The sequence below is a fragment of the Cibotium barometz genome, chromosome 10, assembly GCF_041138505.1.
Source record: "Cibotium barometz isolate CiBa-2024 chromosome 10, ASM4113850v1, whole genome shotgun sequence".
Taxonomy (NCBI): Eukaryota; Viridiplantae; Streptophyta; class Polypodiopsida; order Cyatheales; family Cibotiaceae; genus Cibotium; species Cibotium barometz.
The window spans coordinates 10,052,110-10,186,600 of NC_141055.1; the positions used below are offsets into that span (position 1 = coordinate 10,052,110).

The 134,491-nt window shown below is 43.5% G+C and overlaps 1 protein-coding gene across 9 annotated transcripts; it reads left to right on the plus strand.

Annotated features, from left to right (window-relative positions):
* The first annotated feature begins 27,083 nt into the window (after positions 1-27,083).
* LOC147634545 (ABSCISIC ACID-INSENSITIVE 5-like protein 5) lies at positions 27,084-121,586 on the plus strand. 9 transcript variants are annotated; one of them, XM_086803626.1, is made up of 7 exons: positions 27,084-27,409; positions 27,837-29,220; positions 43,795-43,866; positions 75,070-75,139; positions 75,980-76,000; positions 87,186-87,226; positions 120,985-121,586. In XM_086803626.1, the coding sequence occupies exons 2-6, from the start codon at positions 28,003-28,005 to the stop codon at positions 87,221-87,223; spliced, it is 1,419 nt and encodes a 472-aa protein (XP_086659752.1). In that variant the 5' UTR covers positions 27,084-27,409; positions 27,837-28,002; the 3' UTR covers positions 87,224-87,226; positions 120,985-121,586. The 9 variants fall into 9 exon arrangements, with proteins under 9 accessions (XP_086659752.1, XP_086659751.1, XP_086659753.1 ...); XM_086803625.1 differs by lacking the exons at positions 75,980-76,000; positions 87,186-87,226 and having other exon boundaries at positions 75,070-75,233; XM_086803627.1 differs by lacking the exons at positions 75,980-76,000; positions 87,186-87,226 and having other exon boundaries at positions 120,843-121,586.
* The last annotated feature ends 12,905 nt before the right edge of the window (positions 121,587-134,491 follow it).

Here is a 134,491-nt window from a genome sequence, read left to right on the forward strand (position 1 = left end):
CTTGAACTGTGCGCCACAACCATCCGACCAAACCCATCGCTGGACATGTCTGATCCCACAATCTCCTAAAAAATCGTCATGGAGACGAAAACAGTGTTGCACAAAATGTGCATCATGTGAACGATCATCACTGATATAGAAATGATACTCTCGAATAATGACACGGGTCTCGGGGGTACTCGCTATCCCATCTACATGAGCCTCTGCATGTCGATAGCTAATGTGGACCAAAATAGCAACCTGGTGAGGTAAGCAATACATACGTTTAGGACACAAAAAATCAATTAAGTAATGTAGCTCAAACATAAAACAAATATTACAAAATATAACCATTACCTGCTCTGAGAAGTAATACTCAGATTGTATCTCCTGAAAAGGTGTGAAAGTGTAGTTCTCTGCAAAATCAATCACAAAGACGACCACACCAATAGGAAACTCTGCTAGGCATGCTCGGAACTGACGATCCTGCCACTTGGCACAATGACTGTGCCATATGTAGGGGTAGATCTGCTCCCTAAATGTGGCTGTGAAGTGACAACGTGGTGTATGTTTGTCCACGAGCTGCAACTTCCTGGACTGTCCACCACTCTGGAGCTGGTGTGTCACATACTCATAACGTTGCCATGCCACTATCTCTTGGTCACTTGCATCAAGATCTACCATCTGTAGATGTGCAAGTGAACCACATGATGTGCAATTGCTCTCCACACAAGGCATCCTATGGAACTGGGCATCCTCCGTGCGTGCACACAAAAGAGAGTGGATGAAATCACGTGGACTACGAGGCAACTCTCTATGCCCACTAAGAGAACGGAACACATCATAAAAAAGTTTGAACTCAACATGGTAGCGACAACAACATGTGTCACGCTGACGTGAGTACCTCACAAACCAAGGCTTACACCCCTCAAATGACCTTTGCCCAATTTTAAGCTCTGGATACGAAGCCACAAACTGAGAATACAACTCAGTTTGGGACATTTCAAGAAAGCAAGCACCGTGCTCAATGAGCACTCCTCTTGTCACTCTCTTACGCAAAGCTTTCTTGAAAACTGGCGATGCACGACAATTCTCCTCCCAAAAATTTTCTATCAAGGTTCTAGTGGTTTCATCTAGTAGGCGATCATGCCTAGCTACACGACCACTACTCGCCCCCACATAGCACCAACCTCATTGGCATCTAAACTTTGTCGCCTAATAGACCCAACTCTAAGTGCGTGTGGTGCTATGGAAAGGATGCGAGATGTGGCACTAACCTTACCCTTCATTTAGGAGCTACTTATGGCTGCCACAATAGCCCGTCGAGCAGCCAAAGCGTCCGCAGAGTTCCTCTTCTTGTTAACTATATAGGAATGACGAACACTTTGTAGCACCGCCATGCCAGCTCTCCTCTCTCTTCGACCTCCAATGTCGGAAAGCGCCCTGCAGTTGGCCATGTTGGGCAAATCAATCAAAGCATCAAGCACACATGCCTGTGATGAAGACGTGAGGTCTTTGAAATAGGAATGGAAGATTGCATGGGCACGACGATGTGCCCCTGACTTTGATAGTTCTTTCCTATCCACACGAAGGGCACCCAAAGGAGGGGGGGTGGGTTCTTGTAGAAGAGAGGACTCAAGAAGGGCGGGTTCATGTGGATTATCTAAACTAAGGGGTAGTGGGGGGGAAGAGGGCAAAGGGAGAGGAAGTGGAAGAGGAGGAGCAAGGCTTGGATCATCGCCAACGGAAGGTGTTGCTCGTTGACGTGCTCTCCACTCTCTCTTTCTCTCACGAGCTACCCTTCTCCTCTCCTCCTCTTGAACTTGGTGGATGGGGGGGAGTCTAGTCCTATCACGTTTCCGACTCCTATGACTTTGAGAACCCATTCTCAAGGAAGCTAAGAGAGAAAATATTATAAAGGCTCAATGATGGGATAGTACTAGAGATAAGTGTGGGATAGTACTAGAGATGTGTGATTATATAGGAAAAATAGGTTATCCACTTCAAATCTCACTGGATTTCCTATCTAAGATTGATTGGATAACTAAGATAAACATAAAGATAATTAAAGATAAACTATTATCCACTTAAAAATTAATATTATTTATAATATTTATTAACAAGTCTAAATATTTATCATTACTAGATATATAAATATATCTTTAAAGATATCTTTTATTTTATAATTATATACCTGCTTTTTTTAAATAAAGTATTTTTTTCAAATTTTATTCAAAGGTTTATTCTACATAAAAAATTTTCAAGAAATATAAAATTAAAAAATTTATTTTTTTTAAAATTAATAATATGATCTTTAATAATATTTTTATTGATCTAATCCCAAAATATAATCCTTTAAAATTAGTGATTTTAAATTCTTTTATTTAATAAGTTACATATATTTTATTATTTAAATTTCTATATTCTATTTCTCTAAATTACTAAATTAACTTTTCCAAAAATATGTTTTTGAAAAAAGAGGGGAGGTGGGAAGGAGATGCCACGTGTCACAAGCGTGCATGACACGTGGCATTCTCTTGACATGTGGCACTATTATGGTTGATGTGGCAATTCCATGATGTGGCATGCCATGTCACCATGTGCGAGGTGGCATGCAAAGGTGGCAAGATGATGTGGCATTAATGATGACTAGGATGATGAGGTGGGGAGTCAACTAGGTTGACCATGTTGACATGGAGGGTGGAGGTGGCAAGCTGAGGTGGCAAGCTGCTTATGTGGATCCTCTCGATGCTCACGTGGACATAAAGTGGCATGCATATATAAGGTTTGGGCCTACCCAAGCCTCACACATGGAATGAAACCTAAGCTGTGAAGTTTACCAAGCCTAGATTTCCAAACCTAACTAGGATTGGTTTTAGACTTGAAAAGGGGAGAGTGGACACAATATGGGAATTTTCACTTGGGAGGATTGAAAATGGACCTTCCCATACTCAAATCAAGCCAAATTTTTTTTAATAAATTCATGGCAACAAGAGTATTGATCCCTTGAGTTTTTAGATTGAAAGATTCAATATTTAATTTTCTAGAATTAAATTACTATTGATTTAATGGGCCTCTAACAGTCATAATAAATTTTCCAAAGTAAATCTACAAAAATCAAACCGTTAGATTTGTAATTTTACCTTATACCCACATTATACTAATCTTTCCCAATCTAATCATCACTAGATCCATACAATTTGAGCATTTTAAATAGTAGATGTGGTGGGAGGATAAAATAGTATGTTTTTTAACAATTCTAATATCTTTTAAATAATATAGAAAATAGTAGAACACATCAAAAATTTCTCGATAAATCAAGTTAAGCTCTATGTTATTTGTATTTGTGATATGCAAAGTGGAAACATCATATGAGTAATAATATAAAAGTTATAGGCAATTTACTCACATTCACTATACCTGTCTAAACCTAGGACAGGGCCTGTATACAAACTTGGTTCCCAAAGAAAAGGGGATTTGCAATTATTGGATATTCGATCAGATTATAGTTTTAGGTGCCCAACTTTGCCTATGATGTTTCATTAGAAGACCTTGAAGTGAAACTCCTTGGCTAACTATGAGAGATTGGCTATTCTTCTTGAAAAAATGCGTGTTTTTCAGCTAAAGCCAAGGGTGCCCACGACATGAAACTAGATAACCTCATCTTGCAACCACCATACATGCAAATATGGGATTGCCTTTGAATCCACATCAAATTGATGATTCAAATGGCAATTATATATCCATATTATTGGCTTGATTGATGCATAAATGGTGGATAAAGGAGTACATTGAGCTATTTGGATGCATGATGTTGGGAATGAGACATGCTTATGCTTCTTTGAGATGCCTTTTATGTGTTCCTTTTAAGCTCATGGTGAAAGGCTATGTACCGGATTCATAAGGGAGGCATAAAGCTAGTGAACCTTGATGTTGTACTCGTTTGGTATGTATTCTTTACTCTCATCCATTTCTAAGCTTTCGATTGATCATTGCATAACTAGAAAGCTAGATATGTGGTGAGGGTACCTTGGCATATAGGCAGAGAGGCCAAGGGGAGAGTTTTCTTGAATCTTCCTTGCTGTGAGTGCCGTGGTAAAGCGGTAAGGAAGAGGATTAGGTACTACAATGGTGAAGACTTGGCCCAATCCCTTGCTCTAAGATTTCAAACTTGAGTAAGGGGATTGGAAGCACTTGGCTGGGAGATCGGCAAGCTTCAACGTGCTACATTGACTCCCAAGTGTTCTTAACGGATGCATTTTAATGGGCAAAGATTTGGCAAGCAATGGATATAGTGTTCAAGTGAATTTCAATTGAGTTTATATTAAGTTCTGTTGCAACAAAGAAGGTGTTATATTAATTTTTTTGCAAAAAGCACATATGCAAGGCACTTGAGGTTAGATTTGGATGCCCAAGATACAAATTGATGTGGTACATGCCTTTGAATGGGTCCGAGACATTACCAATGCAAAGGGGAAGTGTGGATAGCAATTGGAGACAATCTTGACAGTTTTCTCTTGCATTTCTAAACCCTAATTCAGTTTGAGAGGGTTGGGTTTGTTGTCAAGGTGTTTGCATAGCTTCATTCTACTCTCCAACGCTACGTTTGGAGCCCTCAAGTGCTCCATTCTGACTCCGTTTACTTCTCCAAATCGGCAAGCCTCCCCACAAGGCAAAAGGGGTGCCCAGTCAAAAATAGAGAATTAAGTCGGATATTTGAGCATGTTGGGACATTGCACATACCATTAGCTCCCCGATAAACAAAAGGGCTCTTTATTTTGGCACCATTGACTTGGCCATAGTTGACTAGTCAAAGGGATCAAAACAGAGGATGGTTGCCAATCAAATGTGATCAAGGCATTAACATTGATACATAGGGCTTGTTTAGAGAATTCCATCAAGCTAAAGACTTCCAAAATCAGCCTCCATTTGATCGAGATTTAGTCACTTTAGTGTTAAAGTTAACTTTTCCACAAAAAGGTCAAAACAGAGAATAGTATAGGGTTGAGCAAGTCAAAGGTAACTATATAAGTGGGTAGAGCATTGAAATACCTCTATATAGAGCCAAAGACCATTCAATTTGGAGTTTGGGAACCCTTCCAAAAGTCTGTTGAAAAATTGAGATAATGCCGAAGAACAAAGTCGACAAGGGGAACTACAAGGAAGCTCTTGAGTATAAAGTGGGCACATCGGAAGCAAGACTAGAAGAAAATCAGGATGCTCAAGGAGCTAGCAAGCAAAAATCAGGATGCTCAAGGAGCTAGCAAGCAAAAATCAATGGCAATGTCAATGAAGGGGTACATCAAGAGGAAAATGTTCCACAAATACCTAAAGAAGGAGGGGTGATGAATATGAACAATATGATGTATCTCATGCAAACTCTGATTGAAAGGATGGACCAAAGATTTCAGTTCATGTGGACAAGTTTGACTCTATGAGCAAGGAGTTGCATAATGGGATCTCAAGCTTGAGGCAAGATGCGGATAAAGGTAAAGAAACTTAAGGTGGACCTATGTTGCATCAATATGCACCAAACATTTTTCCACCAGTGGGACCACAAGCTTATGGATCTTTTTGCGGGACCTTCACAAGCAAATGCATTGCATACTCCACAAGCTAGTATGCAAATGCATTGCATACTCCACAAGCTAGTATGCACCATGTTGATGAAAATCATGGTTCTATTCTTGGAAAAGACAAGATTCCTCTGTCATTGATGCATCAAGGTGGAACAAGTATGCCCGGTATGCCTATGCATGGTCCGATGAATGGGGTTTCATCAATGCAAGGGAGAAATGTGGACAAAAGCAAAGGCATAGTTTTGGAAGAATCAAGGGTGAATGGAAATTGGATTCATCCACACATGAGTGGACAACACTTTGATGAGATGGGTCATCATCCTTCACACATGACTAGTCAATCACTTTGATGAGATGGGTCATCATCCTTCACACATGACTAGTCAATCACTTTGGTGAGATGGGTCATCATTTTAATGGGATGGAACCTAATCATGGTAGACCTCATCACTTCAATGAGTTTGGGAGCAATCATGTTAGACCAGTGGAGCATAGACTGCATGTTCATCATCGAGGTGGTGATGAAGATGAGTTTAAGGGAGTGAAGGACAAGTTGACTTTTACTAAGTTCAAGGGTGAAGGCTCAACCAATGAGGAGTTTGAAGAATGGATTGATAAGATGGAGTTTTACTTTGAACTTAGTAGAGCCAAGGTTTTGCTTGGTACTTTGCATCTAGAAGGTTATGCCCATGCATGGTGGTGGCACTTGAATGCTCATGGTTATTTGATCACTTGGGAAAATTTCAATAATTAGATGAGGAGAACCTTTGTTTCATCCCTCAATAGATCAAGGATGGTGGAGAAATGGGATGATCTCACTCAAAAACGAGTAATGTCAAGGACTATGTGCACAAGTTTATGAAGTTTTCACTTCATGATGTGGAAGGCTTGAGTGAGGAGTACAAATTGAGAAAGTTTATCAAAGGGCTACAAAACAACATCAAGGTTGATGTGGATGCTCAAAGACCCGTGGAAACCATGAGGTTACATTGATCGGAACTCATGTGTCAAGTATCAAAATGATCAATGCAACACAACTCAAGAGGAAGCTTAAGAAAATGGGATGCATATATGTTTTACAGTTTTGCAAAGAAGAAAGCAATGAACAAAAGGGTGAGGTTATGCATAAAGGTATGAAGGAGTTATTGGAGTATGAGGATGTGTTCCAAATTCCAAAGTTCTTGCTACCAAAAAGGGAGGTGGATCATGGGATAAAGCTTGAGCCACATACCAAGCCCGTTTAACAAACCACCTTATGGATTGTCAAAAGTGGAGAAGTATGAAGTGGCAAAGTAAGTGCAAGAGCTTATGGGCATGGGTTGGGTTACTCCTAGCCAATCACCTTTTGCATCACCCGTACTCTTGGTCAAGAAGAAGGATGGCACTTTTCGCATGTGCCTGGACTATAGGGATTTGAATAAATCTACAATCAAGAATAGATTCCCCATTCCACGAATTGATGACTTGCTTGATGAGTTGAAAGGTGCATGTTTCTTCTCCAATATTGATTTGAGATCGGGCTATCACCAATTGAGAATCAAGGAAGGTGATGAGTACAAAATGGCATTTCGGACCGAGAGAGGTCTCTATCGTTATTTGGTTATGCCGTTTGGGTTATACCGTTTGTGCAATGCGTCGGCAACATTTCAAGCTTTAATGAACAAGGTTCTTGGACCTTTCCTCTACAAATGGGTGCTTGTATTCTTTGATGATATCTTGATATATAGCAAAGGGGAGAAGGAGAACTTGATGCATGTAAGGACTGTTTTGGATGCTTTAAGAGCCAACAACTTATATGCAGAGAAAATGTACATTTATGGCACAAAGGTTGAGTATCTTGGACACATAGTGAGCAAAGAAGGTTGAGTGTTTTAAGAATTGGCACACACCTACAAATACCACTCAATTAAGAGGATTCTTGGACTTGTCATCATTTTATAGGAGGTTCATTAAGAGGTATGCCCATATTGCTACACCTCTTACGGACAAGCTTAAGAAAGAAGATTTCTTTTGGGATGCTATAGCCAATAAGAGCTCAAGGAGATGCTCACATCAGCCCCTATACTTGTATGCTCGAACTTCACGAAGCCATTTGTGGTTCAAGCCAATGCATGTGGAAGAGGCATTGGGGCTGTTTTGTTCCAAGAACATGGAGTGATCACTTTTGAGAGTCGAAAGCTCGATGAGAAGAAAATGGTTATGCATGTCTATGATCAAGATATGTTGGCAATACTTCATGTAATAAAGAAGTGGCATCATTACTTGTATGGGAGTCATTTCTTTGTAAAGAGTGATCATAGAGTGCTTCAATACTTCTTGTCTCAACCTACACTCTCTCCCAAGCAAAGGTGGGTGGCTACATCGCAAAATTATGATTTTGGAATCTCTTACATGAAAGGGGAAGAGAATGTTGTGGCGGATACATTGTCACGTATATTGGCATCATGTAGATGCCAATATACATTGTCACGTATATTGGCATCATGTAGATGCATGGCAATATTGGAGGTACATAAAGATTGGACTTTGGATATCCAAGAAGAGTACCTATTGGATGAGGAAGTGGCACCAATGTGGCAAAAATTATAGCAAGGATCCCATGATTATTTGCTACATTTTGAACTTCATAATGGACTCATCTACTCTACCACAAAGGCAAAGTCTACCTTGTGCCTACATCAAGCTACATGAAGAGGGTGTTAGAAGAGATGCATTCTTCTCCATTATCAGGGCACATGGGGCTGTTTAAAACCTTTGAGAAGGTGCAGAAGAGTTTTTATTGGAAAGGAATGTAGAAAGATGTGTATACTTTTGTGACAAGCGTGTCAACAAAACAAGGATCCCACGCATAAGCACGGTGTCTTGCTTCAACCTTTGCCTTATGCTATGAGAAAATTAGAGCAACACTTTTATGGTTTTCACAACATCATTATAAAGCCTCAAGTCTAGTAGTAGGCTTAGGAAGCCTTCATATATTTATATTAATAAAATGGGCACACATCCAATCCATCCAAGATTTTAAATTGCATCTATATTTGACCCAATTTTTATTTGACTACAAATAAAAAAAGTTCATCTACATTTCTATAAATCAAAAACTAAATCCCTCCTCTTCAAATATGCAATTAGATAAAGGTACAAGCTCATATGCAAAAACCTCTAGTTTTAATCAAGGTGTACTATGGAGCCATATGCATTAGATCTATAATCATAACAATGATGAGAACGATCTCATGGCATGCATTTGTTTCTTTGTTATTGGTTCATGAGAGTAGCAACATGCCAAGAGATAGGTGGCTAATTTTTTGGGTGAAGTTATGATAAATGTTTGCATGTTTGGTGCATTTGAATGAATATGAATCAAATTTTGAAGAGTTTATCGAGTAAAATGATAGGAGATATGTAAATTAAACATTTTTTAATAAGGTTATAAGGAGTTATATTTTAATTTTTCATGTTTGTTTTGCATTTGCATGTGCAACAATTGTAGTATGCTGAAAGAAGTATATTTGTAATGGTAAGGACAAAGGATGGGGTGGGTAATTAGTAGGCTATAATGGATATAGTAAGTTATTAGTCTATTAATAAATAGGACTTTATATAACACTAGCTTGAAGCAAAGTTTATTATATAGCTCAATTAGCCTTCATTAAATTTTTTAATTAAGATCATGTAAAGATCTCTTTTAATTAGTTAAGAGGAAAAAAGGGGAGAGAGAGAGAGAGAGAGTTTAATTTTTAAGAAACCATTTACTAAAGAAAAATAGTCCTCCTTTTCTTCAAGTTACAACCTTCTCTTTATTGAAAGGAGAACTTGAAAAAATCTTTGTATATGTCTAAATTGCTATCTACAAAGTTGTGAGAAAAAATTCACTATAAGAAAAGTTATCTTTTTCAAGTTACAACCTTCAAAATCTTTATATATGTCTTACTCTCAATGTTGTTAAAAAAAATTACATCTTTCATCTATGAAAAAATGGTCTTTCGAAGATTATCTTAAATATTTCTTTGTTATATGTAACTTTCAAACCCGCTAGAGCAGTCACTCTTCAGGAGATGTCCATATCATGTGCATTCAAGCCCCTATATATAAACCCCCTTTTTACATTTTTTATTTTTTTAAGGACCCCCTATTGTATTTTTATAAAATGGTCTAATGTATGTATACATGTATCCTCCCATACTTTTTACATCCCCTATGTATAAATACTACAAAGGAAACCTATAAATATACCCCTAGTATACATTGTATATTGCATAATATCTTAATGGTTAACTCACGTGATATCATGCATTTTTTCAGAGTGACTACCTTGGGCTTTCAACGCTGAATTCCAATATTCAATAGTTTAATATTTTTTTATAATTCAAAGATACGTTTAATATAACAAATATATCTGATAAATATTAATATTACTATAAATTCTCATATATTGTCTTTAATATGATAAATATTACTATTACTATAAATTCTCATACATTGTCTAAATTTTGCATAGCCAAGTTTATATAAAGAACACATAAATGTTAATATTAATATAAACTCTCATACATTGACTAAATTTTACATAGCTAAGTTTAGGTGGAAAGAAAAGATAGTCACTAATTTTTTTGTCATAACAAATAATAATCACTATTATTGAGGCTAGATTAAAGTGCACATAATCCATGAAACAACTAGTGAGGTTAGATTGGAGTGCACATATGCCACAGAACAACTATGACAATATTAAGATACAAAGCCAACAACATCTGGGTGAATAGGTGTATGGGTATTAGTAATTAAGAGTTAACGTACAATTGTGACTTGTTTTATACACTTTTTGTACCACCTTTGGTATATGAGACATTTTCTATAACTTTGTGTATCGCATGTGGCTATGCCATGGGTTATGCCCATAGTGCTAGTATATGCAATTCATGGTGGTGATGCCATGAAAGTAATCCACATTTAAAAAAATGGAGAGAAAAAAGAGAATGATAGCCCAACATCATCCCAAAATGTTTGAAAACAACAATACTAAAATTTAATAACAATACTATCATTTAAATTTTATTTGTACAAAATTGATCATAGACATTCAAATATTTCTTTTATAAATATAGAGGTTAAGTAACCTCATTTTTACTATGGATGATAAATTTGACTTGAAATGTTTCTTACTACATTGAGAAATCAATGTGATAGAAAAGCTTACCCATGACATTAACTTTGTAGATGAGCATCGTGAACTACCAAGTATGAGACAAAACTCCAATATACCACCTTAACTAATTCCCATAAAAGGGTTTATAAAATTGACCTAGAAATGATACATGAGCTTCACAAATGAAAGAAAAATCATTTCAAGCTAGAGAGATCTGACTTTTCATTTAATAAAACTCAAATGCATAGTTATAACCCGTAAATAAGATTGTGTTTTCTACACTTTGATTTGCACCTGCAAAACGGGTGCTTTTTCGGCAAGCAATTATGGGCGAGCAGTCTTGCAAGCGGTTGAAATCGTAACACATGGGTACCTCTTGTTCCCTACTCTCTTTTACTCTCTCTTACTCTCTCTCTCACACACACACACACAATTCACATGTAGACTCTCTTTGCAAGATATCGATAAAAGTCGCTTCCATATATTGAATACAAATTCCATGGAAAACACCAATAAGTGTGCTTGGTTGAAATCATAACACATAGGACATTTCTCTCTCTTTCACTCTCTCTCTCTCTCTCTCTCTCTCTCTCTCTCTCTCTCTCTATATATATATATATATATATATATATATATATATATATATATATATATATATATATATATATATATATATTGACACATTTACACACCAACTCATTTCACACTTTTGCAAGATATTTCACATGTAACACATAGGACATTTTTCTCTCTCTTTCACTCTCTCTCTCTCTCTCTCTCTCTCTCTCTCTCTCTCTCTCTCTCGATATTGACACATTTACACACCAACACATTTCAAACTTTTACAAGATATTGATAAAAGTCACTTCCATACATGAGACAGTGAATACAAAATCGATATAAAACAACAATAAATGTATTTGGCAACCAATGACATGGTCATCTCTATGACTCATATTCCATGTGAGGCACCAGCACTACTTGACATTGCATGATCTTTCTAGTTTATGTTAGGTCGTGGAGGTCCCCCCCAATTTGGATACTAAATATGGATTGTTTATGCTAGGCTATGGTATCATTGCTGGCATCATTTCTACTCCTGGTGGTGGTGGTGGATAGTTAGAAAGTTGTCGAGATGTAGAAGTAGCACCACGTGGTACATATGAAGCATGCCCTGGTAACCGTTAGGACCAAGGTTCCTCCAACGAAATTTGAGGTTGCATGCTTGCTTGAATAATTTTCTTAGATTCTTTACCTTGAAACCACATGGAACCCAAGTCTATGGACACATCTTGCAAATGAGCCAACTCCTGATTATAACACAACCAATCATTTTCTATGCTTATACAATGTCGGCGAAGCTCCTTGCATGCCTTAGCTATGACATCAGTCCCTACAAAGCAATCTAGTACTAGTTCCCCTTCCATTGTGAAAGTAAAGGAGCCACCTGCCAAAATGAAGAAAAACTTAAGATCAATGTCTCACATTGTATCAAATCATTACCAATAAAAAACACGTAGTGTTTATTATATACCTTGTAGTCTCAATGGATCGCTCAATTACACCTCGTAGTGGTTGATTATCTGTCCCCCTAATATTAGCACGCCTACCTTTTAGGCGGAGTGACTCACTCAGGAGGTCAGTGTAGTGTGTAAACCCAAAGGTCATAGGTAGCAGTATATGTTGGAGGTCGCGGACGCTTGGTGAGTGTCAAACAAACACCCCAACAATCAACATTATTACCTGCACACTCATGGCATACACCTTGTTTGTTTGAATAATAATTTAGAGTTTTGTTTTAATTTCCCAATACTAGAAGAAAACAAAGTGGTGGTTCATGCCTCTTCTAAATCTATCTCATCAGAGTGATGGTAGCTCTCTTGCAACTCAAGATATAAAGTGCGTTATAGAGCAAGATCATGTGCTCTAGCTGTCTCCACTATATCACCAAAATGAGCAAGTGCTTACAAAGGTTCCATCCTCTTTTTGGATATATGCCATTATCATAAACCTCACTCAACACCCACTCATATGCAGATGACGAAGCTCCAAGAAAGAGACTAAGTCCCTCATCAAAACCCACGACTTGGTACAAGCCTATACCTATCAGCATACCTATACCTAGTGTACAAGCTCATGGAATGAAAAATTCTGTTCTAAGCATACCTATATATGGCGTGTCTTACTGTACATATGAGGTGTGGCTGAGCCGATGCTTTGACCGAAGACCACATTGCTTTTTGCCACGATACAAATGCGGTGTCGAAGTGTTTTACTTTGAAATTGCTCAAATAATCTTTCAAAGACATTATTCCCTTTGATTCTCCTTCTGCATATGAACCTCCCGCAAGATTGGCTTCTCCTCTTCAATTTTGCACTTCATATCAAGTGATGTGGTTATTAAGTGATGCCAATACACATACTTGAAGAACGTGAGGAATGCAAGTTCTCTGCATGGTACCCATGCAGACTTCATGGCATTCTCTCCTTTAACAATGGTTTGAACCAACTTGCCCTTGCTATACAAAAACGAAGCAGCCATGCATTACACTCTTAAAAGATACAGAACCAGCTTGCGCTTTTTACACAACAGATGAAACTTACTTAATTGGAGGCAAGCTGGAGCGGGCAATGAGTTGGAGCTTCTCGATGGTGAGTTGTTGTTTTCTGCTTCTCATGCCAATCCTGGTACTTAATTACCAAATCAAAGAAATACTTTCCATTTGCAGGATTTGCAATGGTTGCGAATGTGTACCCCTTTTTCGTGAAAAATCGTCTCTATTTCCTTCAAGTAATTTTGGTACACCTCCTCCTCATCTTCTGTGCATTTTCCCTTCCTTAGGTAATCCTCTCGTTTTTTGTCTGAATCGTTTTCTTGAAGTCATCTTGTTCTTACAAATCAAGATGGAAAACTTTAAGAAAATCTAAGCTAAAGAAGTAATGTCTTTAAATTAAATGTTAAAGGCATTCACAATATTACCTGAAAAACAAATTGGGACAACAATACCATTGGGACACTGTACCAACTTGGTCACCCTTTTTCGTTCATCCTCTGTTAGCTTTTGTATAACAGAGTATTCGGGTTTGCTAGACCGAAACGTTACATCAAAAAAATATCATGGCCTGGTGTGTAGGGTACATGCACACGAGTCACCCTGATGAAAAAAAACAATTAATAGTTTTAGAGAGAATACTTAAATACAAGACATTGAACATCTGTATTGAAAAATATTTATATAATTGTTTAGGTTTGCAAGGTTCATTAATAACTCTGTCTCTTCTTCCTTTGTGTGAAGGAAATGACGCGATACCGAACTTGAGGATACATATCCTTCAAATGTAACCATTCTATGTATCCAAAGAAATGAAGAAAATTATATTGGAGCTTTCAAGAAATTTAGAAAACATTCCAAAGAAAGAAGTGTGAATTTAACTTACTTGTTTCAATGCTATGAATAAGTCTATGGTTTTTTTCCCAAACAACTAAATTTTTCTTGGTAAGGTGAGCCCACTTCTGTGTTTCTTTGAGCTTTTCATCAAACATATTTGATTGTTGTCCCCAAAACCCATTCCCCCATCTCGGGTCCTTAGGGTTATGTTTTGCGGGGGCTTTCCCGGGAGAAGTCTCAAAAACAATGAACTCTCCCATTGATGGCACATAGCCATGCCTATTGAAGCTCTCTTCAAGTTCCAAAAGATGGTTGTCTCTGTAGTTCGAATGGCTAGATTCACACAAAGCCTATTCAATGGTACATGTGGTAGTCTCCCATCATCAAGCGACAAAGTGTGAAGACAACCAGTCTTGCAACATCTCAGTTTGCACCAGCCTCCCAAAATTTTTCGGTAGAGAGGCCAAGTTCTCATCCTCCTCTTCCACCGATTGCCTAAAAACCCTTTTTTAAGAGCTCTGTGGGGTAGAGGAGCCTACTACATTTGTTCCTTGGACCACATTTGACACAATCTCAGTTGGCCCTGCATTTTCAGTGCTCTTGGACAATGTTGGTTGAGAAATGTTAATGACATCTAGTTGCTGATGATGAGCTTTTCAAGATCGGGTTGATGAAGCCATTCTGTAACATACAACATTGCAAATGAGTTTAAAGTCAAGAGGAGAGGTGACTTGTGTGTATTACTAGTGTATGGGGGGATAGAGATGCCCATTCTCCATCTTTGCAAGTAATAAAGTCATTTTATCTTGAATGATGTTAGTTCAAAGTAAAATAGCAATTCAAGTCAAATGACAAATGTTTTACGACTCCCCATTGCCCACGGTCCCCCTTAACTAGTGCTCAAGCTTACCAAGGAGTTCTACTACTCTATACTTGCTTCTACATTTTTGCTAGATTGTTTATTATTAATTCATAAAGTATATGTATATTTTTATTAAGAAAGTGATTTAACATCAAAAAGCTTGAGATAATATGCATTCTCTTATGGTGAAAAAACCCTATGACCTCGTCTCAAGTAACCTATCCTTGATGATATCTAGTATCCAAATGGTGAGTATCCACTATGAGTATGATGTTACACCACAATCCTCAATAGTTGTTGATATTAGTGTCTTTGGTAACCCTATTGTGTATGTATGGATGTATCTCTATATACTATATAAGATATACTTACTTATGGTATATGAGTAGTACACACACACGTGTGTGTGTGTGTGTGTGTGTGTGTGTGTGAGAGAGAGAGAGAGAGAGAGAGAGAGAGAGTCTACGCTCAATCCAAAATAGGTAGCATCATTATAGTTTAGTTTTGGGTTGCTTCACCAACTCAATGCGTTCATGATTTTGGTCTGTGAAACCTCGTGGCATAAATTAGGATACTAGTATCATCAAGGATGGGTTAATTGAGATGAGGTCATAGGGCTTGAGACAAGATGAATCAAAAAGCTTGAGAGGAGAGATATAGAGATTGAGTAGTTGTATGAAGGGCTAGCGAAAAGGGAGCGGCAGGAGACAAGATAAGGCACTAACCTTCTTGTTTTTTAAAACTCTAGCGACCAAGATGAAGGGGAGGGCAGGTGTGTCGATAAAGATGAAAGGGGGGGGGCAGCCCAAGATGAACACTACAAGTCAGGCGCGTTCAATCCCGTAATTGCATCGAAGGCTGGCAACGAATGCTGGCGCGTCGAAGATTGAGAAGGGGCAAGTGCATCAAAGGCTGGCATAAAAAAAGCCGAAACGAGTTGCATCATCCACTTATAGCATGTCCTAGGTGAGCCAGCTACTTACCGGTCGCCTGCCACATTTGCACCATCTTGAGCCACCCGGTTGCTTTAATAGCTTAACTACAAAGCCGAAATGAGTCGCATCATCCACTTATAGCATGTCCTAGGTGACGTGGCCTCATTGTGCCATGTCATATTGTCAAACTTTGGCAATATGGCATGGCATAATGAGGCCACATCACCCAGGATGTGCCGACCACCAACCGCCCAATGTTGTGAGCTCGCCACGCGATCACCAACTCTACCATCGCAAAGAAAGCACAAGCCGCCTAGGTCAGCCAGCTACTTAACAGTCGCCTGCCACCATTTGCACCATCTTGAGCCACCCGGTTGCTTCAATAGCTTAACTACCTGCATCTAGCCGTCGCAATTTCGTCGTCTCAACAGTAGCACTTACATCTCTCTCTGCCTCGTCGGTGCCCAAATCTACCCGCCAGCACCTCGCCCTGTTGATGGCCTTGCCTTCCATCTACCGCCTATCCAAGCATGTGTGCTGCCCCGACCACCAAGCCGAATTTGCCCCTTGCCTGGATGGTGTAGATCTATGGCAAGATGGTGCTTTAGCTCCAATGTTGCTGCTGCTCGAAGAAGCACCTGATTCGCCCTCGTGACCATAGACCACCCCTTGCAGCATTTCCGTTGCCTGGGCCGTAGCATGCATCTTGAGCTATGCCCAATGCATTGTTGTCTCGTCGATGTTGCCGCCCATCGTCGAGCGGTCGTTTCCCACGGTTGATCGCTGCCACATCACCCGTCACGTCATATTACCGACGTTCTATATGACGTGGCACAATTAGGCCACGTCACCTAGGACGTGTCGGCCACCAACAAGGGAGCCTCTGGGTAGTGCCCAAGAGCCCCAAGGAGGAGGACATCAAGGAGTTCGCAAGCAAGAGCTAGAGGTATGGCCTATCATCAACCCTCCTGCCAAATGCTGTGAGCTCGCCATCGCGATCGCCATCTCCACCATCGCAAAGAAAGCACAAGCCACCTAGGTCAGCCGGCTGCTTAATGTAGCTCATGGAAGGAACTTATATCGAGTCAGAGTGATGTAAAGCTCTCTAAAACAAGAGGGTTGCATTCATTATGACATGGTAAAGCTCCCCATCATATATTTTGCAAACTAGCTAGATACTTATAGAGTGCATAATTGCATAAAGTATGCAAATCTAAGAGATCTGTGTATTTGTATTGCAAATTCCGTCGTGCTGCTAGTTGGCAATTTCTCACTCCCCACCATGAAAAATAAACATGTGCTCTCTCTTTTGTCCAATCTCTATAGTCGTCATAGCACAAGTCATCTCTCTCTCTTTCTCTCGTATGTAACATATTCTCTCTCTTTTGTTTCATCATAAAAAACTATATAGTCATTGTAGTCCAAGCCTTCTCTCTCTCTCTCTGTCTCTCTCTCTCTCTCTCTCTCTCTCTCATAACTCATCGACATCATTGTCTACACAACAATACTGATTCCTACTACTAATGAAAAGCAATGCTCATGAACACAATGATGAGTTCAAGGGCATCAAGGATAAAGTTTCAAAGTCCAAGGGGAGAGAACACCAACACCAGCACCAAAAATGAGTAGTGAAACATATGCTCTCTCTTTTGTTTTATCATGCTTACTCTACAACAATAGTTATCATAGTGCAAGTTATCTTTCTCTCGTATCTCATTTGCCTCATTATCTACATAGCAATACCACTCCCCACTAATGAAACGCAATGCTCATGAAAGCACTGATGAGCCCACGGGCGGGCAAAGAGAAATAAAAGAATAATTAAAAATTTAAAACATTTTATAGTAAAAATGAAAATTTTAAATTTTTTACTTTTTTTAACACTGAATTTAAAATAGTTAACACTAACACTAACCCTAACCCTAACCTTAATACAAATGATAACGTAAATGATATTTGGTAATTATTTATTTAGGACCTCCTAACTAGTGACTCTCTCTCTCTCTCTCTCACACACACACACATCTCTCTCTCTATCTCTATTATGGAGGCTTTGCTTATTTTCCCCAACAATGATACTTGTGAGATGAGGGTGCCTTTGACCAATGGCAAAGGCTTTGTGAACAAAGAATTTCTTATTTGAAAATGTTTACCTTCACAGTCCAAGGTTTAGAGGCAATCACAATCACAGCAAATAAAGAGACACGTGTTGCCTTGTTCCACTTCAAGATATAAAAGGCAAGGAGCTCTACCTCCTTGATGACTTGATATCTCTTACATATGAGGTATGTGTAAGCTCAAAATCCAATACATCAATTGGTACCTCTAATTATGTGAATATTGAAAGTTCAACAAATTCTAATGATAGTGTGCTACAGAAGACAATTGTATTAGATGCAGTGCCTCTATACACCCAATTACCCAACCAATAAGTACTTTCACCCTTGAAATCGAAAAGCACTGTAGAGTTCTTATTGAACATGAGAAAGGAGAACACTTTGACAAAGCTGGTGAGACGTATACCATGGGTGTTTAAGGTGAATGAGCTTCCTAGATTCTATGATGGGGATGTAATATTTGAGTTTCTTGCCACCATGGATCATAAGTACGATGGCCACATGTGGACAAAGGTAGCTACATCGAATGTCAACTTTCCAGGGGTGTGTAGGATAAGCCATTGCATTTAGTGAAATGCATTGTTTACACACCACATGCCCTTGGTATTTGAACAATGGCTTCCCTAATGACATTAGTTTCAAAGGGTGCATAAAGAAAACTTGTGAAGTTGGTGTCCTAGCCATTAATGATGGAAAGCTCAATTGTCACTATTGCAAAAAGCCAGCTACTTGTTTGCAAGGCATCTTGTGCGTGCTATTTGTATCATGTCATACCTAGTGAGATGATAGTCTAACATGGCTTCTAATACACACCAGAATTCATTCACATGGTGTCTAGGCCAAAACATCAAAGGCATTGCTTTTGATAAGACTAAAGCAATGGTTCAAAGAGTAATTACAGTAGATGCAGGTGCTAGTCCAAGGAAGCATATTAACTTTTAGTTACAGCCTGTAGGAGCTTCTAACTATTGCAACTTGCGAGATGAAAGAGGAGGATAAGCCTTCCCAAGTATTGTTTTGGGAGTGCATAAATAATGTCATGGTGACACACGGATTTGAAAAGGCAAACTTCTTTGGTTTCATGGCAGATGAAGCCCAAGAAAATTGGAATGCCATTAGAGAAGTCTACAATGAAGGACAAGAAATGAAACGTCGAGAACGCTCATGTTTATTTCATTGGGTACAAAGCCTAATATACATACTACAAAGTATGTTATAAAGGCCTTCCAAGGCGTGCATAAGAGCATGTGCGAGAAGTGGCAGACCGAGTTAACAAAAAATGCTGCACTAACTCAAGGGTGACTTATCCGACAATGGTGGTGAAGTGGAAATGTAAAAGATTCAGATATACCTGCCATGGATCTTTGGCTAAGCTGGTGGAAAGTGTGCATTGCACATCAGGGCAATGTAATGATTTTGGTATGTATATCTATCTTTGTCTTTAAAACCAGTGTCTTTATTGATGTTTCTAATATGTCTCTAACTATTGCATAGGTGGAGATGAGCGGTGATTAGTCATGTATACCACGAATAAACTTGTCAGAGTCTAAACATGGAAGGTGGTTAGTCAAGGAGGGTTTTAAACAAAAAATAACACTCTACAATGCATGTGTATGCATGTGTATCAGACATGGCTAATGCTTTATTACAAAGTGCAAAGGAAAATTCATACATGATAAAGCTCATTAAGAGAGCAAATGTACATACTCCAAGCCCATCACAAGTTGTAAGGACAGTAAAGAGTAACACTACAGGCACACCTATGTACAAGGCTCCAATTCCTTTGGCAGGTGATCGGGAATCAACCCAACACAAGAGACAACAATGTAACGTAATTGATGTGAATGATGATGCTAGTCATAGACCTGAGTACAATGTGCACGTGAGAGATAGGAAGTCTATTGGACGTCGCAGGAAAATACCCTTCATGGATGAATATGTGGACACAAGAAATGAATCGAGTGACAAAATCATAAATGAAGCACCCATACACAAGACATTTTGGGAAATTAGGAGAACTACAAAGGGCAGCATAGTAAAGTGTTTGGGTTATATAGGTAGTAGTAAGTGTGGTTTTGCATGATTGAAGGATGTGCAAAAGGAGTACCTGCACCATCATTTTTTCAACAAGGTCCCATGATGTTGGGAAAACTAGTCAAATGATGTGGTTTTACAATAATGACATCATGCATACATGGGTTGTGGACAAGAACATTGACCATCCCCCACACAATGTGCCTACTATATGGCTAGTGGGCTGAAGGCACAAATCTGACAGTAGTTGAGGAGGTAAATGCATTGGTGCTTGCAGGGTATAACTTACAGAGTAAGCCATTAGGAAGGAAGCAACAAACTCCATTGAGCCAACCAAAAGTACCTAGAGCAGAGACAAACACATTCAAAAATGAAAATATATTTAGAGATGGTCATCACACAAGATACAGAACATGCATTTCAGAAGAAGCTGCAAAAGGATCAAGAAAGCACTAGACATAAATGCACAAGTTACACAAGTGCAAGTGTTTCAATCTTCCAAACATGAGGCTTTCGCCATTAAGACTTTTGGAGAAGGTTCTCATGTGGGAAGTTATGATGTGCATATCAAAATGCATCCATCATGCTCATGTCCAGATTTTTTGGGAAGGGTCAACCAGCAAAAACCCTACTTAGCATGTAAGCACTTGTACTTTGTGTACATGAGAGTCATGGGATTGAGCCAAAATGAAAATATGTTTGTTCACCAACCAATTTTGACAGAAAGGGAGGTAATCGAATGTCTATACAGAGAACAAACCTACCCTGAATTGGTTTATGGACAACTCATGTTCCTAATTTAACTTCAGAGATGTATGGGATGTGAAAAAATGTTTTGGGGTATCATTTTACTGGAACAATTTCAATGGAGTATTTTTATTTGATCTTGTATCACTTTATTGGGATGTATCATTTTATTGGAGTAATTTTATTTTGCTATTGATAGAGATTGAGAGAGATAGATAAGAGAGACAAAAATAGAGAGAGAGAGAGAGAGAGAGAGAGAGAGAGAGAAAAGAGAGAGAGAAAGAGAAAGATAGATAGAGAGAGAGAGAGAGAGAGAGAGAGAGAGAGCGACAGACAGACAAAGAGAGAGAGCGAGAAAAGAGAGAGACAGATTTTGTATTCAATGTCTCAGGTATGGAAGCGACTATTATCAATATCTCGCAAAAGTGTGCAAGAGAGAGAGAGAGAGAGAGAGAGAGAAGAGAGAGATAAAGAGAAAGAGAAAGAAAGAGAGAGAGAGAGAGAGAGAGAGAGAGAGAGAGAGAGAGAGATAAAAAGAGAGAGAATAGACCAAGAGCCCCCATAAATAAGATTGTTTTTTCTACATTTTAATTTGCACCATTCTTCAACGAGAAGAAATCTCACATTGATTTAATACAATAATACTCAGATAAACAATAAGCTCACAAATTTTAGTCTGCCCAATTCATCACCAACCTACCTTATAATTTTACTAACAGGATTTTAAGCCCAAAATTCTTGAATGGAACTATTACTTCTCGCCCAAATTTAGCTCTATTTCCTCTAGCTTAGCTAACTATTACTTCTCTCCCAAATTTAGCTCTATTACCTCTAGCCTAACTATTACTTCTCTCCCAAATTTAGCTCTATTACTTCTAGTCTAACTATTACCTAAATTTTGAATAGAGCTAGCTCTATTATGTCTAGCCTAACTATTACCTCTATTTTGGCATGGAAACAAAGTTGATAGATTGGCATACAAAAAATGATTTGTTTTTAATCCCAAACTCTCAATACTTACTTGGAAAAGCTTCTTTAGTATTTGAATTTACATTTAGGTGAAAAATCTAAACCCCATGAACACATTAAAGTTAGCTCCCATCTTTGGCATGGAAACAAAGATAATAGATTGGCATACAAAAAATGATATTGTTTTTAATCCCAAACTCTCAATACTTACTTGGAAAATCGTCTTTAGTATTTGAATTTACATTTAGGTAAAAAATCTAAACCCCATGAGCACATTAAAGTTAGCTCCCATCTCAAAAAGTGTGTAAGCTAACTTGTGTACACAGCGGTCTCAAGTAGATTATTTTTAACTTGAAAGCACACACTTATTATTATCTTCTTGTTATATTTTTCCCTTCTTTCCATGTGGCATAGATCGCTCACAATTCTAGATGGTTAAAGGTTGTGCTGACCCACATGGCACACAAAAGAAACCAACATTTGATTTAGAGTTTAACAATTTCAAGATTGGGGGAGGTCTAATGTTTGAAATCTACTTGGGTACTATTATTAGTGTGTAAAATTAAATGCCTATTGTACAACACCACACAATTTTTTTAGATTACCACAATTTGTAATACGCACTTGGAGACTTATAACTTTTTGAAGTTCTAGTAGTGATCAAATCTAGTAAACACTGTGACCCCCTTAGAGATGAAAAAATGTGAACAAATGTGTTCTTTCATGTGAAGTATAACCACAACTCATTTTTGTGTGTGTCTTGTCCAAAATATCATCATTTGATGCTAGAGTAAAGTCTCAAATACCATGATAACACCATCTTAATTTTGCAAGGTCTAGTAAGCACACAACCCTTGAGGAAAACATGTATGCTATCAAAGAGAGATATCACATGTATGGCATGCAAATAGATTGTATGACGCTATACTTTAAAAATTGGATGGATCATGGGTCCTTATATAGAGTAGATATAGGGAACACAGACCTCATTTAAAAACCTTATTTAAAAAAAAGCATCACAATGTTGATATTTATTATAGAACATTATGAATGCTATAAAGAATATAATAATACTTTTTATGGAATGTACTATGTGAATATATGATATATATAGATAATATAATGAAAATAGTTTTATTTATATTTTAAAGTATATAGAAATTAAGTGAGGGGGTTCTTTAACAAGTCAAAAGCAAAAGTACAAGAGGTGAAAATGTTATCCATAAGGGTTTGTTTAGGCAAGGAGCGGCACCAAAAGGGTTCCACTTGCTTGGGTTACCTTGCCCCCTTTCATTGATTTGGTTTTTCTTTTGTTAGCCTCAAGGGTGGATATTTTGTGCCTAAAGAGTTCAACTTTGCTTTAGAAGGTTTTGAATTGACCTCTAGAGTTGGCAAATTGGAATGGTTAGCCTCTATCCAACCCTCACCTAGAAGAACTAGAAGTTGCACACAAGCATAATAATAATAATCAAAATTATTAATGTGTATTTCATCCCAATAAGACAAAAAATAGGCCCCTACCCACATCCTACAAGGGTCATGAAAAGAAAACATACAACAAACTCATTTGTACAAATGACCATGGCCCAAGCCGCCTGAAGCCAATTACTTCTACTTTGAGGATGAAAGCTGAGAAGGCTATCCATTGAGAATCAATAGATATGCCACACTCAAAAGTAATTTGGCAAAAAGAAGACCAAATCTAGTCATGTGTGTGATGACTTAGTTGCAACACTTCATAATTATGGAGCCTGTTCCCATGCATCTTGCAATGGGCCATCAAAGGATCAAAGGGGGCAACTCAATGGCAACAACCAGTTCACACAAGGTGCTTGCCCAATAGGGCCAAAATTTGATGAATACTTTGGTGGTATTTTGCTTGTCAAAGGCATTTTGGTCAATTAAAAATCCTATCAAAGAACATGCAATAACTTAAGTTTTTCTTTTTACCACAAAAAGTAGTGCTTCAAGTAACCTTTCAGTGACACGCTAATTTATAAAAGTTCTTTTTTTGTTTTTTGACTAAAAATGTGTGCATATACATAATATTAGTATGTACAAAGAATACTAATAGAAGTGTACACACACTCTTGCAAATTCTAGAACTAGATTTTACATCACAATCACCACTAGTATTATGTATACATATATTATGTATGATACATACACAATCACCACTAGTATATATACATATATTAGGTTTACATGCATACATACCTAATATATGTATACATACATAATATTAGTATCTATACATAACACTATTAGTATTTATACATAACACTATTATATATGTACACACACTCTTACAAATTCTAGAACTAGATTTTACTTCACAATTCACCAGTAGCCCACTACCGTTGTCTTTAACTCCTACCTTTATGAACTAGTAAAGTTTATTATTAGTTTTATCAATTTGTTTACTTTACTTTTAATGTTTTAACTTTCCTCTTCTCCTTGTCTTGACTCTCTTGCGCCCTAGTACCTATTGTGAGTTGTGACATGTCTTCCTCTTCTCATTGTCTACAACTTGATCAGATGTCTTGACCCTCCTCCACTCTATTATCTTCTTCCTCTTCTCATTGTATCACACTTATCAACTTGTAAGGTGTTTGAAGTGGATTAGCAAGATCTCCATTATGGAACACTGAAGCTAAAATGGCAGAGAGGAGCTTCTTCTTTTTTAAGAAGGAAATTCTATGGAGGTTTCTCTTTGCAAAGTGCCTAAAGAAACTTGAGAAGCGAGTGATGTTTGGGGACCCTTGATGCATTACCACTTAAAGCAAGCGATACATCTCAAGTTCGTTGGAAAGGTACTTTTGATGTTTGGATACAAGGTAAAGATAGGAGCGAAATTATCATAAGAGTGATAAAACCTTTCATTTTGATAGAACAAGTGGTAAATCTTGGTGATTAGGTGTTCGTGTATATGAGTTTTGTGTCATATGTGGCTAAGATTTTGTGTGCAATCTCTATTTCTTCTTTTTGATGAGAGTTTGGTGATTGGAAGTTGTGTATAGCTTGTTGTTTTGGCTCCTTTTGTTGAGACCTTCTCCATGTCCTATTATTTGGAGTTTTTTTCATGGGCCTTTTAATGTATTCCCAATTTTTAAAAAGAGATATTTCATTATAATGTAGAGAATATCAATTGAATGGGATATAATTATGTAGTATATGAAAAGAATTCAATCTCAATTAGGCACTTTACCCACATGGAAGCTGATTACCATGTTTAACATTGATTGAATGGCAAGTGGGGATACCATGACAACTGATAGTACATGACTAATCATTTGAAATAGTTTTAACAAGATACATAGCTAGAGGGTAGGTGATACATGAAATCGGTTATCAATTGTTTGAAAAGAAAGAGCTATCAACTTTACATGCCAAACGTCCATACTCTGTAAGCTATGATTTTGATAATATGTGACTTGGTAACGATTGACATACATATGAAGATGTGAAATCTTGGCGCCATCTCTCTCTCTCTCTCTCTCAGTACTTTCATAGTTTATTTCATATGCATTTTGTCCTTTTTTTTCTCGACACCCAGAGGACATTGACAGTTGTACATTGATTTGTCTCATAGGTCAAGTTCGGCCTCTAGTACGTGAATACAACTTTCTTTCTTCTTTCTTTCTCTCTCTCACGTGTGCACGCACGCACACACACATACACACTCACAACAATCTAAAGAAGGGGAAAAAAAAACTTGTTAAGCCTTCCCCCCCCCCCCCCCCCCCTTCACACACTGTCTCCCACAAAGGAAAAAATCATGGCAATCATGGCCCTAATCCCACTTGCAAGTTATGAACTATCTAAAGTAAAACATAAACTAAGATCAAACAATCCATGCATCATCACAAGTTTGGATAACAAAATTGGCTATAATAATTCAATTTTGGACCATAGAATTGTTCTTAGAGGATTTGAATCATCATCTTAATGATGCCTTAATGACTGGTTTACAAACATGACCATAGACATGTGTCTTAAACACTTCAATCATAAAATAATGTGAGAGGTATTCTAAAGGATCACATCCTCATGATGGTGGACTTAATACTAAATTGGGATGAGAACCAATATCAAGATGGTTTGCAAAGTGTTCAAGGTAAAAGAAATTTTGGAACTCCCAAAGATTAGAGAATTAGAATAAACATATATAAACAAGAGGCATGAGAAAACAAAGTTTTGTGCCAAAGTCCTTTTAAATAATGTATCGAGCTAACTTGCATGAGACGTTGTAAACTCATGGGATTCCATTACTATGTGATGATGGTAAAAAGTCCAATATAGATAAGCATTACAATCACATCACATGGGTTTGGGTGATGCATTATTATTATTTTTTAATTATTAATTTTGAGGAGGTACACACACACACACACACCCATGATTTTTTACCTCACCCCTTGAGGAGTGTGTTTGGGGGGAGAGGGGGTGGGTGGCAAAGAATTGAACCTGTACCTCGCCGAAGGGAGGATGCCACTTGTACCTCTAGGCTGTTGTCCTTCCTACACCGTGCAGGAGGGAGGATGCCACATGTACCTTTGGGCTATTGTCCCTGCCCTTGGTGATGCATTCGTTAAGGTCTTGTTTAAAACTTGGAGTAAGCTTTCAAACATCTTTTAAAAAATGACTAATTAAATACATTTATGGGTAAGTTCTAGCCTACTTTTTTTATGCTACACACTCTTCCCCAAAGATTAGATTACAAGCAATATTTGGTGACCATGTGCAATTTTTTTGAAGCCACCTTCGTGGAGCGTGCTTAAGAAACTATACTGCAAAGGGCTCCTACAAATTGCAGAATGCATATGAGACGTCTTGTTTAAATTAGAGACGTTTGCAAGGTTGCTAAGTGTGGTGGTGGCGCTGTCAAAGGTGAATAAAGCTTTTTTACTTAGCCAAAAATGAAGTTTTCCAACTAAATACTTTTTGTTTCAAAATTTATAAATACGAAAGGGTCTTTCCTTTTGAAAGAGCTTATTCTTAGACCTGATAATTTTGTTTTGTTTTGCATTCTCCTTTAAAGAAAACCTACTTCAAACTCATCTTCATATGAGGTCCATGTTTGTCATGCATATAGAAAATTAAAGCATATTGAAAATTGATCTTGTTTTCTTATGTTGCAATAAAAATATTCAAAATTTGAACTTTTTGTTCTTTGATGATCTTTTTTTTTGTTTGTTTTTTTAATTCAGTAATTATAGAGTTCACTAGAACAATCCCCATAGATTACAGGTTAATTTTTTTAACAACCATATTTGAGAATAATTGTCAAAATTCTTGAGAATGATCTTAAAGAACTGTTTAGGTTAATAAATGGATAATTACAATTAGTGAAACGCTTAGGTGACGTGTAGAGAACGTGCGAGGTTTTTCTTCTTCATTGATCATCGATTGTAAAGCAGGTTTGCTGGCTATGGTGCATTAGGGTCTGCAGATTCCAACAGAGTCAGGGCTTTTCTTTTCTCCTTTGTCTATATAATTTTCAATAAACTTCAGAGCTTCTGCTGGCTATGGCGGATTAGCTCAGCATCTTCTTTCGCTTAGCCAATTGCACCTCGCTATTGAAGATAATTTGAAGGACCAAAATATGAGCGTTTTTTCCCTCTCTTTGTCTGTAGCATAAAACACTTGCAGGTATGGATTTTTTTCGCCGTTTGTGTCTTGCTTATCTGTTTTATTATTCGGATGCATTTCACTCTTTTTGCATCTCTGCCCTTCCTCTCTTTCCATCCCATGCCATGAGATGTGTTTTTCTTTTCTAAATTAAATTCATTTATTTACTTTTCTGTCATTTCTCCCCAATTTCTGCCATGTTCCTGGTGCTGTTTCCATACCGATCAATTTTCCCAAAAAAGGCAAAAATTTACAAAATCTAATTTAACCGGTTCTCCCAATTGTTCATGGATGGTTTCATCGGTCTTGCCTGAATTTCTTGGGTTTACCCGGCATCACGGTTTCAGCTGCAGAAATGTGGCCTTTTGCTTTTACCGGTTTTCCCAATTGTTCATGGATGTCATCAGGCGGATGTATCATTCATAAATACACTGGTTTCCATGTGCAGCTCAAACACAAATCTTCCTTCAGAAAGCCTTCCTGTGATGCTCAAAAACTGCTTCCTACTGTCATCATCTCTGCTGAAGATCCAAAGGTTGTTCATAAGCTGAAGGCAGGCAAAGCTTTACAATCCAAAGGAAATCTGGTTTTGTGTACTTTTTCTTGTAGACATAATGGGCTTCCAGACTCAGTCTCCCTACTCAGGGCAGGTGTACTCTTTGGCCTCCATGAATTCTTTAAGCCCGATTGTTGGCGGATCGTCGCGACAGGCCTATCCTTTGCCCTCCATAAGTGAGATTGGTGAGATGCCACTCACAAGGCAAAAATCCATCTACTCTCTCACTTTGGAAGAGTTTCAGAACTCGCTTGGGGAGCCTGGGAAAAGCTTCGGTTCCATGAATATGGAGGAGCTTCTTAAAAACATATGGACAGCAGAAGAAGGCCAAGCCATGGCAGCTGCCGTGGGTACTGCAGATGTTGGCGGGACAGGTATCTGTAAGCAACCAAGCTTGCAAAGGCAGGGATCGCTTTCTGTCAGAGGTGCTATAGGCCTGAAGACGGTGGATGAAGTTTGGAAAAGTGTGTATCAGGGACCTAGTGACATAGCAGATTCGCTGCAGTTTCCACCAAAACGGAGAGAGTTGACCTTTAGGGAGGTGACGTTGGAGGATTTTCTGATGAAAGCAGGTATTGTATCAGAAGAAGACAAGGGAAGAAACACAGCAGCAGGTGGTTTTTTACCATTGGGGGGAAATCGGGGGATGGACAAAATCGGCGGAAATCAGTTTGGAGCCAGTCATGGTGTGTTGCCGAGCGCCTCTGTATTTCCAAGCGCCTCTGAATTTCCATCTACGACAAGTGTACTGCCAGGTAGACTGGTGGACCACCACCAAGGCCTGCAAATTGATGCTACATCAGTATCCCTTCAGTCTGCAGATTTGTTAATGGGTTCATATCAGAATGCAGGAATCCCACAGCACGGTCAGCTTTTCCGACAGCCACCGACTCCCGGTGCTGGTAATGTCTTCTCTTCTAACTCCGGAAAGCAGGCTAGTAATGGCAGCCTTATTGCTGTGCCCATGGGTTTGGGTGGGCTAGGGTCTCCTGTTGGAGGAGGGATAGCAGCAAGCCTAAATGCGGGTGCAAGTTACAGCGGCTTTAATAATCCATTGAGCCTAGCCATTAAAGCGGATTCACCTCTTAGTCAGTCATCAGACGGTACGGGCACGAGTCAAGGGAACATGCCTCTGTCTCCAGTTTTCCAGTCTGGACTGAATGGGCCTCTCAGGAAACGATTAGCAGAAGGGCCAGTAGAGATGGTTGTGGAAAGACGGCAGCGTCGCATGATCAAGAACAGGGAATCAGCAGCACGGTCTCGGGCTCGCAAGCAGGTGTGTGACTTTTTTTCTGCATTTATTGTTTGGTTTGTTATCTATAACATGTATTTGATTTTTCGAGATAGTCCAACGGTCAACCATGTATGTATATATTGCTTGAAGGGTAATCCTCTGCATTTTGTGTATATGTACACCCCTTTTATAGAGAGGGCAGTGTATATGTACACCCCTTTTATAGAGAGGGCATGTATTATGGAGATTTATGCACTTGAGACTATGGAGTTGCTTCATCTTGTCATTATGAGAAAGATGACCCAGGACCAAGTGTAGGTTCAAGCATAACAGCAAGTCACAAAGCGTAAGGTCTCCACAGACCACGCCCAAGGATCATTTGACCTAGAACCAGAACTTCCCTCCTCTTGCATAAGGAGACAAGCTAATGTAAGCGAATCCCCGGATCCAGACGTGTCTATAGACTCTACTCAAGTCTACTGCCTCTTACCTAACCCAGTGTAAGACTCCTCTTGTAGACCTTCTTGCTACAAAGATCCAATTGCCTACTGTCAATCCAACTCTCATCCAAGAGCAGAATCTCAATAGGACATCCAATCTTAAAGTGCAACAAGCTCAAACATGACAACCATCGCATAGACCCAGAGCACACAACTCAATTGTCATACCAAATGGCATCCTGCAGTAGAGTTGTCGGCAAACACTAGTCCACTTAATGCACAAACAAGTTCTAGTGCCATGTATTTCTAGTACAATATTCCAATCACAAGATCACCCCTGTCCAATCCTCAACTAAGATTTAACGGAGATTGTGTTTTCACACAGAACCAGCAGATACTCACGTCTACTTTAGGGCATAAAACTCCCCATCAATTTCTACGTATGTCTCTTGTCCTCGAATAACCTGATGACTTTGAACTACTTTTCACTCCAGCAAATTGGAACGAAGACTCCTCCACGTCCATACTCTCTCGACAATGAATTGTGAACACATCACGTCCAGTAGTCCCTGTGAAAAAACCTCAAACAATGAACTTTAGAACTCATCAAGTCCATAGCTGCTACACAAAGTTAACTGTTCCAGCCAGATGTGCGCTCTGTAACTCCAACTCATGGGTCACCATGCACCAAACAGAAGCTTTTGACAGCCCCCCTCTACCTCCCACATGCCTCTCTCTGGCTGAAAGCACATGGGGGGAGTATAATCTTTTTGTTATAGAAATGGGGATACTTCTCTATCCTCTTTGGCTCTGCCAGCCCCATGAGAATTAGGAGTGTCAGTGATTGTCGAAGATGGAGACTCCAATCCAGTTGGCCTTTTGCTTGACCCTAGCACGGAACTCATCCATGTGCTCAATGAAGACCATCTATGAATCTGGAATACTGTCCTCCATGAAACAGGAGCCAAAATACCATGCAGTTTTGCCAATGCGTCAATGACATGATCCCTGGGTTTGAATCTTGGGATAAAAACACAAACACAAGGCCAATGTTTGCCTGCTTTTTCCACCAATGGAATGGACAATGATGTCCCCTTTTCACCAACTCTGAGAAAATCCACCAAGTCATACTGCCATCCATGTGTCCACACTCGTCATGTGAATGCTCGCCAAGATCCACTTTGCACGGTCAAATCCGAACCGCCAGGTAGACACCATGATGAAAATCTCCTTCTTGGGATCCATCACCACCATATCAAAGCACAATCACAGCAAATCCATAGCAGAAGCTCTGGAATCAGGACTTTTGCAGGGCCACGTACCTGACTCGGCAACTGGTAGCTGTGGCAAAGCCTTGATTGAAACACCTTTCACTTCAAGACTCCAAAAGAAATGCTGCTGCGCCCCTTGTAGCTGCCAGAGCTGGACTGCTCCACCTGCCAGCAGCCGCCTGGCCGCTTGCGTACCGTGCTGTCCGGCCTCTGCCGCCCGCAGCCTTGTGCACCTGTTGGTCAGCCTTGCCTTGAACACAAACTTGCACTAATGCAGCCCCGTCTGCTCTGCTCCCTGATCACCAAAGACTCACGCAAAACCCTCATGCTCTGATACCATGATAAAGGTTCAAAATTTCAGTATTGAGACTTATAGACACACTCCCTAGACCTTCCTGACTGTGTTGCCAATCCTTTGACCTTTTCTTCACCTTCCTTCTGCAGAGTTCTGCCTCAGAATTCCGCCACAGAACCTTCTGCCTCCAAAGCCTACAGTAAATCTGAAACTTCCCAACATGTCCTTTGACAGCTCAGATGTCACTCAACTTAACAAGATATCACCTCCCAAGCTCTTTGCTGACTACTACAAGCCCACAGCTACCTCCGAAAGGACTGTTTCACCCAACTAGCCTAACTGACCTGGCTGACACAAAAAATCTCTCCTTTGAGTCAGCTAACACCATAGGGACCTCAAAACACTTAAACACAACCAGGAACAATCCTCAAAAACAATCAGCTGACCACCAGTGTTAGACTGCTGCCACAGAAACCCTGTAAGAAGATAACCAAGCCTTCTGACTGTTGTCCTCAGATAGATCCAAAACTGTCAGCTGTACCTCAGAATCACTTCCTTTCAACTCAAATAGATCAAAATAAGGTCCCAGCACAACTTGTTGACCTTTTTGATGTCTGGTTGACTCAGAATCAACCCTTTCTAGGCTGACTGGCCCAACTTAAACTCAACCACAGTTAATCCTCCACCTACAACCATTTCACCAAGAGAACTCCATCCATGTAACACAGAGTTGAAGCAAAACACAGAAGTCTTTAATACCACACAAATTGATTCTCTGTGTACTCAAAGAAGACTGTGCAACACGTAACAAACCCTCAATCTTGAGCAGATGAATGAAACAAGCAATAGATCAAAAGGAACTCTCACACATGACCACAAAGAAACCGAAACATGTATTCTCAAACTTCCACAAGAGCATCAACAACTATATAATCTGCAGCAAATGTCTGGAGGCTTCATTGGCTAATACAATGGGGAGATGCTTGAGCGATCCTCAAGTCTCGTCCAAGTTCCAACAGTATTGCACACTGAGAGGTTTTGGGACACAATCTCCCACACAAAACCCTCTCCCACTTCTGCAATTCTCTGCTCTAGCCAGATCTTAGTCTTGTCTCACAAACCCCCCGTCGCCTTTCACACAGAACAAACCCTCAGATAACCAGGTTCACAGCAATCTCACAAAACAAAACTAGCGCTCTTAGCAATCACTTCTTCCACACCAATGCTCTCTCAAATGCTCTCACAAAAAACTCGCTTACACCTTCTCCTACCTTCTTGCGCAACTCTCCTCTATCTCCATGCATACTCTCACCTACTCTACCCAATCTTGTCGGCTAGCCACCATGCAATAGTCCTAACATCAACTTATTACAACGAATTACTAATGCACAGCTACCCACGCAAGATCCTATGTTTCCTAAGGTCCTTGATCATACCCAATGTATGATTTTCTTCTCTTGGGGCTGGGGTGAGCATCTTCATGGAGCATATCCCCTTGGCTACAAAAAAACCTATCATCTTTTGCTAAACCCCCCCATGGTTAGAGCATTCATGCTCAACCACTGGCTATGGATTCTTTGAAACAATCTTGAGCAAACAATACATCCAGCTCCCAACAACCTCTTCATGCTCTTCCGCAACAGCTTCATCATCAAGTAAGTCTTCATCTACTATCTCTGAATCTTTCTAGACTATTATGACTCTGCACCAATATACGCTTTAATCTGTAGCCATTTACTCTCTTTGAATGAAGTTGATCATCCAAATCTACAAGCTGGTAAGCTCACTTGATTTGGAATTTTGTCTGGAAACTGTTATCCAATTTGCTGTTGTACCTAAGCACTAGATCCCCCTCCTTAAGGCCTTTATCCTTCACTGTCTTATTGAACAGGTCAGCTCTCCATTGCTCGATTGGATGTAGTGGTCCAAAGTCTCTTCCCTTGCCAATTGCAGCTCCTGAAGATCGAGCAACCTCTCTTTATATTCATCAATATCTTTCTCCTGATGTTTTAACAGAAATTGAAGACTAGGGATTTCCACTTCAATGGGCATTAGAGCTTCCTTCCCAAAAACTAGGTGGTATGGTGAAAATTTTGTAGCTGTTCTCACAGTTGTCATGTAGGCCCACAGAACTAAAGATACATGTAAGTCTCATGTTCTTCCAGACATTTCACAACAACTATCACATCTATTGAATGAACAAGTTAAAACTGAATTAGCACTGTTTGAAACCGATGAGATACAAGAGTGATCTGTGGATGGGCTAATCCCAAAAACCCTAATCCTAGTACTAAGGAGCTCAAACAGCTCAGATTTGACAATTCATACAGTGCTGTGAGTGTCAGCTCAGGCTACACTCAGCAGGTGGCTTCTGCACACTGTCTTGTTCACTTCAGTTCACTATCATTCACTTCGCCATTAGCAGTTGCATACAAAACAAGCTTTTATAATGATCTAGGATGAACAGTTCGCCGTCGATAGTAGACGCGTCGTGATCAAGGCTTCATCCCCGCCGATGTATTCAATTAGGTGTGACCGGTAATTCTGTAGCTTCTTGTTAGCTACCTTGCGGCAGTTCTCCTAAGAAGATAGCGACATGTAATTCCTCCTTTGATGTAGGAATTCTATTCACCAACCAAGCGGCGTATTTCTCCAAGGTTTTGCAAACCTTAGATGGTGTGAATCTTGCATCTTTCAACACATACGGATGTGACTAGTTTATTCTTTTTGCCTCTAGCACTGTCTTATCTGCATAGCCAAATTCCTAAGTCTGTAGTGGATGGATTCCTATAGGAAACACACACGCGCCAAGGCGATAGCCTAGGTGCTAGCTGTACACAGCAAGGGTGCTCAAGCATCCAGCTCGTACATGTTGTATAGGCTGCTTGCACATGCCATATAAATTCAAGTGGCCCTGCAACACTATCAAGCACACCAACGTGCAAATCTGCTTGCACTCTAGATATTTGCCAAGCACTTCCAACAAAAAAGCAAGACAACCATGAGGATAAAAATCCTTGAATTTGACTAATTTCTCTTAATGGACTGGTTTTTGTCATTAAGGGTGATTAATCTTGTTCAAGAGGCTAAAAATTAAGAAAATGTGTTAATTGGGATCTAAATTGATCATATGAGTAGTCAAAATTGGGATTTTTGAGTGTTTTGAAAACATCTAGATGCATCAAAACACCTAATCACATCAATTTTTTGATCAATTGGAGAAATTTGACTCTCTCTGCTTAATTTTGCCTTAAAGAGGAGACTATAATTAAGAGTCTAATTAATCTCCTAATTTAGATTAATTTACCCAATGGTTGATGCACAAAGATTAGCTTTTCCTTTCTCCATCCAATGGTGTGCTTAATTGTGTGAATTAATTAGGGATTAGTGGTTAATTAAAGTTCTTAATTAGTTTAAAAGAGGAAAAGATTAGTGAAAGGATTAATTCTTAATCACTTTTTTACATAACTCATTAAGGCTAATGAGCATTCAATGAGAAGATGCTGATGAGTTGTCAATTAGCAGGCCTAATCCAACAGTGTTAGGAGGCCTTGGGATTAGGAGATAGCAGGCAGACACAGTGGGCTAAGATTCAGAATCAATAAAATTAGGCTACTGGCTATCTATAGCAGGTTAGCTATTTAGTGACAATTATCACTATATAAGTGATGCCTTGGGTTATTATTACATCAGTCATGAGGTGCAATTCTAATGGGTTTGTGCTTGGACCAAAGTTTCTACTCTGCCGTGGACATGGCAAATGATAGATAGTCTTGCCGAGGGTCCATGTCATGGCCCTGTGTATTTTTGGCAATTCGTCACGTACAGTGTATCCCTGGCTCGGTGCTTGTAAACCCTAACCCTAGGGGACCTGGAGGGTGTGGGAAGAGCTAGTGAACATTGGGCATGGTGGTCATTGTGCAGGACATTTGTTAAATGTTCATACTTAGGATCAAAGGTGACTCTAGGTATTAATAAGGCCCCTTGTGTATCCCTGGCTCGGTGCTTGTAAACCCTAACCCTAACCCAAGGGACCTGGAGGGTGTGGGAAGAGCTAGTGAACATTGGGCATGGTGGTCATTGTGCAGGACATTTGTTAAATGTTCATACTTGGGGTCAAAGGTGACTCTAGGTATTAATAAGGCTCCTTTTCATAATCCCACGTGGGGGGACAAAGGTCTAAAACCAATAAAATGAGAAACTCCCTTTTTGGGATGGATCGTGGCCCTTGGGGGAGGGGTTACTCTTTTTTTGGCGGGGGCTCCACTTTGGGAGGAGTCGGGCTGCAACGCACACACGCTTTTCTCTCTCTCTTTGGAAAAACTGGCGGGCTAGACTGCAGGCATTGGATAGAGGAGCAGGTTTTCTCATGTGCTCTCTCTCTCTCTCTCTCTCTCGGAAGGAGGCACAGGATTGCAGGAGGTGTAGGATTGAATAGGGTTTTCTCACGCTCTCTTTCTCTTGGAAGGAGGCGGACTGCAGGAAAGTGCAGAGGCGCACAAGTGGAGACAGCCGGCCACTGTTTTCTTCTCTCTCTCATCGCTAACAGGTGGAGGATGATGTTGATGGCTATGGAGACTTTGAATTCATGTATTCAAGCGTCCCTTCGTGGGCAAGCAAGCTGAAGGGCTCAAAGCTCTTCTTTCTTCTAGTTTGTGGGATGTTTGAGGGCTTTTTTTTTTTTTTTCCCCCAGAAAGAGACTTATATTAAGTATGAGAAAAACATACAACAATCACAGCTATAAGCCGGAAGAGAATAGAATCACCCCAATATGTAAGGTGATTTCAACCACTTAGGAGCATCATGATGCCATGTAAGACCTGCGGTACTAGAGGAAAAGAAGATGCCATGGTCCCATTCCCGCATAAATATCACACGCTTCACCTGCGCAGAATGAGAGGGCCCCTGAATGTGAGCCCAAGTAGCCATAAGAGTGTGGATGATATCACCCCATATAGTACTAATGCACTGAGACCCAAAAATCTGGACACCCTCAATAGCCTCCGTGCATCTAGCTCTCCAGATTTGCCATGCTGTAATACTGGCAATAATCTCCCAACTGGTGTCAATCCTCTGTCTAGGGGGTGTATAATTAGAGTGAGGAACATTCTGCAATAAACCATGCTGGGCAATACCTCTACGAATGAAAAAAACAGAATCTAGAATCTGTACCACTGCCCTCATAAAAAAGTTGCGGACCAGACTGGGAGAGCCAAGCAACTGTCCCCCAAGTCACATGCATGGCTCGGCCACTCAATTTGCCCATAAGTTGGGCTACAATTTGCTGTGTCGGTCCCTTGTGAGAGGAGGGATTTGCAGCCCAAGAGGGCAGAAATAGGAGCAACTCTGGAATGTTTCTGGAAGAGTTCGTGGGCTGTTTTATGGCTGTGTTTTTGGCTATGTGCATGGGCCAATTGGCTGCGTTTTCAGGGCCTCGTGGATGTACCTTCTTGGCAGATTAGAGGAGCAGAACAGTGTGGTGTTTTGAGCACAGGGCTGTGTGAAACCTATATGCTGAGAGGACCTGAGGACTGGCAGTTTGGACATGCATATGTTTCAGCCATGTATGGCTGTTGTATCCAGCTGAACTCTTTTTGAATGCAATTAAAGAAATACCAAAAGGGGCGCCAAGGTTTGGGGCCAATCGGTGTCTGTGTACTGTTTGCAGGAGCACTCTAGCTCCCTCTTTGTTTGCTTTCTTTGCTGATTTACAGTTGTGTTAGTGTGACAGTTAGTCTACCGCACTTTGGTTTTTATTGAAGGCTGGTTCCAAGGTTCCATTGCCGGGACATCACCAACTTTCCCAAGGGGGTGAGCTCGTGGTTGTCTGTAGGAAAGTCGCTGCTGTAAATTTCAGCAAGATGTCTGATCAAGAGGAAGACTATGACTATGAAGACGAGGAAGAGCAGGAGACCACTCCTGAGAGGAACGAATCTGAGGATATACATGCAAAAGAACAGGCTGCAGCAGATTCACGTTATGAGGATGTAATGCAGCTAGAAGAGATGCCAAGTAAGGAGGAAGAGGATGCCCAATTCAAGGCCCGATTGGCAGGTGCAGTGGATGTGCTCATACAGCTCACGCAGAGTGAGAAGTTTGCTGAATTTATGAGGGCCCCTTCTGAGCCTAAGAAGAAGAAGAAGAAGGTGCGTTCTAAGAACCCACCTCAGGTCAACAATACTGTTACCCCACAGGATCCTGCTTTTGGACCGTTTCCAACATGCAGAACACTTATGGTGCTAACCCACAGAATTCCTTTTTCGGGCAGCCACCTATTCCACAACAATCTTTGCATCTAGGCTATTTTGGCGGAGGTTCCGTGTTCCAATCTATTATGGGGGGTTATCCTCAAGGGGGCATGGGAATGCAAGGGAATTTTGGTGCTAGTTTTTAGCCTGGAATGCAAGGCAGTATGTATGGTGGTATGCAGCCTGGAATGCAAGGAAACATGTATGGGGGCATGCAGCCTAGAATGCATAGTGGCATGTTTGGAAACATGGGAGGGTCAACATGATTGCATGGTATGCAGGGTGTGGGAACTGGCAGTGTTGACCCTAGTATGGGCATGAATGCAGGGGGTAGCAATCCTTTAAAGTCACTTCCTTACGATAATCTAACGCCTTTGGGTAAGGCGAAGGACTATAAGGAAGGGGGAGCTACAATGAAATTTGACACATTCAGTGGGGCAAAAGACAGGCTCAAAAGACAGGCTCAAGGCTCTCACCATTTTACAGCAGTTTGATGCTGCTTTTTCTGGTGGCAATTACACCGAGTCCTCGAAAGTGAGAAAAGCTGTGACTTTTCTGAAGGGCAATGCATTGCAGTGGTGGTCCACTTTCGCTTGCAGGGCATAGCACCATCTACTTGGGTACAGTTTAAACAGGTGTTCTCTTCTATGTGGCTCACATCTTCGTTTGAGGTGGATGTAATGACAGTGTGGCATAAGTTGGATGCATCGAAGTGTGAGAATTTGGAGGATTACAACAAGAAGTTTTGGGAAGCTTAACTCCCAGTTACTTCTTATCGTGCAGTGCCACTGTCTGAGCAGGTTGAGAAGTATTGAGCATTGGCAAGAAAACTGAGAAGTCAGCGCATGCACCTCGGGCTGCAACAGTGGTTGCAGAGAAGTGGCGTAAAATGTTATCAATGCCTAAGAGAAGTCCCAAGGAGAAGTAAGGTTTATTGGATGCCAATAAATGGTTTTTTTGTACCAAAGAGGGACACATGTCTTTCAATTGTCCTAAGCGTAAGTCTAGCAATGATTCTGACACTAAAGGGAAATCCAAGCCTAAGAAACCGAAGCCTTCTGCAGGGTTAGTTCCTGATCTTCTTGGGGAATAGCCAGGTGGTGAGGAGACAGAGTTGCGCAGAGCATGGAGCAAGGTCAGAGATCAGACTGCTTTGATTTTCTTTGACACAGGTGCTAGAGCCAACTTTATTTCACCAGATTTGGCTAGTAGATTGGGGATCTGTGCAGAGGAGATGGGGCCTATGTATGAGGCAAATATGGCTTGTCTTGGGTATACAGAACCCGTTACCCCTATCATTGGGAAGCTGAGGCTTCATGTGCAGGGTTATGTTAACAGTGAAGAGTTTTATATCATACCACTTGATGGGTGTGATGTTTTGCTGGGTATGCCATGGTGCCATAGGGTACATGCGGTGGTGGATGCGTACAAGAGGAAGATTACTTTGACTCACCGGGGGAAAGAGCACATTTTGGATGTAAAGCTTGGGGAATTTGTTCCTATTGTATCGGCTTCGGCCATTTCATCAATAATGAAAAAGCATCTTTCCGCATACTTGGTTTTCGTTAAGGATGCAAAAGAAGATGAAACTTAGTCTAATTTGTCTATTTTAGATAAAGACAGGACCGATTTCCTACGTGAGTACCGAGATTGCTTTTCCGAGTTACTGCTTCCTCCGGAATGGCCAGAAGATCATGCTATTGATCTTATTTTGGGGAGTACCCCACCAAATAGATGGCCATACCACGTTGGCGTAGCCCAACAAGAGGAAATCATGAGCCAGGTACAAGAGTTGTTGAAAAAGGGGCTGATTCAGCCAAACTCGTCGCCTTTGTACTCACCTGTGCTCTTAGTGCAAAAGAAAGATGGTTCTTGGCGCATGTGCATAGATTACAGAGCGCTAAACAAGAACACCATCAAGAATCGATTCCCTATTATGAGGATCGATGACATTTTGGATTGTTTACAGGGCTCTACAGTCTTTAGTCGGATAGACTTGAAGAGCGGGTATCACCAGATCCGCATTAGACCTGAGGATGTGCAAAAGATAGCTTTTCGGACCACCTTTGGGCTATATGAGTTCTTGGTCATGCCCTTTGGCTTGACAAATGCTCCCACCACCTTTAATAGGATGATGGACAGGATTTTCCAGCCTCATCGAGCGTTTGTGGGCACATTGTTTGATGACATGATTGTGCATTCACGCTCAGAGGAGGGGGAACATTTGGCCAGAGTGTTTGAGGAACTCCGGAAGCATAGGTTGGTCATAAATGGCAAGAAGAGTGAATTCTTCTTAGAGGAAATACATTTCTTGGGACACATTGTGTCTAAAGACGGAGTGCGTATGGATCCTTCGAAGGTAGAAACAATTCTTAATTGGCCAAATTTGAGGACTGTGCATGATGTATGCAGCTTTTTGGGATTGTGTTCCTATTATAGACGGTACATACGGTATTTTGCCGAGATTGCTTCGCCGCTTCATGCTTTGACAAAGAAGGGAAGTGTGTCCCAATGGGCTGATCGGGAGATTGCAACCTTTAAGAAGCTTAAGGAAAAGCTTACTTCAGATCACGGGATTTGTGCTATTGGATCTTCGAAAAGCTTCTGTTGTCCAGTGTGATGCATGTGGTGCATGTGGGAACAACATTGGGGCAATTCTCATGCAAGAGGGACATGTGATAGCCTATAAGAGTCGCATATTGCAGGCTGTCGAGAAGCATTTACAGGTCTATGAGAAAGAGATGTTGGTTGTAATTCATGCTCTTTCTACATGGAAACACACTATTTACTTGGGCTTATTTCACTGTGCAAACAGATCATCAGACCTTGCGTTATTTCCTCACGCAGACTAAGCTTTTTGAGAAGCATATGAGATGGGCCAACTTTTTGTCTATGTTTCACTTTCAAATTGTGCATGTGGAAGGCAAAAAGAATATTGTGGCAAATGCTTTGTCACGGAAGCCACAGGTCTCAGCAGTTTCACTTGCTTATCATCATGAGCTTGATGAGATGAAAGAGTAGTATACGTAGGATGAGGACTTTGGTAGGGTCTATGATCAGGTGTCTGAGGGTTAGCGGCACGATCATTATATTCTCAGGGATGGCTTTTTGTTGATGCATGGTAGACTGTGTTACCAAGCAGTTACGGCTTAAGGCTATGATTGAAAGTCATGCTTCACCATATGTAGGGCATAGGGGCATTGAGGCCACGGTAAAGGCAGTTGAGGCTTTCTTTTATTGGCCGACCTTGCAACGGGATGTTGATGCTTTTGTTAGAGCATGCATCATATGCCATAAGGTGAAGTTTGACCGTTAGAAGACACCAAGGTTACTTCAGCCTTGACCTATTCTAGATAGACCATGGGAGAGCATTGCCATGGATTTTATTTTTGATTTTCCGAGGACACAAACGAGGAATGATGGCATTTGGACTATCATATGCAGGTTCAGTAAGCAGGCTCATTTCATTCCTGTGCATAAGAAGATCAAAGTAGATCACATGGTGAAGTTGTTCATGGCGAACATCTTCAAGTATCATGGCATGCCTTTGTCTATCATCAATGACAGTGATCCATGAATGACGAGTTTATTTTGGAGAGAGTTGTTTGACAACATGGATACAACTCTCAAGTTTTCATCATCGTTTCATCCACAGACAGATAGGCAATCGGAAGAGGCCAATTCCACTGTGTTAGATCTTCTCAAGTGCTATGTGTTAGAGCACAAGGAACAATGGGAAAAGTATCTTTCTTTGGTTGAGTTCGCTTATAACAACACCGTCCATACCTCAACGGGAAAGGCATCTTTTGAGATTGTGAAAGGAGGGAAGAAGGTACCACCCATTTTGCACACAAAGGATAAGATCTTTCAGGCTAACCAGTATGTGGAGAGTATGGATAAAGTTTATAGGAGAGTTAAGCTGGCACTCCAAAGAACTCAACAAAAGCAAAAGAAGGGTTGCAGACCGTCACAGGCGTGCATTGCAGTGGGTGACTAGGTTCTTTTGCATTTTGAGAAAGCCAGGCTCAAGAAGATGAAGGGTAAAGAGCGCTTATTCCCTAAGTTGAGCATGTGCTACTATGGATCTTTTTAGATATTGAAAAAGATCGGTGAGGTGGCCTATCGTTTGAAGCTACCGGATCACTAGAAGATTCACTAGACCTTTCTGAGGGGATGTGCCTGAGGAGGCTCAGCCGGAAATGGAGGAACTTGATGAGGTTCTTATTCTCGAGCAGATACTGGCACACAAGGAAAGAAAGGTACGAGGTAAAGTTTCCCGTCGCTATCTTTTGAAGTTCAAGAACTATTCACCGATGGATGCAAAGCTGATATTTTGCTATATGGGCAGCCTTCGTTATCAGTGTGATTCCGCTTTGATGTCTTGCTGTATCACCAGGATGCAATCGAGGACGCTTGCCATTTTTCAAGAGGGGGGGTATGTCATGACCCTGTGTATTTTTGGCAATTCGCCACGTACAGTGTATCCCTGGCTCGGTGCTTGTAAACCCTAACCCTAACCCTAACCCTAACCCTAGGGGACTTGGAGGGTGTGGGAAGAGCTAGTGAACATTGGGCATGGTGGTCAGTGTGTAGGACATTTGTTAAATGTTCATACTTGGGGTCAAAGATGACTCTAGGTATTAATAAGGCTCCTTTTCATGATCCCATGCGGGGGAACAAAGGTCTAAAACCAATAAAATGAGAAACTCCCTTTTGGGATGGATCGTGGCCTTTGGGGGAGGGGTTACTCTTTTTTTGGCGGGGGCTCCACTTTGGGAGGAGTCGGGCTGCAATGCGCGCACGCTTTTCTCTCTCTCTTTGGAAAAACTGGCAGGCTGGACTGCAGGTGGCATTGGATAGAGGAGCAGGTTTTCTCACGCACCCTCTCTCTCTCTCGCTCTCTTGGAAGGAGGCGCAGGACTGAACAGGGTTTTTCTCACGCCCTCTTTCTCTTGGAAGGAGGCGGACTGCAGGAAAGTGCAGAGGCGCACAAGTGGAGACAGCCGGCCACTGTTTTCTTCTCTCTCTCTCTCTCTCATCGCTAACCGGTGGAGGATGATGTTGATGGCTATGGAGACTTTGAATTCATGTATTCGAGTGTCCCTTCGTGGGCAAGCAAGCTGAAGGGCTTGAAGCTCTTCTTTCTTCCAGTTTGTGGGCTGTTCAGGGGTTCCTTGAGAGAGGAGGGATTCGCAGCCCAAGAGGGCAGAAACAAGAGCAATTATGGAATGTTTTTGGAAGAGTTCGTGGGCTGTTTTATGGCTGTGTTTTTGGCTATGTGCATGGGCCAATTGGCTGCGTTTTCAGGGCCTCGTGGATGTACCTTCTTGGCAGATTAGAGGTGCAGAACAGTGTGGTGTTTTGAGCACATGGCTGTGTGAAACCTCTATGGTGAGAGGACCAGAGGACTGGCAGTTTGGACATGCATATGTTTCAGCCATGTATGGCTGTTGTATTCAGCTGAACTCTTTTTGAATGCAATTAAAGAAATACTAGAAGGGGCGCCAAAGTTTTGGGCCAATCGGTGTCCGTGTACTGTTTGCATGAGCACTCTAGGCTCTAGCTCCCTCTTTATTTGCTTTCTTTGCTGATTTAGAGCCGTGTTAGTGCGACAGTTAGTCTACCGCGCTTTGGTTTTTACTGAAGGCCGGTTCTAGCCCATGTGGGCAGGCACTGGTGGTATGGGACGCGAGTGTTGACTGGCATGTATCTGTGGAGTGGAACCTTAGCCCATGGCTTAGGGATGGATCGAAATACTGATCCTGCAATTGGGTGGTGAGCTTGCCTGCACCCTTTTATTTGGTTTTCTCAATCCTGTGCTGGACTATGTTTAGGAGATCTTGGTTAGACAAGCGTTGGAGGCCTCTTTTAGGAGCCCACTGTCCAAGTGTGGCGAGAGCCATGGTCAAGATTTGCTTGGGTCTCCATCTGTGTAGGGTTGAGCTGTAAATAAAACAAAATCACAATTATCAATAAATAAATCCTTTCACAATAAATCACACAACAAGTGTCCATACGTCACTTATTACCTTTAGCATCCATGGATATAAGCCTAGCCTCAAATGCTATACGGGCCATGTTATGACCTTTTGGTCCATAAAAGATCACCTCGGCCATCCTGTCCAACCCCTTGCTCATCCATTGGTCAGGGGATCTGTTTGTAAAAACCCTTAGAAATCTAAGGTGTTATGTATAAATATCAAAACATGTGATGGAGGTATTTCTTCTTCCTCTCTCTTTGGTTTTTTCACAAAAATGTAGCTCCATGATTTGAACTGTAGATTAATTAGGTAACTTTAATGGACATATTGGCTCATGCATGTCACATTCTAAAGGCAAGATGCTTAATGACTGTTTTCAGGCTTACACAGTGGAACTGGAAAATGAACTCACAGAATTGAGAGCGGAGAACACAAAGCTAAAACAGAAGCAGGTTGTATGTGCAGCAACCGCTTTAGCTAACTCTGAGAATTGTTGGTAATTAGTGATTTATGCATGTTTTTTCTTTTGGTAGAACCATTGTATCAAAAAAACTTAGCAAGCATATTTTGGGTGGTGAAGGATCCCGCCCCACACTCCCCCCCCCCCCCCCCCCCCCGCAAAAAAAAAAACTCCCTACAGGCACACGCACTTACGCTCTCTCTTTCACACACACACACACACACACACACACACAAATAATTTAAAGGTTGAAATAAAATAGGTAACTAGAAGTGGGCTGGCAGGCAAGGGAATAATTGTGTCGTCATGTGTCTGTGAGAGATGCAATAATTGTCTGGATGCAAGGTTGTTACATATATATATTTATATATAACATGATAAATTTGGATCTCAAAAAGTTCAATTGCTTGAAAGATGGTCCATGCTAATGTAGCATGAGAATTTCATGTCAATAGCAAAAGTAATAGGTCAGCGTCATAGCCTTTGATCATAGATAGTATCAATCAATGGTAGGTTCATCATACAGACATCCATCCAACATCCTCCACAATATGTTAATGTATAGAATCCCTAACCCTTTTTCCCCTTCCCCTTCCCCTCCTCCCTCACTCCCTCCCCCTTTTTCCTTCCCCTTCCCCTTCCCCTTCCCCTTCCCCTTCCCCTTCCCCACTCCCTTCCCTTCCCCTTGCCTTTATTCTCCTATCTCCACATGAAGCACATCATTTAACATGCATACTTATGCGGAAGTGTGATTTGATTAACACTAAGCAACAAAGATTAACACTAACCACATGTGCAATGATGACACAAAAGTACAAAGGAGGAGAAGGGAGACTCTTTACCTAATCTACTCCTACAGTATATTACTAAATGAATGAGTTATTGCAATGAATTGTGAATGCTATGCATGAACATCATGCTTAGTGTCTTACTATCTGGAGGTGTACTTGGCTGATCCAAATGTTGTGACTATCCTCAGTTTTGGCTCTCTTGCCCTTGGTCTCGGCTATGGAATCTCTGCTTGGAATGACCCTTGACTTCCAAGTCGGCCAACCCTTTTTAGGCCACATTCATGGAAAATACTATGTTGACTTCCAAGTCCAGCCCATTTTATAGTAGTTTAGGGTTGGCCAACCTATGCTACAGGCAAAAATGGGCTGAAACCCTAAATGTGCAAACCCTAATTTGCTATGTAAACTGAAACATGGCTGACGATACTGGTGCAAGGGCATAACTGATGCAAAACAGAGCAGCCCTAATTTTGGCCTACAAACCCTAAAACATAAATCCTAATTTTAGAAATCCTATTTCACCCAAAAATTGCTACCTAGGATCGATCTAGAGGCTATGATACCAATGCTACATGCATACTTATGTGGAAGCATAATTATTGATTGATTATTAACGCTAAGCAACAAAGATTAATGCGAATCGCATGTGCAATGATGACACAGAGAAGTAGAGAGGAGGAGAAGAGAGACTACTTACTTAATCTACTTCTAATGTATGTTACTAAATGAATGAGTAATTACAATGAATTGTGAATGCTATGCATGAACATCATGCTTAATGTGTTATTGTCCTCCATGGGAGGTTTACTTGGTTTATCCAAATGACTGCCCTTGGCCTTGGCTTTGTTGCCCTTGGTCTTGGTTTTGTAATCTCCGTCTTTGAATGCTCTCAATGACCCTTAACTTGCCCTTTTATAGGGATTATGATAGCAAGTTGTATACAGATCGGCCATTCCTTTTTAGGCCACACAAAATCATAAAACATATCATAAAATGCATTGATAGTGTGCCCATAATGTCATGGGCATCCTATGGGTGCAGGAACAGGTCCGCAATGTCCGCGAAGTGCTACAGGGTTGGTCGGCAACAAAAGGTCTTTTGCTACTAGCTGACAGTAGGTCGGCTAGGTTGGGGACTCTCATGGGGGCTATAAAAGGCTTGTGCATGTTTTACTCTTGGTAGCTAGTCCCTTATTGGGATATGTCATAGAATAGGTTTTGTAGCTACCTTTTGGGCATGCCTAGGGCTGCCAAGATATGTACCCTTTTTGTACTCTATGAATATACTGAAAATACAGCTCTCTCTCTCTCTTCTCTCCATCTCATCTTTGCATTTTGCATCAAGATGTTCCTATGAAAGGTGTTTAGGGCTGAAAGAAGACACACAGCTTCCGCGCCTGTAACATTGGTATCAAAGCTTCCGGCTGATTTTGAGATAGTGTTGCTGCCCATGTACCACCCACCCTTACTGCATCGTGCATGGATGAAACCATCGTCGGTGTCTTGATCTTTTGGTGGTGTGGTGACTAGGAAACATTGTATCAGCTTCGGGTTTAGCAATGCTAAGCACTGATGGTGTCCTAGATGAAGGTGCACAGTCCAAGGAGAGTAACACAAGACATGGAAGAAGGTTGGTTGGTGGTGTTGCACAAGACCCAAGGGGAATGGCAGCCTTGTGAGTCGGATGCCACTTAGGGCATACCAAGAAAGGCTTTCACTAAAACAGTTCCAAGGGATGATGATCATCCAAGGGGTGGAGTGAGAATGCTAGACTCAATAGTTAGGAAAAGAAGACCAAAGAAAGTGTTTAGGGATAGGGCATGAAGGGCCAAGGACAAGTGGAACAGATGCATAGATTTTTATTAGATTTGGAGTGGAATCAGAGACATGCAAGGTTTTCAGTGAAAAGGTTGCGAGGACGGGAAGGATGACAAGTTTGGGAGTTCATGTGGAGACAAAGGGATGATGATAGTCATCCAGGGTCAGAAGGTGGAATCCCGTCATCAAATTTAGCAAAAGGGGTAATCCTTGATTTGCAGCAGATAAACAATAGACTGAGAACATGAGTAGGGCACTGGAGGATTCCATAAGGCATCCTATGGGTGTAGAAACAGGCGGGAAGGGTATGCAAAGTGCTACTTGGCGGGCTGGTAGCAAAAGATATTTATTTGTCTTTTGTTGCTGGCTGACAGAGGTCGGCTAGGTTGGCGACTCTCATGGTGCCTATAAAAGGCTTGTGCATGTTTTACTCTTGGTAGCTAGTCCCCTATTGGGATAGGTCATAGAATAGGTTTTGTAGCTACCTTTCGGGCATGTCTAGGGCTGTCAAGATATGTACCCTTTTTGTACTTTATGAATATACTGAAAATATAGCTCTCTCTCTCTCTCTCTCTCTCTCTCTCTCTTCTTTGCATTTTGCATCAAGATGTTCCTATGAAAGGTGTTTAGGGCTAAAAGAAGACACAAAGCTTCCGCCCATGTAACACATAATATGTCCCGACCATTGGTGCATTTCCTAGGAAGCTATGGGCACTTGTGGGGTTGGTACTGGATTAAGGTGTGCACATAACATCCCCTCCTACTAAACTTGGAGCACTAGGGCAAACCATGCATCTTTGCTCCTTTCTTGAAATCTGTCGGCTCATCTTCCAACACTTTGGCTTCTATGCCACTGCTTCCTCCACTAGAACCGCTCACACTTCTTCTGGCTCTTTAGCCAATGGATGCTCTTCTGGTACTCAAGACATGAGAAACTCTTCTATCACCCAACCAGGACAACTTCTACAACACTTGTCTCATCCTTCTCCATAATAGGTTCGGTGAGACATAACGGAACTGTTGGTGTTGCCACACTTCAAAAAATAGCTGGATCTCGGCCACTGGTTCTAGAACTGGTGTGGGCCTAGCAGATTTGGTTAATTGCACCTCTTGGCTGACCTCAACATGTGGATCGGATACTGTCCTTGATGTGTCCATCATATCCCGTTGTCCTTTGTCTTCAACTTCGGCACTCTTAATTACTTGGCCTCATGACTACCATTGTGTTCTCCAACTACTTCAAGCATCTTACTAGCTCTTGATCCCGGCGATAGTGCTCCTCGTTATCCACTTCCATTTGGCCATATGTTCTTCTTGTAGCCGTCTGAACTTGGCTTCAATCTCTTCAACTTTGTCGATGGTGGGATCTCTTTGTATTTCTGGTTGTACCTTTATGTCGGGATGAGGTTTTGGTCGAGAGTATATGAAAGAAGCCATTTCCTACCTAGGTTAGACCTAGGCTAAGACTTTTGCAAGTCCTAGACTACATGCAACCTATGTTACATGCAAAATTGGATCAAAGCCTAATTTGCTATGCAAACTGAAACAAGGCTGAAAATATTGGTGCAACGGTTGAACTGATGTAAAACATAGAAACCCTAATTTTGGCTTGCAAACCCTAATTCAGCATGCAAAAAATGCTACCTAGGATTGACCTAGATGCTCTGACACAAATGTAACATGGATACTTATGTGGAAGCGTGATTACGGATTGATTAACTCTAAGCAATAAAGATTAATGCTAATTACATGCACATCGTTTGGCTCATCTATAGTCTCAAAGTCAGTTTTGCAGTCATTCTCTTCAAAGAAATAAAGCAAATACTCCTAGCAATAGGAGGGGGGCCCTTTAGTGGGTAATTTGAGACCCAATAAGATGTGCAGATCTATCAATCTCTCAAAGTTTGAAGTGATAAAGTGGATTACTAAAGACTCACAAAACTCAGGATACAGAAGGCGGTGTGAGATTGAGTGACAGGATTCTTCATCTACGCATAATTTCGCTACATGTTACATAGAGTTTAGTGGCACACTTACCACCTGTCTACAGCCCACAAGTGAGGTCGCAATACATATTCACGCGTATGGTTCACAGGAGGATGTCACTGCCTATAAACTACACATACAGATCTTGCAAGCAGTAAAATAGTGCACGCGAAAACAGTTTCGTACATGCAAGTCTGCCATGCATAAGAATGTATTAGACAATGTCTTTCATTTAGCTTGTAAGAAACGATCATTCCGGGTGTAGATATTACATCCCAAGCCAACCAGAATACCGTAATCTGGACATGGGCACGGACCAAAATCCCCAGCCTCTCATAACGAGCCTACTGGTCCTTGGTGTAGACACCAGTCCCCTACCATAAGGTGCCAGTCCACTTCACCCTTGGCGTAGACATAAGTCTCTTGCCACGAGGTGTCATGTCCACACTATGGAGTCCGTCCATAGGTCCGGAAGCGTAGAGAATGCCCAACTAGTGACACAGATGAGGCACCCAAGAACCTGTTGATAAAGTGATGTATCAAATGATTCGCCTGCACCCTGGAGACTAAGCCTAGCACGTGTCTCTACTAGTGTAGCAATAGGCTTATAGTCTTCAAGACCAAATCGTGTAAGCGGCCTCTGTATGTATGTAATTTAACCTTGAAGGCTGAAATCTTCTCCTCATTAGGGCCCGTGAGTTGAATGTAATCAATGTATAAAACGATGACCAAAAAACAATCTTTACTCCTCTTTACATAGAGGGTACTCTTCGTTAAATTGTTGTTGCAAAAACCATTTGCAACCAAGTATGCATTTATCTTCTCATACCATGCTTTGGGAGCCTGCTTATGGCCATATAAAGCTTTTCTTAACTTGCATACTTCAGATTTGTGCGTGTTAACTGCTCCATTGGTTAACATGGTTTCGCCCGTCTGACGTAAGGGGCATCGTCATCTTATTCGCACGAATGGGCACTTAACTTTTGTAAGATGGCATTGGAACATATAAAGCGGCCTTACCATGCTCTTAATGTCAAATAGGGAGAGTTTTTTGACTTAGTGTACATAGTTGCTTAAGACAAGTAATAAGAGGCCGGAGCATTTTTAAGGTTCACTGGCCTAGTGTGAAAGCTTGCCATTTGTATATAAGTCATTTTTGACAATAAGCAATAAACAATCTGTAACTCGCGGCAGGTGCCCAGGGGACTAGAGCCTTTGACACACTTGTTGATACCATCAATGCATATTAAAACATTTAAACATAGCCACAGCCTTAACACATATCCATCATCACTTTGCATAAAATATAAAAGCGATAGAACATCTACAAATGCTGAAAATGGAGCTTGCACGTGTGACACCGCATAGAGGCCGGAATGGGCCGACCCCCCCCTTGGAGTATTTTATTACCCAAGGAGAATAATATCATGTACAAGCTTTGAGGGCCTTACTCTCCCCACGGGAGATGCCGGATTATCCATATACAAATGCCATAACATAGCCCAGCACGAGGCAACCGAGCCGGAACACAGGCTGTAGAAATGCCGAGCCAACAATATAATCCATATACCTCCGTGTGGGTACTGATTCTTCCCCAAAAACCACGGGTCTTCATGCAATAGAGCTGGTACAGCAAGTACAACTCTCTATTCAGCAGGTACAGTAGGTACAATGGTTGGTACAGCCGGTACGGTGGTTGGTACAGCCGGCACAATAAGTACAGAAGTTGATACAATAGGTATAATGGATGGTATAGCAAGTACAGAAGTTGGTACAGCGGGTACAAGGACTGGTACAACAAGTACAATGGCTAGAAATCATAATAAATGATTAAATACCCTTGCCTTCAGTATTTCTTCGCGATGGAAGCGTCCAAAACAGTCCCCAACAGCCGGTATTCTTCATGGGCAGCCTTCAAGAGAGAGAGAAAGAGAGTAGCCATCATTAGGGCAGCCTGTAACGGTGGTAGAGGCTAGTGTGCAGCAAGAGAGCCTCCATTAATGAAGAGAGAGGGCTCCAATTTATAGTTTTGGGCCTCCCATGAGCTAAAATGGCAAGAGAAGGCTACAATGACAAGTGTGTAGAAATATGGAAGCAAGAGCTAGAAACTAGAAGACTAGAAATGAAATAAGAACAAGATTGAAGGACAAAGAGTTACCTTGAGATGAGTGTAGACAAGACACAAGCTAGATACTTCTTATGATGTGACACCCACAATATATAGGTGTGTAGTACAAGAGATAGTAGCCACGCTGATATGTGGGACAAATAAGATGCCACATGGCAGACACACAAGACTTAAGACAAAAGTTTATACTAGACTAGGAAAAGAGTACACCTAGTGTGCACTTATTTCCAACACCCTCCTTAAGTGGACACTAGGAGGAAGACAAAAGACAAGACTGAAAGACAGACAAGACAAGACCAAGACTGAAAGACAAGATAGAAGACAAGATAGAAAAGATCCTGAGACACCCCTCCTCAAGTGATATCCTCATATGGGTCCACAAGGGTAGGGACAAGATGGATCTAAAACAAGACACAGTCAGATTGATAGACAAATAGACAGACAGACAAGACTAGATAGACAGAAGACTGACTGTAGACAAACAGATGGACCTTGAAGACATCCCCTCCTCAAGGGCAATCTCTGCCTCTTGGGTAGGGACAAGAGAGAGGTCCAAAAGCAGAATGAGTAAGACACTAGAACCCCTTGACCTACATCATCGGTGGTCAAAGTGGTAGACAAGAAAGATGAAGTAATCAGAAAGCCCACTCCTCATCATATGAGGAATGAACAGCAAGATCTGCTGATGGAGATGCTGCAGCAACATGGGCTGAGGTAGATGCAGGGGCTGATGTAGAGGGTTTAGAGTAGCAGTCCTTCTCCCGGTGATTATCACGGCCACAAATGGTGCGTGGATGAGCCTTGAAGCAGTCCTTCTCCATATGATTAGTTTTGCCACAATGGATGCAAGGCTTTCTTACCTTAGAACTTCCTTTCTTTGCTAAAAATGCAGTGTCAGTTACCTTTTGTTGTTGAGTTCTTTCCTCTTCTTGGAGAGCATTGATGATACCTTCAAGAGTAGGATTATTGTGATACTTGAAGGTAGTGACAAGAGTAGCATAGGTGTCAGGTAAGCTTTTGAGAAGCACAGCAATAGCGATATCTTCGGAGATGGGGGACTTTACTGATGCAAGCTGAACCATAAGACTGCGAAGATAATTGACATGAGAGGCTATAGTAGCTCCCTCCTGCATGTATAGATCAAAGAATGAGATCATAAGTGCAATCTTATAATTTTTAGAGCGGGGTCCAAAAAGGGAATCCAAAGTGATCCATGCTCGAGAAGCAGACTGTATGTCGGAGATGTGATGAATGTAATCATCTCCAAGACCGAGCAAGATGATAGCATAGGCTTTGTCATTCTTGGCAGTGGGAGCATAAGTGATAACTTGCTCAATGTCGGAATCTTCGGGAGCAGCATGGTGAACAACGTCCCAAAGACTTTCTTTCATAAGATGGCACTTTGTTTTGATTTGCCAAGTATGAAAGTTGGACCCATTGAATTTGTCGATAGACATGAGAGAATGAGTAGAAGAGGCCATGTGGGAAGGTCTTACCTCTTGCTAAAATGCAAGGGCAGTGTCTATTCCCTTACAAGATTGCAGAAATGAATGAAAGAAGAGATCCAAATTGTTTTTAGAAGCCGGCTCTCTCACCACTTGTCAAGGCCATAGCATGTGACAGCCCATCGAAGCATGAGGAACCAGCAGGTTGCAGATATGAGGATAACAAAAGGACTGGCCAGCAAACTGAAGGAGACAATGCACAGTACCTTGTAGACTCTTCAAGAGGAAGCGATGGCAGAACTGAATGCAGCAAATAGCTCGTTAACAGGAGGAAAGTCGATCTGCAGCTGCCTCTAGATGATGCGCAATAAGTCACAGGCAGAGACAGTCCCTTGAGTCGATGAAGAAGGCAGCCAAAGGAAAGCATCAGGGTAGTACGATGAACGTCCAAAGCTGAGGCGGCTCCAAAAAAAAACGGTGGAAATTTGCTGAGCTGCTGCAGCAGCAGCAAGTCGGTAGCAAATAGATGCTGGTCGGCTGCTGCTCTAGCTCTCTCTCCACGAATAACAGCGTGCAGTAAGAAATTCAGGCCTGTGAGGCTGAGTGGTGTGCAATGTCAGTAGAGACAGCCTGAACAGGAACGGCAGCAGCTAGAGGTGACGGCCTGAATAGCAGCAATCGTGGAGAAGACGGGCAGAAGATGGAGATGTCGGGCAACAACTTGGAGCGGCCTCCTCTTCAAGATGTCGCTTCTCCACGTAGGTAGTAGAGGTCCTCAAGAGAAGCCATGCCCTCTTTCTCTTTCTCTAAGTGCAAGGAAGCAGTGGCTCTGATACCATGTAGAAATATGGAAGCAAGAGCTAGAAACTAGAAGACTAGAAATGAAATAAGAACAAGATTGAAGGACAAAGAGTTACCTTGAGATGAGTGTAGACAAGACACAAGCTAGATACTTCTTATGATGTGACACCCACAATATATAGGTGTGTAGTACAAGAGATAGTAGCCACGCTGATATGTGGGACAAATAAGATGCCACATGGCAGACACACAAGACTTACTAGACTAGGAAAAGAGTACACCTAGTGTGCACTTATTTCCAACAAAGTGGAGAGCCACACAATAGCTGAAGTGACAAGTGTGAGGCCACTTGTCTCACTTTGATCCATTTTCTAACAAATGTCAGGCCACTTGTCTCACTTTGGTCCACTTTCTTGCCACATGTTCCAATCTAAAAGATGGGTCCTTCCATAATCTTTACCTCTAAAAATATCCCAACTAGTAGACATTCTGTCATAGGCACTTTGCCAACTCTTGGTATATGCTCAATTCCAGATGTAATGACGCGAACAGAATTTCCATCGGAGTCGGGCCAAAAATAGTAAATCTCCTAAATTTTAGGAGTGTGGTCCTTTGTATTCTAGGATAATCCCCCATTCCCAAAGTTCGTACTTTCCAAATATTTAGACATCCTGGAGTCCACGAGACTCCTTTCATACTGGGAAATGTCCAGGCTGGTGACATCCTCCCCAACTTCTTAAAAGTTGTCCGCAACTTTAAGCTTCAAGCCATATATTCAAGATATAATCATGTCCCATCAAGTGGGCGAGACGAGACAGTCTCAAAAATTCAATATAACATGTCCCAAAGAAATGGGTGAGACTAAATACGCCTCCATAATACCAATATCAAAATCATGTCCCAAAATAAATGGGCGAGAATTCCATGGAAGATATGCTAGACACAGGGACAAGAACCAATTGTGTCTCAATCACCAATATCAATGAGATAATCATATGCCAATGAAAATCACCAGCCAGGTGCTAAGACACTTAAATAAGTGCCATGCACAAGAAACTAGTGCCTCGCACAGAAACATGTGCTATGCACACAAACTGGTGCCATTCAAGAGCACAAACCATGGTGATAGAAAAGCTGGTTCTCCATAGTTCTGGCAATCCTTTCTCCCAATCCCAATAGTTTCCATGTTCTCCCATACAATCCCAACTCTGATCAACAAGCATGGTGTGGAAACAATGAAAGACTCACTTCACAATCGCAACACGAATCCATGTGTATGGTGGAGTGTTCAGTGAATTGTCCTCTCACAATCCTAACATGAATCCACATGCATGGTGAGATGAACAATAAACCTCTTGGCCTCTGTATGGGGAGATAGTGATTCTAATATGGTTTAAAAAAAAATAAAATAAATCCATGTCCCAAATAAATGGGCGAGACAAAACAGTCCCATAAATCGAGATATCATAATCATGTCCCAAGTAAATGGGCGAGATAAAATAAGTCTCTTGCCAACAAGACATCGGTTTACATGACCCTTGGCATAGACATAAGTCCTGTGCCAACCAGGCGTCATGTCCACTTTACCACTTGCACTCCGTGTTGGTACTTTGACCACACACCTTGGATGGGAGGTGGGCTCAAGTAACAAGATAAAACAATCACTCGCAGGCATAGATAACCTGGTGTTCCATAAGCATTGGACGGGAGGTGGGCTCAAGTAACAAGATAAAACAATCACTCGCAGGCATAGATAACTTGGTGTTCCATAAGCATTTCTGCTACACATAATTTATAGGCATTTCGGCCACCAATAGTTTGTAGGCATTTCGGCCATCAACTCACCCTCTCAAGTGCCCATGTTCCCTTCCATCTGCTCTCTATTGTTCCACCCAGATATGGTAGAAACAATCTTCAAGAGAGCACGTAGGAGAAGAGAACACTACACACGGCATCATGTGCTCAACACTACCCTCTGAAGTGCCCATGTTCCCTTCCATCTGCTCGCTATTGTTCCACCCACACATGGTAGAAACAATCTTCAAGAGAGTACGTAGGACAAGAGAACACTACACAGGGTATGTGAACAATGAGTTTCATAAGTCCAATGCATCCCAAATAAATGGAGCCAAAAAGAATAATCCATAAACTTGAGGATAGATCCAAATCTCTAGAAAAGAAGTCCAGGAATCCATAGACCTGTATACCATAACTCTTACCACATACTCCGTGCTAACCACACACCTTGGAGTAGAGGTGGACTTTATCCATAAAAGCATCATATCCATGAGATATCCAAAGATTTCTTCTCTATAAACTCGGACAGATTCGTCCATAGAAATTGCTTGTGAAGCCCAATATCTATATAAATCTATCCAAGAAAGAAATCTCCATAGATATAATCCATCCCAATAAAGGGAGCCATAAACAATGTTTTCCTAAAACCATCTCAAGGCAAACAACACCACCTTTCTCCTTGCATGGCTATACAAGGGTTAGTGAACATCAAAAACACTTCATAGTAAAAGCACTAACTTTGCAAACTCAAAGTATACTTAGCTTTTCTTTGCCAGGTTGGTCATGAAGCCAAAGAAATATCTCGTCACCATATCCTTAAGATATCCTGAGATATATCTCCATATAGTGTAACTTGGTTGAACACAATACTAATCAATACACTTAAATACACTAAGATTTGAAGGACACTTGCTCAAATACAAGAAGTAAATTGCTGAATTGACAAGAGACACAATGAGCCGAAACGGCCGACCCTACAACATTCCCCCATTTGAGGTTGACGCCTTCTCGCTCAAGCTTCTCCAAAAGAAAGTACGTGTTATGGCGACGAGAAATGTCCTCCTCTTCTCCTGTTGCCGGCCGACCAACCACTTGATTCTAAAAGTACCATAAATAAAAACAATAAACATAACATAACATCAAATGAAACATACAAGATAAGCGTTGATACTTACAAAGTAGACATGGAATGCATCCCAACCGCCGCTTCCAAGGTGAGAGCTTCCTACACTCTCCATTCGGGATCTCGCCGCATCCTCTTGTTGCTTGTAGCGTTGGGGATTTCTTGCATACTTTTGCTTCTCCTCATTCCAATCCTCAGTGCTGATGTACCAAGGCTTATGAAGGGAACCCTGGGAAAGCTTCCCCTATGGTTCAACTTGAGAAAGGAAGGTTGAAATTAGGGTTTTCAGCAAAAAGACCAAAAATTACAGCAAAAATGAGAGCTGTTTTGTTGAATTTCAGTCACATTGGGAGTGAGTAGGTGTAACGGGAGGCGGACGCGTGTATTGGAATCGTATAAATGTGAACAAGATTCTGAGCACTTAACACTTGAGCATTACAACCACAAAGCTGAAAATGACAGTACACCACATAAAGGGGCCGATGATAGGCTGACCCCCCCCCTTTAGGTTATATTACCAAAAGAGTCTGCAAAGTACAAGATTACGGGTGCCTGGGGATTCACCACCAGCCTGCACCTGATTCTTCCAAATACATCATGAATGAATACATTTCAAACAAGAGAATCTGTAGGTACATCCGCCCTACACACAGGTACATCTGCCCTGCACAAGCCTCTTCACAGGTACATCCGCCCTGCACGAGAGTATCACAATCCTCACAGGTACTCCGCCCTGTACAAGATGTAAATGGATCTTTAGGCCCTGTTTCCACGCGAGAAACTGATCCAGAAACCTGTGTTCTTCGCGAGCAAGTGTCCCCAAAGCTTGCCCTAAGCACCTGCTATACCAGGAATCCTTGAGACACATCCATGCTCACATATTCCATTGCTGTCCGGCCTGTTTTGTGCAATAACCAGTCCAAAACAGCAACTTTCTGTCGCGAGAAATCCACCTGTAAAGGGTCCTACAGCCCTGTGGAGGTCCCTAGAGCTGTCCTGTACTGTCCAAGTTGACTTTGGACACCTGTAACCAGCCCAAAACTCGCAATAACCAGAAATTGCAGGTCTGAAATTTACCAACCAGCCCTTTAGAAGAGTGTGGGGATCGTTATCCAAGCTTGTGTGAGTCCGGGAAGCAAGCAACCAGCCCTGTAGCAACTCCCAAAGCTCCAACCAGCTCTCCAATGTGTTGAATGATGAATAAAACAGCCCAAAAGGCCTCTTGAGGGAGGCGCCTTTTTCCAGTGCCACCTAAGGGGCTTGGTGGGTACACATACTGGCTGACATGTGTCCCCATAAGGTGTCCAGGTAGGTGTCCAGCCCATAGTGCTCCATTTGTCCTGTTTGTATAAGTTTAGGTCCAACCAAATGGGAAATGGCCATAAGCTGTCCGGACTTCATTAATTTTGGTCCAACCAAATGCGAACGCATTATAAGTTGTCCGGTCACTTATTAATGAGTGTGGACCTGCAAACCAATAAACCTTAGTAGTAAATGAAGTAAGCTGTAAATTGAGTGTGGACGCACTTACCACCTGCAAAACCCATAAGCCCACAGTTTTAGGCCCAAACAGGAGTGCACACACGTGTCCACAAGGTGCCCGGGCGTCCCAGTCTCTCGGACTTCACAAGCCAAAATAACAAGCATTGTCCAGGCAGCAAGACAATGTCACACAAAGTAAAATAAAGTTATGGCATGCATCATTTATGCATTGTGCACATGTAAACTTGGAGAACCACTTATCATCATTCTTGTACTTGAAAATATTCCGCCTGCCATCATAACACACCATGTGTGCATGGCCGGAATCCACACGGGCACCGCCCGAAAGTCCACAAATGTCCTGCCATGTCCTTGGACTCATATGCATCCACTCATATGATCCATACACATGCCCAGGTATAATACATACATGCATCCGCATGTTTCTAGGCCTGACACGCATCCGCATGTCCCTAGAATATAAGGATTTGTGACAGTAGGAGAGTGATTAGCACTTGGAAACACTCTTGGAAGCTTGGAAAACACCCTAGCAAGTTGGGTATGGCTATGGAGAGCTTGGAAATGGAGAGAAATGGTGGAAAAACAGAGTTTTCAGCCTCCAAAAATCCTCATGAAGAGAAAACACGAATTTTCTCTTAATAAGTAATGAAGGGACATGGGGAGATGCCCATTTATGAGTAAAAGGGGAGGATCAGGTCCTGGACATTGAGTCTTGTCCGCCTCGGGACTTCAGTGAGTGTAAACTTGGAAGCGGTCATAATTTATAAGTGACTTTTGGGCGCCCAAACTTTAATGAAGTGGGAACGCACTCACTTATAAATATTGGCTAGGGCTATTTGAGCTTAGATTGGGTAATACTTACCACTTGTTCACATGCCACACAACCATGTCAGCAGACAGTTTCACACGCACGGTTCACGGGCGGACGTCCCCTAGCCCGGAACTACACATAGGTCATGCAGGCATGAAAACAACATGCAATTTCATTTGCAGGCAAGCACATAAAGATGCTATGCAATGCAGCATTGGCATAAGCAATTTCCGTTCATGAAACCATATAAGACCAGGCGTTTCCAGGCAAGTATATGCGATACCAGACCCAGTGGAAAGCCAATCCTCTAGGCGTTTCCAGGCATGTACACAAAGGCACAAGTCCCAGCGGAAAGCCAAGTCCTCCAGATATTCCGGGCATGATAACGTCAAGTCCCAGCGGAATATCATTTCCAACTATACAGCATGACACGTGTCAATCACATGCATAGGCATATTCCATAAGCCATGGACACCAATCCAATATGTACATAGTGTGAAAGCAAGAGTGAACCATTCGGGTGGCCAAATGGTGACATTCCCCCCCGCTTCTAAATAGTTGTCCGCAACTGAAATGCATCCAAATATGTCTGAAGCACATGCGGGCAATCTTTGAAGAACTCTTCATCTACCCATTTAGCATCAATGGAAAGATAGTTCTTAAACTTCACAAGGTAACGCCTCACAACTTTGCCTGCAGAGCAAGCTTGCGTTCCTTGTGATACACAATCTGCTCTGGCTGCAAGATCTCCTCAAGCTCATCCACTTCTGGTGGATCCTCAATGACCATTTCACTGGGCTCCGGCCCTACATACTTGCGAAGGAGACTCACATAAAAAGCATTGTGTATGTGCCAATGACTAGGTAATGCCAATTTGAAAGCAACTTCATTGATCTTCTCGATCACTCGAAAAGGCCCATAGTACCTGGTTGCAAGCTTAGGATATGCACCCTCTTTGCCAGGCCTCTTTGCAAGTCTTGCTTTCTCAAATTTCAGCAATACCCAATCATTGTCTTTAACATCCAATTGCCTTCTATGCTTGTCGGCAGCCTTTTTATGCTTGTCTTGTGACCTTGCAATGGCTGTCCGCACCTGAGCAAAAGCAATATCCAAGTCTCTTACATACTCATCAGCTGCAAATATCTCATCCTTTGTGCGAAGGATGGGTGGCAAAACCACCTTACCATAAACAATCTCAAACGGAGCCTTTCCCGTAGATGCATGCACTGTGTTGTATGCAAATTCCACAAGCGGTAAGTACTTTTCCCAAGAAGACTTCTGATCCGCCACATAACATTTCAAGAGATCCAGCACGGCTGAATTTTGCAGCCTCACTTTGCCGATCCGTTCGAGGGTGATAAGCTGATGAGAAGTCCAATTTGGTGCCCATATTATCAAATAAGGCCCGCTAAAAGAGACTTGTAGTCTTGGGATCTCTATCCCCCACAATGGACTTCGGCATTCCATGATGTTTGAACACTTGTGCAAGATATATTTTAACCATATGCTCAGCTTTGATGGTCTTTTTGACCGGCAAGAAATGAGATTGCTTGCTAAACGTATCCACAATTGTCCAAATTGCATCATTACCCTGTTGGGTACGTGGCAAGTCCATAATGAAATCCATTGTAATACTTTCCCATGGCTGCGTGGGAATAGGCAATGGCTGAAGCAAATCTGGTGCCTTTTGCGTATCAAATTTGACCTTTTGACAGGTGATACATGCACGTACATGTGCCTCTATGTCCTTCCGCATACCTGGCCAAAAGAAATACCGCTCAATCATGTGCATAGTAGGCATTATGCCTCTATGACCAGCATATGGAGGAGCATGGCACTCATCCAAAACCTTTTGCCTCATGTCAGACACCACACATAGGCAATTATCTTTCACGAGATAACCCTCTTTGATCACATATGAGGCATGTGCATGACCAGCCATAAAATCAGCCCAAATAGTGGCAAAATCAGCATCCGTATGATACAAATCACGCATGGTAGACAAGTCCCCATGAGAGGCAATCGAGATAGCTGCTACATACGAGATAGCTGCTACATACGGCTTTCGTGACAATGCATCGGCCACTACATTCTTCTTTCCCGGGGTGTGCAAGATCTGAAAATGAAACATAGAGAGGAAATTGGCCATCCTTATATGCTTCTCTCTGATAACTTAGTTTGAGTAAGAAAATACCTCAAACTCTGGTGATCTGTCTTCACAGTGAAATCAGCCCCAAGAAGATAGTGTTTCCATATAGTAAGTGCATGAATTACAGCCAAGAGCTCTTTCTCATATATGCCAAGAGATAGCTCCGCATCATGCAACCTACGACTCTCATAAGCCACGGCATGTCCCTCTTGATTAAGGACAGCCCCTATGTAATTTCCAGATGCATCACATTCCACACAAAAAGGCTTTTGCAAATCCGGAACGATCAACACTGGAGCATGAGTAGTTGCATCTTTCAATTTGAGGAATGCATCTCTCTCTACATTAGTCCATTTGAACACGGCCTTCTTCTTTGTCAAATCATGCAAAGGAGAAGCAATCCATGCAAAGTGCCAAATGAACCTGCGGTAGTAAGAGCATAATCCAAGAAAACTACGGATCTCATGCACCGACTCAATTCGGGCCAATTCCGAATTGCATCAATCTTTGCAGGATCCATCCGCACTCCATCTTTGGACACAATATGCCCAAGATAATGTATCTCTGACAAGAAGAACTCACTCTTCTTTGCATTTAAGAAGAGTTTATGCTTATGGAGCTCTTCAAAAACAATAGCCAAATGAGCTTTATGCTCTTCTTCGGTCTTCGAGAAGACTAGGATGTCATCAAAGAAGACACCTGTAAATTTCCTGTACCCACGGAATATGCGATCCATCATTCTATTGAAAGTAGCCGGGGCATTTGTAAGAGCAAAAGGCATAACAAGATACTCATAAAGCCCAAATGCTGTCCTGAAAGCAGTTTTGTGGACATCCTGAGGCACTACACGCACTTGATGATATCCACTCTTGAGATCAATTCGGCTAAAGCATGCCGATCCATCCAACTTGTCAAGGATGTCGTCTATGCGTGGAATTGGAAACCGATTCTTGATGGTAAGCTTATTCAAAGCTCTAGAATCCACACACATACGAAAGGATCCATCTTTTTTTTGAACTAGGAGGACGGGTGAACAATATGGGGAAGAGCTTGGCTGAACCAAACCCTTCTCAAGAAGCTCATTTACTTGCTTCATGATCTCCTCTTTTTGGGATGCACTTTTTTTTTTCCGAGAAAAGATCCTTTCATTAGTTATATAAAAAACGCCCGTAGGGCTACAAAAGATCTCTCCTGCTCATAAGAGAGACAGAGCAGTGAATACAGCATGGCAGCCCGGGAGACTCTCCCTAGGTACTGCAAAATACAAGCATCAGTACAAAGAACTGAGAGGCTAAATCATACAATAGGGGGGGGGAAGAGCCAAACAGGTGGCCTGTAGTGCCAACGGGGGGATCCCGTGTGTAAGGTGTAGAAAGGGCCACAGCGCCAAGTGGTGTGAAAGGCCTGGCGCCGTAAGATTGCCTCATCTGAGTCTCCCCGGATGCGGTCGTACTGTCCTCGCAGGGTGTGGATCAACTCCTGCCAAATCCCCCGTACAGTCTCTGCTGGTGGCTCCAATCTCCCCTCAAAGGCCGTAAAGCACCGGGCCCTCCAGGTGAACCAGATGGTGAGGCTGTTGAGGAGCTCCCATCGTAAATCCTTCTCCTGTGTCCAGCTGGCGGACGAGAAATCCGGTGCCGGAACCAGGCGAGGCTGGCCCCTAATAAATCTGATGGCCTAACTGCCCTGCTCCATCTCATAGCCCATAGCAGGCCCTGACGAAGTCGACCAAGCAGCGGCACCCCACGTAAACATACCCTCTGGAGAGAGGGGGGCCAGAATACGCAGCATCCGCAGCCAAATCTGCTGCGCCTGAGGGCAATCCCAAAGGCAATGTCTCTGTGTCTCCATAGGGTGGCCGCATCGGACGCAGGCTGCTGGAAGACCGCTGTAAACAAGCCAAGTGCCAACTGCTGAGCCCCTGTGGGCGACCAGCCACTGAAAAGTCGAGATCCTGCGGGCCTGTCGACTAGCCCAGAGCCGAGCCCAAAAATCCTCCAGGAACTCCTGTGAGAGTCCCTGTAGTCGCCAATGCCCCGCTGCCGCTGGAGAGACCGTCCTCCTCGCCGTCAAAATATGCCGCCCCAGCCGAACAGTATACTGGAAAAAGGTGATCTCTGTGGCCTCAAGGGATGCATAAGGATCATGCCACTCGTACTCCCCGGGGTCCCACTGTAGCCGGGCCAAGGGGCGCGCTGCATATGCCCATATGCGCCAATTCGGGAGCACATCAGCAGGGTCGGGGTCAATATGCCACTTCCGAGAAGCGGCGGCCACTATCCGAATCCTCTGAAAGGTGCACTCTGCAACCAAAGGCGACTCCACCTCCACTCTCTGGAGTCTGCCCTCATCCTGAATCTCATAGTAGAGGCAACTGCCATCCTCAGTGCAAGCTCTGACAGCAATCAGGATCTCCAACTGTGTAAAGGCTCCCATCCACCGTGGGGCCATTGGCTCGAGAGGCGTGAACCACTCCTCTGTGAGTGCCTCCTGAATATCATCCCTCATAATCAACCCCCCTCTGAAGTGACTCAGCCTCTCCACCTGGATCTCCTCTGGTAGACTGCAGAAGGCCTGCCAGTCTCCAAAACTACGAGCTAGGCCTCCCGCTAAAGGCCCCCAGGCTAGCCGAGGCCGAGAACCCAGCATATGACCCTGCTCTGTGCGAACCGCTGGGCTCCAGATGAGCGGCTGTCTGGCCCGCTCCTCAACACAAGAAGGAGGTCGCTGAGAGAGCCCCGGTCTCAGCAGCTCCCAAGCTCTCAGGATACTCAAAGCAAATCTGTCCTCCCATCCTCTACTGAGGCCTGTCCTCCTCATCTCTATAAAGATCCAGCGAATCTCTGGTGCCCAAGTGCCCCCTGCTGGGGGCGCCCGAGCCTGCAGCCGCTGCAAGAGGAGCTCTTTCCAAGGCTCAGCGCCTGGAAGCAACCCCCGAACGATAAGCTTCCCCAATAAAGCTCTACTCTGATCGACTGGATCTATAATGCCCAAACCTCCCTGAGCCAGCGGAAGTGTAATAACTGCCCATGCAACCTTTGCCCGAGCTGGCTGACCGTCCCACCCAGACCACAGAAAGTTCCTGATCAGCCTCTGTACCTGGCTGATGCAAGAGCTCGAGAAGATCCAGCAAGACGTAATGTACCACATGGTCGCTAACAGCACCTGATTTGCCACCACCACCCTCCGAGCCAAGGATAGTCAAGCTGTACTCCAATACAAAAGCTTCTTCCGAATGCTCAGAAGAAGCGGGGCAATCTGCTGCTCAGGTGACAAATCTAGGCCAATCTGGCATCCCAAATACCGCACTGCTATGCCTGGAGGAATCCATCTAAAACCGGGGTCCGGGCTCCATGCCGGAGTGGGAGCACTACTGATCCAAAAGGCCACTGTCTTGCGCCAATTGATCAATGCTCCCGAAGCTGCACTAAAAACCTAGAGCGACTGCTCTGCCCGAAGAAGATTGGCCTCTTGGCCATGCAAAAATAAGCCCGTGTCGTCTGCAAACTCAGCATCAAGCAGGTCCTCCCCCCGGACTGGGAGCTGAAGTCCTCTCAAACCGACCTCCTCTGCCGTCAAATACATGCTCATAGCCTCCGCAAAGAAGAGAAAAAGAAAAGGGGCGAGGGGACACCCCTGACGGACTGATCTGGTCAGCTCAAAACTCGGTCCCCGTCCTCCTGCAATCAACACCTGGCTGCGAGCTGTGGAATACAGAGCCGCCACCCCTCTGATCCATCCTGGCTCAAAGCCCAGGCGAAGCATAGTGCCCTCTAAGAAACCCCAATCAACTCTATCGTATGCCTTCTCAAAATCGAGAAGCATCACGACCAAGTCCTCGCCAAGAAATCTAGCTCGGGCCGTCGCCTCCCAGACAGTAAAGATGTTGTTAAGGATACTGCGCTCCTTGACAAATCCTGTCTGAGTAGCATGAATCAACTCCCCCAGGAACAGCTGGATCCTCAAACTCAAGGCCTTTGCTAAGACCTTGTAGATAGTATTGAGGATCGTAATAGGCCTCCAATGCCGAATATCATCTGATACTCCCTCCCCCTTGGGGATAAGATAGATCAAGCCCTCTGAAAAGCTCTGCGGCATCACCCCAGTGTCCAAAACATGCTGAAAGCCCCTGCGGAGGCCTGGCCCCAAAAGGTCCCAATAGCGCATAAAAAAGGCCAGCGTCAGTCCGTCCTCCCCTGGGCAACTATGTCACGGCAGGACCCTCAAGGCCTCGGCAAGCTCAATCTCTGACAGAGGCGCACCTAGAACTGTACGCATACGGTCTGTGACCCTCCTCTGCACATGGGCCCACACAGTCTGTCTGCAAACATCTCGATCCTCAGTGGCTGGCTCCGCTGAAAGCAGGTCTCTATAGAATGTAGTGGCAATGGCTCTGATCTCCCCGAGCTCAGTAGCTACCGATCCATCCGATCTACCAAGCTGGCGGACTCCTGCTCGCGCATGACGGGGCCCAATGATCTCAAAAAACTCTCCAGTCACTCTATCACCAAGCTGCGTCCACTGAGAGGCCTGACGACGATAGTAAAACTCATGTCTCTGCTCCTCTACCTCTCGAACCTCCTGGCGTGCCTGGCTCAGCTGGGACGCCACCCACTCACATGCAGGCTGCTGCTCCTGAAGGCGCTGTAGCGAAGCAAGGCTGCGTCTCAGCCGATGCTCCCGCTCGCGAATCTCTCCCAGCCGTGTCAAAGCTGCAGCGTGCAGAAAAGAGCTAAGATCGATGAGTCCCTGGGCACACTGGCTCCCTGCATCCTGGTCAGAGCACTGACTATCATGCCAGATCCGCTCAATGTCCTCAGCGAGACGACTGGGATCTGTAAGTACCCTCTCTGGGATCCTCAACTGCAAGCTGGGCTCCCGTGTCCTCTCCAATGTCAAGATAACTGGCGCATGATCTGAAAATGAGGTGCCAGCGAGAATGCCGACGGAGCCCCCTCGCTCCCCTAACCAGTCGCCCACATAAAAGCGATCAATCCGTGATAGATTAGTCCCTCCCTGCCGGCGATCCGACCGAGAGAAACTAAGACTGTCCTGAGACCGGGAGAAAGCCCCATGCTGCCATGCATCAGTGATCCTCAGTGACATGCAAAACCGGTCCCAAGCTGCAAGCTCCGTGCCGTGCACTGTAACATGACTGCCTCCCACCCTATCTGCCGGGTCCTCAAGCATGTTGAAGTCTCCCCCGACACACCAATGTGCGGCCTCTGGCAATGCATCCGTAACCTGGGTCCAGAACTCTGCTCTGGCACTAGCATGATTGGGCGCATAGACGTTGAGCACGCCCAATAGCTCATCATGCATCCTCAGAATGACATACTGTGCTCTACCAGGCACAATGGTCCCTCGATCCACAATGGCCTGCCGCCATACATGTGCAATGACCATGCATACTCCTCCCTGTCCACCCAAAGGACCAAACCCTGCAGACCAAAAAGTGTCCCATCTACCAGGCATCACCGAACCATATCTCCGGATCCTGCTCTCACCCAAGTGGTGCTCCTGCATCATCAAAATATCAATGCTGCCACCAACCAGGCATCTCTGAAGCTCCTGCCTCAAGCAACCACGATAGCGTATAAAATGAGCTCCGCCAAGGCCCTGTACATTCCATGAGATGATCCTCATGGATGCCCTGCTGAGGTGGATGCTGTCTCAGCCGTACGGCGGGCCTTCGCAAGCGGCTTGGATGGAGAGTAGTCCCCATCCGAGCGGTTGCGAATCTGCCCACCCGGTGTGCTGCAAGAATCCTGGATCAGGCGCCAGTGGTTGTGGCCCATGGCGACTGCCTCCCGCTCTGACAAAGCAACCTCGTGTATACACACATATCCAGGGTCGCGTGCTAAGTCTGCCACTATGCGAACGACCAAATGCCGAATCCCTGAGGTATCCACACTCCCGGGATTCAAGAAAAAATGAGCCAACTCCCAAAGTCGGCCTATCACATCTGTCACCTCCAGATCGCTCATGTGATGAGAAAACTCAACTGCCTGAGTCTTCAAAGTGCTGAGAGCGAGCTCTAGAGTCCACTCCCGGTCGCAAGGGCCACATAGAGGGAACGAGAAGGCCACTGCTGAGTCTAGTGCCTCCTCCCTGCGGGCCGGAGGTATCACTACATGAACTTGGATGGGTGCTGGCTCATGGGGGCCCTCTGCTCCAAAAAGCCGTGTGAAGGTATAATCAAAAGCCTCCGAGCGCTGTCTAATGCCAAGGCGACTTTGCCGACTGCGGATAGATGAAATCCGTGAAGCCCTAATCGGCATAGGTCTCCTCTGTGATGCTCGAGCGAGGTCAGTGCTCAGCGCTCTCCGGACTGCACGTGAACGCCAGGGAACTGCCAGGGCCTCCCGGGAAGGTGAGGCGGGCGGAGGGGGAGGAGGGGGAGGCGAGGGGAGTGGAGAGGGAGCCGCTGCCGAAACCGGAGCGGAGACGGGAGGAGGCGATGGTGGAAGCGAGGCGGTGGGAGGGGACGGGGGTGGGGGGGGGGTGAAGGAGGGGGTGCTGGCATCTCCTGGTTCTCAGTCGTCGCCGTGGGGGTCTCCTCCTGGAGGCGAGAAAAGCTGTTCCTCACGGGAACCCAGTGAGGCTGAGACTGTGGCTGCTGCTGCAGCGGTCTCTGGGCGTGCTGCTGTGGCTGTCTCCCTCGGCGGCGCCCCTGTCCAGGCTGCCACTCCGAGGCCTCTGTGGCCTGAGCAGGTGTCCCGGAGGCAGCCTGCCGAGCCGAATCTGTGGGCGGGCCATCAGTAGCCTGCTGCTGTGGTGAGGGTCGGGGTCTCCTGCGAGGGGAGGCCTTGGCCAGATGGCCGACCTGTCTACAAATGAAGCACTGATTCGGGAGCCCCGAGAACTCCACTCTCTGATCTATCCATCCCCCCCCTATCCTAGGTAGCTAAATGACCTTAGGAAGGGAGGAGATGTCAGACACCAACACTCTGACCGAAGGTAGCCCAGCTGCTCTGGCCACCACTGAAGCAGCTGAGGGGCCAGTCTCTAGTACCGAGCCCACCAATGCTCGAGCCTGGGGAGGAGCGGAAGATACTCCCGACGGAGTCCAGGGAAGCAAACTGTAACATGAAAAAGGTGCTCTCCTTGCTCCGCCGCTGCCGGGTCAAATCCGTGCTGCCAAGGTCTGAAGAAAGCCCGAGCACCCCTGATGTCAAGGGGACTCATGGCAAGGACCTTGGCAACACTCTGGGCGGCCTCGAACTCGATCTAGTAATGTCCATGGCCCAATAGCTGTACGTCCAGGATCTTGCCCACATCTGCAAGAAGGCGGGCCTGAAGAAGATCCCGGATCTCCTCTCTTCTGCTGGGGCGAGTGCCGACTATACGGCAGATGGTGGAGTGTGCCTGGAGGCGTTCCACCTCTGCGGCGAGGCTCGCTTCCTCTTCTGGCGAAAGAGAAAGCCTGATGGGGGTATCCTCAGGGGCGGTCGAGGGGGCTGCAGAAGAGTCCCTCTGAGGTGGGGCGGGAGGAGCCTCCATCAGAGTCTGAAGTTGTGGCGAAGGCGGAGCGAATGCGATACCTGCAAGAACCGAGCTGCACGCGAAGGGCGGAGAGGAAAGGCGGGAGGATAAAAAAAAAGAAGGATCCCCAGGGGGCGGAAAAAACAGCAAGAAGGGGGGGGGGGGTAAGGCGGCGAAGAAACAGCAAGAAGGGGGGGGCGGGAGCAGCGCGAAAGGAGAGGCGGTGGGGGGAGAGAGGGCTGGCGGAGGAGAGGGGGGGGGACGGGGCGCTGACGAGGGGAGGGGGCGTGAAGGCGAACTAGGGGGGGGGGGGGGGGGGGGGGGGGGGGGGCGCTTCAGCGCGAGAGAGGGAGAGAAAGCGAGGAGAGGGGGGGGGGGGGGGCGCGATGGCGAGAAGAAGGGGGGGGCGCATAAGCGCTGGCAGGCGGGGGGGGGGACAGGGCGCGAGGGAGGGATGGCGAGGGGCGAGCAGCGCGAGCAGGGGGGGTGACGGTGGGAGCTTCAGCGAGCACGATGAACGAGAGGACTAAGGCCAACCTTCTCAAAAGTTATTGGAGTCTAATAAAAAGAACCAAAGGAGAAGCAATCCATGCAAAGTGCCGAATGAACCTGCGGTAGTAAGAGCATAATCCAAGAAAACTACGGATCTCATGCACCGACTCAATTCGGGCCAATTCCGAATTGCATCAATCTTTGCAGGATCCATCCACACTCCCATCTTTGGACACAATATGCCCAAGATAATGTATCTCTGACAAGAAGAACTCACTCTTCTTTGCATTTAAGAAGAGTTTATGCTTATGGAGCTCTTCAAAAACAATAGCCAAATGAGCTTTATGCTCTTCTACGGTCTTCGAGAAGACTAGGATGTCATCAAAGAAGACACCTGTAAATTTCCTGTACCCACGGAATATGCGATCCATCATTCTATTGAAAGTAGCCGGGGCATTTGATGATATCCACTCTTGAGATCAATTCGGCTAAAGCATGCCGATCCATCCAACTTGTCAAGGATGTCGTCTATGCATGAATCGGAAACCGATTCTTGATGGTAAGCTTATTCAAAGCTCTATAATCCACACACATACGCAAGGATCCATCCTTCTTTTGAACTAAGAGGACGGGTGAACAATATGGGGAAGAGCTTGGCTGAACCAAACCCTTCTCAAGAAGCTCATTTACTTGCTTCATGATCTCCTCTTTTTGGGATGCGCTTACACGATAGGCTGGCCTATTAGGTGGTGAGCTACCCGGCACAAGATCAATGCGATGATCTTCCGGTCGTACAGGTGGTAACTCATTTGGTAACTCATCAGCAAAACAATCGTTGTGCTCTTGCAAAAATTTCAGCCTATCATTACAAAGAGTGTTTACATGTACATTATTTTTCTCAATAGGATCTCGTACAAACATCAAGTACGCAAAAATACTCTTTTTCATTACTTTCTTAATTTATACATGAGATACAAGGGGAATGGTATCACCCTCTTCACCAGCATCAATTACATGTTCTCAGCCTTTATGCATGAAGGTGATCTTGTTAGTCTTGTAAGCCTTGCATGGATCAATACGTGTATGCCAAGGCTTTCCAAGCAATACACCACAGCCATTCAAAGGCGCCACAAGAAATTCTCATGATCCACATAGCCTTGAATGTGTATGTGCAACTTGCCAAAAATAGGCATGACCTACACTTCTCTACCAACAAAGGCAGTCCCTGCTTCAATTTGAGGACCCATGTCCTCCACTTCAATACCCAAAGCAGCTGCCATCTCAGCTTTTGGACCCGATTTGGCTTGGTTTTGGTCCCTTTTAGTGGCTGTCCATCATTTTGCAGGTTTTGGACAGTCCTCTCTTTCCCTTGAAATGAGAGTTTAGCCTTATTGGATCGACTCAATTTGAGTTTCAATTGCTCGTCGGTGGCGGTGGCGGCTGCGATTAATTGGTGTAAGGTATGACCAGGATACATTTGTAATCCCACTTTGTACACGGGTTGCAATCCCGATTGAAACCTTCTCTTCCTTTCCGCCTCGGTGACATGCATGAATGGAGACACCTCCAAGAGCACTTTCCAAAACTTTTGTACATATGCATTTACCAATTCCCCTCATTTTGCTTTACCCAATCCCACTTCATTGTTATCTCATTCAATGCATTGGGAGGCAAGAATTAAGCATAAAACCTCTCCTTGAACTCTTCCCATGATCTAACGGGATTCGGTGAGAGCTTCTCCGTGAGCCACCAATGGGCAGCAGTGCCTTTCATGAACATGCTTACATGCCAGATCATGGATTTCTGAGTGAAATCCTCATCACTGAAAGCAATATCAAACTGGGCAATAAAAGCAAGTGCCTTTGATGTAGCATATTCCCCATGATATGTGTCAAACTTCACAGATTTGTCTCCGGCTTTGAAGTCACGAGACTTTGATGCATGTGTGTGCATCGCAACATGTTTTCCCCCATGTTTGTCCATTGGGACAGCCCCTGTGGGTGGCATCATTTTTGGACCAAAAGGTGATGCATAAGGCATAGATACATGTGCCCTGTAAGCATGAGGCATGGCTGGCCCCTCAACATCCATTGATACATTTTCAGCCATAACTTCTCCCTCACGAGCTCACTCGAAGGCATGAGTGGCATGAGAGATACGCGGAATACCTGCACCAACAGAAAATTGCAGCCCATGTTGCATGTGTTGTGCATGCACATTTTCAGCCGCCCGGCAATGGCATTTGACATACATTTTGACCACTGCCATAAACATTGTATCCTTCACGGGCTACATGAGGTATTCCTGCATGGTGTGAAGTCACTGATTGTTCCTCTCCCATAGCATGGAGATTTATCCTCTTAGACATAAGTTCTTGTTCGGGGACCAATGGGGATTCCAAGACATGTGGGATGGTTGCCTTTTCTGCATAGGCATCCTCGGTACGAGCCAAGTATGCACGTGCTGCATCCCTTGGTTGCATGTGCAACTCTTGAGCAATCATTGCCATTGCATGATCTATATAAGATTCAGCTTTCTTGGCCTTCAAACGATCATGTACCAATGGATCCTCGCGGCGATAGAGATTCAATTCTTGTTGTTGTGCATGGAGAAGAGCCTGCATACGAGTAAGTTCAGCCCTCAAGACTATGGACTCTTCTTCTTGCATCTTCTCTTTGCCACGGGACGGCTGTCCCACATATTCATGTTCCCTATTGTGCACCACATGAGTTTGCTCATTCTGTAAAGCATTGGAGGCATGCATTTCATTGTCCCTGCCTCTTGTATTAGCATCTCCAACATTCATTGTATGGCTGTCCATAATGTTCCAAGTGTAGAGATAGCTAGTGTTCACGGTAATCGTCTCTCACGATAGAAGTGAAAGAGAACCATATGCTCTGATACCAATGTAACTTGGTTGAACACAATGCTAATCAATACACTTAAATACACTAAGATTTAAAGGACACTTGCTCAAATAGAAGAAGTAAATTGCTGAATTGACAAGAGACACACAATGAGCCGGAACGGCCGACCCCTCCCTTGAGTAAATTGTATTACTATTGGAGAAATTCAATACATAGCTTCACGGGCATCCATTGCCAAATCCTCCATGCCAATGCATATGAAATTCAGCATTTAGAAAACAATGGTATGTCGATGTAGATCACCAAGGAGCTGCCTTGATGCCCGGCCCGACTTCAGTGCCCATATTCTCTACCATTGGCTCTATGTTCTACCAAGCAAGATAGCAACATCTTCAAGAGCACATAGGACAAGAGAAATACTACACAGGGCGGCTAAACAAGGAGTCCTGCCCTTCTACTGAATAAGTAATGACAACACATTGTCCAATTAGCTTACCAGTCTTCATAGAAGTTGTTGCAAGCGGAAGCCTTCGCGTTGGAAGCTTTAGAAGTGTTGATATCTTCGATTTGCCGCAATCCTTCGCGACAAAAGTGTTCAAGAGGATGAAGGGAACCTTGGGAAAGCTTCCCCTATGGTTCAACTTGTGAAAGGAAGGCTGAAATTAGGGTTTTCAGCAAAAAGACCAGAAATTACAGCAAAAATGAGAGCTGTTTTGCTGAATTTCAGTCATTGGGAGTGAGTAGGAGAGTGATTAGCACTTGGAAACACTCTTGGAAGCTTGGAAAACACCCTAGCAAGTTGGGTATGGCTATGAAGAGCTTGGAAATGGAGAGAAATGGTGGAAAAACAGAGTTTTCAGCCTCCAAAAATCCTCATGAAGAGAAAACACGAATTTTCTCTTAATAAGTAAGTGAATTGGGGTCCAATCAGGTGAAGGGAACATGGGGAGATGCCCATTTATGAGTAAAAGGGGAGGATCAGGTCTTGGACATTGAGTCTTGTCCGCCTCGGGACTTCAGTGAGTGTGAACTTGGAAGCGGTCATAATTTATAAGTGACTTTTGGGCGCCCAAACTTTAATGAAGTGGGAATGCACTCACTTATAAATATTGGCTAAGTCCTAAGGGCTATTTAAGCCTAGATTGGGTAATACTTACCACCTGTTCACATGCCACACAACCATGTCAGCAGACAGTTTCACACGCACGGTTCACGGGCGGGCGTCTCCTAGCCCGGAACTACACATAGGTCATGCAGGCATGAAAACAGCATGCAATTTCATTTGCAGGCAAGCACATAAAGATGCTATGCAATGCAGCATTGGCATGAGCAATTTCCGTTCATGAAATATAAGACCAGGCGTTTCCAGGCAAGTATATGCGATACCAGACCCAGTGGAAAGCCAATCCTACAGGCGTTTCCGGGCATGTACACAAAGGCACAAGTCCCAGCGGAAAGCCAGTCCTCCAGATATTCCGGGCATGATAACGTCAAGTCCCAGTGGAATATCATTTCCAACTATACAGCATGACACGTGTCAATCACATGCATAGGCACATTCCAGAAGCCATGGACACCAATCCAATATGTACATAGTGTGAAAGCAAGAGTGAACCCTTCGGGTGGCCAAATGGTGACATATAGCTTGCCTGTAAGCTTGATAATATAATCCACAATATCCATAAGGAAAGAGTGCTAAACGTGTGCACATAAAGCCAACTCCATACTTCCAAGATAAATTTTGTGAATTCATAAATCCTTAGACGAAGCTGTCTATTGCTCGTGCTCTTGCTTCATAGGCTCTGAATTGGCTGGCCATGCTTAATAGCAATGATGGTAAGTGTGGTCCCCACTTGACATCTTTTCTTTTCCTTATTGATAGAAGGAAGCCTCCGCTTCCAAGAAAGCCTATGCTTTGATACCAATGTAACTCGCGGCGGATGCCCGGGGGACTAGGGCCTTTGACACACTTGTTGATACCATCAATGCATATTAAAACATTTAAACATAGCCACAGCCTTAACACATCCATCATCACTTTGCATAAAACATAAAAGCGATAAAACATCCACAAATGCTGAAAATGGAGCTTGCACGTGTGACACCGGATAGAGGCCGGAATGGGCCGACCCCCCCCTTGGAGTATTTTATTACCCAAGGAGAATAATATCATGTACAAGCTTTGAGGGCCTTACTCTCCCCATGGGAGATGCCGGATTATCCATATACAAATGCCATAACACAGCCCAACACGAGGCAACCAAGCCGGAACACAGGCTGTAGAAATGCCGAGCCAACAATATAATCCATATACCTCCGTGTGGGTACTGATTCTTTCCCAAAAACCAGGGTCTTCATGCAATAGAGCTGGTACACCAAGTACAACTCTCCATTCAGTCGGTACAGTAGGTACAGCCGGTACAGTGGCTGGTATAGCAAGTACAACCGGTACAGTGGCTAGTACAGTAGATATAGCCGGTACAGCAAGTACAAAAGCTAGTACAACCGGTACAATGGGTAGTACAGAAGTTGGTACAGTCGGTACAAGGACTGGTACAACAAGTACAATGGCTAGAAATCATAATAAATGATTAAATACCCTTGCCTTCAGTATTTCTTCGCGATGGAAGCGTCCAAAACAGTCCCCAACAGCCGGTATTCTTCATGGCCAGCCTTCAAGAGAGAGAGAAAGAGAGTAGCCATCATTAGGGCAGCTTGTAACGGTGGTAGAGGTTAGTGTGCAGCAAGAGAGCCTCCATTAATGAAGAGAGAGGGCTCCAATTTATAGATTTGGGCCTCCCATGAGCTAAAATGACAAGAGAAGGCTACAATGACAAGTGGAGAGCCACACAATAGCTGAAGTGACAAGTGTGAGGCCACTTGTCTCACTTTGATCCATTTTCTAACAAGTGTCAGGCCACTTGTCTCACTTTGGTCCACTTTCTTGCCACATGTCCCAATCTAAAAGATGGGTTCTTCCATAATCTTTACCTCTAAAAATATCCCAACTAGTAGACATTCTGTCATAGGCACTTTGCCAACTCTTGGTATCTGCTCAATTCTAGATGTAATGACGCGAACAGAATTTCCATCGGAGTCGAGCCAAAAATAGCAACTCTCCTAAATTTTAGGAGTGTGGTCCTTTGTATTCTAGGATAATCCCCCATTCCCAAAGCTTATACTTTCCAAATATTTAGACATCCTGGAGTCCACGAGACTCCTGTTATACTGGGAAATGTCCAGGCTGGTGACACAATCATTCCCTTGCAATAGTTTTCCTACCTCTTCTTGCTTGCTTGTATACTTTTGAATTCATGCTTGCTTGATGGATGTATGCTTGAGTAGGTTTGATTGTAGGCTTCTCTCTTCGATTAGCTTCTTCTTCCCTTGCTTATAGTGAGAGAGAACCATCACGAAGGATCCTCTCTTCTTGCCTCCATCTAGGCATTGAGAGCTCTCCCTTCGTTCCTTTGACAAGGGGCATTCCAGTGTGAGGACGTGATGTCACCATTTGGCCACCCAATTGGTCCACCCGTGCTTTCTCATCATGTATGTACATTGGACTGGTGTCCATGGCAGTTGTATATGCTGGGGGTATCACCCCAGTGAGATAGCTATATTTATGTTTTCTTTTTGTTTTATTTTCCATTCCATGATGAGATATGCCATGGACATTATTGTCTCACTTTGGTCTCATAGGCCCATTGGGTCTTTAGTAGACGCTTAATATATGTTTCTTTCTTTCTTTCTCTCTCTCTCTCTCACACACACACACACATCTTAGGGCTAATTTTTTAGTATTTGGTACTAATTCTTGAAGCTCTTAGTATTTTTTACCATGATAATATACTTTTTTTGTGAAATTAATTATTATGCATGAACATCTTTCAATGTCTTTTTGCGTTGTATTTATGTATGCAAGAAGTGTTATATTGCTCATGCATGTTGAATTCCATATGCTGTGATAGATATTGATGCATGCTTTTATGTTTTTGGCAAGTGCTTGGAGCTCATTGACTTTTCTTGTTATTTGCAAGAAACAGGAGAAGGCAGAAAAAGAAATGAAAAAGGTAAAATCTGCAAAATCTCAAATCTCCTTAGTTCTCAGCGAAGTTTTGTTCTATTAGCTGCTCAAAATTGCATATTTTGTTGTTGAAAGTAAAGGTGAGCTTTTCATTCCAACTTGTGAGAAAGTGCATCTTTGCATACATTGAGTCTGAAGTACTATATGTCAATCGTAAGCTACTCATGGTGGCAGATGGTCCATGATGGGTGTTTGTGTGCATATAACTGTATCTTTGTGAAGAACAATTCTTTAAGATGCTCGTGACATACGAGACATTTCCAATGCTGGATATAGTCGTATTGTTGTATTATACTGGGGTAAAGCCTACATTGTTTGCTAACACCTTGGCTCCATTTCCAATCATACTATGCTAGGGTTATAGTGGGTCCTAGACGTGCTCGGAGAAAGATCATACAGATTGACTGAACCAATTACTGGATTCTACCTGAGCCTATCACGGGTGCAAGAACCACCAGACACCAGCTTGTGGTCTTCTGTGAACAGGTGTTCCCTCCCAGATTATGGATCCTCTCAAGGGGAATGGCCCATTGTGAGCTTCTGCAATCTGCAGTGAGCTGAGTGGAGTTCGATTGGTGATACCAGGTGTGGACTACACAGTAAGAGTAATAGACAAATTAAGCTTAGAGCCTCGACACAGATTCTTATCAAGAGAAGCCTTTGGAGAGTTACCAATTAATAGTGATATGTCTAGTGAGAAGTTATGGAGTTCAGAGAGGAGATACATGGGGCCTCTGTGCAGAAGCTATCAAGGGTACCTTAGACCTACATGCTTAGTCATGATCTGGTAAGCATTATTTACACCTTTTTTGTCTGTTTGGAACAGGATGCATGATGCCTCTAAAGCCTTTGTTGCACCATTTGGCCACCCGAATGGTTCACTCTTGCTTTCACACTATGTACATATTGGATTGGTGTCCATGGCTTATGGAATGTGCCTATGCATGTGATTGACATGTGTCATGCTGTATAGTTGGAAATGATATTCCGCTGGGACTTGACGTTATCATGCGCGGAATATCTGGAGGACTTGGCTTTCCGCTGGGACTTGTGCCTTTGTGTACATGCCCGGAAACGCCTGGAGGATTGGCTTTCCACTGGGCCTGGTATCGCATATACTTGCCTGGAAACGCCTGGTCTTATATGGTTTCATGAACGGAAATTGCTCATGCCAATGCTGCATTGCATAATAGCATCTTTATGTGCTTGCCTGCAAATGAAATTGCATATGCTGTTTTCATGCCTGCATGACCTATGTGTAGTTCCGGGCTAGGGGACGCCCACCCGTGAACCGTGTGTGTGAAACTGTCTGCTGACATGGTTGTGTGGCATGTGAACAGGTGGTAAGTATTACCCAATCTAGGCTCAAATAGCCCTTAGGACTTAGCCAATATTTATAAGTGAGTGCGTTCCCACTTCATTAAAGTTTGGGCGCCCAAAAGTCACTTATAAATTATGACCGCTTCCAAGTTCACACTCATTGAAGTCCCGAGGCAGACAAGACTCAATGTCCAGGACCTGATCCTCCCTTTTTACTCATAAATGGGCATCTCCCCATGTCCTCTCACCTGATTGGACCCCAATTCACTTACTTATTAAGAGAAAATTCTTGTTTTCTCGTCATGAGGATTTTTGGAGGCTGAAAACTCCGTTTTTCCACCATTTCTCTCCATTTCCAAGCTCTCCATAGCCATACCCAACTTGCTAGGGTGTTTTCCAAGCTTCCAAGAGTGTTTCCAAGTGCTAATCACTCTCCTACTCACTCCCAATGACTGAAATTCAGCAAAACAGCTCTCATTTTTGCTGTAATTTCTGGTCTTTTTGCTGAAAACCCTAGTTTCACCCTTCCTTTCTCAAATTGAACCTTAGGGGAAGCTTTTCCAGGGTTCCCTTCATCCTCTTGAAGACCTTTGTCGCGAAGGATTGCGGCAAATCGAAGATGTCAACACTTCTAAAGCTTCCAACGCGAAGGCTTCCGCTTGCAACAACTTCTATGAAGACTGGTAAGCTAATTGGACAATGTGTTGTCATTACTTATTCAGTAAAAGGGCAGGACTCCTTGTTTAGCCGCCCTGTGTAGTATTTCTCTTGTCCTATGTGCTCTTGAAGATGTTGCTACCTTGCTTGGTAGAACATAGAGCCAATGGTAGAGAATATGGGCACTGAAGTCAGGCCGGGCATCAAGGCAGCTCCTTGGTGATCTACATCGACATACCATTGTTTTCTAAATGCTGAATTTCATATGCATTGGCATGGAGGATTTGGCAATGGATGCCCGTGAAGCTATGTATTGAATTTCTCCAATAGTAATACAATTTACTCAAGGGAGGGGTCGGCCGTTCCGGCTCATTGTGTGTCTCTTGTCAATTCAGCAATTTACTTCTTGTATTTGAGCAAGTGTCCTTCAAATCTTAGTGTATTTAAGTGTATTGATTAGCATTGTGTTCAACCAAGTTACATTGGTATCAGAGCATACGGTTCTCTTTCACTTCTATCGTGAGAGATGATCACCGTGAACACTAGCTATCTCTACACTTGGAACATTATGGACAGCCATACAATGAATGTTGGAGATGCTAATACAAGAGGCAGGGACAATGAAATGCATGCCTCCAATGCTTTACAGGATGAGCAAACTCATGTGGTGCACAATAGGGAACATGAATATGTGGGACAGTCGTCCCATGGCAAAGAGAAGATGCAAGAAGAAGAGTCCATAGTCTTGAGGGCTGAACTTACTCGTATGCAGGCTCTTCTCCATGCACAACAAGAAGAATTGAATCTCTATCGCCGCGAGGATCCATTGGTACATGATCGTTTGAAGACCAAGAAAGCTGAATCTTATGTGGATCATGCAATGGCAATGATTGCTCAAGAGTTGCACATGCAACCGAGGGATGCAGCACGTGCATACTTGGCTCGTACCGAGGATGCCTATGCAGAAAAGGCAACCATCCCACATGTCTTGGAATCCCCACTGGTGCCCGAACAAGAACTTATGTCTAAGAGGATAAATCTCCATGGTATGGGAGAGGAACAATCAGTGACTTCACACCATGCAGGAATACCTTATGTAGCCCGTGAAGGATACAATGTTTATGGCAGTGGTCAAAATGTATGTCAAATGCCATTGCCAGCTGAAAATGTACATGCACAACACATGCAACATGGGCTGTAATTTTCTGTTGGTGCAGGTATTCCGCGTATCTCTCATGCCACTCATGCCTTCGAGTTTGCTCGTGAGGGAGAAGCTATGGCTAAAAATGTATCAATGCATGTTGAGGGGCCAGCCATGCCTCATGCTTACAGGGCACATGTATCTATGCCTTATGCATCACCTTTTGGTCCAAAAATGATGCCAGTTACAGGGGCTGTCCCAATGGACAAACATGGGGGAAAACATGTTGAGATGCACACACATGCATCAAAGTCTCGTGACTTCAAAGCTGGAGACAAATCTGTGAAGTTTGACACATATCATGGGGAATATGATGCATCAAAGGCACTTGCTTTTATTGCCCAGTTTGATATTGCTTTCAGTGATGAGGATTTCACTCAGAAATCCATGATCCGGCATGTAAGCATGTTTATGAAAGGCACTGCTGCCCATTGGTGGCTCACGGAGAAGCTCTCACCGAATCTCGTTAGATCATGGGAAGAGTTCAAGGAGAGGTTTTATGCTCAATTCTTGCCTCCCAATGCATTGAATGAGATAACAATGAAGTAAGATTGGGTAAAGCAAAATGAGGGGGAATCGGTAAATGTATATGTACAAAAGTTTTGGAAAGTGCCCTTGGAGGGGTCTCCATTTATGCATGTCACCGAGACGGAAAGGAAGAGAAGGTTTCAATCGGGATTGCAACCCGTGTACAAAGCGGGATTACAAATGTATTGTGGTCATACCTTACACCAATTAATCGCAGCTGCCGCCGCCACCGCCACACCGAGCAATTGGAACTCAAATTGAGTTGATCCAATAAGGCTAAACCCTCATTTCAAGGGAAAGAGAGGGCTGTCCAAAACCTGCAAAATGATGGACAGCCACCTAAAAGGGACCAAAACCTGCAAAATGATGGACAGCCACCTAAAAGGGACCAAAACCAAATCAAATCGAGTCCAAAAGCTGAAAATAAGTTTGCTAAAAAGCGTCCTTATAAGCCGGCAAACTTTGGTCTTAGTGCTGAGAAGAAGGAGCAATATATGCGTGAAGGCAAATGCTTCACTTGTGGCAGCACTGAGCACATAGCAAGAGCATGTCCAAATAAGAAGAACAAAGCTGAAAATGCTAATGTACCGAAGCCTAATGTGCATATGGTTCCGGATGTGCAGGGCAACACTTCACATGATAGCAAAGATAGGGTTGTATGTAAAGCTTGGGGACAGCTCAAAGATCAGCCCGCTTTGTTCATGTTTGATGATTGTGCATCTGAAAATTTCATATCCACTCAGATGGCAGCTGCATTGGGTATTGAAGTGGAGGACATGGGTCCTCAAATTGAAGCAGGGGCTGCCTTTGTTGGTAGAGAAGTGTAGGTCATGCCTATTTTTGGCGAGTTGCGCATACACATTCAACGCTATGTGGATCATGAGGATTTTCTTGTGGCGCCTTTGAATGGCTGTGGTGTATTGCTTGGAAAGCCTTGGCATACACGTATTGATCCGTGCAAGGCTTACAAGACTAACAGGATCACCTTCATGCATAAAGGCTGAGAACATGTAATTGATGCTGGTGAAGAGGGTGATACCATTCCCCTTGTATCTCATGTACAAATTAAGAAAGTAATGAAAAAGAGTATTTTTGCGTACTTGATTTTTGTACGAGATCCTATTGAGAAAAATAATGTACATGTAAACACTCTTTGTAATGATAGGCTGAAATTTTTGCAAGAGCACAACGATTGTTTTGCTGATGAGTTACCAAATGAGTTACCACCTGTACGACCGGAAGATCATCGCATTGATCTTGTGCCGGGTAGCTCACCACCTAATAGGCCAGCCTATCGTGTAAGTGCATCCCAAAAAGAGGAGATCATGAAGCAAGTAAATGAGCTTCTTGAGAAGGGTTTGGTTCAGCCAAGCTCTTCCCCATATTGTTCACCCGTCCTCTTAGTTCAAAAGAAGGATGGATCCTTTCGTATGTGTGTGGATTATAGAGCTTTGAATAAGCTTACCATCAAGAATCGGTTTCCGATTCCATGCATAGACGACATCCTTGACAAGTTGGATGGATCGGCATGCTTTAGCCGAATTGATCTCAAGAGTGGATATCATCAAATGCCCCGGCTACTTTCAATAGAATGATGGATCGCATATTCCGTGGGTACAAGAAATTTACAGGTGTCTTCTTTGATGACATCCTAGTCTTCTCGAAGACCGTAGAAGAGCATAAAGCTCATTTGGCTATTGTTTTTGAAGAGCTCCATAAGCATAAACTCTTCTTAAATGCAAAGAAGAGTGAGTTCTTCTTGTCAGAGATACATTATCTTGGACATATTGTGTCCAAAGATGGAGTGTGGATGGATCCTGCAAAGATTGATGCAATTCGGAATTGGCCCGAATTGAGTCGGTGCATGAGATCCGTAGTTTTCTTGGATTATGCTCTTACTACTGCAGGTTCATTCGGCACTTTGCATGGATTGCTTCTCCTTTGCATGATTTGACAAAGAAGAAGGCCGTGTTCAAATGGACTAATGTAGAGAGAGATGCATTTCTCAAATTGAAAGATGCAACTACTCATGGTCCAGTGTTGATCGTTCCGGATTTGCAAAAGCCTTTTTGTGTGGAATGTGATGCATTTGGAAATTGCGTAGGGGCTGTCCTTAATCAAGAGGGACATACCGTGGCTTATGAGAGTCGTAGATTGCATGATGCAGAGCTATCTCTTGGCATTTATGAGAAACAGCTCTTGGCTGTAATTCATGCACTTACTATATGGAAACATTACCTTCTTGGGGCTGATTTCACTGTGAAGACAGATCACCAGAGTCTGAGGTATTTTCTTACTCAAACTAAGTTATCAGAGAAGCATATGAGGATGGCCAATTTCCTCTCTATGTTTCATTTTCAGATCTTGCACACCCCGAGAAAGAAGAATGTAGTGGCCGATGCATTGTTACGAAAGCCGTATGTAGCAGCTATCTCGGTTGCCTTTCATGGGGACTTTTTTACCATGCGTGATTTGTATCATACGGATGCTGATTTTGCCACTATTTGGGCTGATTGGATGGCTGGTCATGCACATGCCTCATATGTGATCAAAGAGGGTTATCTCATGAAAGATAATTACATATGTGTGGTGTCTGACATGAGGCAAAAGGTTTTGGATGAGTGCCATGCTCCTCCATATGCTGGTCATAGAGGCATAATGCCTACTACGCACATGATTGAGCGGTATTTCTTTTGGCCAGGTATGCGGAAGGACATAGAGGCACATGTACGTGCATGTATCACCTGTCAAAAGGTCAAATTTGATACGCAAAAGGCACCAGGTTTGCTTCAGCCATTGCTTATTCCCACGCAGCCATGGGAAAGTATTACAATGGATTTCATTATGGACTTGCCACGTACCCAACAGGGTAATGATGTAATTTGGACAATTGTGGACAGGTTTAGCAAGCAAGCTCATTTCTTGCCGGTCAAAAAGACCATCAAAGCTGAGCATATGATTAAAATATATCTTGCACAAGTGTTCAAACATCATGGAATGCCGAAGTCCATTGTGGGGGATAGAGATCCCAGGACTACAAGTCTCTTTTGGCGGGCCTTATTTGATAATATGGACACCAAATTGGACTTCTCATCAGCTTATCACCCTCAAACAGATGGGCAAAGTGAGGCTGCAAATTCAGCCGTGTTGGATCTCTTGAAATGTTATGTGGCGGATCAGAAGTCTTCTTGGGAGAAGTACTTACCGCTTGTGGAATTTGCATACAACAACACAGTGCATGCATCTACGGGAAAGGCCCCGTTTGAGATTGTTTATGGTAAGGTGGTTTTGCCACCCATCCTTCGCACAAAGGATGAGATATTTGCAGCTGATGAGTATGTAAGAGACTTGGATATTGCTTTTGCTCAGGTGCGGACAGCCATTGCAAGGTCACAAGACAAGCATAAAAAGGCTGCCGACAAGCATAGAAGGCAATTGGATGTTAAAGAGAATGATTGGGTATTGCTGAAATTTGAGAAAGCAAGACTTGCAAAGAGGCCTGGCAAAGAGGGTGCATATCCTAAGCTTGCAACCAGGTACTATGGACCTTTTCGAGTGATCGAGAAGATCAATGAAGTGGCTTTCAGATTGGCATTACCTAGTCATTGGCACATACACAATGCTTTTCATGTGAGTCTCCTTCGCAAGTATGTAGGGTTGGAGCCGAGTGAAATGGTCATTGAGGATCCACCAGAAGTGGATGAGCTTGAGGAGATCTTGCAACCAGAGCAGATTGTGTATCACAAGGAACGCAAGCTTGCTGCAGGCAAAGTTGTGAGGCGTTACCTTGTGAAGTTTAAGAACTATCTTCCCATTGATGCTAAATGGGTAGATGAAGAGTTCTTCAAAGATTGCCCGCATGTGCTTCAGACATATTTGGATGCATTTCACTTACAGACAACTGTTTAGAAGCGGGGGGGGAATGTCACCATTTGGCGGTTCTCTTTTTTTTTCTTTTTTTCTTTTTTTCGAGAAAAGATCCTTTCATTAGTTATGGAGGTGGATATGAATGAATGTGATGTGATGGAGGTGGATATGAATGAATGAATGTGGTGGATATGAATGAATGAATGTGATGCGATGGATGTAAATGAATGTGATTGAGTTGAATAGATGTGATGTGATGTGAATCGAGATGCGAGTGAATGAGATGTGATGTAAATTGGGATAGATGTGATATGTGATGTGAATGAATATGATGTGATGAGATGTGGATATGAGTAGATGCGAGTGGATGAGATCTGATGCGGATATGGGTAGATGCGAGTGGATGAGATGTGATGTAAATTGGGATAGATGTGATATGTGATGTGAATCGAGATGCGAGTGAATGAGATGTGAATAGATGTGATGTGATGTGAGATGTGATGTGAGATGTGAATAGATGTGATGCGAGTGAATGAGATGTGAATAGATGTGATGTGATGTGAATTGGGATAGATGTGATATGTGATATGAATGAATATGATGTGATGAGATGTGGATATGAGTAGATGCGAGTGGATGAGATCTGATGCGGATATGGGTAGATGCGAGTGGATGAGATTTGATGCGGATAAATGAGGAAAGATGTGATGAGATGGAAAATGATGTGATGAGAATGGGAATACATATGAAATAAATGAGGATTGATGTGGAACAATGTGGAAAGACGAGAGTTCGTTATAGAAACTGTATTTATGACCTGTTTTTAAATGACTGTTTTATGTCAAAAATACTGGGGAAGCATTTTGACAACGCCCGTAGGGCTACAAAAGATCTCTCCTGCTCCTAAGAGAGATAGAGCAGCGAATACACCATGGCAGCCCGGGAGACTCTCCCTAGGTGCTGCAAAATACAAGCCTCCTCCCTGCGGGCCGGAGGTATCACTACATGAACTTGGATGGGTGCTGGCTCATGGGGGCCCTCTGCTCCAAAAAGCCGTGTGAAGGTATAATCAAAAGCCTCCGAGCGCTGTCTAATGCCAAGGCGACTCAGCCGACTGCGGATAGATGAAATCCGTGAGGCCCTAATCGGCATAGGTCTCCTCTGTGATACTCGAGCGAGGTTAGTGCTCAGCGCTCTCCAGACTGCAGGTGAGCGCCAGGGAACTGCCAGGGCCTCCCGGGAAGGTGAGGCAGGCGGAGGAGGAGGAGGGGGAGGCGAGGGAGGTGGAGAGGGAGCCGCTGCCGAGACCGGAGCGGGGGCGGGAGGAGGCGATGGTGGAAGCGAGGCGGTGGGAGGAGATGGGGGTGGGGGGGGTGAAGGAGGGGGAGCTGGCATCTCCTGGTCCTCAGTCGCTGCAGGGGTCTCCTCCTGAAGGGGAGCAAAGTTGTTCCTCACGGGAACCCAGTGAGGCTGAGACTGTGGCTGCTGCTGCAGCGGTCTCTGGGCGTGCTGCTGTGGCTGTCTCCCTCGGCGGCGCCCCTGTCCAGGCTGCCACTCCGAGGTCTCTGGGGCCATGAGCAGGTGTCCCGGAGGCAGCCTGCCGAGCCGAATCTGTGGGCGGGCCATCAGTAGCCTGCTGCTGTGGTGAGGGTCGAGGTCTCCTGCGAGGGCAGGCCTTGGCCAGATGACCGACCTGCCTGCAAATGAAGCACTGGTTCGGGAGCCCCGAGAACTCCACTCTCTGATCTATCCACCCCCCCCCTATCCTAGGTAGCTGAATGACCTTAGGAAGGGAGGAGATGTCAGACACCAACGCTTTGACCGAAGGTAGCCCAGCTGCTCTGGCCACCACTGAAGCTGGTGAGGGGCCCGTCTCTAGTACCGAGCCCACCAATGCTCCGAGCCTGGAGAGGAGCGGAAGATACTCCCGGCGGAGACCAGGGAAACAAACTGTAACATGGAAGAGGCGCTCTCCCTGCTCCGCCGCTGCTGGGTCAAATCCATGCTGCCAAGGTCTGAAGAAAGCCCGAGCACCCCTGATGTCAAGGGGACTCATAGCAAGGACCTTGGCAACGCTCTGGGCGGCCTCGAACTCGATCTGATAATGTCCCCGGCCCAGAAGCTGTACATCCAGGATCTTGCCCACATCTGCAAGAAGGCGGGCCTGAAGAAGATCCCTGATCTCCCCTCTGCTGGGGCGAGTGCCGACTATACGGCAGATGGTGGAATGAGCCTGGAGGCGTTCCACCTCTGCGGTGAGGCTCGCTTCCTCTTCCGGCGAAAGAGAAACCCTGATGGGGGTGACCTCGGGGGCGGGCGAGGGGGCTGCGGATGAGTCCCTCTGAGGCGGGGCGGGAGGAGCCTCCATCAGAGTCTGAAGCTGCGGCGAAGGCGAGGCGAAGGCGGGAACCTGCAGGAACCGAACTGCACACAGAGAGGCGGGATACGGAGCGAAAAAGAAAAACAAAACCCCAAGGGGGGGCGGAAGCAAGAAGGAGGGGGGGTGGGAGAAGGCGAAGGAGAGAAGGGGCTGCGCGCGCAAGAGGGAAGGGGAGGAAGCGAGCTAGCGGCAGGGGGGAATGAGGCGCAGCAGAGTGGAGGGGGGGCGCGAAGACAAGGGGGAGGCGCGAGGAGAGGAAGCGAGGCGGAACAGAAAAAAAAGGGGGGGGGCGCAACAGCGGAAGCAGACGGGGGGGGGGGGGGGGGGGGGGGGGGGGGGGGCTAAAAAAAACAGGCGGCGGGCAATGCAGGCGGAGGGGGGAAGGAACGATGGGCAGGCGGGGGGGCGAGCAGGAAGGGGGGGGCGACAGACGCAATGCAGAACCACGAGCAGGGAGAGGGGAGGCGGGAGCTTCAGCGAGCGCGTTTCCAATCCGAATGGTTCACTCTTGCTTTCACACTATGTACATATTGGATTGGTGTCCATGGCTTATGGAATGTGCCTATGCATGTGATTGACACGTGTCATGCTGTATAGTTGGAAATGATATTCTGCTGGGACTTGACGTTATCATGCCCGGAATATCTGAAGGACTTGGCTTTCCGCTGGGACTTGTGCCTTTGTGTACATGCCCGGAAACGCCTGGAGGATTGGCTTTCCACTGGGCCTGGTATCGCATATACTTGCCTGGAAACGCCTGGTCTTATATGGTTTCATGAACGGAAATTGCTCATGCCAATGCTGCATTGCATAATAGCATCTTTATGTGCTTGCGTGCAAATGAAATTGCATGCTGTTTTCATGCCTGCATGACCTATGTGTAGTTTCGGGCTAGGGGACGCCCGCCCGTGAACCGTGTGTGAAACTGTCTGCTGACATGGTTGTGTGGCATGTGAACAGGTGGTAAGTATTACCCGATCTAGGCTAAAATATCCCTTAGGACTTAGCCAATATTTATAAGTGAGTGCGTTCCCACTTCATTAAAGTTTGGGCGCCCAAAAGTCACTTATAAATTATGACCGCTTCCAAGTTCACACTCGCTGAAGTCTCGAGGCGGACAAGACTCAATGTCCAGGACCTGATCCTCCCCTTTTACTCATAAATGGGCATCTCCCCATGTCCTCTCACCTGATTGGACCCCAATTCACTTACTTATTAAGAGAAAATTCGTGTTTTCTCTTCATGAGGATTTTTGGAGGCTGAAAACTCTGTTTTTCCACCATTTCTCTCCATTTCCAAGCTCTCCATAGCCATACCCAACTTGCTAGGGTGTTTTCCAAGCTTCCAAGAGTGTTTTCAAGTGCTAATCACTCTCCTACTCACTCCCAATGACTGAAATTCAGCAAAACAGCTCTCATTTTTGCTGTAATTTCTTGTCTTTTTGCTGAAAACCCTGATTTCAGCCTTCCTTTCTCAAATTGAACCTTAGGGGAAGCTTTCCCAAGGTTCCCTTCATCCTCTTGAAGACTTTTGTCGTGAAGGATTGCGGCAAATCGAAGATATCACTACTTCTAAAGCTTCCAACGCGAAGGCTTCCGCTTGCAACAACTTCTATGAAGACTTGTAAGCTAATTGGACAATGTGTTGTCATTACTTATTCAGTAGAAGGGCAGGACTCCTTGTTTAGCCGCCCTGTGTAGTATTTCTCTTGTCCTATGTGCTCTTGAAGATGTTGCTACCTTGCTTGGTAGAACATAGAGCCAATGGTAGAGAATATGGGCACTGAAGTCGGGCCGGGCATCAAGGCAGCTCCTTGGTGATCTACATCGACATACCATTGTTTTCTAAATGTTGAATTTCATATGCATTGGCATGGAGGATTTGGCAATGGATGCCCGTGAAGCTATTTATTGAATTTCTCCAATAGTAATACAATTTACTCAAGGGAGGGGTCGGCCGTTCCGGCTCATTGTGTGTCTCTTGTCAATTCAGCAATTTACTTCTTGTATTTGAGCAAGTGTCCTTCAAATCTTAGTGTATTTAAGTGTATTGATTAGCATTGTGTTCAACCAAGTTACACTTTGTGCTCACGAGGACCTTTATCAATAGAACAATAGGTGGTAAGTGGATTCCTCAGAGTATGAATGCATGCTCGTGAAAAAACTATAATCTTTGCATGCATATGTGCTGTGCATGCATTGAAATCCCTTAATTATAATAACTCTCCTTGGTGATAAAAAATGTGATTCTGATTTCATGGGCAGCACATACCTTTATTGTAAAACACTTGTGCCTATTTGCTAGGGTTTTACAGAGATTGAAAGAAGCGTGTGGCGGAATCACACATACATCACACACAAGAGTCGTAAACTACAGCCCTGTTTTATGTACAAGAAAGAAGTAATACAACTGAAATTCAAGTACAAGATGTGGTTAGAAGGAAGACGTCAAATCATAGCCCTGAGACTTACTTTACACTCCCAAACTACTGCTCATTCCGGGCTAGCAATTTGCCTACAGAGAACCGCTCTGTGGAGTCCCACATGGTGGAAAGCAAGTGAATATGATGATTTAGCTACCACCAATGCTCCTAGTCAGCTAGTAGTATTGTTGTCGACTACCTCTACCTGATTGCCACAGCATCATTGCCATGTCATCAGTGCCACGTTACTGCCGCCACATCATAACTGCCACTTGGCAATGCCACGTGTCACTTGCACTGTCCAATTGTGCCTGTCGGCTACTATCTAATGTCTCGCTACACCCTGCATTCTCCTAGGTGTGTTACATTTATGGGCTTTGGTTGTCGATAATCATTGTGCCATCCCAGAGATTTTGGCAAGTCAAAAAACAAGTTCTCCTAGAATTAGTTGCAACCTCTGTCCAAGATCCAGATTGAGACCCTCCAATTATTTCAACTTTAGGTGGAGCATCACAAACGATCACCCTTCCAAGGTAAGTAAGATGGGATGTCAGATACATAATCCTCAGTCATTGAATGCATGTGTCATGCTAGGTGAGCAATTAGGGTTAGGGTTATGATTAGGCTACTAGTTATGGCTAGCGTTTAGCAAAACTATATGAGTGGACCTTGATATACCACTGACAATCCTCATCACACGTGTGCCTCTACAAATACCTTGGTCTCTCAATGAAACCATGAATGATAATATGAAAGAAACGATCCTTCTTGAATACTCAAGTGGTTCAATACATATTTAGAAATATGAAGTTGGAGGATGTTCTTGTGGCTGATTGGGCTCAGCTCCATTTGGGGCATCAAGAAGGTGTGGTCTTGTCCATATGGATCCCTTGAGAGAGAGGTGCAAGCTGGTCATCAGCTGGCGACGACTGCAACCCTTCCTCCCTGACTTGATACATGGTACACAGACGGGTTTCGTTTGGGATTGGAGCATTTTGGACAACATCTTCACTATATGGGAGGCGACTGCTTCGGCCAGGATGCGTCGGCAGGATCTTATTGTTCTCCTTGATTTCGAGAAAGCCTATGAGACAGAGTAGATTGGAACTCTCTAGAGGGAACGATGTGCAGGATGGGATTTCCGGAGGAGTGGGTCCGAGGTGTTTTGGGACTCTACTCGGCTTCACACAGATAAGTTCTTATTCAAGGAGCCAGAGGCGACAGATTTCCGCTTTCTCACTTGGTCCAATAGAGCTTCCTCCTAGTATCTTATCTCTTCCTGTTTCTCACTTGAGGCCATGAGTAGTTCTCTCTCCTCCCAGGAGACCGGGCTTCAGGGACTACGTCTTCCCATCCGCACACATGAAGAGTTGCTTGATTCCAGGTTCACCGATGACACAGTAGCATACCTGTTTGGGGACGAGGGGAACCTCCAGAGGTTCGCCGAGGTGATAGAGATCTTTTGTCATGCATCTGGAGCACAGATGATCTGTCGAAAGTCGTGTGGATTTTGGGTTGGCTCATTCGCCCGGCCCGACTTGGAGTCCAGTTGAGGCTTTATCTCGCAGGCTCTCCTGATTGGACACGATGTGGGAAGCTCTGTAATGCAGCCGTGTGTAGGAGTGATGCCAGCTGGGCTGTAATGGTATCCAGAGGTGCCAGGGGATCCATGAGTAGGAGCCCATCCTCTACTCTGCCAGTGTATATGTCTGCCATGTCATGTGTGAAGTAGATGGTAGTGTGTGGCGTCGGTATGTGGGGGGTGGTGATACCGATGATCCGGCTAGTGAAAATGCCAAGTATGTATGATCTGCCCCAATAGGACGAGGTGGGATGGAGAATGAGGTGACAAGCTGTGATGCCTCCAAAGACCCCATAATGTAGTCTACCACTGTGCCTCCGGTCCGTGTATGACCCCCATGTGGGAAGCATGTCAGCCCTCCTGATCCCGGCCACTGTAGCATTCCGTTATAAATAACGAGACGATGCCTGGCTCCCAACTCTAGTAAGTGGTCCCCATAATGTCCTCTGTCTGGTCCAGTGTCCTCTGATGCCCGACTAGCCCCTATCTCCTCTGGATCCACAGGGTGGAGGATCTCCATGTCATCATAGTCATACACCTCAGTACATGAGCAGAAAGCTCTCATATCACCCTAATACATCCCTCATGGGCTGTTGTGACATGGTGCTCAAGGTGGTAAAACTGAGGTGGCGCGAGAAGGTCCTACGATGATGGGAGGTGATGGCCCGGATCTTCCTATGGTGGCGTGGCCGTGGGCGAGGGCCATGGGGTCTAGGGCGTCGAGCTCTGCATAACTCAGCGGCTGTGTCGAGTGTCACACCTCTCGGCAGAGCTCGTACACTAGCCTGTGGTCTGGGTATGATGGGTGGATCGGCCCTCCGAGTGTTGGTATGGAAGAAGTTGGTGAGAGCTCTCTGTGCTGGTCCTCGAGCAAGTACAGCTGATCTGGATCTCACTAAGGACTCCCTGTGTCTACGGAGCTCTAGAAGAAAAAGTCCCAGGCATCTCTGATCCGGGAAGTCCATGATCCTGGAAAGTGGTCCGAATCCAGCTCGGAAGAGGCAGTGGAACCTCCCCCGAATCTCATAGTATACAAGGCCTCGGCATATGTAATGGTCCTCTGTCTCGGGCTTTGTGTGACAGAGCTGTCATATCCTCAGAGGGCCAAATGGACATATGAGACCAAAATGTTACATCATGTCCATGGAATACATCATCATGGTACTGAAAGTAAACTACCTTGTGTTCCCAAATATGGAGAGAGAGAGAGAGAGAGAGAGAGAGAGAGAGAGCAATTAGATTTTGTTTGTGTATATGAGGTGAGCAAGAATTGTAAATGGATTGGCACAATAGGGCGAGTAGTCCTCTTGGATGGGAGAAAGAAAGAAATAAAAAGACCCAGTGGGTCTATGAGACCAAAAGTGATACAATAGTGTGGCGTGGTTCGACGCTCAGACTCCAAGTAGATTGGCTCCCACCACTTCACCATAGTCTAGATGCCCCCTTCCTCAAGCTCAGGCACAAGGACTGGAACCCGGTGATCTGATATGATCTACTCGAACTTTACATTCAGGCCACATGGATTACACCCTTAGAGCCATTGCACGTGAAGATGTAGTTATACAGGGATCATTTCTCAAGGCTCACAATTGATGGCTTCATCCGTAGGCCCAGATACCTTGATATATACACGTCACATGCCATGTGGATTAGGGTTGGCCAGCTATGGGTATCTTCACACCGCCTTCGGATAGAGACAGGGAGAGCTGAGAGAATATATGGGAGGACAGGATCTGCAGATTGTGCCAGCAAGAGGTTGAGGCAGAGGAGCACTACATTTGCCATTGCCCAGTATACTAGGAGATCCGGGGGAGATTTCATTTCCTTTTTAGAGAGGGCTTTGGGCCTTTGGACAGAATCATAGACTATTCAGATGAGCGCTGCCTTGGACTCTTCCTCCTTGAGTTCTGTCGACACTGAGAGTCACTAATCGTAGAGTCTTGATCCCAACACCGCCCACACCCCCTCCAGCCGACCATCACCTGTTTCTTCCGACCACAAGAGGACACAAGCTACAGACAGCGGACCCACCCCCCATGGTGGAGCTCAGTGCCTTGACAGATACTCCAGCGAGCCCGGCGTCCCCGACCTCCAGGACCCCGACCCACCCACCAGCTCTAGATTTAGGAGACTTTTGAGCGACGTAGGGTCACTTTCCCACGCCCGATGGATCAAGCGAGCCTACCGACTCTACTTCTCTTTCCCATGCTGGATATCGTGGATGGGCCGCTCCTAGGTACAGGCTTCAGTGGTATGGGATGCTGGCCAGAGTTAGACATGGGCCTATGGGATTATGTAGGAGCCTGCCTGTCACACATGCTTGTGAATAGATACCAGTGGAGGGGCCTTCCTGGCTGCGCCCCATAACAGGCTGCCCTCGGCTAGCTTGTACTTGGCCGTACAACAGACCCTCCTCCCCATGGTTGGCTTGTGCGCAAGCCTTGGCTGGTGGCCTTAGCCGTCTTCTAGGCTGGCCTATCATGCCCCCTTACGGCTGGTCAAACCACTTTATGGCTGGCTACCTTTCACGCACACAAACCTGCCACATCTGACTGCCTTCTTCTGTGCGCATCACAACCAACATACAACTAGCATGCTTGCTTTTTCTGTTTACCATCACAAGGGAAAAATCAGGTTGTGCAAGGAGATGCTTTAGGTTGTCATGGCTTCCCCGCACCAAGGGTGTCTTCAGCCAGCATAAGGGATGCTTTTGTCCCTTACTATGACCTTTGCACATCCATGCAAGGTTCCATGGTTTTCTGCCATATTCAGCCGGCACGAGGGTACTGTCTTGTACATCCTCCAAGGTCACTTATTAGACACGAGATCAAGTAGTCACGCAGTGGCCTAGGGCCACCAAGGAAGCTACTAGTGGGTGGTTTGGCGGCCTAGTGGTATGTGATGCTAGGTTGGGACCATCAGTACCAAGCAGACTCGTGGTAATTAGACCTCAGGCTCGGGTGTGCTTCGAGGCATTGAACCGACAGTTGGGTGGTGAGTCGCCAGCCACAATCCATCTGATGGGAATTGGAGCTTCATGTGTATGAAGCAACCCTTTGTGTGTGTGTGTGTGAACCACCTCTAGTGTGTTAAGTGTGCTTATATGTCATTTGTCATTGCCCCTGTGTGCGACTTTTAGTCAAAGGATAAGGCTCTAAGCCTATTGTACTTGGTGAACATCAATAATCAATGGAGTGTATCATTGAGTCGTGCAACACTCTGAGCTTTTTCATCTCTCTCTTTCTCTCTCTCTCTCTCATCTCATCTCATCTCATTATCTTTGCACACTCTAGTACAATGGATATCTTTCATCCACCCTAACCTGTGCGATAGTTCATGAGAGCTCTTTCTAGGGTTTTTACGATGTTTCTGTTCGTCATCTGCTATCATCAGCATTGCAGCTGTTCGGCACTACACGACTTCGCCACTGGCTGGATCCCTACTAGTGCGGCCACCTTCTCCTCCCACTGCTCCACCATCTTGCCGCAACCCCTGGTAGTGTCACCGTTTGTCCACCCAACTGGTCCACCCGTGCTTTCTCATTATGTATACACTGGACTGGCCTCCATGGTAGTTGCATATGTTGGGGATTGATGCCACTCATGTGATAATGTGGATTTGGCTTTCCATTGGGACTTGTGTCTGTGTGTACATGCCTGGAAATGCCTAGAGGACTCGTGTTCCATTGGGTCTAATACCTCATGTACTTGCCAAGAACACCATGTAGGCATATGCTCACTTATGGTAGTGCTATGTGTGAATTGGGCTTAACCAAGGGCACTTTTTTCCATGTGGTTTTTCCCCTTGGATATCAAGTGTGAAAGGACACTCTACATATAATATTTTGTACTTCTATATTATATGGATGTGACACACATGCAAGGATTGACTTGCATTTTGTAGCTACCACACTTTTGGCTCTCTCTTTCTCTCTCTCTCTCTCTCTCTCTCTCTCATGGGTGGAAGTCATCACCAAAACTCAAAAGAAGATGGATGAAGCGGAGAAGTGGATAGAGGTCGCCAAGAAGGGTAAAGGTAAGGAGATAACAACCCCTACACCTACAATCATTAACATGACTTTGGAAGAGGAACAACGAAGACGTACACGTGCTTTGCATGTGAGGATTACCGGTCTTAAAGACGGGGATAAAGTTGAAGAGGAGGTGAAAGAGCTTATGGTGTTGATGGGGATTGACAGTCCGGCACACGCAAAAGCCTGGAGGGTGGGCAAAAAAAGCGGAGGCAACGGGGAAACATCAAAGGAAAGAGCTCTCATACTTCGCTTCCCCTCTATTGAGGCGAAGAAGGAGTTCTTGAAGAGACGACCCACTTTAAAGAATACAGGCATTTTTCTTGGTGATGATCTTACTCTTTCACAGCTTGCACATATGAAGGAAGTCATGCCAGAGATTAGGGCGGCAAGAGAAAAGGGAAAGATAGCATTTTATAGAGAAGGGAGGGTGGTCATCGTGGAGCGACGCTCTACATGACGGTGCGAGACCTATGGGACCAAATTAAAGCTGGCAGCCTGGAACTGCAATGGATCCCTCAGACTTGATGTAGGTGCCTTTGAGGATAGCTTTAGAGATAGAGATATAGTCTTCTACTCGGAGACTCACCAGGCCCCTGGTCAGATGATGCCACAGGTGACAGGATACAGATGGGAGACAGCTTGCAGAGTAGGGACGAGATCGGTACACAGTAGTAGAGGATCGGGGGGGGTGGCAGTTCTTTTCAGGGAGGAGCTGCAACCGCTTCTACACATCGTTCGGAGAGATGATCAGGCCAAATATATGTGGGTGAGACTGAGGGCCGACACAGGCAGATTCTTGTATATTGCCATATGCTATTTTGCTCCTAGTACATCGACATATGCAGCACCTAGAGGGCAGTCTCCTTTCTCTATGCTAGATGATGACATATGGGAGTTCTCTAGGGATGGAGACATCATCCTGTTAGGGGACTTTAATGCCCGGACGGGCAACCGCCAGACAGCCTTTTATGATACCTCGAAGGAGATGCTGAGAGAGCTGGACACTCTGGATATGGGATTAGACAGACGCTCACAGGATGTGGAGTGCACAGAGTATGGGAGATATTTGGTAGATATGGGGACTGCACATGGGTTGGCCATACTTAATGGCTTGCAGAGGTTTCCGTCAGCAGCTGGATTTACTTGCTTTCCACATAGACATGGTGCTAGCACAGTGGATTATGTTATGGCTATGCCGAGCTTTGTTTCATGCATTGAGGACTTCACAGTTGGATCTCGGCCCATTGGGGTAGTAGTGGATCATGCATTGTTGACATTGACTATCTCTTTTCACTTTACCACAGCTCAGAGGACACGAGTGGCAGATCACACTCGATATACTTTTACCTCAGAGACTGATGCTGTCTACACAGATGGGATTTATAGACGTCTGTACACAGAGGAGCCAGGGAGACCATTGGAGGAGTTGACCCATATACTGACAGAGACTTTACAGGATGCAGCGAGAGAGGCATATCCACATACTCAGCCTGGACAGAGACAGCGTTCTGGATGTATGCCCCAGAACAGCTGGTATGATGAGGAGTGCAGAGAGACCAGAGCCCGACTGCAGCGGGAGGTTGCTTTGGGAGTCACTACTCACCGACAGTCACGTATTGCCTTCCGACGCCTTGTGCGAAGGAAGAAGCGGGCCTTCCTTGCTCAGCTAGAGCAGGAATTATACCAGCTGTTCTTGAGCTAGGATTCGAGGGAGGCTTGGCGTATGTTTCATGAGTCCTCCCCTGCTTTGGCCATCACTTCTACAGAGGTCTGGGGTAGTTATGCAGCATCTCTATATACAGTTCCTGGACAGACACCTTTTCCTGACCTGCCAGCACCATGCCCACAGACATGTACTTCCTTTACCGTAGAGATGGTAAGGAAGGCCATTGATAGGATGAAGACTGGGAGAGCATATGATCATGATGGATTGGTCGCTGAGCACTTTATTCATGCAAGAGACATGCTGGCAGAGCTTCTAGCAGTGATGTTCAATCGTGCTATGTGCGAAGGCTTACCCGAGACTTGGAGTAGGTCCACCATCGTGCCTATCTTCAAGTCAGGGGACCCTATGGAGCCAGGGAATTATCGCACTATTATGATTGGTCACACACTAGCACGATTGTATGCATCCATTCTTGAGCAGCAGTTGAGTAGATGGGCAGAGAGAGAGGGCATTCGAGCAGAGGGACAGGCAGGGTTCAGGAGAGGTTTCTCTACTCTTGACCACATATTGACTCTGCGGGCCATTATTGAGGAGGGAGGTCGCATGGGCGACGGATTTATTGTAGCTTTGTGGACTTCCGCAAAGCATTTGATACAGTGCCCAGAGCCAGATTGATGAGGCGATTACAGGAGATGGGGGTACCCACAGAGCTCATATGGGGGATTATGGCTTTATATAGATCAGTTGCAGGACAGGTACGCACCCCAGAGGGGGTCTCTACTTTGGTTCACTCCACTATAGGAGTGAAGCAAGGTTGCCCGTTATCTCCTTCATTGTTTGGTATGTATGTGGAGAGGCTTTTGACTACATTGAGAGATTGGGGGACAGAGGAGCCCAGCTAGCAGGTACATGGATCCCACTATTGTTATATGCTGATGATATTGTGTTGATCTCTGACTCCCCTGAGGGTATGCAGCGTCATCGGGATGCTTTACATGAGTTTGCACATGATAGTGGATTGTCTGTCAACCTTGGCAAAACCAAGGTTATGGTGTTTAACACCACGCCACAGTGGGTTAGGCGATCAGCTCCCACATTTACATATGGGCAGGAGATTGTGGAGTATACAGATGCATATACATATCTTGGGGTTGTATTCAGTGGGCCAGTGTATTCGATGAGGAGAGCAGCAAAGACTAGATTGACTAGAGCACATGCAGCCCTGGGTGGTTTGGAGAGGATGTGTTCGCAGGTTCAGTTTCAGGAACCTCGAACGAAACTTTGGCTTTTTGACACTCTAGTGACATCAGCTATGCTTTATGGAGTGCAGATATGGGGACCTTCAGTGGGCCATCACAGCGCAGGATGGAGAGGCCTTTGGTATCTATGATTGCTAGGATTATTAGAGCCAAGGCCGTGGTACCTCATGAGATTATTCGAGCAGAGCTGGCGGCTGCCCCTCTGGTGATTGAGGCTCTTACGAGATCAGTCTCCTACATACATGGCTTGTGGGATCTCCCCCGGGACAGATATGCACGCCTCGCCCTGGAGTCCTCCCGACAGTTAGCTTTACAGGGAGACACGGCTTGTTGGTATGGACAGATGACATCTTGGTTCCAAGCACATGGTTTTAGCATGGACAGATTGCCTCCCTTCCAGTATTCTCTGGAGGCACCCTCTCTCACTCTCACACGGACAGAGATTACCAGACTCATCCGTCAGGATTTAGTTCAGCTGGACATTAGGAGGACATGGATACAGCCGACTGAGGAGCTGGGCACGAAGATGGCTTTCTACAGAGAGCATTTTCTTCAGCTCACAGCAGATGGTTTTGTGATCAGACCCAGTTACATGGATGTACACTTGTCTCATGCAGTACGATGTGCTATTGGTCAGATTCGCACATCCTCACACCAGCTTGAGATTGAGATTGGCCGATATAGAGGTATACCAGCTGAGGCCAGGATATGCCGAGTATGCCATGGGGAGCCAGAGACAGAGCTGCATTATATATGCCATTGTACTGCATACTATGAGATACGTGGTCGTTTCCACTGTTTATTCAGAGAGGGTTTTGGACCACTTTCCAGAGTCATGGGGTACCAGGACCAGAGGTGTTTGGGATTGTTCTTGCTTGAGCTGCGAAGACATAGAGATAGCCTGCTTAGGCGCACAGAGAGCCAGACTCAGAGGCACATTACAGACTTCTTTAGTCCAGCCATCACTGCGCCAGATGGACCACAGCAGCAGCAGGACATGGATACCGCCCACACCAGAGGTACACTAATTGATCGTGCGATTGAGCTTGGGTGGTCCAGACGCCCACGACTACGGAGGAGGGCATCCCAGCATAGACGGAGGTTGCAGTGGCGAATTCGGATTATTCTTGCGAGGCATGCGAGACACCCAGTCAGGGTGCTGACCACAGAGGATATTGAGGAGATCCGCCAGTGTCCGATGCGGCACATATTATGAGATGGAGGCACCTCCATAGTGTACCCCTCCCTCCCACATGATATTGTATCCCCTCACTATATTCCACTCACCTCCATAGCATACCCCCCCCCCCCCCCCTCACTATATTCACACCCTATAAGGGTTTCTGTTTACCTTCCATTTCCAGTTTAATTTTCTAGGTGCCAGTAGTATCATCTTTATTTTTCATTTTCTAGGATTTTTTTTTAAAAAAAAATCCAGACATTGTATCAGATCCACCATGATGTAACTTTTGGTCTCATAGGTCATTATGGCCTTTTGAAGACGTTAATATAACATTTCATTTAATTTCTCTCTCTCTCTCATTTCTGTGTGAGCTTCTTCTTCCTGCACCTAACCCTAATGTGCAGGTTTCTGTGTGTGAGTGTGTGAGTCCAACACCAACAATTGGTATCAGAGCTGTGGAGGTTTAGTCTCAGCTTCCTGGAAATTCAGCCTCTATAGATGACTGTGGAATTCCGTCCACCAGATCCGTCGACGGAACCCAGTCCGTCCGTCGCCTGTACATTTCCGTCAGTCAGACATCTTCTGTCCGTCGGCCTATCCTACTTCCACCTAGCCTAGCCGGCGGCTTTACTGGAGTGACAGCCACTGCCGCCCGGCCTAGCCGGCAGCTCTGTTGCTGCGCTCCCCGGTTCTCGGCGGTGCTACTGTGCAGGGGACCGCCACCACCTCGCCCAGGAGCTGCGCCGCCTGTCACCGCTTGTTGCAGTTCAGACCTTGCGTTTTCCGTCCGACGCACGGTTCCATCCAGCCCTCGCGTTTTCGTCCGACGCCGGCCTACGCCCCGCCTGTTCGTTAGATTTTGTACCTGCTCAGCTGACACCCCCGCTGGCCCGTCTGGCCCCGGTGCCTGCTCAAACCTCGTCGGCCTGGGACCGCCGTTTGTACCTCCTGCACGCCACGTTAGTGTACTGCCAGCGTGTGCTTTGCACATCTGACCCTGCCCGGCATCAGTGCGTCTCTGACCCTGTACGACATCAGCCCGCTTGTTGCTCTGCCTCGTGGCCAGCTGCACATCCGTCAAGGCTAGCACAGTTCCCCACCAAGTGGGCTGCAGGTACTCTGATTTCTGATATTTAAGAAGAGAAAAAAATATATATAGAGAAATTTGCAGCCATTTCAGGGCAGGTTCAACACTTTTGGGGGTCCGCCCAAATTTCCCTTTGCTAGGAAAATTTGAAAATTGCAGGTGGTCCAGGGTTCGGATAATTTGAGAGATTTCTCAATTTGATTCCAAATTGGAAAAATTGAACACGTTACTTTGCTTACAATTTGGGGGTTTTTCAAACTGAGGTCAAAATCAGCAAATTGAGCCTCTTTCAATTGCAGAAATTTGGGGCTTTTGTGAAAATTGGCCAATTAACTGCATTGAAGCAATTGCACTGCATAAAAATTGGGGCTTTTCAGATTGGAGCATGTAATCGGTCATTACAGCTATGATTTGTCGCATATGTATACACATTGTGTGTAATTGGACAATTTGGTGCAGGTTACACTTGCTTCAGGTTGCAGGTAAAACTTTGCACAGGACATTTGGTTGCCTGGCAGCAAGGCTGGTCATGGATAGCCCTCTTCTGGTGGTGAAAAGTCTAACAAAGGGGATGCAAACAAGCCCAAAAAGAAGGGCAAATGTCACTACTGCCATAAGCCTGGACACTACATCAGTGAATGTAGAAAGCGGATTGCAAAAGAGAAAAGGAAAGAAGCAGGCAATGCAGTAGCAGACTCTTCTGATGGCAAAGCACAGCAATCGGCTAATGTAATTCAGGAAGAGTACACTTTTTTGGTCACATGCACTAGTGACATACCAAGTGCTTCAGACAATGATATGTCTTGCATTACATCTGACAGACAGGATGTATCATGGTATTTTGATAGTGGTGCTTCGAGCCACATCACTTCATGCAAAGATGTATTTCAGCACTTGGTTTATGCTTCAAATGGCCACACTGTATCATGTGCAGATCATACCACATATCCAGTAAAGGGAATTGGCAATGTCATACTTATTGCAGCCAATGGTGCCAATATATGTATGAAAAATATATTGTATGTTCCAGGGATAAAGAAAAATCTGCTCTCCGTCTCAGCCATAAACGACCAAGGTTTAAAGGTTGAATTTGAAGATGGGAAGTGTTTGGTAAAAGACCCATCAAAGGGTTATGAAATAGTCACTTCGGGAACACGATACAAAGGCTTGTATAAGTTGGACAGCTATGACAAGCGTGCTTATGATGCAAATACAGTGGCTGCCCATGCATGATGCAGAGCTATGGCATGCTCATTTTGGGCATGTAAATTTTCAGAGTTTGATGCTTTGCAGAAGCATCATATGGTTGATAATATGCTGCCTCTTGAGTCTCCAACAAGACATGTATGTGAGGGGTGTATTTTGGGAAAGATGCAACGTAAACCATTCCCCAAAGATGGAGCTGTTAGAGCTGAAAGTAAATTACAGCTCATACATAGTGATGTATGTGGTCCAATGCGGACACCATCCATAGGGGGGCATCTTTACTTCGTCACATTCATTGATGACTACTCCAGGTTTGCTTGGGTTTACCCCTTGAAAGAGAAAGCAGAGGTGTTTACATGCTTTCGACACTTTGTAGCAATGGCTGAAAATATATGTGGATGTAAAGTCCAAACACCCCGCTCAGATAGAGGTGGAGAATGCATGTCAAATGCATTCAAGGATTATATGCTTCAAAAGGACATCAAACACCAATGTACTGTGCCTTATACACCGCAGCAGAATGGTGTAGCTGAGAGGAAAAATAGATCTCTCATGGAGATGGCAAGATGCATGGTGAAAGCACAAAAGTTGCCTCACAATTTTTGGATGGAAGCAATAATGTGTGCAACTCATGTGTTGAACAGGTGTCCAACAAAAGCTTTGAAAACCATAACACCATTTGAGGCTTGGTATAGCCGAAAGCCAACAATGGATTATATGCGTACATTTGGGTGTTTGGCATATGCACATGTGCCAGAACAACTCTAAACAAAGCTAGATGATAAAGCAATAAAATGCATTTTTGTGGGCTACAGCAATGAGAGCAAAGGATACCGTCTTTATAATCCAACAACACGCAGGATTTTTGTCAGTAGAGATGTGGTATTTGCTGAAAATTCAGAACAGCCCATGTAGAGCTTGTATAAAAGTAATGATATAGGCATACAGGACATGTTTGATGGACTATTACCCATTGCAATTAGGGGGGTTCTAGATCAGCCAGCCCCTACACAAGACAATCCTCATGTAGAACATGTGGAACAGCCAGCCATTCAACCCCCTTCTATGGAAGGAGTGGAAGATCTTGTCAGGGAGGAGTAACAGCCATAGACACAGCCAAGTCGGTGCCAAGATGATTGCTGAAAACTTTGCAAGAAAGCAAACTTGCAGCTCCACTCATAGGTAGAACAAGGGCTAGTTCCAGCCATGCTTTAAATATGCATCATGGGGAGTCTGCGTTAGCCATGGGTGGTCTCTTTGATTCAGAAGAGCCTTCTTATGAAGAAGCACATGAGAATGAGCATTGGGTGCAAGCTATGCAAGATGAAATCTCTTCTATCATGAAGAACAATACTAGGGATCTTGTGGAATTGCCGAAAGGCAAGCATGTCATTGGAACAAAGTGGGTGTACAAAGTCAAAAGGAAGTCTGATGGTACTATTAACAGGTACAAAGCAAGACTTGTGGCTAAGGGCTACTCCCAGAAAAAGGGAATAGATTATGAGGAGACTTTTGCGCCTACTTCGAGAATGACTACAATAAGATCAGTGATTGCATTGGCTGCATATAAAGGATGGAAAGTGCATCAATTGGACATCAAAACTGCATTCTTAAATGGGGATTTACAGGAGGAAGTATATGTAAATCAGCCCATTGGTTTTGTAGTTCTTGGTGAGGAATATAAAGTATGCAAGTTACACAAAGTATTGTATGGGTTAAAGCAAGCTCCAAGAGCTTGGTATGATAAAATACATGCTCATCTAACCAGCCAAGGGTATGTGAATAGTCTAGCTGAAAGCACATTGTATGTGAAGAAAACCGGTGCCGATATTCTCATAGTCATCTTGTATGTAGATGGCATGCTCATTACAGGTACTAGCAAAGCACAAATTTCAGATTTGAAAGCTGAATTTGATATGTCAAATTTGGGGCCTTTACACTACTATCTCGGCAATACAGTTTATGCATACAGATGATGGCATTGTTATGCAGCAAACTAAGTACATAAAAAGTTTGCTAAAAAGGTTTCACATGGCTGAATGTAAGTCCATTTCTACTGCGGTAGAACCAGGTGTACGGCTTACTATGCATGATATTGGAGAGCCTTTTGAGGCCGGCATTTACAGCCAAGCAGTGGGATGCCTTATTTACTTGTGTAACACGAGGCCAGACATATCTTTTGGGGTGTCTTTGTTGAGCAAATTCATGCACAGTCTAGGCACAAAGCATTGGCAAGCAGTCAAATGCATTTTTCGTTATCTTCAGGGTATCCTGGATTTTGGTTTGTTCTATCCTAGGGGGGGCAGCTTGCAGCTTTATGCATAGAGTGATTCAGATTGGGTTGGTGATTATGATACCAGGCAATCCACCAGTGGGAATTGTTTTTTTCTTGGCAGTTCATGCATATCTTGGTTGAGCAAAAAGCAACCCACTGTTGCCACATCTACTTGTGAGGCTGAGTACAGGGCAGTCTTCACAGCTACAGTAGATTGTGTATGGTTGAGGAGATTATTGGCTGATCTTCGTGAGTGTCAGTAGACCCACCACCATTGTCATTGATAGCCAGAGTGCTATGGCCGTGGCACGAAATCCCATATTTCATGCACGTACCAAGCACATTGAGATTCATTATCACTATGTCAGAGAGAGGTTACATGCAGGGGAGATCAATTTATCTTACTGATAATGTTGCAGATCTATTCACAAAGGCTTTACCTTGAGAAAAGTTTGAAGCTTTCCGCAAAGCTTTGGGCTTACTCTCATACAGTGAGTGATCTGCTACCTTGTACAGGTTCACACTTTCACTAAGGGGGGATTTGTAGGCATATGCTCACTTATGGTAGTGCTATGTGTGAACAGGGTTTAACCAAGGGCACGTTTTCCCATGTGGTTTTTCCCCTTGGATATCAAGTGTGAAAGGAGATTGTCCGTAGCAGTGTTGCATTGCATAACATCTTTATGTGCTTGCCTGCAAATTGAATTTGCATGCTGTTTTCATACTTGCCTAACCAATGTGTAGTTCCGCAAAAAGGGAGCTCCCGCCCGAGAAGTGTGCGTGTGAAACTATTTGCTGACATGGTTATGTGGCATGGGATAAGGTCTGGGCGGTGGGTATTGAGTTTTGTCCACCTCGGGACATCAATGTGTGCGAACACAGGGCTAGTCATAATTTATAAGTGAGTTTTGGTCGCCCAAAACTTAATGAAGGATGTAAACACTCACTTATAAATTAATGCTAATTCCTAAGGCTAGGTTTATGACCAATACTTACCACCTGTTACATGCCACATAACCATGTCAGGAGACAGTTTCACACGCACAGTTCATGGGCGGGCATCCCCTAACCCAGAACTACACATTGGTCAGGCAAGCACATAGAGATGCTATGCAATGCAACATTGGTATGGACAATCCCCATCCATGAGATTATACCAAAATAGACGTGCTCTAGGCAAGTACACAAGGTACCAGAGCCAATGGAATACCAATCCTTTAGGCATTTCCGGGCATGTACACACATGCACAAGTCCCAGTGGAAAGCCAAGTCCATAGTATCACATGAGTGGCATTATACCCCGGCATATGCAACTGCCATGGACGCCAGTCCAATGTACATACATAATGAGAAAGCACGGGTGGACCAATTGGGTGGCCAAATGGTGACATCCCCCCCGGGCTTCTAAACATTTGTCTGCAACAACTGAAAAGCATCCAAATACGTGTGAAGCAAATGCGGGCAATCTCTAAAGAACTCTTCATCTACCCATTTAGCATCAATGGAAAGATAATTCTTAAACTTCACAATGTAACGCCTGAGAACTTTGCCTGCAGCAGTAAGCTTGCGTTCCTTGTGATACGCAAAGCTCATCCACTTCTGGTGGATCCTCAATGACGCTTCACTGGGCTCTGGTCCTACATACTTGCAAAGGAGACTATGCCAACCTGAAAGCCACTTCATGGATCTTCTTGATCACTCGAAAAGGCCCATAGTACCTAGTTGCAAGCTTAGGGTATGCACCCTCTTTGCCAAGCCTCTTTGCAAGTCTTGCTTTCTCAAATTTCAGCAATACCCAATCATTCCCTTTAACATCAAATTGCCTTCTATGCTTGTTGGCAGCCTTTTTATGCATGTCTTGTGACCTTGCAATGGCTGTCCGCACCTGAGCAAAAGCAATATCCAAGTCTCTTACATACTCATTAGTTGCAAATATTTCATTCTTTGTACGAAGGATGGGTGGCAAAACCACCTTACCATAAACAATCTCAAATGGGGCCTTTCCCATAGATGCATGCACCTTGTTGTTGTATGCAAATTCCACAAGTGGTAAGTACTTCTCCCAAGAAGACTTCTGATCTGCCACATAACATTTCAAGAGATCTAACACGGCTGAATTTGGAGCCTCACTTTGCCCATGCGTTTGAGGGTGATAAGTTGATGAGAAGTCCAATTTGGTGGCCACATTATTAAATAGGGCCTGCCAAAAGAGACTTGTAGTCCTGGGATCTCTATCCCCCACAATGCAAGAGATATTTTAACCATATGCTAAGCTTTGATGGTCTTTTTGACTGGCAAGAAGTGAGCTTGCTTACTAAACTTGTCCACAATTGTCCAAATAGCATCATTATCTTGTTGGATCCGTGTGGCAGTGTGGCAAGTCCATAATGAAATCCATTGTAATACTTTTCCATGGCTGCATGGGAATAGGCGATGCTCGAAGCGAACTTGGTGTCTTTTGCCTATCAAATTTCACCTTTTGACAGGTGATACATGCACGTACATGTGCCTCTATGTCCTTCCGCATACCTGGCCAAAAGAAATATTGCTCAACCATGTGCATAGTAGGCATTATGCCTGTATGACCAACATATAGAGGAGCATGGCACTCATCCAAAACCATTTGCCTCATGTCAGACAACACACATAGGCAATTATCTTTCATGAGATAACCCTCTTTGATCACATATGAGGCATGTGCATGACCGGCCATCAAATCAGCCCAAATAGTGGCAAAAAATCAGCATCCGTACAACACAAATCATGCATGGCAGACAAGTCTCCATGAGAGGCAACGGAGATAGCTGCTACATATGGCTTTCCTACAATTATGAAGAGTTTATGATTACGGAGTTCATAAAAAACAATAGCTAAATGAGCTCTATGCTCTTCTTCGATCTTCAAGAAGACTAGGATGTCATCAAAGAAGACACTTGTAAATTTCCTGTACCCACAGAATATGCGATCCATCATTCTATTGAATGTATCCGGGGCATTCATAAGACCAAAAGGCATAACAAGATACTCATAAAGCCCAAATGTTGTCTTGAAAGCAGTTTTATGTACATCCTCATGCACCACACGCAGTTGATGATACCCACTCTTGAGATCAATTCGGCTAAAGCATGCCGATCCATCCAACTTGTCAAGGATGTCGTCTATGCGTTGGAGTCAGAAACCGATTCTTGATGGTGAGCTTATTCAAAGCTCTATAATCCACACACATATGAGAAGATCCATCCTTCTTTTGAACCAAGAGGACGGGTAAACAATATGGGGAAGAGCTTGGCTAAACCAAACCCTCCTCAAGTAGCTCATTTACCTACTTCATGATCTCCTCTTTTTGGGATGCACTTACACTATAGGTTGGCCTATTTGGTGGTGAGCTTCCTGACACAAGATCAATGCGATGATCTTCCGGTCATACGGGTGGCAACTCATTTGGTAACTCATCAGCAAAATAATCATTGTACTCTTGCAAAAATTTCAGCCTATCATTACTAAGAGTGTTTACATGCAAAATATTTTCTTCAACACGATCCCGTATAAAAATAAAGTATGCAAAAACACTCTTTTTTATTACTTTCTTAATTTGTACATGAGATACAAGGGTATCACCCTCTTCACTAGCATCAATCACATGCTCTCCTTTATGCATGAAGGTGATCCTATCGGTCTTGTAAGCCTTGCACAAGTCAATGCGTGTGTGCCAAGGCTTTCCAAGCAATACATCACAGCCATTCAAAGGCACTACGAGAAAGTCCTCATGATCCACATAGCCTTGAATGTGTATGCGCAACTTACCAATAATAGACATAACCTGCACTCCTCTCCCAACAAAGGCAGTCCTTGCTTCAATTTGAGGACCCATGTCCTCCACTTCAATACCCAAAGCAGCCGCCATCTGTGTAGATATGAAGGTCTCAGTTGCGCAATCATCAAACATAAACAACGTGGGCTGATCTTTAAGCTGTCCCCAAGCCTTACATACAACCCTGTCTTTGCTATCATGAGAACTGTTGCCGTGCACATCCAGAACCATATGCACATTGGGCTTTGTTGTATTCGCATTATCACACTTCTTGTTTGGGCATGCATTTGCAATATGCTTAGTGCTACCACAAGTAAAGCATTTCTCCTCGCTCATATACTACTTTTTCTGCTCTGGAGTGAGACCATAGTCTCTCACTTGGAAGGGACGCTTCTTGGTAGACTTTTTTTCAGCCTTTGGACCATTTTTGTCTTGGTTTTGGTCCTTTTTAGGTAGCTGTCCATTAGTTTGCAGGTTTTGGACAGTCCTCTCTTTGCCTTGAAATGAGGGTTTAGCCTTATTAAATCGACTCAACTTGAGTTCCAATTGCTTGGTGGCGGTGGCGGCTACAATTAGTTGGTGTAAGGTGTGACCAGGATACATTTGTAGTCCAGCTTTATACACGGTTGCAATTCCGATTGAAACCTTCTCTTCCTTTCCACCTCCGTGACATGCATGAATGGAGACACCTCCAAAACTTTTGTATATATGCATTCACCGTTTCCCCCTCTTTGTGGTTCACCCAATCCCACTTCAAGAATTGGGCATGGAGCCTCTCCTTGAACTCTTCCCATGATCTAATAGGATTCTTCTCTGTGAGCCATCAATGGGTAGTAGTGCCTTTTATGAACATGCTTACATGCCAGATCATGGATTTTTAAGTGAAATCTTCATCACTTAAAGCAATATCAAACTAGGCAATAAAAGCAAGTGTCTTTGATGCATTATATTCTCCATGATATGCGTCAAACTTCACAGATTTGTCTCCAGCTTTGAAGTCACGAGACTTTGATGCATTAGCCTGCATCTCAATATGTTTCTTGCATGTTTGTCCATTGGGACAGCCCTGTGACTAGCATCATTTTAGGAACAAAAGGTGATGCATTAGGCATAGATACATGTGCCGTATAAGCATGAGGCATGGCTGGCCCCTCAGTACACATTGGTGCATTTTCACCCATAACTTTTCCCTCACGAGCACATTGGAGGGCATGAGTGGCATGCGAGATATGTGAAATACCTGCACCAACATAAAATTGCAGCTAATGTTGCATGTGTTGTGCATGCACATTGTCAGCCGGCAATGGCATTTGACATACATTTTGATCACTGCCATAAACATTGCATCCTTCACGGGCTACATTAGGTACTCCTGCATGGTGTGAAGTCGTTGATGGTTCCTCTCCAATAGCATGAGGATTCATCCTCTTAGACATAAGTTCTTGTTCGAGAATATGTGGGGATACCAAGACATGTGGGATGGTTGCCTTTCTGCATAAGCATCCTTGGCACGAGCCAAGTATGCACGTGATGCATCCCTCGGTTGCATGTGCAACTCTTGAGCAATAATTGCCATTGCATGATCCATATAAGATTCAATTTTCTTGGCCTTCAAACAATCAGTACCAATGGATCCTTGCGGCGGTAGAGCTTCAATTCTTCTTGTTGTGCATAAAGAAGAGCCTACATACGAGTAAGTTTAGCCCTTAAGGCCATGGGCTCTTCTTCCTACATTTTCTCTTTGCTACGAGACGGCTGTCCCACATGTTCCTGTTCCCTAATGTGCACCACATGAGTTTGCTCATCCTGTAAAGCATTGGAAGCATGCATTTCATTGTCCCCGCCTCTTGTGTTAGCTTCTCCAACATTCATTGTATGGCTATCCATAGTGTTCTAAGTGGAGAGATAGCTAGTGTTCGCGGTGATCGTTTTTCACGATAGAAGTGAAAGAGAACCGTATATTGTGATACCAATGTAACTTGGTTGAACACATTGCTAATCAATACACTTAAATACACCAAGATTTAATGGACAACATGCTCAATACAAGAAGTAATTTGCTGAATTGACAAGAGATGCACAATGGGCCGGAACGGCCGGCCCCTCCCTCAAATAAAGTATATTGATCTTGGGAGAATCAAGTACATAGTGTCGTGGGCATTTTTGACCAAATTTCCATACCAATGCATATGAATACAGTATTGAAAACAATGTGGTTGTCGGTGTAGACTTGCAACTCACACTATCCTCTCAAGTGCCCATGTTCCCTACCATCTGCTCTCTATTGTTCCACCAACACATGGTAGCAACAATCTGCAAGAGAGCACGTAGGACGTGAGAATATGGAGTCCTGCTCCTCCCTCTTGCTACTTGCTTCCATATTTAAGCATCAAAGCTTACCAATTGTAAATAGAGTCAATGACAGTGAAAGTCTTCGCGATGGAAGCATTTGGAGTGCTGAAATCTTCAATCTGTCGCGATCCTTCACGACAGAAATCTTCAAGAGGATGAAGGGAACCAAGGGAAAGCTTCCCCTATGGTTCAACTTGAGAAAAGAAGGCTGAAATTAGGGTTTTCAGCAAAAAGATCAAAAATTACAGCAAATATAAGAGTAGGTTACAAAATTCGAGGAATTCTATTTGGAATTCAGACCTGGGATCAGAAAGTCTTGGGATACGGATTTAAAAACACTAGCAAGCTTGGATATGGAGTTGGAAAGGAGAAAGTGCAGAAAATATAGCCAAAAGGTCTCAAGAAAGAGGGCGCCAACTTCTAGAGAGAGAGAGAAAAGAGATGACAAGATGTTCACCCTAGGTGTTAGGTAGAGTGGACAAGTGACTTGTGGTGCAAGCTGGGATGGACACATGGCTGGTTGCTCCCTTTGTATGAAGGAAATAAGGTTTGGGCGGTGGGCATTGAGTTTTTTCCACCTCGGGACATCAGTATGTGCGAACCATAGTGGTTGAATACTTTAGGTACGGTGCGGTCCAGTATGGTATGCGTACGAGTACGCATCGGGATGAGTACTTTAAATACGTTCACTTTTTAAAAAAAATGTGTGTATAAAAAACAAACACATATTATAAATCATTCATAATTTAGCAACACTGGTACACAAAGATGTACAAAAAACGATTGAAATGCAAACATGTATGCTATATAAATGTCAAATGAGCTGTCAAATGAGCTACACTGCATACAACATGAAGGACTGTCCTGCTGAAGCTAAAATCCTAGTACATACTACATACCATAAAGTACAAATGCCAATAGCCATATGGCCGGCTCTCACTCATCATCATCCAAGCCTGAAGATGAGGATGATGAGTAGTCTCATCTTGTTCAAAAGCGAATGAAGATTGGAAAAAATATATCAAAAAGGGATTGTTCAAGGTGCTGAATTTCTGAAAATAGAGGGAATGATTGGAAAAAATACAAAATTAATAGAGGGTTGAAAATAGGTTGAAAATAGAGTCTGTGTCACCAATGATCATTCATGAGAGAGAGAGTCTACAGAGTACTAACTTCTAAAGTAGTAAGTAGAGAAAGAGAGAGAGGGAGAAAGAAAGAAAGATATATTAAGCGTCTACTAAAGACCCAATGGGCCTATGAGACCAAAGTGTTACAATAATGTCCATGGGATATCTCATCATGGAATGGAACGCTTCTTGTTTTACTACGTTGGCCCAATGGGTCACAATAGTGTCCATGTAATCTCATAATGGTACAAAAGAAAACAAAGACTAGAGCTATGAGCTGGGAATGTCAAATCCGAGCCATATGATACAAAATGGGATCATCATCATATAGCCTATGGAGCTAACCCCCCAGTAGGAGGGGGCCATCAAGGATATCATGGGGGTAGCTTGTAGAAAGCTCTAGAGATCCATTGGGCGTGGGAAGGTGGATCTGTGCCTCTCCAAGATCTCCTCAAGATGGAGGCCAGGGTTGATGTCTATGTTGCTGGCAAGGTCCAAGGAGTCTAGGACGTCGGGCTCGCTGTAGTGCCATGGCCCAATCTAGAGTCACACTAGAGTGGGGTCTGGCAGTGTAAAGTCCTTCCCAAAATCTGCCCTAAACACAACCAAAAACCAAGGAAACCTAATCATGAGGTAGGAGGCTAGCTCACCTCCCAACTGCGCGACCGGCAGCCACCGATCTCCCCCGTGCCAAGGCTAGGGCTTCTTGCACAATCCCATTGGTCCTTATCTAACTCCAGTATCCCATACCACCGAAGCCTGCCCGTAGGCCTTTGACACGCCAACCTACGTGCTTGCCATGTGCGTGTCTGCTCTCCTAGTCCAAGCTAGACCATCAGTGGTGCATCTGCACAACTATATCTCACAAAAACCCAAGCTCTCACTTATATAAAGATAACTACGCCATAAATAGCTAACTTGCTATAATTAGGCGATTAAGCTTTTCTTATCAATCCAGGAATCCTAGCCAAGCATCTGTCACCAGCCTCAACATTTCCCAGTCTGAAAGGGGTCTAGTGGACTCCAGGATGTTTAAATATTTAGAAAGTACAAGCTTTGGGAATGGGAGATTATCCTAGAATACAAAGGACCACACTCCTAAAATTTAGGAGAGTTGCTATTTTTGGCCCGACTCTGATGGAAATTCTGTTCGCGTCATTACATCTAGAATTGAGCAGATACCAAGAGTTGGCAAAGTGCCTATGACAGAATGTCTACCGGTTGGGATATTTTTAGAGATAAAGTTTATGGAAGGACCCATCTCTTAGATTGGGACATGTGGCAAGAAAGTGGACCAAAGTGAGACAAGTGGCCTGACACTAGTTAGAAAGTGGATCAAAGTGAGACAAGTGGCCTCACACTTGTCACTTCAGCTATTGTGTAGCTCTCCACTTGTCATCGTAGCCTTCTCTTGCCATTTTAGCTCATGGGAGGCCCAAATCTATAAATTGGAGCCCTCTCTCTTCATTAATGGAGGCTCTCTTGCTGCACACTAGCCTCTACCACCATTGAAGGCTGCCGTAATGATGGCTACTCTCTCTCTCTCTCTCTCTCTCTCTCTCTCTTGAAGGCTGCCCATGAAGAATACCGGCTGTTGGGGACTGTTTTGGAGGCTTCTTTCGCGAAGAAATATTGAAGGCAAGGGTATTTAATCGTTTATTATGATTTCTAGCCATTGTATTGTTGCACCAGCATTTGTACTTACTGTACTTGCTATACCAGCCATCATACCGGCTGTACCAGCCACTGTACTTGCCACTGTACCGGCTGTACCAGCCACTATACCTGTTGTACTAGTCATTGTACCTATTGTACCAGCATTTGTACTTGCTGTACCTACTGTACCAGCCACCGTACCAACTGCACCAGCCATTGTACCTGCTGTACTAGTCATTGTACCTGATGTACCAGCATTTGTACTTGCTGTACCTGCTGTACCAGCCACCGTACCGGCTGTACCAGCCATTGTACCTACTGTACCGGCTGAATGGAGAGTTGTATTTGCTGTACCAGCTCTATTGCATGAAGACCCGTGGTTTTTGGGGAAGAATCAGTACCCACACGGAGGTATATGGATTATATTGTTGGCTCGGCATTTCTATAGCCTATGTTCCGGCTTGGTAGCCTTGTGTTGGGCTGTGTTATGGCATTTGTATATGGATAATCTGGCATCTCCCGTGGGGAGAGTAAGGCCCTCAAAGCTTGTACATGATATTATTCTCCTTGGGTAATAAAATACTCCAAGGGGGGGGGTCGGCCCATTCCGGCCTCTATGTGGTGTCACATGTGCAAGATCCATTTTCAGCATTTGTGGTGGATGTTTTGTCCAGCTTTTATGTTTTATGCAAAGTGATGATGGATGTGTTAAGGCTATGGCCATGTTTAAGTGTTTTAATATGCATTGATGGTATCAACAAGTGTGTCAAAGACCCTAGTCCCCGGGGCACCCGCCGTCGCCGCAGTTTCATTGGTATCAGAGCATAGGCTTTCTTGGAAGCGGAGGCTTCCTTCTATCAATAAGGAAGAGAAAAGATCTCAAGTGGTGGACCACACTTACCATCATGGCTGTTAAGCATGGCCAGCCGCTTCATAGCTTATGAAGCAAGAGCATGAGCAGTAGACAGCTTGTTGATCTAAGGATTTATGAATTCACAAAATTTATCTTGGAAGTATGGAGTTGGCTTTATGTGCATACATTTAGCACTCTTTCCATATGGATATTGTGGATTATATTATCAAGCTTACAAGCAAGCTATATGAAGATATATCTCGCGATATCTTAAGGATATGGTGAGGATATATTTCTTTTGGCTTCATGACCAACCTGCAAAGAAAAGCTAAGTATACTTTGAGTTTGCAAAGTTGGTGCTTTTGCTATTTACTATGAAGTGTTTTTAATGTTCACTAACCCTTGTATAGCCATGCAAGGAGAAAGGTGGTGTTGTTTGCCTTGAGATGGTTTCAGGGAAACATTGTTTATGGCTCCCTTTATTGGGATGGAGATTTCTTTTTTGGACGAGATTTATATAGATATTGGGCTTTACAAGCAATTTCTATGGACGAATCTGTCCGAGTTTATAGAGAAGAAATCTTTGGATATCTCATGGATATGATGCTTTTATGGATAAAGTCCACCTCTACTCCAAGGTGTGTGGTTAGCACAGAGTATGTGGTAAGAGTTATGGTATACAAGGATTATGGTATACAAGTCTATGGATTCTTGGACTTCTTTTCTAGGGATTTGGATCCATCCTCAGGTTTATGGATTATGTTTATGACTCCCTTTTATTGGGATGGATTATTCCTTTTGGCTCCCTTTATTTGGGATGCATTGGACTTATGAAACTCATGATTCACATACCCTGTGTAGTGTCCCCGGGGCACCCGCCACGAGTTTCAGCATCAGCATGCTAATCCCTAATCCTAGGGTCCCCTAACCCCGCTGGATTAGATCCCTAGTCCGTAGATTAGTGTCCAGGTACATAACATTCTTCCCCTCTTCAAACATTTACTCTTAAATGGAATTAGGGAAGCGCTTACTCAAACTAGCTGCCAACTCCCAAGTCGAGTCCTCCCCCGCCCTATCTTTCCACTCAATCTTATATTCAGGGATCAACTTATTCCTAAGTTTTCTTCCCTTGAAATCTATAATCCTCTAGGGTTCATGTGGAACATAGGACAAGTCCTCAACCTCAACAAGTTCTTGAGAGGTAACAAGGTTATCCTCAGCTCCTAGCATCTCTTTCATGCGACTAACATGAAAGACTGGATGAACTTTCACATTTGGAGGCAACTCTACTCTATAAGCAACCTCACCAATATTTTTCAAGATCTTGTAAGGTCCACAATACTTGGGGGATAACTTCCCAACCTTCTCCGTACATACCGTCCTTGAACTCTTGGGCACTCTCAAATAAACTAGCGTTCCCTTGGTGAATGCTGCCTATCAGCATAAAATCGTGCACGATCTTATGCACTGACTAGCATTTCCTGCATATCTACTCTAGCTACATCAATTTGAATACCCTTAAGTCCAACTGTTACTGGAGAGATAGGTTGGTATGTGTACATCAGCATAAATGAACTGTAACCAGTAGCTGCACGCATAGACAAATTCGACCATCGGGATGTACTTCTCCCAATCTAATGATCTCTTCGATGCGTATGCACGAAGCATATCCTTCAAAACCTGATTCACCCTCTCTGTTTTCTCATCAAAGTGATACTGATCATACGAACTCATACTCAACATAGTCTCTAGTCTCTGGAAAACTAGCTATCAGAAATGTCCAGAAAACTTGGAGTCTGTGAGGGACTCCTCCCAAGGATCACCTAATACACAAACATAACAAGATTAGAGAAAACAAATAAAAGGGGTGCAAGCGAGCTCACCACCCAACCGTGGGTTCATGTCCCCCAAGCCAAGGACTAAAGTTCCACTCCCACGACTCCATGCCTGTCAGCCCTGGCATCCCATACCACCAGCGCTTGCCCACATGGGCCCTCGGCAAGACTACACATGAACCGCCATGTCCATGGCAAGAGTAAGTCTCTTGGTCTAGGTCCAAACCACAATGAATAAATAATAGCCCACGACTCACTTATGTAGTGCTTATTGCTGCTATAAATAAAACTCTAGTCCTTGGATACATTAAATCTGAACCTTAGCCACCTCAATCCGCATGCTTTTCTTAATCCTAGATTAGTCCTTAACCCCAAGGGCTAGGACATTTCCACTCTTGGAAGAGAATCTAGCTATCTATATCAACTGTCTCCAAAATCAAGTTTGTACCTGTCTATAAAACCACATAGCCACGTATCCAGGAACCATCTCAATTGAAGAAGAAGTTCCTCTAACAATGACCGTGGGAACAAGATTTAAAAAAAGAACCTTCGCAAGTTCTTGAAGAACATAAACCATCCTTCAATCCTCCAACTTCTTATGGAAGTGGAACCCTGTAAACCCATCCTTTCCAAGATCTAGTAATTGTACCTAGGGGATATCATACCTCCCTCTCAAAGACACCTAATTATGAGGCAACACAACTATGTCTCCTTGAAGCTATCAAAGTCTGAGGGAATCTAGGTTTTGAAGCCAACTCCTACCAAACATATTCTAGCTATTGCCAGAACCATATGCTCAATAGTACCATAGGCAAACTTGACAATAGGGATGTACCTGTCCCAATAAAACAGTGGCTTGGAGCCGTATTCACAAAGTCTAATCTCTATAACCTAATCCCACCCTCTCCGTCTGTCCATTAGACCAAGGATTTGTAGGAGAGTCACATTCATACAGGATCCTTTTCCTAGGCTCAGCACAATGCGCACAAACTCTATCATCCGGGAAGAACAACCGGTTCTGAATAAAAGTATTGACTACCACCCACCCTAACAAGTAGAATGATCCTTGTTTCTTGGTCTAAATCGATGGAACTCCCCACTTGGAGCTACTGCCAATACCGAATGAAATGCCCATCGGCCTGACATAGCCCTCTCAAGGAATCATACAAGTCAACACAAAACTGGGTAAAAGATTCACCCACGCAAAGTGTGCACTAAAAACTGCCCCCCCTCTTGCGTTTTAATAAAAACACCCCCCATACTTTTTTATAGCAACGGTAACTTAGTTTTTTTTTTTAAACACACAACCCTATACATGGCTTTAAATTTTTTTTCTACCAAAATATTAAAAATCTTGGCATATTGGATAGCATCATCCAATGTTGTGCTTCAATTATTCTTGATCTGGAGCTGATATCCATCAGGCAATCCATCCACAAAGAATCCCAAAATAGTAATGGAGTCCACGTGAGTTGCTCAAGCCTCCAACTCTCTAAATGTCTGCGAATATGTGTCGAAAGGCATATTCTTCAAACTTAGAGACAATGTCGTACTCATCCTTGGCCTGCAGGAACTCTTCCCGAAAAACCCTATCAAAATCTACCTACATCGTGGGCTTCAGTCACAACTCTTTCCACCAAGTAAGAGCTTATCCTATCAAGAATCCGTGTACCATCTGTATCTTTTTCTCCTTGGGGAAAGGATGGAACTCAAAGTGGCTATGAAGCCAGGAGTCAACTGTCTCCTGAGTCTTCTGTTTCCTCTCCCTCATATAGGGATGTGGAGTAAAAGAGGGTGCAACTAAAGCTGTTCGAGCTCCCCCTACTGTCACCAACCCCACCAAAGTGGCTTGCATCACCACAATGGTGTTGGTCAAGTTCGCAATTTTCTGCTCAAGCAAGGTCATCCTTGCGTCGAAGTCAACCTTAGTGACTAGGTCATTGACTATCACATCGTCATCTTGATCATCGTCGTTGGGTTGAACATTCTCGTCCATCCCACGATCGTTTTGTACTTCATCAGCCATGACAAACCCAAGATAATTTGCTGCTGCTCAAGGAAAACTCGCGTGTCAAGATGAAGTGTCGCTGAAATCCCGCTCGTCCACGAACTCAAGTACCAATCCCGCTCGTGGAAGCTGGCTGTCTACTTTCAGCCCTCTTAGCCAAGGAGATGGACTTTTGAATGCGGAGAACTCATAAGCAAAACCCCCTATGAAAAAACCAAGGAGTTTTCTTGCTTTTGGGATTAACAAAAATTGAAGTGCTTTCCAGTTTTAATTTTAAAAAAACCCATGTGCTTTTTATTGATTTATAGCTTTCCCCCTTTCTTAGCAAAAAACCGTCACTTATGAAAAAAAGACATTTGTTTTCTCCTTTAAACATAACGATGCTGCTTTTTCTCTAAAAACTACCGGCGTGTCTGTATCCTTGCTTGCACATGCTTTTTTGGCTGAGGTTCTGCCTGCTGTGCGCCATCTTCACTGCACTACTACACGCCTGCAACTGGCTGCCCAAGGCTGGCTGCTGTCCAGGCTGCGCTGCCGTTGGACAGCAGCCAGCCTAGGGTGGCCCTCCTTGGCAGGCTGGCCATCATGCCTCTTGTCAACCAAATCCCAGCTGCCTCAGGCCCTTTGTTGGATATTTGCTACAGCCATAAACACATAAAATCAGCGAACTACTTTTCCTTGCATCCACTCTGATACACGACTTCATATACCTTGACATCAACAAAAACCAATAGAAAGAGAAACAATGAGAGGAATATAAACTCCGACATCTATAATGCCCAGACACGCATACCTCTTCAGCCTCTATGTTAGGGTTGCTCTAATACCATCTGTAAAGTCCTTCCCAAAATCGTCCCTAAACACAGCTGAAAAGGAAGGTTAGTCCTAAATCAAATCTTGAGGTAGTAGGCTAGCTCTCCTCCCAGTCGCGACCGGCATCCATCGATCTCGATTCTCCCCCAAGCCAAGGCTAGGGCTCCCTGCACAATCCCATAGGTCCGTGTCTAACTTTGGCATCCAATACCACCGAAGTCTACCCGTAGGCCTTCGACACGCCAAACATACTCACCATGTGCATGGCATGAGCATGTCTACTCTCCTAGTCTAAGCCAGACGATCAATGGTGCATCCGCACAACTATATCTCACAATAACCCAAGCTCTCATTTATTTAGTGATAACTACACCATAAATAGCTAACTCGCTATAACAGGCCATTAAGCTTGTTTTATTAATCCAAGAACCCTAGCCCAGCCTCCTGCTAATCCTTAATTCCAAGGCCCTCTAACCCTGTTGGATTAGATCCATAATCCATAGATTAGTGTCTAGATACATAACAGGCGGGTGGTCGGGCACTTCAGAATATGTGGCTCGATGAGCCTTACGGGTATGTCATCCATGGCTGTTGTGGCTCAAGAATGTGTGGCTGGAAGAGAGAGAGAGAGAGAGAGAGAGAGAGAGAGATTGCATTTGCATTTTACAAAAGAACGCAAGGGTCTATGAGTCTAAGGTAATCCATTAACAGTGTATTTATCATGTACATTGGCATGAAAACATGTTTAAAAAAGGTGAAACAACCAACTACTTCGCAATGGATTGAGACCATAGTGGTTGAGTGCTTTAGGTATGATGTGGTATGGTATGGTACGTGTACAAGTACGTAAAGTACGCATCAAGATAAGGGTCAAAACAACACCGTAGGTTTTCTCCCATAAGTGCTTCAAAGATCAGGGGAGATTGGATCAAAACAACACCGTACGTTTTCTCCCATAAGTGCTTCGAAGATGTTATCCGTACAAGTACTAAAAGTATGGAATGGTACGGAAGGCACTGAAGGGATTCAATGAATGAGTACGGGTACTAAATGCAACTATGATTGAGACTACCAAGGAAATACATTATCCAACAACAGTGTATATCTCTCATACACATTGGCATAAGAAGGGTACATTTGCATCAATTGAGATAAATAATCCTCAATTGATATGTAGAACACTTGCGCCTATGTGCTAGGTTTTCCAGAGAGAGAAAGAAGAGCGCAGCAGAATCACACATACAGCACGCACAAGAGTCCTAAACTACTACTCTGTATTATGTACAAGCAAGAAGTAATCCAACAACTAAAATTCAAGTACAAGATGTGTCTGAGAATGAAGACGTCAAATCACAACCCTGTGACCTATTGTACACCCCTGGCTAGCAATTCGCCTACAGAGAAATGCTCTGTGAAGTCCAACATTGAGGAAAGCAAATGAATATGACGATTTGGCTACCCACGTATATATATGCCAACAATGCTCCTAAGTCGGCCAATAGTATTGCTATTGGCCACCTGTACCGAACTACCACATCATCTCTACCACGTGGCAATGCCACATGTCACCTATGTTGTCCGACTCTACCTGTTGCTATCTGATGTCTGGCTTTGCTTTGCATACTTGAAGGTGTGTCACATTCTCCCCTACTTGCATTGCAGCTGTCCTCAGCTGCAATGATGTTCATATAAAGTGGCCTTCCATAAAAGGAAAAGTTCCAAGAAAAGCTCATCAAGATCTCGAACACTACAAGACCACTGTGTGTCTTGCGAAGGCCCACATTCCGTGCTCTTTTGCCACATCAACACGAAGACCTGCGGATGACCAAGATTCACCTAATTGAGCACTCTCCGTCTGTCCAACCGTCCATGAAATGTGCATGAACATCTGTCTGTAAAGGCGGTTTTCAAACCATCTACAAATCACTCAACCTACCCCGACCACCTGGTCCTTGGGAGCATAAGCAAAAGCTTCCAGAAACAATCAAGATAGTCGATCATTTATTCGCCGTGTTTGTGCATAAAATGCTCCCATTGTTTCTTCAATTCACGCTGATAATCTACAGGAATAAATTGCTTCAATGCCGCCTTGCACAACAAATTACGGAGTGGTGCCTAAGGTGGTCTTCCCACCACAAGAGAGCGGCACGCATCAAAGCCGTATGCACCAAATGGAGATGAAAAATATGTGAACCACCAGCTACCTGCTTCCAACGTGAAAGCCATCTTGTGGGTCCAATTGGTGACAACTTGTCCATCCACCTTCCCATTGAACTTGGGAGGCTTTAGAAGCTTCATTAATTGAGCTCGTTCCTCATGAGGCATGGACGAGGAACTCGGCAAACTGGTAGTCCCCCGATGTCAAGCCAATGAAGGCTGTCTAGAGAATCCGATGAAGAGATAATTTGTGAAGGAGACCATCGGTGACGCGAACGGCGTCTCTCCTACTGACTACACACAGGTGTAGAATGATGATTGCCGGACTAGGAACGAAGCTCACCAATACAGCCTTACCAGCGTCCAAAGGAGTGAAAAATTATCCTCCATAAAGTTTTGCCACTTGTCCTCGGAATCGTCCAACACTTGCTTTGAAGCATGGACCCTGGACCCTTGTAGATTCTACATCAGGAATACTAGGTGGACCCTCTTGTAGATTCCAAATCCGGAATACTAGGTGCTCGAGGTGCCGACTCCATCCTATCGAGATGGGCATATATAGCCTCCATTTCAGCCCCCTACAAGTCCCTGGATGCGTTCATGCTGAGAAGCAAGTCAATGAGTTGTGAATCCATGACATTGTGACAAATATCAAGTGATCAAAGCCCAAGTGAGGGATTTCAGCCCTACTCTGCGTGATGAGGTAAGGGTTTGGTAGGGCAAGGAAGCACAATATAACCCAAGTATAATGAAGAGAACCCAAATATTTGCTTTTCCTACTTGTGCACTCTTGGAATCTAAGTGGTCTACCCAATCCAAGCAGTCAACGCACACGGGTGCCATAAAAGAAATGAAATTTTCAGGTTCTCTAGGCTTGATACCAACTATAGAACACTTGCGCCGATGTGCTAAGGTTTTCCAGAGATAGAAAGAAGAGTGCAGTGGAATCACACATACAACACATACAAGAGTCTTAAACTACTACTCTGTATTATGTACAAGAAAGAAGTAATAGTACAAGATGTGGTTGAGAATGAAGACGTCAAGTGACCTACTGTACACTCTTGGCTAGCACTTCGCCTACAGATAAATATGCTCTGTGAAGTCCAACACTGAGGAAAGCAAATGAATATATATAGATGCACCAGTGCTCCTAGTCGGCCAGTAGTATTGGTATCGGCCAGCTATACCGGACTGCCACTCATCAGTGCTACATATCACCTGCCCTGTCCAACCCTGCCCATTGGCTGCTATCTAACGTTTGGCTCTGCCGTGCATACTCATAGGTTTGTCACACGATATACCACTTGGTGGTAATTGACTAGACTAGCTCATTTCAATTGGTCTTGACTAACACCAATTGGTGTTAATTGACTAGACTAGCTCATTTCAATTTGTTTTGACTAACACCAATGTAGTAGGGTCGGTTGCCTGGCACACTAAAGTTTCTCCTGTGGACAGTATGTCGGGAGTCCTCAATACTCACGACACAGTGCACACATGAATAGACAGGTTAGAATACGAGCGTAGCACAATGACAAGAATGCTGTAAACAACACTTGCATTGCATTACTCCAGGACACTGCTACATGCCCTTCACTGTACCGTGCACACCCAGCACTGGTCTACTCACGATGAGTAGGACATCACACACGCGGCAATGTCGAGTGACTACAACACTCAATGAATAGACTCAATGAACAGGATCAGATGGAAAATTTGAGGGTAAAGGACGTAGGATCTTCTCAAAGATGAGCTGAGGGCCATTTAAATGATTCCTGCAAGACGTGGAGTCGGTGGAGTCAGTGGCATCTCCTATCTCTGGTAGATGGCATTGGAGTGACGGGCCTTTTGGGGAATCTCCTATCTCTAGTAGATGCCATTGGAGTGAGTGTGGTGCCTTCAATGCCGGTGTGTGCACCTTTCATGATCCATTGGTGCTTCTGTTTTTGGATAGTCCACCGAATGCTCCGGGGTGGTCTAGTGTTGGGGTGATCCACATGGCGGTGTGGCAGTATAGGTTTGGGATGATCCATTGTGGAACCCTGGGATGGTTCAGCTGTGGAACAGTCCAGTGTGGGCACCCTTAGTGGCTACAACAAATGGTATTAACTCATGTGTGCAATGGATATCAATCAAGCATAAAGTAATGTAATCAAGAATAACTGTCTATTTCACAATAGATGTTGAAAATCACTATAAAAGCTAGATATAAGGGTGGCATGATAAATGGCATATGGCTCTGAGTGTGTGTGTGTGTGTGAGAAAGAAAGAAAGAAAGATTTTATTAACGTCTTCCAAAAGACCGAACTCGGCCTATGAGACAAATCGGAGTACCTGTATGGGGTATCCTCTGTCATCCCAACAAAATGAAAAAGTACTGAACAAAAAAGCTGAATCTGGGTGTGCAGGGGATGGAGCTCTACTACTAGGAGAATGCAAAGAGAGAGAGAGAGAGAGACATTGATTAGAAAGCTGACATTGTAGTACCACTAAATTGTTTTTAGAAGCTTGTTATGTTTGTGCTGTGCTAATACGTCCAACATTATTCAGGTAATAGCCACAACTCAAGAAGTTCAAAAAGAAGATAAAATCTTAAGGAGGACTAGAACAGGTCCATGGTAAAATAGGACTTCATCTTTGGTGGTGTGGTCCATGAATAGTTACAAGGCTAGAATTGTGTAATGATACAAGAGGAACAGTGGGGTGTAAGGTACCAAAAGATAGTGAAGCTCTTCTGAAAGTTTCTATGCTCAATGCGAGGCAATGTTTCGGACCTGCGCTCATATAAATAGGCATCATTTGATGTGTGTTTTTCCTAATGTAAAATGCGATTTATTGTTCTAGAGTGGTATGAATTTCCAAAGGTGGATCCAATCTGAAGATCATGCCAGTTTATTTGATCTCAAATAGTAGCATGGAATTTCAAAAGATGGATTCAAATGGAAAATCATTTCATTTCAGTTTCATTGTATAATGATGACCACTTTTCACTGTAACAATGCCTAGACTATTTTAGGAGGTAAAGAAAGAGGGGTGTACTTTTAGAAGCCTTCTTGAGCACAGTTGGCTGTGTTGGAATTGACACACACAATGTGAACTACACTTCTTCAATGCTCGAGTAAAATGCAGTCACATGTGATGACGTTTTTTTACACCTTGACACAATTATTTGTTTTGTTTGTAAATAGAAATCTCCCTTAATGGCTTAAAGGTCCACCGCTTGAAGGTTATCCTCCACTTAGGCTATTTACACGCTAGGGTGGAAGCTTGTCAAGTGTTAACTTGGTGGCTCGCACGAGGAAAAATAGTCACTGCATCATGGAAGTAGTCTTTATTGTAATTATTACATTTTAAATGTACCAGCAGGATCAAAATTTATGTTTTGCAGAAACGAGAATTCATTGCATGATGAACCAATAGAATGCCTAAAATCTTTGAAGAACGCACTTGTGGCCCAATGGAACACCTGGAATCTTTCAAACACTTTACGTGTGGCGGCAGGTGGAACTCCCAGCTGCTTTGCAATTTAAAGGTCTTGATGCCTCGAGTTGTAGGGGATTCGATATAGGATGGACACAAAAGAATCACTTCAAGGTTAACATGCAGTGAAATAATATCGGTTATGTGCAGCATGAGCATGATCTTCCTGCATTTGATAGGATGTATCTGCATACATGTTTCTTTTTTGTTTACCATACAAGTTTGATGTTGAATACCATATGTTGACTTCTAACCATCTTAAGAGCTACTATGCATGTGATTAGGCTTGCTAGCTAACATACTTGTTTTCCTCTTCAGTGTATCCTTCTGTAGTAGCAACTTGAATGCCCACCCGGAGGCAATGAAATTATGGCTGCAAATGGTGCCGGGGGAGCCTGGGGGGATTTGAACCCTTCCCAGTTGAAAACCCTCACCACTTGGCTACACGCCTATTGGCTGCTAGCTAACATACTTGAGGAGCTGATCAGCACATCCTGTAGCATCCTTGTTGCTATAGCTCTTAACAGGCTCATGTCAGCTGCCAACTAGCAGGTAGCCACCCTCAAGCTATGGGAGCTAGTATCTCATGATGGCAGAACAACTGTTAACTAGCAACTAGCACATATGCCGGGCCCTGGCACCCTTAATGTTTACTAACTAGCTCACGTTCTTGGAGACCCGATGCTACAAAAGCACTCTTTTTAGTCACGTTGCTTGCTCATTTATCAGCACGCCCTCTACTATGGCATAGAATATCTGCTAAGTGGTAATTAAGGGCTAATCAGAGCATTGTTGCTGAATAGACATTAAGTAATTTGCCAACATGTTTGCTACTGCTATAACAAGGCCATGATAGCAGCATTACGCTGAGTCGAATTCGCACAAGCAGACGCAAAGTAGAGTGATAGCATATGTTTGCTAACTAGCAAAGCGTACTGCTGAGTAATAGAGTAATTAAGAGCTAGCTAGCACATGTGTTGCTAGTCAGCGCTTGCGTCTGAAGCTTTTCGCCCAATTGTCTGAACACCGGCCAGAGGACGTGCACTCGAGGGGAAAAGCTTTGTCTACACCTCTTTATGTGTATAGTATTCAAACTTCCTCTTTGACTCTTATGTACAAAATCATACCGTACACAAAGGCTTCCTTGCCTCTCTAGGCGGGCCAATAAGAGCACGGGTGAATATCATGCAATCACAGTAGTGTGTGTGTGTGTGTGTGTGTGTGTGTGTGTGAGAGAGAGAGAGAGAGAGAGAGAGAGAGAGAGAGGTGGGTGAGGCTGCATACATTTTTCATTTATGGCCATAGGATTAACACTTGCAAAATTATCATTTATGGCCATAAGATCAACATTTTGTAAAATATTTTGTTCATATTTTCCTTGTGTGGAAAATTGGATTTATGTGCTTGCTCTTGGAGTTTTCAACAGGTGTTGCCCTGTATTAATATGATTCTTGCAAGCCGAGATAAGGTGGTACAAATTGAAGTTTTTGCTATTTTCACTTTAATTAGCCCATCTAGGGAGTGAAGCTTTCATTTCATTGTGTCATCGCCCTCATTCAAATAACCTCAAAAGGACCTTTGGAATAGACAATTTTTATCATTTGGCTCTCTGATTTGTTTGAATACTTTTATTTTCTTTACTTATAGAAACTTGATTTTCTTTTGTTAATGGGTGGATGTAAAGGTTTAGGCTAGGAGGTCAAGATAGACTCTAGAGGGTTGGCTAGGCATTATAGGCATGTTTGAATGTTTTTATATTTAAATTATCTTTTAGATACCTTTCATTTGCGGGTTGTATATTATTTAGTTACACTGCATGCCAGTTTCAGAAGAAGAAAAAACCGTCCTTTCTAACTCAAATTGAGAAAAAGCGGTTGTAATTTTGCTAAGAATCTAACTAATATTGGGGATCACTATGACAACATAGGATCTTGCACACAAATACACAAGGGTCTTATCCGAAAAGTATGATGGTCTTCTCACTTCATTTAATACTCAGACTTACATCTTGTATTTCGAGAACCTCTATGTAATACATTTAGAGGAGTACTTCTAGAGGGGGAGGTGCATCAATCATAGGGATTTTGGTTCAGGCTAAGGGCCTATATGGTTCTCCTAGAGCAAGGAGCTGAAACTCCTGTAAAAAGCCCACGGTTGTAGAAGATAGTGCTACCCACTAACTGCTTATCTTGTTGCTCTCTTCTCCACCCACTCCACGAAGCCACACGCACCAAATCAACATGCTTAGGGCCCAATTAGAGATCCCCCAAATCAATTTTTTGATTTGGCCATCTCTCCCACTATTGCTACTATCCAATTTTTGGTGGTGTCCGCTGCCTGTGTAGGCGTTACCATTCCAGAGCTAGTTTTTTGACCTAAAATCTGGGCCTTTCCAATGCACATTACACACAAATGTTATCTGATGGTGACTAAACTTTAGAAGAGTGAGGGTGGAGTCCACATATCCACTTTTGCAAAGTTTGGTCACCATCGAACCACATTTGGTTGTAATGTGGAGGCCAAAGGTCCAATTTTGAGGGGGCTTTCTAAAGCCACAACTTTATTTCTGACACTGAAGCATGCAACTAATAGGAATCGAATCCATGTCCTTTTGCAAGAACCTTTATCCCGAGGCTACAGACCCTTGAATTGCCTTTTTAATACCTCTGTGAGCCTACGTGCGTGATCCTTCATACGTGAGCCGGAAGATGCGAGCCTTAGCCCAAAAAAAAACTTGTTTGAAACCACTTTCGAACCTACTCCAGAAGAAGCACTAAAGATGTTTGATACGAACCCAATCTAGACTAATTATTGGAAATGATAATGCAATCGATTGTAGCACATCAAACCCCACTTCCTCAAACTCACCAAGCCTTCTAGTAAAAACGGCTAACACTCAATAGAGTGCTTTCTTGTTGAGAGAGCTATACTCCATCAGATCCACCTCAAGCAAGGAGCTTTGGGTAAAAATGAGCCAACGAAACATAGACGTGAGAGCAGAGGAATAGTGAAACAGTTGAAAATAGGAGCTGCCATGGTCCTTTGAGTCCCAAATTCACCAATTGGCTATGTAATAGCACCATAAACTTTATGAAGAGAGGGCATTAAACTACCCTATCTTTGGGTAAAGCTCTAGTGAAGAAGCGAGAGAGCAGGACCACAAATCTCAAGGTTTGCTACCTCAGGAAGCAGTTAAACCTCGAGGTTCGGTTCCTTAGGAAGCGGTCAAACCATGCAACGCCATAATGTTTATACATTTAGTGTCGATCATGTGTTGGGATCGTGAGCTGGGTTTATCCTAAGCTAACCACGACCAACAACAAGTAGCCCAACAACCTCACTTACGATAATGCACCCCAACAATCGCACTTACGATAATGCAACCCAACAACCACAGTTATCGATTATCATAATTGTGGTTATTAGGCTACTTGTTATTGGTCGTGGTCAGCTTGGGATAAACCCAACTCACAAGCGATTAGACACCAAATGTTTGAAACATTGTGGTATCGCATTGATTGATCACTTCCTCAAGGATGCATCTCTTTTATTGTACCATTAGGGACACGTTTTTCTCAATACACCCAACAATGTAAGCATTACTTTAGCTAGACACATGGTTTATTTTTTCAATGTTTACACTTAAAAAATCTCCCTTTATTTTTAATTTTGAAAATGAAGTAATTAAAAATAATAATTTAATTAATTAAACATGTGGCCAAGTAGCCCTACATGGGCCATGTAAGATACCTCTTACCATGTGATAATTTAACTAGGGGAGTATTACTTATTTGTGGTGCATATTCTAAAGAGAGAGAATTGTCAAATTAATGAGGAATGAAGCTCAAGACCCTGAGAAAATAAGATTAGATAAATTATTAAGGTTACTTTTGAGCAAACTAGATTAAGGTGGTGAGTGCATAATTTTATTGGAACCCTACCATGTGCACGTGCACTTTAATCGGGTTGAGGTTCAAAAAATGTTGAGAAATTTTAATAAAATTTTTAAAGAGAAAAGATAATAAATCAAATATTCCCCATGCACATTAAAAAAATTAAACCTATATTTGGACAAAAAATATTAGCCTTGGTAACTATAAATGAGAATGTGTACATTAAATTGTTTAAGGTTGTGAATGGATAAGGTTAATAGCCTAAGGTTGAATTTTGAGGCCAAGAGAATTATATAAATGAGGAGATAAGTATGGGGACTATTAGTTGGAGTGAACCGTGCATGAGAAGGGCTAGTACACTAAGAATACGAGTTAGTTACATGAGGAAGGGTTAGTTGCATGGAAAATGGATGGTTGATTACACTTTTAGCTCTAGTTGCATGGATATTGTGGGCTACCAACCTTGAGTTATCTAGAAGAGCATGTGGAGTAGTCAACCATCGTTTTCAAGTATATAAAGGCCTCCTAGCCCTTGAGAAACACGTGAATTTTTCATAAAGGAGAGAAGAGATTACTTTACGTAGTTTTGAGCACTTGCACATCATTTTATCTAGTATAATCATTAATTTATACTTTGGGTACTTCAATTACACATGTACAAGAGCTTTGGGACCAGTGCACCACATTTGGGGGCTCTAGAAAAACTTGTGGACTTCTAGGGGCATGTGGAGCATATTTACTTCACAATTAGACTCTATGCCAAAAAGGTACAGTCAACTCTCATATTCAAAATTTACTATTTTTCTTGTTATTTCTTGAATTTAAATTAAGTTAATCAACTTGATTCAAATTGAAGAATTAAATTAATTATTCTCAATTTAATTTAGTACATTTTATACCCTAGGCAGGTCTATCTACACCTTAGGGATAAGGTTTTATTAAGGCTACATGAATAGTAAGGCTTTAATAGATTAAAATTGATCCTTTTTTTCCATAAAAAGATAAACTAAATTATGATCGAGTATTCTAGTAATTTTTTGAGATGGAAGGTTTTTACACATATCCCAAAACCAAATAATTAATTGACCTTTATTTTCTGTGTGAACCTAAGAATTATTAAATAATTATTCATTTTGAGATCATATTAAATTATGAGCACTTAGATTAATCTAAGCAAGGGAAGATGGACCCTATCTTAGAATTAAGAGAAATAGTCTAGGTTAAATTATAAAGAGAAAATCCAAATGCACATGTGAATTTAATAATAAACTAGGGTCTAAATTAGATAAACCATTACAAAGGAGATAAATTTTTAAGTGACTTGAATAATTGAGTTTTAGGGGTAAATTAGATTAATAATTACCCTAGATTTTAACAAGATAAAGCCACTAATTACCACATTAATTTAGAGCATATATGCACAAATATTACCTTAAATATGTCCAAATCTGTATCCTAATTTTTGAAAATATATGAGGAATAAGGGACCCATGTAAAACAAATTTGTATTTACTAAACATAGTTCGAATTCACACTTTATCTCTCTAAAAATTAGAGAAGAAAGTAGTGAAACCTTAGAAATAAAATAGAAGATAAGCTTTATATTAGAAAAGTTTATGATAAGGGGTCTAGATTAAGGACCTTAGGGATCCTATAAACTAAAACCAAAAATAGCCAAGGAAGGACCTTAATTTGACTTTAGACAGAAAAAAGAGTTATTAGCTCTTGAGAAATTCGGGTGTGACCCGAAGAAGTTAAAAGGAATGTCTTGAGAAGACCTTGCCAAGATACATGCGGCTGAATTTGACTTACTCAGAGTTTTGGTTAAAGAGCCACAATGTCGTATCAAACTTGGTGATGGTTTACATAGCTTTGGTTATGTGTATGATGCATGTTTACTTGAAATCATGTATTGAACAACTATTTGGATACTATAATCATGTGATGTATATGTTTTTTTTTTTGTGAAAGCCTATGAAGGTACTACACAAGTTTATGGATTTCTGTGTGCAGGTCATTTGCGAGGTACATTTGAGATCTTGACCCCTCTAAGCCGCACGTGGGTATACTCCTACAACGATTGGTGTGATGTAAAGGAAGCTACTCTAGATTAACTCATGTAGGGTGGTGCCTGATTAAGTATACATGTTGGTGCTAGACATACATAACCCCTCATGTTGAGTACTAGAGTAAGCGAACAATTGGTAAGTTGGCAGAAGTGACTCCATGTATGTACAATTTCATGACTACGGTGGATGTGAGATATGTAGGCTCTTCCAAGTATTGGTGCCACACGAGTGATCGATCTCACCAATGCATGCCATCGTGTTTGAGGATCATAGTCATGGTGCGAGGAGATATATGATGATGACAATGTTGTGACACTATGATATGTGATTGTGATTTATTATCTGGACATATGAAACTTATATATGTTATGTGAAAAGTTTTGTATGACTTTTGTCTTTATGAAAAGAAGTATTTTTAGAGGAGTGCATGAGTGAACTCTGTTAAGTGGTGTGCATGAGTTAAATGGAAGTTTCAATTATGGGTGTGTGAGTTCACGCCGACTCCATATATATGCCTATGGTTGGGCGGAAGGCTAGACCCATGGGATTGGACGGGGCTGGGTTTAACTTTAGAAGAATATATTAGAATAGAAGTCAATTAAAAGGATAGAGAAGTTATCTTCATAGTTGAGGAGTCATGACATCTTATTGAGCCTTGAGGAGCCGCTTGATTTGACCAAATTATAAAGAGAAAAACATCTAGTGAAATCATTCACTTTTCCTTACATAACAAATATTCTAGTCAGATTGGAAGAGCTATTTGTTGGGACATTGTGAAATGAGGCCTTAAGTGAGTCTCTCTACACTTATGTTTGCCAAATAATTATATAGATAGAGAGGTAGGGGTCTCACGGGCCACATGGCCATGTGATCGAGTGACCTTAGCCATGCATGCCACGATAGGGTGCTCCCCCCCCCTCTGGGTACTACAAGTCAACGGCACCCTTCTATAACCCCCACCATCATTGGCATTGACCACACACCACACGCCTCCTTTGCATTTACACATCCCCATGCCCATCTCTTTGCCCCTCATCATCATTGTCTCTCTATGCAGTACTTACTCCATGCTACCCTATCGTTGTGCTTGCTCCACCACCACTTGCTTCAATTATTGCCATGCCATCACCCGCTCGGCTTGCCACACCACTAACCAAAGCCCCAAGCGCCACACGCCTTCACCAAATCCCACACCACAGACATGGGAGAGAGAGAGAGAGAGAGAGAGAGAGAGAGAGAGAGAGAGAGAGAGAGAGAGATTGGGGGGTGAGAGAGAGTAGAGGGAGTGTGAGAGAGTGAGATCGTGTGTGTGTGTGTGTGTGTGTGTGTGTGTGTGTGTGTGTGTGTGAGAGAGAGAGAGAGAGAGAGAGAGTGTGTGTGTGTGTGTGTGTGTATGTGTGAGGGAGAGTGAGAGAGAGAGTGTGTGTGTGTGAAAGAGTGAGAGAGTGTGTGAGAGATAGAGTATGTGTGAGAGAGAGAGAAAGAGAAAGGGAGTGTGTGTGTGTGTGTGTGTGTGTGTGTGTGAGAGAGAGAGAGAGAGCGAGAGAGAGAGAAAGAAGGGCTTCCCCAACAAACCATAGTGCTATCGGCCCTGACCTCTCCAACAACATGAACTAGCACGGCCACCATCATAGGCTTCCACAAAGAACACATATGCATCACGTAAATAGAGTGTTCAAAGAGTAACTTCAAGACACGGATTATTCAAGCAACACGCATCATACTCATATCCAAAGCGTTGTAAACCATTGTAAGCTCGACAAGACATCACAACTCTCTAATCAAAACTCTAAATTGAATTCCTCCATTCATATATATCTTGGTGAGGTCTTCTAATTTCTTTTACACCTAGATTCCCTTAGGAGGTTACGACTCCTTACTCAAATGTTAATTCATCCCAGATTTGAGATAGAGTCCTTCAAGTATAATATCTGAGGTTAACTACTTATTTCTCTTATCTCAATTTCATCGTCTTGATGTTTGTGTTCTTTAGAAGTTGTGGTCCTACTTTAATGCACTTTTATGCATATAAGGTTTGTGAGATGGCTTGTGATACCGCTACCCCTAACGACCCCTAATAAGGTTTGTGAGATGGTTTGTGAAACCCCTACCCCTAGTAACTATAAATAACTACAACGAAAGACTATACTAAGGGTAGGGTACTTACTCATCGAGGCCTCCTTACATCTGCATCAATGTCCTATCACTCAGCTATCCAATACCTTTCTTAACTTAGCTACACTAGAATAGACCTTACGGTAGGAATTGAGTTCGATTTCTCAAATAAGTGTCTTCTTGATAATTCTCACAAATGAGAGTCATTAGTAGCTCTCTTGGGCTCAACACGATGTCTTGTTCCTCAATTATAAAGGTGACTATTCTAACTTATTTTTCATTAAAATTCATTACAATCTAAAACTAATTCCCACTTTTTTCCAAGTTTCCCATGTTTACAAATAACTTTGGCCTTGATTTGGAAAGCACCCATAATCTCAGGTCCACCTGTCCCCATCCTTGTTTCTCATGTTTAACTCTTTATCATCTTTAACTAGGTTCATAGGATTAGCCTAGCCCCTTCCAATACCATGGGTTGAGCCTACCGACCTCCACTGATCATATAGAGAGTGTGAACTTTAATACCCATGATTGAGATTCCCTTTTTCATTCCTCACACACCCAATAGAAAAAAGAGGTCACACATGCACTGGTGGTAAACAATTTACAAATCATAATAGAACTACTAGGAGATCAATACATAGTATGTCCAAAAGTATCAACATACAATCATTGTAACACTCTACAAAATCCATCAATATCTCCGCACAACACGATCGTGATCCTCGGACCATGAGGTATGCACTACTGAGCCCGAACACTCCCAGACCACTATGATGATTGGAGGAGCCCACAATCCTCACATCCGAATCCAACAATCTTGCCAAAATCTAGGGAGACGCTTCTAACAGCCATACCACTCCCAAAGTAAAAACATTCTAGACAACCAATCACATGAGCCACATAAGACCACGTGAGACTAGATGTGCACATCTAGCCCCTAGACCTGCCCTACCCAATACACCAAGAGCTACTTCTTGTCCATCATACCACGTTGGGAGCACACCCATATCAGATTGAGATGGATCAAGGTCCTAGGTGAATGTTTTCGTGATGAGGCTCACCTCTTGGGTAGATCCACAGGGCAAATCATGCACCTACGGTAACTTCACATGCACACACAAAATCAAATCTCTAATACAATTTTAGACAAGTAAAACATGATCAACCAATTATGCACCACACATGCATTTCGAGACTAGTAAACCTTTGCAAGTTCAATGAGACATTCATTGTCCTCAAGTCGTAACTCCAATTACAGATCCTTGAACCGTGTAGTCCAAGCGAGGTCTCCACCATACCAAGAGTAATTTTTTGTATCTTGAGATCTTTCTAATCTTTCTCAATCCTAACGTCTAATTACCAAGGATCCTTATTCTTTCAAGAATGAATAATTATTTACTCCTCCTAATAAGGCCAAGACTATGGTCAAGACTAAGAATACATATCTATGTTTACATATCTAGAAAATTAAGGCTTATTCCTTACGTGACCATTGTCATAATTGAGTTTGAGTCTTCTTGCTCTTGTGATTGAGTTGCTTGTATGCTTTGCTCTTCTTCTTTGTTTCATGCATGCTTAGGGATTATGTGGATGAGTGGTGATGGTGTTGATGTATACTTTCTTCTCTCTCTCTCTTTCTCTTGTCTACTCTCTCATGCTCTCTCATTGTGGATGCAAGGCTAGCGTATGCTCACTTTCGAAGATATGCTCATCGAAACTGCCTTCTGGAAATCCTACAAAGCATCTACCACTAGCCTCCCATAGAGATTCATTGTCAATTTCGAGGACGGAACCATGATTAGGGAAGGGGATATGTTAACCACATTGGCTTACATTACTCCACGCATGGCAACTTCTTCAAGGCATATTTTTAATGCTGGAAGATAGTCAAACACCAAGCTTTGACTTTTGTAATGCTGGTGATGAACATTTAGGCTAGGAAATTAGCCTAGACTAGCTTATTAGGCTCCCAGATAAATGAGTATTGTATATAAGGCACTTTGACTAATGAGAAAAGACATAATCCCATTCTCACAATTGAGTTTGAGTCTTCTTGATCTTGTGATTGAGTTTCTTGTATGCTTTCTCTTCTTCTTTATTTCATGCATGTATAGGGATTTTGTGGGTGAGTGATGGTGTTGATGTATGCTCTCTCTCTCTCTCTCTCTCTCTCTCTCTCTCTCTCTCTCTCTCTCTCTCATGTTCTCACTCACCGTGCATGCAAGGCTACGCTCACTTTTGAAGATATGCTCATCAAAACAACCTTTTAGACATCCTAAAATACACAAACTCCCGCTTTGACTTCTACTAGAACTCAACGGCTTCTACCACTAGCCTCCTATAGAGCTTCACTACTATTCTCTCCTGCTCTCACTCACCGTGCATGCAAGGCTATGCTCACTTTTGAAGATATGCTTGTCAAAATAGCCTTTTGGACATCCTACAAATCCCGCTTTAACTTCTACTAGAACTTCAACGAATTCTACCACTAGACTCCCATAGAGTTTCAATATTGATTTCGAGGATGGAACCATGATTAAGAAGGGGGATATGTTAACCACATTGTCTAACATTACTCCATGCACGATAACTTCTTCAAGGCATGTTTTATGCTAGAAGTTAGTCAAACACCATGCGTACGACTTGTGTAATGCCGACAATGTATATTTAGGCCACGAAATTAGCCTAGACTAGCTTATTGGGACCCCGACCATTAGTTAAGCGGCTGGGCATTGTACAAATGATTATTGTATATAAGACATTTTGACTAATGAGAAAAAACATGATCCCATTCTCACAATTGAGTTTGAGTCTTCTTGTTCTTGTGATATAGTTGCTTGTATGTTGTGCGCTTCTTCTTTGTGGCATGCATGCTTAAGGATTTTATGCTTTGATCTTTTTCTTTGTTATATGTTTGCTTAGGGATTGTGTGGGTGAGTGATGGTGTTGATGTATGCTTTCTTCTGTCTCTCTCTCCTTCTCTTGTCTATTCTCTCATGCTCTCACGTACCATGGATGCAAGGCTAGCGTATGCTCTCTTTCAAAGATATGCTCGTCCAAAACTGCCTTCTAGACATCCTAAAAATCCTTCCATCAATCCACCCAATACATGAAATCCCTCTTTGACTTCTACTAGAACTTCAGCAGCCTCTACCAATAGTCTCCCATGGAGCTTCATCGCCAATTCCGAGGACGAAACCATGATTGGGGAGGGGGATATGTTGACCACATTGGCTTACATTACTCCACGCATGAAAGTTAGTCAAACACCAAGCTTACCACTTGTGCAATGCCGATGATATACATTTAGGCTAGGAAATTAGCCTAGACTAGACTATTGGGCCCCCAGACATTAGTTGGGTGGCTGAGCATTGTACAAAAGACTAGGACATTTTAACTAATGAGAAAAGACATAATCCCATTCTCATAATTGAGTTTGAGTCTTCTTGCTCTTATGATTGAGTTGCTTGTATGCTTTCTTGACAATTCACTTCTCCATCCCTCATAACCTAAATAGAAAAAATGTGTTCGCCTTTCTTGAAGAGTCATTTATTTTTAGTGAATCTCATGTTTTTCTACTAAGCAATCTCATGTTTGGCTACTAATAGAGGACTAAATAAATATCCCATGAAGATACTCTAAGATGTGTTATTAACAGAGGTTAGTGTGTGAAGGGCAGTGTAGGTGAGCATATAATGGAATGCCCATAAATTAAGTGTTAAGTTGTATAGATCTTAGAAACTATCTTGTAGCCATTTCTTAGTAGACTGATTGAGACCACCTCATGTTGTTTTAATATCTTTTAGCATTTAGATCACCAATACACATACATACATGCATTTAAAAAACATACAAAATTACTTGGCAACTCATCAACTTAGTGGTAGACTTGACTTCACTCTGTGGGACATTAATTTAGGAGAAATTTGGACTTGAAAGGGCCTTAAATGAAATTTATTAGGGGAAATATTAAAATATTAATCCTCCACCTACCCAAGTATGCATGTCATGGTTTTCTAGGCCTTCCAAAGGAGGGATAGGTGGTTTTGAGTGGTTTTTCTCGAGTAAATAAGAGGATAAAATAACTAGGTAAATAGGTTTAAAATATCACAAGAAATATCTTTATCTTTCGCATTGTTAGTTGGGTGGTTAAGTGATTGCATACGTGGGTTGAAACTATCAAATCCCAAGTTTTAAATGTGACATTGTATGGGCTATTTGAGGCACCTTTACATGCAGCTCTCCCTTCTTCACTCCCCTTAAAGTTTCACCACCATTACATGTGGTAGCGAGCACTTTAGTCCACCACTCCCTCTTTCACTCCCCTTAAAGTATCGACTATCACCACCTTTACATGTGGCAGGTGAGCACTTTAGTCCCAAGCTTGGTTTACCATTTTAGAATTGATAAGTTATTCTTCCCTCCCAAATCAAAATTTGAATCCTTAACTACCATTACACACGTGGCGATGATAAGCACTTCCACCTTTAGGAGTTC

Bases quoted from the DNA above. Each gene is read 5' to 3' on its own strand.
- LOC147634545 (XM_086803625.1), top strand. From the start codon at position 28,003: ATGGGCTTCCAGACTCAGTCTCCCTACTCAGGGCAGGTGTACTCTTTG. The intron at 29,221-43,794 runs GTGTGTGACTTT...GACTGTTTTCAG, and splicing joins GGTCTCGGGCTCGCAAGCAG to GCTTACACAGTGGAACTGGA. The intron at 43,867-75,069 runs GTTGTATGTGCA...GTTTTTGGCAAG, and splicing joins CAAAGCTAAAACAGAAGCAG to TGCTTGGAGCTCATTGACTT.